This window comes from Poecilia mexicana, unplaced genomic scaffold (genome assembly GCF_051168715.1).
Source record: "Poecilia mexicana isolate PSO_F unplaced genomic scaffold, ASM5116871v1 scaffold_15, whole genome shotgun sequence".
Lineage (NCBI taxonomy): Eukaryota > Metazoa > Chordata > Actinopteri > Cyprinodontiformes > Poeciliidae > Poecilia > Poecilia mexicana.
The window spans coordinates 14,487,156-14,631,334 of NW_028263384.1; the positions used below are offsets into that span (position 1 = coordinate 14,487,156).

General features: G+C 38.4%; 2 protein-coding genes across 4 annotated transcripts; both read left to right on the forward strand.

Annotated features, from left to right (window-relative positions):
* The first annotated feature begins 11,894 nt into the window (after positions 1 to 11,894).
* LOC106915466 (cGMP-dependent protein kinase 1) lies at positions 11,895 to 107,113 on the forward strand. 2 transcript variants are annotated; one of them, XM_088013519.1, is made up of 18 exons: positions 11,895 to 12,902; positions 22,538 to 22,704; positions 49,954 to 50,067; positions 71,194 to 71,299; positions 75,640 to 75,703; positions 79,044 to 79,121; positions 81,356 to 81,450; positions 92,637 to 92,702; positions 94,626 to 94,700; positions 99,872 to 99,968; positions 100,060 to 100,199; positions 100,959 to 101,048; positions 101,280 to 101,421; positions 101,788 to 101,951; positions 102,579 to 102,701; positions 102,789 to 102,851; positions 102,935 to 103,001; positions 103,149 to 107,113. In XM_088013519.1, the coding sequence occupies exons 1-18, from the start codon at positions 12,646 to 12,648 to the stop codon at positions 103,245 to 103,247; spliced, it is 2,007 nt and encodes a 668-aa protein (XP_087869645.1). In that variant the 5' UTR covers positions 11,895 to 12,645; the 3' UTR covers positions 103,248 to 107,113. The 2 variants fall into 2 exon arrangements, with proteins under 2 accessions (XP_087869645.1, XP_087869644.1); XM_088013518.1 differs by lacking the exon at positions 11,895 to 12,902 and adding an exon at positions 15,549 to 16,875.
* A 1,468-nt stretch (positions 107,114 to 108,581) lies between these two features.
* LOC106915467 (dickkopf-related protein 1-like) lies at positions 108,582 to 110,756 on the forward strand. Of its 2 annotated transcripts, none has more exons than XM_014983078.2 (4): positions 108,582 to 109,136; positions 109,238 to 109,379; positions 109,542 to 109,676; positions 109,774 to 110,756. In XM_014983078.2, the coding sequence occupies exons 1-4, from the start codon at positions 108,897 to 108,899 to the stop codon at positions 110,109 to 110,111; spliced, it is 855 nt and encodes a 284-aa protein (XP_014838564.1). In that variant the 5' UTR covers positions 108,582 to 108,896; the 3' UTR covers positions 110,112 to 110,756. The 2 variants fall into 2 exon arrangements, with proteins under 2 accessions (XP_014838564.1, XP_014838563.1); XM_014983077.2 differs by having other exon boundaries at positions 108,588 to 109,136; positions 109,235 to 109,379.
* The last annotated feature ends 33,423 nt before the right edge of the window (positions 110,757 to 144,179 follow it).

Consider the following 144,179-nt stretch of genomic DNA (forward strand, 5'->3'; position numbering starts at 1 on the left):
GCCTCAGAACATCAAATAAATAACCACAGAAATCTGAAGTGAAAAGAAAAGCCATACTCTGGAAGCAGGTCTTCGGGTCACGGTATCATGGGAGGAGTTGATCTCAGCTAAGGCTAAAGAGCAACAGAACTGCAGGAGGCTGAACTACAGCACCTCATGACCCTTTCTCTCCAAGTGTTCACCATCATTTCTATTTACTGCAGTCCATATCACACCCTCTGTCTATATTTAGATGCTTTCGCAAGAGCTACTGTTGTCCCAAGCTGGCTCCAGACGGTTTTTGTTATCTTTCCCTCCGTGTTGTGTCAAAGCTTGCTTTTAGTTTGCTGAGAGTCCTGCGCATCACACAGGCATGTGGCATAGGTATTTAAAAGTCTGTCTGTAATTGCGCGTAGGACGCTTCGCAAAAGTCTTCAAACTCATTGGACCTTTTCACGTTTTGCAGAACCACTTTGCACTTTGGATCGTGTCTGTCTATTTTTATTCATTCTTCTTTGCAAAGTCATCTCTGATCTATGACGATTGCATGGAAAGTGGCTGTGGACATCACTTTTCAAGTTTTGACACACATTTTTACTTCAGAGTTTGACTAGGCCATTCTATTTAATTGTAGCTCATTCTATTGGTGCTCTAGTTGTATTTTTGGGACCGCAGCCCTTCCGGAAGAAGTTTTCTTCTATAATTTTTCCATATCTTAAAGTTTTTTAGTTATCTATTGTGATAAAAAATAATACAATGATAAATATGTACAGGACTGATTTATTCATCTAAATTAGTTATTCATTGTTCAGTCATTCATTGATTCATATTTGCTTTTGTGACAGTTTTTTTTTTTTTTACATAAACTGCCTTTGCTGTAAGTAAATGTGGAAAAAACAGATTTCTAACCCGATGATGCCATGCCCCTGTTTGCGACGGAGACATTTGCTTTCAAGACCAAGCCAGGTTTGGATTACCAGATACCCAGAGAATGCACTCAACGCATCCCGGAGAGCTTTGAAGTAACACAGGAACGTTTCCAGAACGACGTATGGAGAGCAGAGAGAACCTTTTATCTCGCTGAAGGCCTGTGATGACCTCTGTCTGACATGGCCATTAGCCTAAATCTCAGCTCACCTCCAGCTCATTCATAATGCACACAGGCCAGTGGAGGACAGCTTAACCCGTTTTGTGTTCGTGTGGTGAAAGGGAACATTCATGTTTCTCAGGTGTTGTTTAACTTTTCTTTTTAATGCATAGCAGGAATTTTGTGATTACAAAGATGCATAATCATTCCTGCAATTTTTCTTTATTTTGCTTTGTGGTTTATCGTTGGTGTGGTGGTATCTAATTCATTTTAAAATGGAAAAACGGAAATTATTTATATCCCTTTATTACTCAGGAGCCAGCTATTTTTGGATGTGCTTTTATTCCTCCACAGGCTACGTTGGGATTTTTTATTTATTTTTTGTGCAGCATGAGCAGTTTTACCTATAAAAGTGCTGATTAATTAATTAGCCTGACAGATTTATATTAGTCTGACTGCTGACAAGAATGTTTTGCTATCATTTTGGAATATTTTTAGTGACTTAGTTCAAAATAGTAAAAATACTTTACAAAAGGACAAACAAACTACATAAATAGTCAAAGACTAAATTGCCATATTACTGACATGGTTTATTTGACTGTTGCTCTTGTGTCACATTGAAGGTGGAGAAAACATTCAAAAAGTTTACTATGGTTTTATTTGCCACATCACAAAACCACCTGTCTGGTTTTAACACCATATTCTTTTGCCTTCTGAGACTCAATGTCACCTTAACAAAAAGGATGTAGTATTTTTTAATATGGAGTTTGGTTGAGAGACAACTTTTATTATGTTGCTTTATTTAAAAAAAAATTCAACCCTCCATTCTCTTTGGACTTAAAGTAGCTAAGCTGTTAATGAATATATTAAAAAAGAAATCATTCTAGGCTCAAATAGTATGCGACTGGCAATCGATGTGTTGTGCTGAGAGTCTGCTTGGTATTGAGTTCGTTCAGCTCCGATTTGCTTGATTGCCTTGAATCCCTCAGCAGAATAAGCAGCCTGTGTTGATGTTTTTGTGCCCACGGCCCCAGATTTCTCCCAGAAGAAGCCTCTGATTCTTTGGCCTGAAACCCTGACATATAGACTCCATATGGCTTAGGCCCAAGGAGGTGCGTGCTCTGCCTCCAACAAGTCTCCATTAAACACATTCTTCCCAAACAGCCTGATAATAGCATGTTAGTTGATCCCAGCTCTTTGATAAAGTGACTCATCACTCAGGTGTGTTTCCAGCTTATCACACAACTACAAGTGGCCACAAACTAGCTGACTCTGCAGTAGGTTTTCTAATTCTAGGGAAAAGTATTCACTTCTCAACCTATCTGACTGTTTCTCACATAAAATGTGTTGCACGGAATAATTTTTTCAAACATGTTAAGACCCACACAAACACCCAGGTTGAAATGGAGAGAGAATATTTGTTTATGTGGGCTAATAGTAGTTGATGTCGACAGGGCCATAATACTCCACAAAGAACTAGTTTTACATCCCACTTTTATCATAAATTACTTTGTTGCTTTAGTGCAGCAGCTTACCGAGGGAGGCAGGAGGATTCTCCGCACCTTACGTAATGCCTTAAACTCACCACAGGCGAGTCGGTGCCCATTAATAAATATGTCTAAACAAACCAAAAAGAATTTAGTCCTTTCTTAAACACATTTACAAGAGCAACGGGCATTCAATTACACTTGTGGACACAACCTGTAAGCAACCTTTGCAATCGTTTAAAATGAAACGCAGGCAGAAGTCTAAAAAGAAACCTGTTAATTTATTTCAGCAATCATAACATCGCCACTTGTTTCCCCAGCGGCTCACGATGACGTGGAGGCAGACAGTCCAGTGTGAAGACGTGCCGTTGTTGTGCCTGAGAACACGAACAACGAGAATATAATCCTGCTCCACAAGTGAGCACGGAAAGGCAGACAGTATTGTTTTGGTTTTTTTCCACAGCAGAAAGAAGTTGACAGAGTTCAGAGTCGTCTCGAGTGGCTTAAGAGGAATGACAGGGTGAGGGACAAGGACCCGTGACAATAGCTGCTTGTCTATTTTAATGTCCTCTTCTCATAGTGCGTGTCCTCTCTCATGTCCGTCAACCATTGAGGTTTTTTTTATTGACAAAGACATGTTAACAGTCCAGGTAAATTATTTTGCATAATGTTATTAAATGACATGCACCAATAAAACTGTGTTACAGTACTTTGTGTTCTCAGCTGCAGGTTTTTTGGGAGTTCGTCTCTACCAGCTTTGCACGTTTCTGGTGAAACATTTTTAGTATATTTTTTTTGGATGGAGAGCATTTTTGAGAAGTGAGTTTCAAGTCATTTGTTGGTTCTGAAGTGGATTTAGGTCTGGACGTTCACCAGGCCGTTCTAACAGATTGATGTCATTCGTTTTGATCTTAGTCATTCCAATGCATCTCTGGCTGTATGTTTAGGATCATCACAGGAAAACAACTGGGAAATGCTGGAAAGTGAAGCTTCACCTCAGTATCAGTAGTATTTTGCAGCCTTTAATAGACAAGCTGCCTATCAAATAATAAAAGAAGAAAAAATTCCCACACCACAATGGTGCCACCGCCATGCTTCAACGGCGTTACCAGTTTTTTCGGGGATTGTGCAGTGTTTGTTGTTGACTCCAGAGAGAATTTTGTAGGTGGTTGTTTAATTATAGTCACATGATGTCATAACCTAATCTCTGGATCTTCTTCTCTTTCAGCCCTTCTCTTCCGGGGTCACCATAGCGAGTCATCCGTCTCCATTTGGTTCTATCTTCTGCATCTTCTACCCTCACACCAAGTAATATCACGTCCTCTTTCACCACATCTATAAATCTCCTTCCTGCAGGCCTCCTGTCTGGTGGCTCCATCCTCAGCTTGCTTAAACCGATATAATCATTGTCTCTCCTCTGATCACGTCCAATCCATCTCAGTCTGGCCTCTCTGATTTTATCTCCAAAACATCTAACATGAGCTTTTCTTCTGATGTACCCATCCTGATCTAATCCATCCTCATCACTCCTTAATAGAACCTCAACGTCTTGCTCTTTGCTACCTCCAGTTCTGCCTTCTGTCTTTTTTCCTTGTTCATATTTCTTGTCATTCCTGCTGATTCTCTTTGATCACACGGCACCTGACACTTTTCTTCACCCATTCCAACCTCCTTCCACAAAGATCTTCACCTCTTTTCCATTCTCTCCATTTCTCTGTGTACTTTAAGTACTCAAAGGAAGGGTGTTTTTTGAGCTGTATAGCATACTGCAGCGTTATTCTCTCATCAAAAACATACTTAGATGAGTGTACCATCTAAGGTCTTTCTGGCCATTTGTGAATCATTGTAGGTTGTTTTTGAAAGAGTCATACAGAGTCGTACATACTTCTTCGCGACCTTAGACATCAGACACATGATGCTCAGCTGCCTTTCCAAATTGAAATGACAAGCAGACATTGTATTCAAAGTTCATGTTTAGAGAAATCCAAAAAAAAAAAAAATGCCTCTAATGGGATGATACAATAAGTATCTCCCATTCTGGAAAAATAATTAATGTCACGATAAATAAATATTAAATATTGATTTTAAGAAATTTTACCTTTAAGTGTAGAGTACCTTATTTTTCATTTTTTTATTAAAGTAAAATGTCTACGGAGTTACCAGGCCACAGTAAAGCCTTCTTAGCCACAACGTATTTAGCTTCTGAACTACCTGAAACACTCTTTTTATAGTCCAGGTAGGTAGTTGTGTGGTCTTGGTTGGGTTTGGCACATCTCCACGGAAAAAATGAGCATGAGATTCACCCCTTGACATTTTTCTCCAGTGAAGTTAAATACTCAGGCCAGACTGGGCTTTCAGGATCGAGCACTCTGAGCTTCTGAATCTTATCTCAGAAGCAGAAACTCAAATAAAAAAAGAAAAATGTTTGTTTTAGTATTATAATAAAGAAATAAAGAACTAGACTAGAAGATTGAAAATATAATAATCACATTTGTTTTGGAAGCACTACCTGCTGAATTTTGATAGCGTAATTATTGAAATGTGTTAAGAAGAAGAAATACATTTATCACAGGTGGTTTATCAGTGAAAATGTCCATCACAGATTATAATGAACAAAAATCTACTTTACATTACTGATGAAAAAGGTTTTTCATTATTGTGAGGCACACTGAAAATGTTTTTCTGATTATTATCTCAGTTTACATATTGTCAACAGAAGATGCCACTTAAAGGCAATCCCCCCACCTCATTATGAGAATCTCTTCGGAAAAGAAAATCGGCAAACTGTAGCCTTGTAACAGAACAGCCTCAGTCTGTTTTCTTACCAGAAAACTCTGTTCATGACCTCGTAGCTGCCACAGTGAAGTGTTTTATGTTCTAAATCCTTTAATAACAAGCAACAAAACTCTAACAAATCACTATTTTCTTCCATTTTTTTTGTTTTGTTTTGACAAGCATTATACGTAACTCCCAGTCTGGAATGTTTTGATTTTTAAATCTGACTTTTAGAAGTCTGATCCCACCATCCATGACGCAGAGGTCTGCAGGATTAACGTCAGTGGCAGAGCACACCTGGGAGAGACCGGGGGCAGCATTCCAGCCAATGAACTCTGACCCTTTGTTCACCTCAAACACATTTGTGGTTCCTGTCACAGCAGGCTCTGCACCTATTCTCACTCTCGCTGTCATGTCGCCTTTACATCAATGTGCCAGTGTCTTCGTTAGATGTGTTTGAAGCAACTCTGAATTTAGTGTCTGTATGATCAAGTTAAACACAATTTAAATAATATGTATAAAAAACCCTTTCTCCTCCAAGGACTGGTCAAACTGAGAGAAGTTCAGACCGAGGTTTTACTGAGGTAAAAAAAAAAAGAAGAAGAAAAAAGTTACCCCCTCAAATACTATTAATATGACTGAAAATTCTAAAATGCCTGGGAAATTGCGAGTGACACATTTTTATTCAGCAGTCAAAAAGCACAAAAAGCTCTGACGGAGACAGCTGCAAATTTCCCGAAAAACAATAACAAAAATTACAAACCACGAAGAAGAACTTCCTGTTGTCTTCTTCGTGGCTTTCTCCAGTAGTGACGTCTGACTGTTGATCACGTGACTCGTGTTATGCGAGAAAGTGTTTCCGCTGCAGTCTATTTCGACACGGCTCAAAAACCACCTCTTTCCAGTGCAACAACTTTTTATGGAAAAACGTGAGGTTTTATTTTTCGAAATTTGCATGTTTCCATTAAGCGAATTTGCAATTTCACTTTGTGCAATTCAGTATTTTACTTCAGAAAAAGCAGGACAACACTGACAGAATTGTGAAAGTTTTCCTAAAAACTACAACTAAACTTAAGCAGGTCTTAATCTGACAGATTTATTCAAGTTTATATCTAAATGAAAAATAGGTGGTATGGTATTAAATCTCTTAACCTAAACATGGATGTAATTTCTTTCTGAAAGCCCTGCTAAGGCTGAACAGCATGCTCTGTTTTTGGATATTTTATAAGTTTTTATGTGATACTAAAAGTGCAACACAAAAACCAATCTAGGTGACAATCCTTTGCTGCCAATAAGTAGGATCATGATCTTCCACAGATGACACTGCAACTTCATCAATTAAAGAGTCCTCATTATGGTGAACTGAAACTCTTAGTTATTCCCTTGTTATCCATTGTTAAATACCTAATAGCTTTCTTTTAAACAATTTTGCAACTTTGAGTTGGAATTAGAAGTTTTTTTCAAAAGGATTTTTAAATTCTGCATAGACCTGTTAAAGTTTCTAAGCAGTCAGTATCTAAGTTGAATACTCTGGCATGTGGACTTCTTTATTTAATATGACTCTAGCACAGTTCTGAGCATCTAAATTATAGTGAGAAAGTCTAAAATTAGGCAGATGAGCGTCATAGAGAAGACTAAATGAAAATGCATAGAGAACAGAAACACATAAGTACAGTAAGAAACTAAACAAACACAAAAGAAAATCAAAACAGAAACACCTGTGGAGTATCTCCGACATCCATTTCTGTGGTTCAACATAAGTTACCTTCTCTGTAAAAAAAAAAAAAAAAAAAAAGGTTTTAAGATGATAAAAGTCTACTTTGATCTTGCCACATTTTGTAGCCCATCAGCTTTGCTTCAAAGACTAAACTATCTAGACTTAAAATGAAGTTTTAAGTCTAGATAGTCTAGAAGTCTAGCTTCATGTCTGACAGCTACAAGCTGTCAGACATGAAGCTGGACAAGAGATCTTAAAGAGGAACACACCCTGCTCTGAGCTAAAGAAATTCCAGATTAAATAAGAAACAAAAGCGCTTACATCTTCAAGTTTGGAAAGAGCTACATTGCTGTTTCTAAAAGAATATATATTTTTTTACATTTTTATTGTATTTTTTATTTGGGAAAAAAAATGATTGAGAGAGCAATCTAATGGTTTGCACACACACACACACACACACGCACACACGCACACACACACACACACACCTTAGGATTATTTGGAGAGACCAATTAATCAAACAGCCATATCTTTGGACTGTGGGAAAACAAGAGTACCCAGAGGAAACTCACACATGCATAGGGAGAACATGCCAACTCCATTCAGAAAGATCCCAGGCCAGGATCAAACCCAGCACTTCCTTGCTACAAGGCAACAGTGCTATCAAATGCTCCACTGTGCAGCTTTTTACAACACTATTTTTGCTGCAGGTAAAATGTTAACTGACTAATTGATCCTCTGCAGGTTTGTCCCTTTCTGTAAACCCCCTCAACACAAGTGACACAAGTCACGTGGCTTTCTGTATTTCGATCAAAATTGTACTAAGAAGATTGAGCCATTCTTTTGCTAAGCCCAGGATATGATTTTCTGACAAGATTACTCTTTGTTAATGACCATTCAGGCTAAGACTTGCCAAGGAAAATCAAAGAACAAAAACAAGAAATACACCTTCTTCTCATGCACTGTATCTGATTTTGATGATTCTAATGCAGGAAGACAGGAAGGAAGTATCATTATTGCGTTGGCTAAGTCGATTTCCTGAACTCTACTTCTATCTATCTCCTCTGTGAGCCAAGCGATCAATCAGCAGCTCATGTTACAATGTGAGAACACATCCACTGTATGCAATGCAAAGTTAACACATGGTATTAATGTGAAAGTGCAGGATATGCTGTGTTGCTTGCTGGGACTGAGGAAGCTGAAGGACAGAAATTGCTCGTGGGAAACACATCTGTCGCTTTGCATCACCTTTATACCAGACTTGATGTCACCTTTTGTGGGATGGAGGCCCCCCCAAGACGGGCATGGGGAAAAGAAATTCACAAAAGCTTTCAACAACATACTGATGCGACGTCCACACCCATAAAAATCCCTCCAAACTTCTTGAAACCAGACTGCTGGCATGATTATGTTTGTATCTGCAGGGATTATTTTGCTTTGTGATTAGCTACATAAATCTTCGTACGCAAGTGTGGGTGTGAGTGATAATGATGTGCAAGCATATGTCTGGGTATACCCAAGAAATTTCTATCCTTCGCCCTCTTCTGTGTGTGTGAGAGTGTATTACAGAAAATTAGTGACTAATGTCTGCCCTGCCATCTTTGGTAAGACGATCTGCCCCTGAGGCATTCGAGGGGGCACAGCATTTTTCTTCCCTTTGTGTCCAGGCACTTGGAGAAGCTGCGAAGACCCCACATGGACACTTCGTTTCTGCACGGCAACATGAACTCTGTGACGCCCACAGACTCGCGTGCAGTCAGAGCATCTATCTCCGGGTGCCGTGAGGTCAACTGGCTGCCCATTACCTGACCCGCAAAATCCATGGGAGATGACCCATGAAAGCGCTCGGACAACAGATGCAGAAACTGGTAATACAGCATTACTCACTCTGTGTAAACATGGAAATACTCTGGTGTGGAGGCAACGCTCCATGCAGATGATGCTGATATAGTCATGGTGACGATATAACGAGCCCTCTCAGGCGTCGATGTTATATTATAAGATCAAAGACATGTTAATGAAAACCCTGATTGATGATGGACCGCATGATTTTGTCCTAATGCACAAATCCCCTTCTTTTTCTGAATAGGGTGTCACTCAAATATTTTCCATTGATATGGACTGGGTGACAAAAGGTGACACTTAATTTACCACCATTACAATGGACACAGTGTCTGCTGCATACATAATTAATACGTGACTGTTCTTCTTTATTGATTAAGGACAACCTTTGTGCTAGTCTGTCTTTCAGTACTGTTTGTATTCAACTTCTCATAATAACGCAACAAGGATCCTAATAAGAGCCAGAAAAGCAGGACTTCAGTGGGCTATCTGGAGCCTCACATGTGAGGTGAGGGTTTATTCAGTCTTACACACTCCTTGAGCTTTTCCATCAATCCTTTTCCTACCACTTTGCAGATATGTACAACTTTCTGTATGGATTATCATAAAACCCTATAAAAAATACATAGAACTTAGAGGTTGTAACGTAACAATGTCTAAAATGCTCAAACGTTCATGACAGCACTGCACAGTCACCCATAACGGTGGTATTCCTCCCACAAATTTACCGCAAAAAATAATATTGCAAAAGAATATAGCAAACAAATCCTTTCTCCATGCATTCCAGTAACAAGCACTTGTCTCGTGACATGAAAAGGTGGCTTTTAGGGGAAATGCAAAGCAGTAGACAAGGGTGAAAATCTGTTGAACTCCACCAGCAAAGTGAGGAACTGTTCACTCTATTTTTAACTCAGAATCTTAATGAAACATCCGTCTCACACCCTTGAGCCCTCCCTGCTTTTCCTCAATGAATTCATTCACTGGCAACAGATTTAGTTGGAGGGATGAAAAATGGTGCATAGACTCCTGTTCAGTTATTAATATTACAGTGAGGGTGGGGGTGATTACTGGGTGAAGTCAGAGAAACACTGTTGTTACAAAACTGTTGTCATACATAAAAAATGCACACTAATTTCATGTTTTGTTGATGCTTACATTATACTTTCAGTTTTGCAACAAGGTAACCTGCTTTGTTTTAAACTTACTTTGCAATATATGGAAAATGAAATGGAGGCTATGATTCTGCAAAAAAAGGAAGATGATCCATCGGCAAATTATTCTCACTGAGGAAATCCTCATAGTTTCTTATAATTGCTTGAGTCTGGGCTACGGTAACTTATCAAACTCTGTTACTGTTTTTAAGTAGGTCAAAAGAGAACATTAAAGACAAAATATCATCATGTCTTATAGCTTTATGGTTGTAACCAGATGTAGAGAAGAGATTTCTCTCTATTAAATAAAAACATTAATTTGCATAAGGAAAAATAATTAATATTAGGCTGGTTTTAAGTGAGACCATATCATTTTTGTTGCAATCCTGGCGTGCGTTTACACGTCTCCAGTGATCGGAGACTCTGACGATAACACTGATATTTCAGGGGTTTTTTAAAAATAAATTTGCAAACTTTTCTACATTTATGCTTATTTCTGTCAAGATGGGATCCTGAGTGTACATTAGTGAGAAATAACATGAACTTTTTTGATTTTAGCAAATGGCTGCAATGAAATAAAAGAGTGATAAATTTAAAGGGGTATGAATACTTTCTGTATGTTACTTTAGCACATGGTTGATCGGAAATGGATCTTACTGTGAAGCCAGTGAAGTGAAGCACCTTCATGTTTTGATGACATGCTAAACTCACAGCGCCTTATAGTTTCTCTGGCACGACAGCTGCAATGGATTCAAGGTGTCTTGTCTAAACGTAGGTCTTTTCCCCACTCAACATGCGAAAATACTGGCAATTTCCAGACAGCAACCTTGAGTCAACATAACCTTAGATTTAAAAGAAGCAAACATTCGAAGCTAAGGGATGATGGCACAACTTCACAACACGGCTAGGACAGTTATGGTCCACATTCAGTTTACTGCTAGTGTTGTTTGTGAGCATAAAAGTTATCAGGTAGAAAAATGTGTTTTTTACAGAGCTTTTAGGCTTTGTTGTCATTGGTTGCGATAAGATTCCCTAAAATAAATTGCCCTCATTCAAAACAATGGAGGACAAGTTGTGTCCTTAACCCGAATAACTATCTTCAGTTCCATTATTTTTCTCTGTCTGATTTAATCGAAGGAAAGCGTTTTTTCCGCAGCTGCGGTTGCATGTTAGTATTTTGAGTTTATTACCAACCTACAAGTGTTTAACATTAGCTTCAAATTACTGGGCCAAGCATGGTTTGAAGGAGCTGACTGCTGAAGAACTTATAGTTGAAGTGAGATAAATATTTCCTCAGAGGTATGTTTTCGCACTGTAGTGAAGGTAAACCCTCACCAGTAAAGACAACTGAGACTAGCATAATCAATCCCTAGTTTCCTAATATAAACCAAGCTACTTTGAGGTCAAAATTGTTCCGAGGATTGTGCTGACTCATTCCTGTGCACATAAAAGCAACAGTGTTAGTCAGAATCAAAGCAGAAATTACAACATCTAGCTGAGCGCTGCCACAATTTGCACATTTCAAATGAAAGAGTATATCCCAAATCATTTTTCCCAACCTTTATAAATTACAGCTAGACTAAGCTAACTACATGTGACTTTTAAATCTCTCTATAAGATGCCAGTTTGTTAGGTGTCTCACAAAGGTTCCGCCTTACTCTTTCCTTCTCACTGTATTCATGGCGATGGAAATGTTGATTTTATGGACTCCAACTGTAACTGGGAAGTTTACGTTAGCTGCTTTCATTGCATTATGCATTAATGCCCTCGTTTGTGCTACAAATATCTCATCCCCTTCCACCTCCAGAATTATGATGACATTAGCTCAAAATGAAACTTAGGGGTCAATATAATCGTCGACTGTCACAGTTATTGAAGCTTGGAGCTTTTTGTGGACAATCTATTCCATAATTTCAGAGAGGTTGAAACTTGTAAAGTTTTAGCAAGATGTCTTTAAATAGACTGATAAAAAAAATGCAAGTAGATTTGACATACAGATAAATTAGTACTTTAGCTTCACTGATTTCTGTTTACAAGTAGGCTTAAACCCAGTTTTATGTTTGGTGACGCGAGAAGCTGAACAATTGATTTTTTTTTTTTTTTTTTTTGCAATCGGGAGGGTCAGGGAGGTGATGGGCGCGCTATTGTAGTCCAAAAGGTTTGCGCACATACATGGTAAACGAACACTGCACGGTTCGGCAGCAGCAACGGGAGTAGGGACGGCGGAGGCGTCTGTGGTTGGGGGTGCTTCCTGCGTGGTGTGTTGGTGAACTACAGGAGTTGTCTCGGCTCTTCAGTGCCAAGTTCGACGGCCTGCTGGGAAGAAGATCTGCTGTAATTGCTTTCTCAATGAAGGCTCACCAGCAGCGCCAGCAGCAGCAGCTCCCTGGAGACTTGGCGGACAGTCTCCATGAATCGGCCGCTCCTCGGCTTTAAACGCCCGCTTTGCTCTTCTCCTGTGGTACAAACAAGCTGCCAGTAGAAGGGGACTGTCGGAGCATCATATCACCGTATCGGAGATCAAAGAACGGCTGCGGAGATTGGTGCCGATCTGTCCGAGTTGCTGGGAGTTTCGTTATCTTGGAGAAGTTTAACGCGGATTTCAGCATGAGCGAGCTGGAGGACGACTTTGCCAAGATCCTGCTGCTGAAGGAGGAGAGGATACGGGACTTGGAGCGGCGGCTGGCGGACCGAGAGGACGAGATCCACGAGCTGAAGAGGAAACTGCACAAATGCCAGTCCGTCCTGCCGAGCGCGCAACTTATCGGTCCCCGGACCCGCAGGGCGCAGGGCATCTCCGCGGAGCCCCAGACGCACCAGGACCTATCCAGGCAGACGTTTCGGAAATATCCAAAATCTGACTGGTAAGAGACGCTTCCCTGCGTCACATGTGCTTCATGCGTGTTACATCTTTTATATTTGAGCTTTTTTCTTTTCCATCCCCACTCATTGGCAAAATCTAATATTTTCTATTAAAGATTTAAAAGCTTTTAACAGCGCTTGAGTGTGAAAATTGATCAAACCTGTTTACACACAAGTCAGTATGGAGTTCAGATCCCACCTCAAATAATAATAATAATAATAATAATAATAATAATAATAATAATACAACTTTTCTAACCCTTATTTATGAAAAATGAGAGCTTTGGAGCTTTGTCATGAATGGAGGAGCACTTTCATTCTTAGGGTGAATGACGCAGCTTCTGAAAGAGCTTCCTAATTGATCAGACCCATCACTCGGGTCCCAAAGGACACAGACTGGAGGAAGTGCTGTGCATTATTGGCTTTTAGTAGCTGAACGCTGAGGACCCAAAGTGCATGTCTGAGGATATTTAATACTCCATTAGAAAGCGCTTTGTTTGACCATATGCTTACTTCATCACCTTCAGGCGCTCGTTTTAGGTTCACATGGTCTTATTTTGAGGGGTTTCATGAGCCTGAGGTCATCACCGTGTTTTGCGGCCTGCATCACCTTCACTCAGCCCGTCTCTCAGCTGTAATCACAGAAAGAAAAGTTCTTTTAAATCAATCAACATCACAACTGACTTGTCGTTTTGAGGTCTGTCTCACACTGCACACTCAAGAGAAGCATGGCTCTCTTGACACCGTGCCACAGACATTGAGGTTAATTTGATTGAAGCGGCTAGACAATTTCCAAACTTGATTTGCATCAATAAAGAGGATACAGGGAAAGCCCACATTGTGCTCATTAGCAGATAGGATGCTCATTAAATGTCTATCTATCTATCTATCTATCTATCTATCTATCTATCTATCTATCTATCTATCTATCTATCTATCTATCTATCTATCTATCTATCTATCTATCTATCTATCTATCTATCTATCTATCTATCTGTCTATCAATCAATCAGCCTGTAGCCTGCTCTGTTGGGCCTCTTTAGCCTGAGCTGATGAGTCACAGGTAATGCTCAGATGACTTTCCATAGAACAAACAGGTTAATTGTGTGTAATGAACGTCCTGGATGTATGCAAAGACAATTACTCCTGCTGCATCTGTGAGGAGGCTGAGCGCTGACACGGGGTCAGAGACGGTGTGTGACCTCCTCCCTCGTTCTCCCCCATTAGGAGTCAGGACGTGGCACCGTGGAGCCGGCGGACCGCCCCTGCACGCTTTCTCGGGTTTCAGCAGCTTGGAGATACGGATCCTATTTCTATTGATCTGTATAGGAAAAGGGCTGAGCTGGGTGGCTGGAGAGGTGAAATTTAAAGCGTAGAGGAGCTTTGAAGGACAGTAGGAGGGCCTTCTTCTCTTGTAGGATTGGATGCAGGGATGTTAAATGGCGCTTAGGGGGCCTGAAGGCAGCTGCACGCTTCCTGACATAGGAAGTCAACTTTGCTGCTTCTGAAGCTTTGTGCCTACTTCAACTGACTGGGATGAAAATGGATTTGAAGTAACATAAAGGCAAGGGACTCTTGGATTAATTAAAACTCTGAGCTGTTCTATTTGTGGACACGTACAAAGAAGCTAAGCTTTGGAAGAATACATCCAGACTAACGATTTAACAGGCTGGTGTGCAGCTAGTTGAACAGATGTTCCTCACAGATGCTCCTACAAAAGGCTTTCATTTAAACTCTGATGTCTGGCAATAGCTTTGGAACACTTTGTAGGTTGATATCGATGTCCTTTTTTTTAAGAATTACGCATTTCTTTTAAGGAATTCCCTTCTTTTGAACAATGTCTCCTTATTAGGCTGACATGTTTTAGTGCAGCTGCTAGATGTCCTGAGTCAACACTTCACAAGCAGCATATGCTAGCATCTCTCGCTGTGCACAGATGGCTTATTTTATTTTGTTTTGTAGTTAATGCAGTGTTAATTTAAATTATTTATATGAATGCGTTTTACCACCAGGATACAGATACAAAATTCCTCTTGCTTTTCCTGATTTGTAAGGTTTCCATACCAGAGGAAGTCAATATTTTGGAAGCCTACTATAACATTCCTAGTTATGCTGTGATTGAATATGGCTGGCATTGTGTCCATAGTTGTTTCTTCTACGCTGTAATACCAGGTTAGAGATGTATCTCTTTCTTGTTTTCACATTTCCCCTGATTATAACAGGATGGCAACTTTTTCCTACAGATAATAAATAATTCAGAATTATTTTGGCATTCATAATAATTAATTTTTTTAATTTCAAAAATCTGTTTTCATTTTATGTTTAGTTGTTTAATTTCATCTAAAGTTTGTATTATTTCATTTTATTTTCCGCCAAAAGACTTCCATTTTTATGTTTTCCTTTGCCACTTCTTTAAACCACAAGAGGGCAGCGACGACCTATTTTTTTCTTCTTCTCTGCTTTCCGTCTCCGTTCCGAATTGTTTTACATGCAATGTGTCAGGAAAAATATGCCTTACTCACACAGGCGTATCCCACTCAGCCAGGGAAATCTCCTTTCCCCTCAGCCTCAGTTTCCTCAGCGCCATACCTGTCAGCTCTCACCTCCCAGCAGTAATTGCTGTTTTTACCCCGAGTCAACCCTCCACCCCCCATCCTATCAGATTGTCCTTGGCAGTTTATTCTCTCTCCGAATTTGTTCAGCTCACACGGGGCCGAAATCTTTTCGCAGAGCTCCAGATGACTCATTGGGAACATGTGGACAGAGACATCAGCAGCGTTCAGAGTGCACACACCGCATTAGATTAGATGAGATGTGCGGAGGATGCGCCTTTCCTCTTGCTCCCAGCACTTTTTACTTGCTCCAGTTGTCACAACACAATATTTGAAGGGTGGCTATACCTGAAGCATCAGTTTCCACACACACAAAAAAATAAAAATAAAAATAAAAAAATCACACTATTTGCATGCTTTAATATTCATCACTTGTGTAGTTGAGTTGAGATATTCAGCTTTGGGCCCGGCTACAGATATTTCGACAAATTCACGCAGACAAACACAACAGGCAGAAGCAGCTGCTCATTTCTGCACAGTGGCTCATTAAGTTTTCCATCACCTCCAGCTTCCATTAAGACTCGTCTATTTGTAACTCGGCGGCCTCGGGGCAAGTTGCCGAGGTATGATGACCGAATTGTGGCTTTTTCACTGACTTCATTATTCATGTGAGACAAAGCGCCGCTCTCTCTGGTGTATCAAACTGCACCGCGCCACAGATTCCTGTAGGCGCCCTTCTCGCCATGCGCTCTCTCCGGGTCGCAGCTTGACGCACTCGGGGAGGACGGTCCTCAAATGTCACATCGCCGAGGGAGGGAGAAGGAGAGAGAGAAAGAGAGAGAGAGAGAGAAAGAGAGAGAGAGGAGGAAACTTATTTGCGCAATTGTGATTTATAAATTTTATGGCAAAAGAGGGAAAGCCCCAACTACGCCGGTAACCTTTACATGCTCAGCATCTGCCTGGAACCGAGGAATCCTCCCCCCTCTCAGAGGAGACAGGAGCTGCATCCTCCCAGTCCGTTCATGCCGGATAAAGTTTGCGCGCCGCTTGGCAGAGGAGAGAGGATAAAGACCCGGCTGAACACCGTTTGTATAAACTTGTAGGAAAGTCGCACTAAAATGGGCACGCTGCGCGACCTCCAGTACGCGCTCCAGGAGAAGATCGAGGAGCTGCGCCAGAGGGACGCGCTCATCGACGAGCTGGAGCTGGAGCTCGACCAGAAGGACGAGCTCATACAGAGATTGCAGAACGAATTGGACAAATACCGCTCCATCATCAAGCCGGCGACCCAGCAGGTCCACAAGCAGACCGAGCTGCAGGAGCAGCAGCGGACCAAGAGGCAGGCGATCTCGGCCGAACCCACCGCCTTCGACATCCAGGACCTCAGCCATGTCACCCTACCTTTCTACGCCAAAAGCCCACAGTAGGTGTCCAGAATCGGCTTATACTCGTGATAATAATCATGCTACGGTTTCGCGCTCTGTTTGTGTGCTTTACCATTTTTTCCCGCTCTCCCCCCACCTGTGGGATTCTTGTGCGTAATATTGCGTGAGGCGTAGCAGGTGCTTAACCTGTAGCGCACACAGGAACGAGCGTGCTCAGAGAGGGATGTAAACTCATCGCACTCACGCACAAATACATTATATTTGCAACTTCTTTACCCAGAAAATGAAAGTTGAAAAAAAAGATAATTCTTTCTTTTCTTTTCTTTTTTTTTTGCAGCAAAACGACCACATTTTCCATATTAAAACCATACGCAGGAAAATGAATTGCCCACGATAGATAATGGTAGCTGCTCTGCTTAATGTACCGCCATCTGTTTTATACAAATTCTGACTACGTGACAGGCAGTTTAATAGCATCCCTGTTCGTGTTTACTCTAGAGGTCTCATTCTTCTCAAACTCTCAAGCAAACAGTGTCCCCTGCTCTGCTCCAAGAAGAGGTCTGAATATTCCAGCTGTGTGTGTGTGTGTGTGTGTGTGTGTGTGTGGTTTCAGCCAATGTTGAGCTCTGCACTTCCTTGTGGAAGGTGGACAGGAAGAGTCCTCTTCACTCTTCAAGCACACATCATTTAAATAACTTTTTTTTGTGTGTGTGTGCTTTCAATGTGAAACTGCGCGGAAAGGGGGGAAATGAGTCACATTTTGGAATGAGACCTTGTGTCAGATTCAGAGATGCCTGGAAACAAACCTGTAAGCAGATTCAAAAATGAAAGGTGTTATTTGTTTGAACACCAAAAATGCTATTAGTCTCTCTGTCACGCCTGTCAGCTCTGTGCTGGAGAAAACACCAGCCAGACTTTTTCTCTTTGAATTTCTATTTTTATATCCGTCTGATTCTGGCGTACGGCAGAAGCAGAAAACACATCAGTGACCACTTCATTATGATGATTATTCATCACCCTGAGCCTTTTATTGTACGAGTGCACATGTGTTTCCATCCGTAAAAATTGACTGAGACATTTAGTGAGACAATGACTTTGAGCTCGGCTAAATGACCAGAACCTGGAGGATTGTGCTGCACGTTGATGGTTTTCTGACTCCTGCACTCAGCTCTTTGCTATGATGCCAATTTGTCATCTCAGCAATGCGGCTCAATGCCCTGGGTGCCATGTTGCTTGGGGTGAGCAGCACAAGAACAAAAACAAAACAAAAATAAAATAAAGAAAATTATATCTGTTGTGCACTAAACAACTTTATTTTTTGTTTATTTCTTATTGAAACATTTATTCAGTATTTTATACAGTGTAAGCAAAGAAAAAATAATGGCACTATGGTATAGCTAATGAAAATGGTAACTAGTCAGGAATTTCTGATTCAGAGCAAAATTAATCGTTAATCATTCAGACTGCATTTTATCCCTCCTAATATGAAATATAAAATATGTTTGTTTAATCTGTCAGAACAAAATTAGTAAAAAAAAAAAAAAAGGTATTAAAATGTGCAGTGCTTGTTTTTTATAATATGATAATGTGCTGAAGACAAACAATCCCGTAAGAGCTGGTTATTTTTAGGAATTTCAAGTTTATTTATTTATTTGGTTTCTTTAGTGTGACTCCAGTTTTGACTGGTTTGGACATATTTTTATCCACATAAAAAAAATACTGAAGGTCCATTGATCAAGACGATGCTTTGAATCTGACAGAAAATGAAGGAATTACAAGACTTCCCTCCTTCATGCATCAAAGGATACATACCTCACCTTTAACAGATTTTTGTGAAATAAAAAAAAAAAAATGTATCAAAGCATTTGTTGTTGATTGATTTGTTTTGTAGATTAAAAAAGGTGGGAGTTCTTAGTTTGGACACATTTAAAATAAATTCAATTTTTTATTCGTCTTTGACCTGCCACTCACCTGTCAGAATGGATCAAGGGAAAACAGGGTGGCTGCGATCTTTGTCAGTTTACATGATGCTTCTCTTATTTTAATAAAATGAAGATAGGAGTTCAGTCAGTCAAAATGACTGTTTTTGACGTTCACGCCGCTGTTGTTTTGCTTATGCTTAAAGATTGCTCTTTTGCATATATTTTTTAAAGTGTAGTTGTCATTTCTTTTGTACAATTTGCAGTCTTTGTGATTATGTCTCTCTTTAAAAAGACAGTGTCATCTCCTCAGCTAGGTCTCAACATTTCATTTTAACTTTTCTAAGGACTGTTTGAGAAACTCACTGTAGGATCACATCGTCCCAGATTCTACTCTAAATAATTTAGTTTCGTTCTTCTGTGAGAGCGACTTTGCTATCATTGATTTTAAAAGTACCAAGCTGACAAAATGATAAGCAATTCAAGTGCACCCCTCAAGCAAAAGCAGCGTTTCCATCATGTTTTTGCTGTTTTAGTAGTCCAGTGATAATGCCTGTTGCATTTGGCTAAATGTTTGTGCTTTTCTTCCACTTCTTACACACTTCATCTTCTTTATGAGGCCCGTGGAGCATTCTTTACGCATACGTTATCCATATACCGCGTTTTGCCTGTCTCATTTCTGTCAGCCTCTCCCGCTCATTTTTCTTTCTTTTTTTTTTCTTCTTTTTTAAAGAGCATATTTTCTCCTTTTAAGGAAGACTGAACTTGCTCAGCCTCAACTTTACTGGTAGATGAAAGCAAATATGTCATTCTCACAAAGACGAGGGAGGCAGATGTTTTTATAGGGTCTGGTTGGAAGAGGTTTGCTTAACAATGGCTGCAATCAGGACCGCCAGGCTGGAGGTCTCACTGGTGGAAATATAACAGAAACAGGGTCAACAAAACTCGTTTCCAGACCACTGGAGGTCAATTCAGAAAAAAAAATAAAAAAGAAAGAAAAGCCTTACAGCTGGATCAGGATAATTTAGTTCACTTCATCATGAGTCTACAGCAGCATGAAATTAAAACTATTTTAAGCATCACCATCTTGGTTTGTGTTATCAGAGCCAAAAAAGCTTTTTTTTATATTTTTTTTTTATTAAAGTTTACTCCCGAAAAATTTAATAGGAAGTTTCAAGATTAAATCCAAGCAATCTTCCACGTCTGCCAAGAAAGACAAAGGTTTTAACAAAGATTGAAGAGTGGGAATATAAAACAGCTGCAACACATCAGTCCTTTCTTATTAAATTTCCTGCAGCTGCATAGTGAGACTATCAAGGGCAGACTTAATGAGTCTTTTGGGGTCATCCAGGTACAGTAGTAGTAGTAGTAGTAGCTGCAATCCTCTACTATGCTGTGGAAAAATATTTTCCCCCTTTCAGATTTCTTCTTCTTTTTGACATGGCTTTAAAGTTTCAGCTCGTGATACAAATGTAATACCTTCAACTACACTAAAGAAACAGTTTTTAGAGACTGAAGGGGGTGTACAATTTAGGATGAATTCTGAATCAAAAAATGCCATGTGGGACCACAACTATAAAATAAAAATACATTTCATTCTCAGGAAAAAGAATAGTCTAGTAGATGAATGTAAGCAAAGAAGAAACGTAAATCAGTTTAGAAGAATATACAGACTTCAAATAAATGCAAATATGTTGCATGAATGTTTGAGACTCGCATTTCGAGGTTGCTCTTGAGATACTTTGTTGTGTTGACAGTCAGTTCATGAAGACTTTAGTCTTGCTGACTGGCAACACTTTTAAACCATTTATGTGGCAGCAGATTGGGTACTTGATTGATGAAAGATTTGCAAAAAGTGACAACTCAAACATAAAAATCTTTTTTTTTTTTTGGCATGGCATTCTGTTTCGCAACTAAATAAATCCACTAAATTAAAAATGTTGATTGCTCTACATTTTTCAATGGCATATCGCATTTTTGCATGTGGATGTATTTTACGGCTATTTAAGAAAATGTACTGATCATCGCTGTTGAAATGTTGTTTCTTGGCTTGATAGAAAAAAAAGTTGGAGGATTTCGACACTTAAATTCTCAGAATGGACAAGCCGGTTCTTTTTACCTTAAATGTTCAACGTGACGAGAAGTGCCTATAAAACACAAGATCATAAACACACGAATGTGCAGAGGAGTTTGTTTTAAAAACACAGACTCAGAGCTCAGGACAGGACTGGGAATAAATCTGGGCACTGCTGATGTGGTAGCTTGACGTTCTGTTTGTGTAGCTCCAGGGTTTCGGCCGATGGCTGGTATTTTGGTGAGAGCTGCTTTATAAATGTCTTCCAGGTTGTTTGCCCTTTTAGCTATAAGTGATCCATGATCAGCCTAAACAATGCACACAGAAAGGCCAAAAAGCTAAAAAAAAAAACAACCCAAGATGTGGTCCACATTCTTTAATAATTCATACTCATTGTGGATTGGTGGCATTTATCTAGGTTATTAGGTCAGAAAGGCCTCCTGTCTTTGTAGAAGTGGTCTCATCTTTGGATTAACACAGATGCTAATTATTAACCTCATTCATTTAGCCCACATGCTGTCAGAAGCAGCCGTGCGTCGCTTGGCTGAGCGGCTCAGACGCTGGTGATGACATACTTCAATGAACGAGCGATTCCCGCTCACCGCGTCATCTCTCCCATCTCTCTTCACCTCTTTCAGTCAGAGAGTATCAGACCGGCGTTTCCTTTGAGGCCTTGTGTTTCATTGCACCTGGCCTGCATTCACCTGCTGTCAGTGCGGACATTCTTCATGAAGAAGTATCGCCCCTCGGCGAGATAAGCGCCGTTTAATGTGTACTCTCGGATCTCAGGGATAATTTTCCCTTTCATTACGTGGCTGCCATACATTTACCCTGGCTTCCTTTTGACTTTTCCGAGAAAACGTTCACGCAGCTGCATATTAGTTTTTACGGTTGATTTTCTTCCATTTTTTTGCGAATCGGTTGGAGAAAGCTGGTAGGGAAGACTAATTCTTCCTCTGCAGCCTGAAGGCTAATTTGGCTTTCAGCCATGCATCCTGAATATCCACAACTGTTTTACCTTGAGGCTTGGATTTAGTCATTTATTATCTTGTATTTGAAAGGGGTTACAGCAAGTTTTACCTTGATGTCTAATGAGGGTTTGCTTTTGAAAAGCAGCTGTGCTGTTTGATTTAGACAGTCATTACCAAATGAAAGAAAGCTACATGTTGAACAGGTCAGTGTCCTTGAAAATATTAATTAAGCAAAATTAATTAGCACTAAATTGTGCTAATTGGATCGTTTTATTGATGGTCATGTGAATCTGGTACAGCGCCTTGCAAAAGCATTCACAAGCCTTTAACTTTTTTCTGTTTTGTTACGTTGCTACTGCAAAATTTCAATTCAAAATATTGTAATTGAAAGTAAAGGAGACATGATTTCCATCATGCTTAGCCATCAAAAATCTAAACAATGTGGAATGCATACACGTTCCACACCAAATGAAAACCAATTACCTTAAGGCTTTTGATCAGATTAGACCAACATTAAACTCATTCATGAACATGGAGAACACTATGCATACTGAAAAACACTCCATATTATCTTAAACACACCATTTCCAGGGTGACACATGGGGGTGGCAGATTTTGTTTTGGTCTCTTAGATAAAATCCTGATACGTGTGAGAAAGCTAAAGCTAGATTAATGTTTAAGCCACCTCTCAAATGTTTTTTTTTTTTTTTATAGCTTTGTTTTGCTTTGCTTCCAGGTCCAAGGATCTGATCAAAGAAGCCATCTTGGACAATGACTTCATGAAGAACCTGGAGCTGTCTCAGATCCAGGAGATCGTGGACTGCATGTACCCTGTGGAGTATGGGAAGGACAGCTGCATCATTAAGGAAGGCGACGTGGGCTCGCTGGTGTATGTCATGGAAGGTAAAATGACACTTGTGCAGAAGTAAATCGGGCATCTTGAGGTCCTAATTAGCTTAAGCAAAAAAAAAAAAAATCCCTTACAAAACGAGGATGTAAAAAGCAGAACGAGTCTTAAGATTGTGTAGAGGTGTGGACGAACTCTTAAAAAAAACAAACCTCTTTTTCTCTTTATGTTTCTGCTTGACAAACATAAAATAAAGTGTTCAAGGGCTGTCACATTATAATTCACCTATGATTTTTCTGGTTTTATTCTATATGATGTGCACCCACTGACTCGTTCATTTCCAACTTCATTTTGATGTCCTTTTTATTTTAAAAGAAGTGTACCATGAGCTCACAGTGCATGGCAAAAGGAGCACAATGTCTATTTTGACTCTGGAAGGGCGGCTTCAGAGGAGCTTCAGTTAAACGCTCATTGAGTCTTTGTCCCTGACAATAGATTTGACCTTAATGAAAAGTGTCTCAGTCAATGTGTGGAAGCTGTGATTGATCATTATTGGGAGGAGAACTTGGCGGACACTGACCGAGATGAAGACATAAAACAAGATTGAGCACTCGTCACTGAAGTTCCTGTTACTCATTTTACAGATTCACCCCGAACACTTTCAAATAAGAATAATATTTGTGAAATATACTTTCTCTAAGCTTTCCCATTGCATGGTTATACCATAAATAGCAATTGATATTTAAAAGATCTGACTATACTCAACTTTGAATATCTGTAGTCAGTTAGGAGATGTGTTCTGCGTCTCATAGATGTACATTTGTTGGGTGCAAAATCTGCAGACCAACCACAGGATAACAGCAAAAGACTTTGTGAAAGTGCTCACAGAAATTAATAAGAAAGCATCAATATCCAGAGTAGGATGAGTCTTGGGCTAGGGCTGAAACGATTCCTCGAATGATTCGAGTACCTCGATTACTAAAATTCCTCGAGGAAAATTTACCTGCCTCGAAGCTTCGTTAATTTATGTTTTATTAGTTAGCGCACCGTGTTCCGGCCGGGACTTCATTTGCGTTGCGCGGAGCTCTCACTTCTGCCTCTGAGTTGTTGACAAAAGCTAAGTCTCAGCGGCATAAAGTCCAATCTTCAAGATTGGCCCGTGGGGATTTAATTGATTGATGATAATGCCCGACTTTTTATCGTTTTTGGGGAACCAATAAGCATCCTTAAAATGACTGGGGGAATGCCTGGAGTACGGCAGCATTTCTCCTCCGGGGCTGCTGGTTGAAAGCGAACGGCGGGAAGAGCGCTGAGGTGAGCGGATAGCCTGAACAGGGCGGGCGGCTGAGTAGCTGATGCTCACCGTGTAAATGTAGCTTTACCGACGAACCGCACAATAAATTTCATATCCTGGTCTGAAGAAACGGGTGGCGGAGCGCATCGTACATGGCTGGTAGATGAGTTTCTGAGTGTGACCAGTGAAGGTGTGTAAATATCCCGTATTGCTTCCCCCCGTGTTCGTCCCCCGGTCTAACGGTTCGTCAGTCCGCTGGTCTATTTCCTCCCCTCCACCCCATGTTCGTTCATTCGCCCTCTCCTCCCAGTCCAGGCGGCATTTCCCGTATTTTTAAACCCAAAGCGTGACAGGTTAGGTGACAAGGTGAGTTTAATTAATCTATTAAACTCACTGAAGATGAATACATAAACTAAAAGCTGGATTGTAGACATTTTTTATAAGCATATTTGTGAGCCTGCCTCTTTGTTATTAAATTCAATATAATTTCAGATTTTTCTATAACTTTTCTTCTGGTTAACTTAGAAAGTGAGCTATTATTGTTACAGGTTAGTTTTCTAAACTACAAAAAAGCAACTGTTAGGGATGCTCAAATATGAAAAATTGGACTGATATTGATATCTGATAGTAACACCGGTATTATGCCAGATTTACCAATATTTCATTTTGTAATTTTTTTTATCCGATTACTCGATTAATCGTAAGAATAATCGATAGATTACTCGATTACTAAAATATTCGTTTACAACAGCCCTATCTTGGGCTGACATGGGTGCAAAGGCTGAAAGGCCACTCTGAGAGGCAATTTTTCCAACAGCAATTTATATAAAAAAACAGAAGTTTACAGCTTGTGAATGCCCTCTGGGGGAAAGAGTTTAATTCTTGGAGACATGTCCTGTGGTCTGGTATCCTGAGAAGCCTGGGAACATCATCCCAGCTGACAGAAATGTCAGGCTTTTGACAAGCATTTTCACTTTTATGCATTTCTTACTACTTGGTTGGTTTTCCTTTTGCATAAATTACGGCATCTGGGATGTAATGGAAGCCCAGGTTGCTTTGATAGCGGCCTTCAGGTCATCTGCCTTATTGGGTCCAGTGTCTTTCATCTTCCTCCTGACAATACCTGCTGTATGTTCTCTATAGGATTCAGGTCAGACCAGTTAGCTGACCAAACAAGCACAATAACGCCATGGTCAGCTTTAGTACCTTTGGTGTTGTGGGCTGACACAAATCCTGCTGCAAAATAAAATCACCACCTCCTTACAGCTTGTCAGCAGAAGGAAGCATGAAGTGCTATTAAGTTTCTGGTACGTGGCTGCATTGACTTCAAACAACACAGTGGACCAACAGTGGACGACATGGCACACCTGACTGTGGAAACTTCAAGCAATGTTCCTCTCCACTCCTCCTCCAGATTCTGGAACTTTGATGTCCAAATGAAATGCAAAATGTGCTTTCATTTCAAAAGAGGACTTGACTTTGGACCACCGGACAACAGTCCAGTTCTTTTTCCCCTTAGCCCTGGTAAGCTGGTGTGCAGGATTGGTCTGTGCAAAGTGGATCTTGGTGTTCTGAGTCCAGCCTCAATCGACTCCTTGTGAGGCTCCACCAAAGACTGCCGTTATCCATGTTGCTTGTGCACATTTTCCTGTCACACTTTTTCTTTCCACTTAGCTTTCTATCGAAATGCTTGAACACATAACTCAACGAGCTTCTTCTGCAACGACCTTTTGTGGCTTGACCTCTTTGTGAAGGGGCGTCGGTGACTATGTTCTGGACATTATTCCAGTCAGCTTTCTTCCTCATGACTAAGAAACAAGTGAGATGCCTTTGCAAGTATTTTGAGTTAATTTGCTGATTAGTGTGACACCATGAATTTACAATATTTCACTTTATTACATTATTAACATTTTCATTATCTGTAAGTCGCAATCATCAGACTTATATATAAACAAGCTTGAAATATTTCCCTTTGTGCATAATGTTCACTTTCTGAAATGATTGACAAAAAATATTTAATTTCACAATACTCTTATTGTTTTTTTAGATGTACTTGTAATGTTAAAGTGATTTTTTCTTTTTAGCTTCAAATGTTGCTGCTGTTAGGAAACTTCATGGATTGTGGAAAACAAAGTTCTTGCAGCAACTCTTTTACAGCTACCACACTACACTGCACTTAAGATAAGAGTAGTGCTCTTATGGCTTGTGTCTAGAAGTCGTTTCCCACCGTGTTTGTTTCTGTCCTGTTCCTACACCTCCGTCTACAGGACATTTGGCTGAACAGATGGTGGCTTTGATGGAAGTGGTCCGTAATGATTTTACAATATTTGTGCGTTCATCAACAGGTTGCAGTTTCATCCAGAGGGGCCAGAGGACAGCCTGTAGTCTTTTCAGCCGATCTGATCACTTTCTGTAGTCTCTTCTTGTCAGACACTGTTGTTGAGCAGTTGAATCGGAGAAGGTGCTGCTGAGCTTTCCTCACCACTGATGTTGTATTTCTAGTCTGCAAAATAGTCTCAAATCCTATTCTATGCTAAAAGATTGATTATGTGTAGAAAATTGAGAGTCATAGCAGTTTCTCTTCACTGCTGCCACTGTTCACACAACCGCGGCACATCTTGCCAATAAGCTGTTCTAATGAAAGTATTTCAGGCGAGAGTGAGTGTTAATGCACCAGAGTAACAAATGCTGGTCAGAAGTTACAACTGTTACCTGAATGCTGCCAGAAAACTAGCAGCATTAAATACATGCAGAACATGTTTTCCTGTGTTGACTGATCAAGTGTCATAGTTCAGGTGTCACTGCATACTTGAACAGTGCACATCCACTTCGGAATCAGCTTAATATTCATAAAGGTCTTAGGTCATCACGCAGAGATTGGGATTTATTTATCTGCTTTCCTGAAAAATCTGTGAACATTAATCTTTCAAGGCTTCACCTTCCAGGTCATTCAAATCTTTTTCTTTATTATTATTATTATTATTATTATTATTATTATTATTATTATTATTATTATTATTATATTTTAACTGTGCTATGCATCTTGTGCTTGTTGCTGCTGGTTATAAATTCCAAATCAGGATGCTTTGGAAAAGCTTTTCAATTCACCCACACCCACACAAGCCAGTTAAAACCTGCAAGTGAAAACTTATTAAGTGTTTATGGGCGATCGAGTGCGGTCTTTCTTTTTTCTTTTCTTTTTTTCTCCTCTCTCTAGGCTCTTGGAACAAAACCGAATTACATAGTTTGATGTGCTGAAAGTGATGTTTCACCTTTTAATTTCCTTTCTTGGAAGTCAAATTGCTCACTTTATGACATAAAGTAAAGAAATTAGCCCATATAGTACCACTCAAATGTAATACTTAATACATTCAGCAATACAGAACGTATTAAGTGACTTTCCGTTACTTAAAGACAAGCTCAAAATGTGATCAAGCAGAGACACTCGGATAAACCAGAGGAATTGAGAAGCCTGCCTTGTTGGTTGGTGTGGAGGCAGTGGCATTTAAAGGTTGATACTTTATTTAGGAGAATCAGTCATGACAATTGATTGTTTAATCTGCTGTTGGGCGTCTGTTTCTTCGATGCTTGATTGAGACAAACGGTTAAAATAGTCTTGTTGGAAAGCAGGTAGGAACTGTTTGTATGCAGACAGCTGCTAGTTAAGCATATAATGCCATGCTAAAACTATTAACACCCCACTGAACCTTGTCACATTTTCAAATGCTAACGCAAACACATAAAGATGAAGTCAAATAGTACTCATGTTTTTTTTTTAATTATTGCAACAAAAAACCTGAAAAGTGTGACCTATTCCCTTCGAACCTCACCTAATTAGTGAATAAATTGTACCTGAGTTTAATTTAGTTGTCTGGAGGTCGATGGCAACTGTAGTTGATAGCTACAACTGAGGTGTGGGACTCTGTTGACAGCTAAGAACTATGTACTTTGTAGCTACCCTTTATATAAGAGTTGTTAAAAAAGTTGTTGTTAAAATACCTTCTTACAGTTCAAGTCACCAAGCAGGCATAGCGAACAAGTGAAGGTGCTCCAGTCACATAGCATCAAGAATAAACTTTTTGGCATACAGGAAGGAAAACCAACACTGCACATAACCCTGAACACAGCATCCCCATAGTACAGCATGGTGGTGGTGCCATCATGCTGTATGTAACAAAGCTTAGTTGTTTAATGTAATTTGGTCAGGGCTGAGGGGGATATGAATGAAACCAAATACCGGGTGGGTCCTGGATGGAAGTCTGTGATTGCAAAGTGATAAAATGTGAAAAGCTACAAGGGGTTTCTACATTTTTCAACGCGCTGTACACACATATTGGTGTGAACTCTCAAAACAAGTAACACTCAGACGGACAATTCAAAGCGCGTTTTGTGGTCACTTTGTAGGAGCATGGTTAAAGTTAGATTATTTGCTGAAAATGCATCCTGTTCTTCTGCTCACATTTTCGTCTCGTTTCCTGTACCTCTGGAAAACCGAACCTTATCAGCTGACCACAGAGAGAAGTCAAATATGCAAAGAGTTTATGCAAATCCCGTGCAAAACCCTTCTGCGGATTGAACACCTGCGACTCGATATGGAATATCGGCAAATGGAAAAGAGCTGGGCGCTGTAAAAAAAAAAAAAATAAGAGATGGATTTTTTTTTTTCTTTTTATATATTTGGGCTTTCTCTCTAAAAGCCATAAGAAGCAACATCATCGTTAATTAAGCCTGGGGAAATGTTACTGGAGTCATCAAAAAGAAACGCTTTGCAAATATAGCCCAAGCATCAACATCAAGCCTTTTGGATCTGTAGTCAGTGTATATCAATCTCCCCCCATGATGAGGGAGACGCCTGTGGCAGAGGTGACTTGTCATAGTAGGTCACCAGTGAACAAGTGTCACACTGGCATGATGAATTGGTTCCTATCGAGCTCAACAGAAAGAGAGAAAAGAATGATTCAAATCTGCAAGGGAAATAATTGTAGAGGGGCTTTGTGGTTTCATCCTGGACAGAGACAGAATACTGAACTGTAACGTAGCTGGAAGCGGGGCTTCAAATTCAGCTCTGGTCATTTTCCACTTTATGCTAATTGTTTGGTTAATTGTTTTTCATTTCATAATCCCCAAGGGTGGATCGAGGATATTTATGTTGAGCAAACACTGCCATCTTTTTTTTGTTTCTCTCTCTCCGTCATGCTTCTTTTTCTCCGTTTTTCCCAGGCGCTCTGTTTGCAGACTTCACTGTAGCCGTCCCCAGGCTTGCTTTGCATTAAACAAATCCAGAAAGGCGTTCGCAGCTCACTGGTCGACTTTGTATCAAGGTCTTCAGAGTCTCTTTTAAATACATGCTGACAGGATGTCTGCCTGTCAAACGTCCAGCTGCGTCACCTGAACACTGTACATCATTTTCCTCGCAAATGAAACGAGCAGCGCCGAGGCAGTTGTGTCATTTATTGGCATGATAGCCAATAATGTCTGGTTATGGCGCTGATGGTCCATTATCTGTCACAGAACATCTACGGCGTGGCTAAATTTAGCCAACAGAGGTACAATAATACTGCTAACATTAGCGGTAAATAAGAATGCTGTGATTTTTCTATCTTTGTGATCATCTGAATCCAAATCCAATCTAAGTTTATGGGAGTACAAGTGCTTCACACGCTTATTGGAACCCTGGGTAAAGATGTGTAAAAATAGGCTATTTTATTGCCAAAACAACCACGGGGAAGACAGACTGATGACACCTTCTTCAAGGAAGGTCAGTCACAAAAGATGAATAAAGAACCTGACAGTTAACAGAGCGGGATTTTCAAGCAAGTTAATGGAAAATTTAGTGGAAAGAAAACATGTGGGACAAAAAAAGACCATAGGAGTGTCAGCAACCCCTCATAAAAGTATACTATAACTAAAATAAATTAATCTTTCATTACATTAGCTTATTCTCACAGGGAGAATCCAACCTTTAATTCATTTTTATTTAGCAATACAATTTCCTACGGAGAAAAAAAAACCTTTTACAAAATCATTTGGTGCCATTTATTAAGAACACGTTTTTTTTTTAATGAACCACATTGAACTGAACTTTTAAAACTCATCCATGACTTCCTGTTTATCAATGCATGTCAACAAAAGATTAGAATGACTTGTAAATTTATAAAAAAAATAATAAAAAAATTCCCTTCTCACCCTCTGTGGGTGGTCTCTTTCATCCTCTGAGCTCGGGTCCTCTACCAGAGGCCTGGGAGCTTGAGGGTTCTGCGCAGTATCTTGGCTGTGCCTAGAACTGCACATTTCTGGACTGAGATGTCTGATGTTGTTCCTGGGATCTGTTTGAGCCACTGCTCCAGTTTGGGGGTGACTGCCCCGAGGGCCCCGATGACCACAGGCACCACTGTGGTCTTCACTTTCCAGGCCTTCTCCAGTTCCTCTCTGACGCCCTGGTATTTCTCCAGTTTCTCGTGCTCCTTTTTCCTGATGTTGTGGTCACTTGGTATTGCTACATCCACCACAACGGCTTTCCTCTGTTCTTTATCCACCACCACAATGTCCGGTTGGTTCGCCATTACCATCTTGTCTGTCTGGATCTGGAAGTCCCACAGGATCTTAGCTCGGTCATTCTCCACCACCTTTGGGGGTGTTCCCCACTTTGACCTCGGGGCTTCCAGTCCATATTCTGCACAGATGTTCCTGTACACTATGCCCGCCACTTGGTTATGTCATTCCATGTATGCTTTCCCTGCCAGCATCTTGCACCCTGCTGTTATGTGCTGGACTGTCTCAGAGGCCTCCTTGCACAACCTACACCTTGGGTCTTGTCTGGTGTGGTAGATCTGAGCCTCTATTGCTCCGTTGTTTAGGGCCTGTTCCTGGGCGGCCAGGATGAGGGCCTCTGTGCTGTCCTTGAGTCCAGCTTTTCCAGCCATTGGTAGGATTTCCTGATATCAGCCACTTCAGTTATTTGTCGGTGGTACATCCCATGTAGGGGCTTGTCTTCCCATGATGGTTCCTCCAGCACCTCATCCTCTGTTCCCCATTGCCTGAGACATTCGCTGAGCACATCGTCTGTTGAGGCTTTGTCCTTGATGTATTTATGGATCTTGGATGTTTCATCCTGGACAGTGGCTCTCACACTCACTAGTCCTCTGCCTCCTTCCTTACAGCTTGTGTACAGTCTCAGGGTGCTGGATTTGGGGTGGAACCCTCCATGCATGGTTAGTAGCTTCCGAGTCTTAACATCCGTGGCCTTTATCTCTTCCAGTGGCCAGCTAATTATTCCGGCAGATTACTGGTAAGGCATAGCTGTTTATTGCACGGATCTTGTTCTTGCCATTGAGCTGGCTTCTCAGGACTTGCCTTATTCGTTGGAGGTATTTGGCTGTGGCTCCTTTCCTTGTGACCTCATCGAGGTTGCCATTTGCTTGTGGTATTCCCAGGTACTTGTAGCTGTGCTCTATGTCTGCTATTGTTCCCTCTGGGAGTGAGACCCCTTCTGTGTGGACGACCTTCCCTCTCTTTGTAACCATCCGACCACACTTCTCTAGTCCGAATGACATCCCAATGTCCGTGCTGTAGATCCTGGTGGTGTGTATCAGTGAGTCGATGTCTCGCTCGCTCTTGGCGTACAGCTTGATGTCATCCATGTAGAGGAGGTGACTGATTGTGGCCCCATTCTTCAGTCGGTATCCATAGCCAGTCTTGTTGATGATTTGGCTGAGGGGGTTCAGGCCTATGCAGAACAGCAGTGAGGACAGAGCATCTCCTTGGTATATGCCACATTTGATGGACACTTGTGCATATATATATATATATATATATATATATATATATATATATATATATATATATATATATATATATATATATATATATATATATATATATACAAGAGAGAGAGAGAGAGTCTTGCGTTATGGCTGAGACTCTCTCGGCCATAAGAGTTGTGTGGCCGACACAACCGTGTCCAGGAGATGATGGTTTCCAACGTCCTGAATGAGGATTCGTGACAGAAGATCTTTGCTTATGAAGCTGGCTCTTCTCAGAGTGCTGCCTCTGTTATATTTATGAGTTTGTGATTTGTCAATGCAGCAGTAAATGCAACAGTCTTAATGGAACAGTTTGATAAATTAATGCTTTCCTCTGCCGAGAGGCTTCATGGGATACTGATTTTAATTTCCAGTAGGACTTAGCTCCTGCCCACATATCCAAAAGTAAAACTAGCTTCTTCAGCGACCACCGTATCACCGTGTTTGAGCGGTCAGCAAGTTGGCCTGACCTGAATCCAATAGAGAACCTAGAGAGCGATGTCAGGAGGAAGGTGAGGAATCCTCACCTTCATTCTTGAATTTCAGATTTACCAGATACACCAAGTTCAGACAAAAAGGTGAAAGAATATCAGTATTCGTTTGTCGTTGTTATTTCATTTCAGTTGCTGCAATAAAACTCAGCTGTATTTTGTCTGCATCCGTTGGGCCGTTGCCAGCATCTGTCCTTTTTAAAATACTGATTACATCTGAGACAAAGGCTCACATTTCCATAGCGAGGGGATTGGTTTTTGATTGGCAATGTCATCCCCAAAGACACATCCAGGTGGCTAATGATGATGATAATGATCAGCATAATCACATCCAATTACTAACAAGTATTTTATGCCCAGTAAACCCCCACAATTTCCTTCAAAGCAATTATGCAACTTAATCCAATGAAAGTGTGTTTTCTAAAACAAACCCGTGTTCTGCAGAAACACGATGGGATAGGGCAACAGTCCTCAGATGTACTCTGTTGTTTGTCTTCTGCAGCTAATAACGTTAAAAAATAGATTCATTTAGTGAATAGAGTAGGAGCCATGTGGAACATAAACAAAAGAATGTGTTTTTGACTTGCAAATATTGCTTATTTAAATTAAATAACAGATTGCTTGCATCTCAGGTAAAAATCACTTATTTTAGAAAAGCTGGCGAAACCCACACGGATTCTAAAAGCACGTTTTCACACTCGTTTGTCATTTATAAGTGTTTCTACACTTATAAATGGCCAATCATTTCTGTTTAATCAGTCATCATTTTTTGGATACTTGTTTTGTTAAAAGACCTGAATAATACCCATTTTGCGTTGTCGTTCAGATGCTATTTGATTTATTTGAAATCTTGATAAGACACCATTTGAAATCTGATTCTTTTGGCCCACAACGCAGATTCTCTCCAACGCTTGATAGTGCGGATAAAGTGGTTTTGTTTCAATCTAGACCCACCTGAAGTGTTTATTGTTGAAAATTGAATTGTCATTTGACCAAAGCACATAGCTCCACATAAAAGCCTCAGCTGCATTTAGCACACTGCATATATTTATGCCTAATGGCTGTCATGGAGACTCAGTGACTCTAAGATGCCTCTCTTTGCTGACGTTCTCTAACAGTGAGCGTTGAAGGTATTGTTTACCTCCTTTATCGTCCTCCTCGCTTCAGACTCTTTGATTATTGTGCTCACTTATATGGGCAGGCTAACGTGTGAAGTTATTTCTTTGCGGCTATTTCCTGAGTGTTTTGAGGATCGTCACACACCCACCTTACTTGGATTGCTTGTCCTCCTTTCCATTTTGAAGAATGGCTAAGTTAAGTGGGCCTCTCTGTGAATTGAGAGAAGTTCATAGATTCCTAAGCACTCGTATTCGCTCAGAAAATAGTAAAAATTAAGCAATGCTTCAGTTACATTATTTACTTAATATGAATTGTTAGGGGAATTAGTGTTAAAGGCAATATTAAAAGGATTTTGTCCAAGATTTCTATTTAATTGGGTTTCTTTATCTCTAATTTGATTCTCTTGAATCTTCTCTGCTACTCTTATTACATTTATGTCCTTTTTATCTAGGGAATTGTAACTTTACTTAGTTGATTTTATTATTTAGTCATAATTCAAAGCAACAAAGTGAATACAATTTCCGTTAATTTATTTTTGAAGATTTTTTTTTATTATAGGGAGCTATCGACTGTCAGCAGGGAGGAGAGAAGAAGCAGTGAAATGCAAACGAAGAAGCTTTCCAAAAAAAATAAAAAGAATCAACTCCAAAGCTGAAGTGTTCACGGTACATTGGTAGCTTCTTTGACAGCCTGCTATATTCAGACCAACTGCAGACCAATTCACTCAGGTGGAGGCGTTCTGGGAATTCAGTTCTACACTCAGGATTTGACAAGTTCTTGACACAAATTAGATTGAATTCCAATTATTTTATTGACCCGCTGCTTGGAAAGACAAATACAGTGTCCAGGGGAGGCTTAAGTGGTATTTTCAATGCTTCAATGTGACAGAGTCGAATGTCAATGTGCTGTTTTAAGGCTTAAGCTGTACGTCTGCTGGCAGTCTTCTCCCTCACTGCTTCAGAGATAAACCGCAGAATAACAACGAACAGCGATGTTTACCAACAGTGGCGCCCTGCATATTTGACTCGGTGAAAGCATGACATCAATTCTTTAGTTCCTACGCGTCACTTATTAAAAACGAGCAACCGCGTGGATTGAAAGCACTTGTTGTTTATGTTATTTAATAAACATCAGTATTTAATTTACACCTCCCTCCTGGAGTAAAAGTAGTTTAAAACCTTAAAGTAATTCCATTCTTTTACAGAAGCACAAAATCAAACTAAAAAAAAAAAGGTGATGCACTAAAATACGACCGGTATAAAATCGAATAAATCTCTATAATAGAAGGAATTAAAATTCAGTACATAAAACTCTTTTGAATCAGTAAAACTCAAGAAAACTGCTGATATATTTACCTCAATTTAAGCTTAAATTTAGAATAATTCATCTTAATTGTTGCAACTCAACTAAAACCCAAGTTGAAAAGCCTTTTTTTGTCATAAGATCTGAAACCTAAATGTTTTGGAGTGTGATAAAATCCACTGGGACTTTAACTGGAAACTTGTTCAAATAAACCTTTAACAGCACTTATCCCAGGTGGGTCCTGGGATGAATGAAACATATTGATATGTGTAAAAGCAGCTGCTTATGTAATGATGTAGGACTGTTTCTGTTCCAAGGATCTCGTGAACCTGCACCACTCCCTCACATCAGCACATGCCAAAATGAACTTTTTCCATTTCCAGGATATTTTAAACGTGAATCTGGGCACTCAGCACAAGCAAAAGAAAATCCCTGAAGTTCCCTGTTATTTTATATTTCACAGTGAGATTCTGGCTTATTAAAAAAAAAAAATATATATATTATTTTAATAATTTTTTACACAACTTTACCAGGGATGCCAATAATTGTGGGGTGTGCTTCAGACTGTGATAATCTCCTTTAGCTTCCAACAAGCACCTTATCGCCTTCCTACCACCTTGTCCTCTAATTCACTAGCAGCATTTTGAAAACATGACGAGGAATCAGCTTTCTGTGTCTGCTATACATACATATTTTATCTCATAATTCCTTAATCTAACAAGCACCTGGAGGTAAAACAATTATCATCTTGGTGGAGGACGGATGAGTCCAACAGCACGTGTAAATTGACCAGTTTCCCAAGAAAATTCACGAGGGACAGCATTATTGTTTCTGCCTGAGATTCTGACAGCTGTTCCAGGTTGAAGGACCTCTTGTGCGCTGTAGGCTGGAGTTCTCAGAAGGATCCTTTATGTGCCTGGTGTAGCAGGATAAAGGAAGGCAAACCCCTCTGCAGTCTGGAGCTTGGAGATAAAATCACTAGAGGCACCTGTGTGTGACTCCAAAAGTGTGCAAGAACACATTGTGTACAGCGAATTACATGCAGCATGAGTAAAATCCGTTAGACGTTTAACAGTACTCTACAAGGAGAGTAGCTGCTGCTAATAAACTGTCAAGTAATTTTTGTGTGTGTGTGTGTGTGTGTGTGTGTGTGTCATAGTTGCATATTCATAAGGTGGTGTGAAAACGAAGAATTCGCTTGGTTACAGAAACGAGAGCTCCCAAACACATTGCAGTGCATTGTTGCCTGGCAACTTAACTTATGCAGACTTTGAATGGATGCTGCACTTGCTGTCAAAGTAGCATCTTGGGGCGGATAGACTCTGCAAAGTGAAATGTTGAGGCTCACAAATTTTTGGCTTTATTGGGCCTTCAGAACTCAGCATGTAGCAGACACCGACACGACAGGCGCTGCATTTTACAGCAGCCAATCACATTAATAATGAACCGCAACGCTCCGCAGGGGCTCAGAGTTAAAATTTCTGCTTAAAAGGCATCTTGGGTAACTAAATATAAAAATTACTTGGAACCGGAATAGGCTGTATTGCCCGACGCTGTCTGATTTTGTTTGAGTTTGTCTTCACTCCTAAAGCAAGAAAGAAGAAGTCGATGTCGATTTCTGAGCATTATTAATGTTTTATTTTTGTATGAGAGAACAAGTGGGGGCGCATCATGAAAAGTTCTGTGAAAGGTTTGAGCGTTAAGCAGTCTTGCTGAGGTCTTCATCAATATCTTCATCAACTTTTTACCCCCATCGACAAAAAACACAAACTCTGACTCTTTGAAGCTAGCAATGTAGAGCAGCGGCAATCAAGTAGCTCCAATTACTAATATTTTTTCACAACAGGGTTCAAATCTTACGTCTTCGACTCATTCTCATATTTTCTACCTGTTAACTCCCGCTGCTCTCTAACAGCGACTCTCCTGTACATAAAATTATTTACGTCATCAGCTCCATCTGGGAAACGCTTGCTTTCCCCTTGCATGCCTGTTTCCTTGCCAGTCTGAGGATTTTGTGGTTTCTAATTCCCCCCATCTCCTCAGTGCCTTGATATGATTTGGGGATTTATAATAGAAAATGGGGATTTTATTTATTCTTAATTCTGTGTCTCACACCTGCATGCACTTTGGTTCCTCGCCCTGGTTTGTCATATAACTGTTCTTGGCAGGAGAATGTCATTAAAACAAAAACCACAGTTGTCGCTCAGGTTGATCATAGTTGCGGTTGCAATTTACAGTTTTTAAAGGAAACGGTGGGGAACGTGCCGTCTGCTATCAGACAGCTGCTCAGTGTAGAGGAGCGTAATTGTGAGTTTAATCTTTAGCAGCGCCCGGAACACATGCTTTTCAACTTTTGGAGCGGGATGACTGTGATTTTTTGCAGAATGGGCAGTGAGTAGGCGAGAAACTGGAAGAAAAGGAAGTTTGTTAAAGATGCCCAAATTTTTTTCGATTTCCAGATGTGTAGTTAGATTTAGGAACATGACACACACAGCCTCTCCTGACTTCAGCTCTCATGATACATTTTTACAAGCTCCCAGCAGAGCCTCATTAAGGTGTCACTAGTGGAGGGGAAGGTGAGGGGGAGTCTGTAATTGGAATTACGGTACACACAAAAGGACGTGTCACAATACAGTGATAGTGGCGCTGCATCAAATTCCCCAGTGAGCTGAAAGTCTAAAATCTAGTTATTAAGTGAATATGTGTGTAGTGACATTTTTTTTTTCTGTGAAGCTGCTGCTTCAAATGTCACAGAGAAACAGATATTAACTTGCTCAGACCGTTAGAAATGCCTATTACTGCTTTTGTGTGAGTAATAGCCCTGTTACTGAGCTGATTGATGGCATTGCTGGTCTCATATTGAGGTAGTGTTGCGAGAGCGCTCACTCGCTCGCCGAGAATGTATTTGCTTTCCGACATCTTGGAAATTTATTTTCTAATTTAAAGACGAGAATGCTGTTGTGACGTAACTGAGCGGGAGCCTCTGAAGGTTTCCGCTACGAAGTGGACAATTCCAATCTGCAGCGAAAAAAAAGAGAGCGACGAATGAGCGGGAAAGGAAGCAAGAAAAGCAAATAGACCTATATTGGAACGTCACCAAATATAAGTGGACTGTTGACTTTTGAGAGTTGTTGGCTTTGTGGCATCACAGACTGGCTCAACTGTCTGAAATACATCAATTTACAGGAACGCAACTTCAGCTAATGTCTTATTTATGTGCAAATAGTTTGAGAGTGTGTATCGCAAACCAATAATCTCAACCTACAGTGAGCGGAGCCCCATCTGCCTGTAGCACACAGAGAAAATACTCATTCTCTGGTGAGTGTCTTGTCTGATTTGCCGCCTCTGCCAGCGAGAAGTTCTTTTTGTCGCTTTTTTTTTTCCTCTTTAATTCCCTCCTATTGTCACAGACACAGCCGTGCTGCTACAAGTTATTTCAAAATGCCTAAGCATGAAACCGAAGACGTTTACTTCCTCATCTCACCGGCTTTGGCCCCAATCTGTCCTCTTGTCACTGTCCCCTCTACACATGTTCTTCACCTCTTTGTCAATTCTGTCTTATTCCCCTTCTTACTCTTCACCGATCCGTCTGGCTTACCTGATTTCTATTCTGGTATTTGCTTGTATTCTAACTATACTTTCTCTTTTCCTTCTCACTTAGTCTCTCTTCTTCTTCTTCTTCTTTTTTTTTTTTTTGAATTAATCGATCCGCAGAAGCCAATGAATACACCTCGGAGAAGGAGTTAATGAATAATTTGCAAATTATCCCTGAGCCTAACACTGCTTTTGCAAGTTTTTCATGTGGAAAGACAACAGCAGTGTGTGTGTGTGTGTGTGTGTGTGTGTGTGTGTGCATCACATCAGAGGAACCGAGTATGAAGAAGGGAAGGCAGAAACTGAAAAAGCCAAGAAAAACAGCTTAAAACCATTTTATGAGTTGAATATTATGCAAATGTTTCAAACTTCACTCATTGTTTAGACTGAAATATGTACTGCATTATACGCCTGCTGTCGTGAGAGAGACTGTGGGTTTGCGTGTGTATGTGTGTGTGTGTACAGTATGTGGAGGTGTCGCTCACAGACTGGCAGCAGCATAAAGGGTCTGCTGTGACTGGATAAGCTGTGTTTGCAGAGGTTCAGACTGAGGATACAAGACGACACAGAAGTAATCTGTTCTTTTACAGTCATGGAAGAATCCTTGCCTGCGCAGCAAGAAAGCAAAGTCCACTGCGGACACAATATATATCCACATGCTGTGCACAGCTGTTCACAAAGGACAAAGAAAAAAAAAAAAAACTAGTTTTGCTTTAAACTGCAACTGAAGGACGTGTACAAATAAGTTTTTTGTGGATAACTGAAGGTATGTCTTGTTTTCAGTGACTCTCCTGCAGGAGAAATCCATATTTCAGAGAGCTTGTAAAGGCTAGTTTCATCAATAAATGTCTCTGGAGTCAGGTTTTACACTTCTTTTTGAAGCGGGTTCATTTTGAGTTTCTCCTCTCTCTCTTGAGACTTTTTCTTATTAGTTGCCCTTTTGTTGAAATTCATCTCTTTGATCTTTTTTTCTTAAACTTTGATTGTCTGTGTCAAATACCTCACCCTAGGGAGTTTTCTGTGTTCTATTATAAATCGTGTGAGTGTGTGTTATACATGTAAGCTAAGTGAAAGAATGTCCTCTCTGCTCAAAAATTAATTAAAGAGTCTGGTTTTGACGTATTTGCTGAAATGTCCCAGTAAATATTTGGAAGATTATAGGAATAGTCGCCGCATTTGGAATGACAGCCGTTCTCTGGTGTCGAACCCGGATCACAGCGACCGTTCACTAATGGAGTGAGTACAAAATCTTGGACGAAGATGGACTAATCCCAGAGATTAGTGTGTTGAGCTTTTCATTTTCCATCAAGTCATTTCCAGCAGCCTTTAGGTGAAGTTCCAGGAATGTCGCTGGATATCAGCTTCACGCAAGAATATCAAAAGTAAAAAATGAAAAAGAAATTTCAGCTTAAATTCTGATTGCCTGTGGACGCAATCAGAATCAACTTAAATTGACAGCATTTGACTTTTTCATCTTCTACAGGAAATACCTAAGACTCAAAGTAATGGCTGGACTTTTATGTAGTTTTGTTTCAAGAAAAAAAAAAAGAAATTTGACTTCCTTTTATTCCAACATACTCTTATTCTTCAAAGTTTATTGACATTACTGAACAATGCAGCCAGTACTCTACACATGGACCTTTTTGCCAAAGGCAACAATTCACATTCAATCCCATGTTGCCTTCTAAAAATATATACCTAAATATTTTAAGTAAAACGCACATGAATGCAATCATGCCGCCGCAAACCAAAGAAAGGACAATATCTCTTTACCTGTGTCTTTGACAAATAGAAAATAATTAAAAGCGTTTCAAATACTCAATTAGCTCATTTTTATAGGCAAAAAGGAAGCTGAAGCCATAGCAAGAACAGCTACAATAAGTGGATATATGCAGCGGCCATACGTTCCTGCTTTTGATGCAAGGTGCAGTTCTTTTACACACTACAATGACTTCTCATGAAACGAAAGTCATTCCAGAGCTCACTTGATAAAGCACACCCTAATACGGCACACGCTTCCAAGAAAACATTATTTGTGGATTTTGAAAAGTCTTCTAAATCTCTGCAGCGTGCCGTTGTAGTCATAGTGCTGCCTTTTCGTCAAGATTTAAGCACAAAATGAATCAAGTCTAAAAAACAAACTGTTCCTTTCCTGCTGTTCTTCATCGCTTATGTTATTCTAGACATTGCTACTATTTCTTTCTTTCATATTTTTTTTTCTTACTCGGCTAATGATCAATAACTATGAATAGATGTGCAAACACTTGAAACTGTTCCTCCAACTACAGAAGCCTGGAGGTAGAGAGGACAGTGTGTCCTTGTATCAGTGCATCATTGTTCTTTTCTCCTTCTGACTCTCTTTCTCTCTTCACTGCTCTGTACATCTAATGATGTGATGTTTACCTTTGTGGTCTTATTGTTATTGCTTATGTGTTTTACTGAGAGACACAAAGAGGAGGTGCTGGAAAGGCAGGTAGTGCGGGCTGTCTTTTTTTTTTTTGTATTACAGTCGGAGGCGTCTATTGAGGTTAGAAAGGATGGCTGGTGTTTTGCCATTCTGTCCTCTGGAATTGCGTCCTCTCCGAGTTTCACATTTATCTCTTCATTTATCTCAGTGAAGAGGGAAGAAACTGAACATTATTTACATTTATGAACGCAACCTTTTTCTTTTGTCTTAAAAAATGCTGTTAAAAAAACTGTATGTGTTTTAAAACAAATTTGAAAAGGACATATTTTTAGTTTTGTTAAATAAACCCTGGGTGGGTTCCTACCTCTCACATACGAAGCAACTCTGAACATCCTCTCTGTGAAACAAAATGGCTGACAATGTCCGTGCTGAAGCCATCATAAGCAGAACGCCACTTAATTATCCTCAACTTAAGATAACGTCGCTTGTTTTGTTGTGACAGTTTGGTAATTTATGTCGTCGTCTCTGCATTTAGTTACTTTGGCATTTGTGCCTCCACCAGCTCCTCGGTGATGGACTTCCCCTCCCACACCCTTCCCCCAGCAGTCATGGCATCCATTTAGAAATCTGCATAGGATCACATGAAGGAGAGACTCATTTTCAGTCTAATTTTCCACAAGATTACTGGATAATTATGAAGGATTCAGCTCATTTCGGGAAAAAACAAAAGGAGAATTTCTCAGCGTAATGAGATAAATTAAACGGCTATCAGAAGTGAAGGAGATATTTTCTATTGTGCTGATATGAAGTATCAAAAAGTGATTTTTTTTTGTGTGCTGCAAATCCCCTCTCATGTCTGTAGTTACGCAGCAAGGTACTTGAAATGAGTGGATGCTAAAATTAAAGAGGTACTTTTTTTTTTTTTAAGATACCACATTAATGTGTTTACTGATGTTAAAGCTTTTTAAATTGGCGCATTTGCATAAAAGGAACACTGCACATAAGATTGTAAGCTGCTAATTACAAGGCTGCATTTAATGTATGAATAAATGATCATTTTCAGTTGCCTCCCCGCTTGGCCAACCAATCAACTTGTCAACACAACAACCATAATCAGAGTTTGATGGGAAGTAGAGCAGCAGGCCTTTTATAATGTCCTAATGGAAGCAGAGAGAGAGAAAGAGAAGCCACAGACAAGTGGACAGCTGTGATATCTTCCCCCACACGTCCTATCACTTCCACACATTGGAGCTAACTTTATGTGTGAAGATGAGCGGCCTTGAAAGGAAGACCTGAAGAGCTACAGCATATTCAGCTCCAGCTGAATACTGTCTCTGAGGCACAATGATGTAAAAAGGTTGAAACCAGCTGTCCTTTCGTTTCTTTTGACAAGTCACTGAATATAGTCTTTAGGTCTTTCTTGCGCTCTCTGCATAGCTGCCGTGCGATTTTTCTCAGTGCTGCCGGTGCGGGGCTCTGCAGGAACGCTCCTCGGTCGAGGTGGAAAAGATGTGAAGTTCTCTCGACTTCAATGATGAGATGTTCAGCTGCGTATACCTGTCGCGTCAGGTGCACCTGACCCGCAGTGTCTTCCCTCACCTGCTGTTCTTATTGTCCTCTCTTCAAGTCTGCCTCCGTCTTTCTCCCGACTCTTCTTGCCGCTCTCGCCCCTCGACCCCCACCTTTCGTCACCCTTTTTTTTTGTAGCTTTCATTTAAGAGAGACAGTTTGACGTCAGCCGGTCTACTCTCCAGGTGTGATTTACAGAGAGGTGCACAGCTGCTCCACTGCTTATTGACAAAACACACTTTGCAAAAGTGAGGATTTTGTCCATAGGTACTTGTCAAAAGATTAAGAAAATAATAGTGATGCTAAAAATAGAATACTAATCAAGTTGCGTCATTAATCTTTTCAATTATACACACCATGGGAATATTTGACCATCAAATTGTTATGGAAGGGGGAGTGCTCTTTGACCCCTGAGATAGACATGATTTGGTGTAAAACGTGCCAATAAACCACAGAAGAAACATAAAAGTATTTGTGAAAATGGTACCAGAAGCTGGTAAAAGGATGTTATTAACCACAAGGAAACAAGTGCTGTGGCCATGGGTCAAAAGGCCACTCATGAAAGAAAAAGTGTTTCTTCCAGAGGCAACATAGAAGAAAACGGTTTACAAACACTTTCAGTTGCAGAGACCATCATTTTTTGGAGATATGTCCTGTTGCGTGATGAAACTAAGATTGAAGTTTTTGGTCATAATGATCTTCATTATTGGAGGAAAAGAGGGTAAGCTTGCAAACTTACCCTCTTTTTGCACGCTTCCCCATAATGCAGCAGTACGAGGACGGCTGCATTATGTCAATAGATTGGTTTTGATGCAGGACGACTGATGCTTTTCAGAAAAAAATAAAACTAAAAAAAATATATATATAAATATATTAAAACAAAATTGTCTGAAAACATCACATGGTTTTGATTCTTGCATTTAGAAAACAGAAGCAGTTTTGATAATCCTAACTGAACTCAAACATGGGAAGTTTAGTTACAGAAACTTCTCTGTTAAATAGCATAAATTATTTGAAAATGTTAGCAGGATTCTGGAAGACTGAGACACAAAATGGTGGGGTGTTTAAAATATGGAAAACTCAGCGAGATTGCATATACAGTTAGCTAACAGGGCTAATCCCAAAGAGAGTTTTTAAATACTCTTTCAGAAAAGTCACCATGATGTCTTTTTTTTTTATTTTATTTTTATTATAAATGTATGCGTTATTGAGCTTCTGGGTGTTGCTTCTTTCACTGTCTGAAATGTTGTCTCTGCTCTTGAATTAGTAGGTTGTGACCACAACAGAGAGCCGAGTAAAATTACACAATTATAAAGCCATTTTGTCACCAGATACAGTAGTTTCTTAGTTCAAGATCGAAGCTTCTTTGAGCTACCGCTATTTTCTGAAATCAGCTAAGCTTCATTCTGAGACTTACTAACATCCTTAGAGCGTCTCTAATAACTAAGAGCCTCAAACAAGATAAGGGTATTTGGTTTCCACCTCCTGTCCACAACACTTCAAAAGTTTTGACTCTTGAACGTCACCTCTCTAAGATGGACAACAGAGCTGCTTTTAGTTATAGCACTAAAATGCACACTATTGTTGCTCATAGTTATTGTGATGATACAATTTTACAGTCACTGATTTGAGAACAAACACCTTGTCCAATAATGGTTTTCCTGGGTTCCTAATCTCGTAGACTGTCACAGACCTGTCATTTCAGAGGATTGTTGATGGCCAGTCACTCTTGGGGAGGCTGGGACTTGTGCTGAAACCTCCCCATTTGAACACAATCTATCTAACAATAGGTTAGTGTGGTCAAAACTCTTCAGAGGCTCAAATAGGTTTCTAACATTTTCCTGTGGCTTCAGAATCAATTCCATTTTGGAGATTTTCTGAAATCTGTGAGCAATTGTTTACCTGCTATAATAGCTAAGAGTTGATCTCTTTTTTCAAGGGAAGGAGTCAGACATTGATGTGTGAAATGGAAAACACCCGTGAATTGAATTAAATTATTCAAGACCAATCTTCGCAGGAAAACCCTTCATTTGTTTGTTTTTGAATGATCTCTTTCCAGATATTTTTTTCCGTCCTTCCAACCATCTATCCTTCCTTTCCTTACACATTTCAGCTGCTACCAGATCATTCATGCTCCATAATGATATGACTGGAGTAAATGCATGGAAGAACTCTGTGGCATGCAGCACTTATGGATGATTTGAGGAGATCAGAGCCCAAAAGGGGCAATCTGTTGATGCAGCCCTTTGGCTTACAGGGTTAACGACACACGGTCGATTAATGTTTCACCTTTAGCATTCAAAGTTTTAAGTAAAAAAAATAAAAATCCTTTCTATAAACATCTTCAATGGCAGTCCATTGAAGCCTTGCTTCTCCTTGGTGTGTAATATCTTGCGGCTATACTATCTGTCAGGCTACTGACACACACACACACACACACACAGAGTCTTGCTGAAACAACGTGTTTTTTTTTTTTTTTTTTTTTCCGGTACTGCTTTGAACTCAACAAACGTCATTCCCATTTTCCTCTGCGCGATTAAAAAAAACTCCAAATCTGTCAACGCTTCTTCTAGCTGCTTATCGTCTTTGTTTGCTCTTGCCCTTGGCTCAAGTTTGCATTGGTATTTTCTCGAACTTAAGAATTTATTCTGTTTCTAACTTGAGGGCGGCACTTGATAGTGCCTAACAAAGGCCTTGTCCTTGATTTTTGTCACAGCCCCGCGATCCGAGGGACTTGGGTTTATAAATTTAGTGCAAATGTTGACCATTTTAACTAATCGTTAATTCAAAGAGAATGAGATGAGCTGATCGATGTCGAGGAAAATCTATCTCAGAGATCAGGATTCTCTGCACAGCCACCAGTAAACAATCAGGTTTGTCACAGCTGATGGGCATCAAACTCATTACAGAGCAGGACAGATCAATGTTCAACTTTAGAGCAAACCCAACACAGACTAACCCTTTTGATATCACTGATATCATACTTGCCTTTATTGGAGTCAGCAGTGAACACAGTGCAAGGGCAAGCAGCTGATAAATAGATAGATACCAAAATAGATCAATTTTATCAGAGTTAGGACCCAACCATCTCCGAGGAACAGCATATTTTTTTTCCTAATAAAGAACAGATTCAGTTTTTTCTTGTAAAACTCTCCATTTATCAAACACATTTCAATGGCCATTTAATATATCCCTTGCTCAAACTCAGTACATGGGCTTTCAGCTTCAGTCTGGTGTTTTACTGCGGCTTTAACTGCTCTAAACCGTTGAGTGCAGCTTGTTTGTTTTTTATTGCTGAGCTGAAGTCACAAGTGTAAACTTAAGTGCTGTAGCACCAAAAATCTTCACGACTTCCATTTTTGAGCTGCTGTTGCAGGATAAAAACATGCTTTGCTTGATTTAGTTTTTCTTGCAATGGTCAGATAAAAATGGTATTGGGTAATTTGACCCCTGAACTGTGCCGGAAGATTACGGTCAATCATAATGGGATTCTGGTTGTGTTATATCCTCAGAGATTTGAACTCCCCAACATCCTGTTTCCTTATGTTCACTTTATACTCTTAGAAAAACATAATAAAAGGAAGGCCAGGACGGAGATAAATGGTGTCTTGCTCCTTGACTTTAAAAACGTCAGAGGCAGTCTTCTGTTTTGGTTGGGAATAAATGTTTGGCCTCCTTTTCTATTTGAATTGAACTCAGATTCCGTGCAAAGAAATGGAGTTTAGTCAAAAAGACAAAATTCTGTATATGAACGATTCACAAAAAAAGGGTCAAGACGTCCTTCGTCGCAGGAGAGAACTCGAACCCCTACTGGCCGAGTTTTGATGTTTCTCATTACATGACAAGTCCTCACCAGTGCATGGTGTGAGGCAGAGTTAGGCCGTTTAATCAAAAATCCAGCCGGAAAATTCATCTGATCTTGAGCCAAAGAAAAGTCTGCTCTGAGGTGTGCTCCGATGCCCCGCTATGTGAGGCACACTGCGACTCGCATTCAAATGATCAACCATTAAACCTGTTCACACAGCCTGGGGGGGGAGGAAGACATGCCGATGTTCACTGACAGTGATAAGCTAATAGCAGTGAGCATCTACACATGTAGCGCACGCTGTGTTCTCAATGTATCACATTTCTTGTTTGCTTTTTGACATCACATTCACTGATGACAGTACGAACTGTACGGCCATATCAGCTTGTTTACATAATGTGATCATTTGGTTTTGCATGTGCCTTAATTTGAATGAGGCTTCCTCATGAGAGAGTTAAATTTCTGGTGAATTTTTCAGTTCCACTGAATAACAAAGCAGCACGATAAAGCAGGTATTATTAGATGCAAAAACAGGAAATGAGCTGGACCCTGTGAGCATGTGTGTTTTTGTCAGGGGAGGTACTGTGGGTGTGTGTGTTTGTGTGTGTGTGTGTGTGTGTGCGTGTGTGTGTGAACTTCCCAGAGTCGGTTTAGAAACAAAAAACAAAACAAAACAAGACACAAACAGATCATTTATGAAATTTCAATAAATTAACATTGTTATTATTTCTATTCCTGGCAATAGAAATGATAAATAATCCCCTTGAGGCCTGCGGTCAGCGAGCTTTCCAAATTCAGGATTTCTTTTTGTCACTGCTGACCTCTTTTAGGATTTTATTTAATTACTGCTTTCTGTTTGTGTTCTAATGTCAACTTTGTGTTTAGCAGTCAATTATTCATGGCCTCAGAAAACCCCAAAACAATCAGTTTTCCATTTATTTTTATTAAAATAAAAAAGAAAAGTTGAAATAAATAAACCTTCAAATTGTATGCAAGACTAATAACAGCTTATTTTCGAGGAGGAGCTACATGGCCAACTACTGAATAGACAGCTGGCTGACAAAGCAAAGATGCACATAATGTGGTAGTTTTAAAGACGGATGAGTAAAACAACCACATTATGTGCATCATGGCTTTGCAGAGGGTCGCTCTACAAAACACGGTCATTCTTCTTGGCTTCCTTCTGTCTGCTTCTACGATTCATGCTTATGGGGGTTTTAATTGACACTGTAGGAATACCTGAATAGAGAACAGAAAATTACAGCAGATGTTTTGTTACGGTGGAGAAATCATCTGTTTGGAGCTCTAACCCTGGGCATCAGGACTGATACCCAAAGTGATTCAGAGTATGAAACAGATACATTAACCACTGTCTTTGTCCTGTTTGTGTCCATCCCTTGGATAGCTAGTTGGGTTATTTACAACTACAATTATACACACAGCATGTTAAAATGTAGGCTGTGGTTTTGACTGGTTCCATAGTCGCCACCCTGTAATCTCACTTATGATGTAACATTGGCTTTTCTTCATGTCTGTCTTGGTAGTAGCCAGAAATAAATTTAAACCCCAACCACTTAATTTTGTGCTGGCAAATTGGTAGTCATACTTCATATTTGCTTGAAATTAAATCAGTATATTTGCATCTGAGGTGAGTGCTTTCAAGATGATAAACAGCTGTCTTAAAATATTTACTGTGTTCTGAAATATGCATACTTTCTCATTTAAATCCTGTGTTGAAAGAGGAGGAGGGGTGTCTGTTTTAAAGAATAGATTTGTTAACCATAAGTAGCTTTCCTTTAGGCATAGATTTTGTTTTTAACTTAGATAACTGGTTTTTTTTTTGTGGTCTGTAAGACTTGGCTGATGTTACATCTATTTCAGCTATGTCAAGCTTTTGAAATATTTTGTCTCTATAAAATGGGAAGGAAGAGTTTCATTTGTCCCTAGAGAAAAACCAGGGCACACTCTAAGAGTCGATGTTATTAGCATCAGTTTTTCCAAAAGACCTAAGAATAGAAGAAGCAGATTTTGCAGATTGTTGTATTTTACTTTGTGTTTAGTTTCATGTTCTCACAAATTAAAATACTGAAGGTATTCTCAATTATTTTAAAAGCTCAGACTTTTGGACAATTAGTGACTAGGTGACAATTTGAATCTTGTTTTAATGATTCAGCTGATAATAGAAGTGCTAGTGTAAAGATTTATTAAAGTCTTAGACTGAAAGGCTTTTTATTCTTTCTCTACATTTCCATCTTAATGCTACAGAAATTCTCCCTTTTGGAAACAGAGCTGTTACGTAAGAACATTGCGAGTCGCAGGAAGGAATCTGGTGAGATGGTGACACACTTAACGACTTCCTCTCTGTGTATAGTTTCGTCCTGGGTGGTAATAGATAACATGCTGCTGACTGGGGTAAAAATATACTGTGCACTTCCAATTTGCTATTTTCTTGCAATAGCAAAAAAATAACAAATAGAGAAGGGACTTACTCCTGAAATTAGGTGGCATTTCATCGAAAGAAGGATCCAGTTTTGTGAAACTATTTTCGTATTACCCGTATTATCCATTTTTCCATAAAAGAAAAAGATGGCAGAGTTTCCCCCCAGTTATAAGCCTGGTGGGCCACCAGGCTAAGCACTGCTTGTTTATTTATTCTATAATAGGATGAAACAACTGAAGTGCCTAAAAATTATGTTTATTTTAATTTTATTTTTATAATCTTTGTCTTTTTAACACCTTATAGCTGGTGTTTAGATATTGATACTAATGTTTTCCAATAACACTTAATTACCCAGGGATACTTGCAAGTTTCCTGTCAACTTTAAACATTTTTTTAAACTCAAAAACACAGTGGTTCAGCTGGATGACTTGTGATGATCTGTCACTAAAACTCAAAATAAAATAAATTAAGGTTCATGGTTCTTATGCGACAAAATGCGGAAAGGTTAATGGCAGATTCATACTTCTGGAAAGTGGTAAATTAAGATGAAAAAATTGTAATTTAGTTCTTAAGATTAAGATATACACTAATTGCCTTAATTAATATACTTATTCTGAAGCGAAATACTCAAACACTTACATCCACTCCACTTCCTCAGTGAAACTTTGCCGCAGAAACTTAATTTAATCAATCAATCAATCAATCAATCAATCAATCAATCAATCAATCAATCAAATTTTATTTGTATAGTACATTTCAGCAGCAAGGCATTTCAAGGTGCTTTACATAATTAAAGAAAAAATAAAAACAGTATGTGACATTAATAAATAGATGAAAAGTGAAGATAAAACATTAAAACCATCAAAGACATCAAAACCTACACTCTAACCCTAATTTAGCCATAAGCAACTCTAAACAGGTGGGTTTTAAGTTGAGATTTAAAGGCACCCAGTGTTTCAGCTGTTTTACAGTTTTCTGGAAGTTTGTTCCAAATTTGTGGTGCATAGAAACTGAATGCTGCTTCTCCTCGTTTGGTTCTGGGGATGCAGAGCAGACCAGAACCAGAAGATCTGAGGGGTGTAGACGGTTGGTACAGCAATAACAGATCTTTAAGGTATTGTGGTGCTAAACCGTTCAGTGATTTATAAACTAACAACAGTATTTTAAAGTCTATTATTTGAGCTACAGGGAGCCAGTGTAGGGACTTTAAAACTGGTGTTATGTGCTCTATCTTCCTGGTTTTAGTGAGAACGTGAGCAGCAGCGTTCTGGATCAGCTGCAGCTGTTTGATTGATTTGTTAGTCAGACCTGTGAAGACGCTGTTGCAGTAATCAATGCGGCTAAAGATAAACGCATGGATGAGTTTCTCTAGATCGTGCCAAACTTTAGTGTCAAACTTGGCTAATCTACTGTGCAAGCTGAAACTATTACAATAAATGCTTTGTTTTTTTTTCTTTTTCTGCCTCTCTGTGCCTTTTTCAGATGGTAAGGTGGAGGTGACAAAGGAAAGCTTGAAGCTCTGCACCATGGGGCCAGGAAAGGTGTTTGGGGAGCTGGCTATTCTCTACAACTGCACCAGGACAGCCACTGTCAAGAGTGAGTCTTCACAGACACCTTAAAACATTTCCACACAAGTCCATGTTGAAATGTCCACATGTTGCCAAGGTGACGCATTGAACACACATGTTCAATGAAATATGCAGTCTCATTGTAGAAGACTTTAGGTCTGCTGCAGCAGGAATGCGTGTCTAGAATTGTTCTTGAGTTATCAAAAGCTGCCCATCAGCGGTGTGAGTTTTCGCAACACTTCAGCCAGGTGTGCCGCGAGACCCGGAGTGAGACGAATGTCAAGGTTTACTGCCTCTTGCTCTTTCACATGTCAGAGCCCCAGCTCAGAGAGATGCACAGTGGGTGAGTTGGTGGTCCATCAGACTGGCAATTTGAATAGTCGGCCTGATAGATTAAAGAGAGGAGACTGAGGAAACACAGGACAGATGGCAGATTACACACATTCGAAAGCTCGCAAGATAGCATGTCAAAATGAAAAATGTGTGTTTAGGTGAGGCAAGAAATAGGAAGTGGCTCCAAATTTGTGTTTGAGCGGAATAATAAAAAGACAAAAGGTGAGACGAGGTGAGGCATGGTCTAATTGGTGAAAGGATATTTGTATGCATGGATTAAGACAGATGGAGGCAGGTCAGAGTTGGGGCGAATTGAAACAAAGGAACATTCCGGATGATCTGGATGAACTGAGAAGAGATTTTGATATATATTTATATCAAGAGCTGGCTCATATTTCCAAGTCTTATAAAAAAATAAAAAAAATAAAAATCAGATATTGACCTTGTATTTAATGAATACACAAAGGGCAAAGGTTCCTCCATCCTGTTAAAGTGTGGACGAGGCGGGGTCAACCATTTCATGGTCGGAAACTTGCGTAGCCTGTGCTGACCCTTCTCAAGTCCAACGAACCAGCCAAACCGACCAAACTCTCAGCTCCAGTTACTATGGCAACAGGTGTCCACGGGGAGATGAGCCAACTCTTACGGGATAAAATATTCCCCTTCCCACTGGCGACAGAGCGTCTGGCTTTCTCTTTTGTGTTTTATTTTGCCCATCTACCAGCCCATCGGCCCATACTTCCTGCCGTGCTTTAATAAAAAAAAAACAAAAAAAAAACCCATGCATGGAACAAATGATGTAATTGTCTACACGGCCAAAAGTGTGTTTGGTTTAAAAGGGTCACTGGCGCTGTCTCTTAGGATGACTGTCTTTACTTTAATGTGTGTCGCTACACATGAATGTACCAAGGAATTCAGCTGCCAGGGCGGCTATTAAAGGTGATAGTCTCTAATGGAAATCATGCAGCCAGTAGTGCTTACAGAGACTCGCATTCCAATCAAGCAGTTTAATTTGATCTGTGCATGCAGCTCTGTAGGAGGATGTAACCTCAGTTAATTTTAATCACATACAGTAATCTCCTAAGTCCCCCTCCGTGAGTAATCATATCTTTAGAATTAGGATGAACCGCCCTTTTGTGTTGAGGTAAGGCTTTTACTTAGGAGTTTAACTTACAAGCTCACAATACGAGGCGATAAGCAGTATTGGGTTTGCGTTGGACGAGAACGTCTCATAAGGCAAAGTTTGATGAGGAAAAATCTTAAACTTATACGAGTCACCAAAGTGACTTCAGCGGCTCACTGGTGAAGGAACCAGCTGCTCTGAACTGAGATGATTCTGGAATATTCAGTGTTATTAGATATTTTATTTCTTCATAAGAGTACTTTTTGTTTTACTTAGGTATTTGTTATTTCAAAACAACTGCAGGTCCAACACAATGTCAAGGACAAACTTTTGCTAAAACCTTTGCCTATTTTTGGAACCACTAGAGGAGAAATTATATGTGCATTTTGGGCCTATGTGTTTATTCTACAGACAGACCGGACCTGAAAAGTGTCATTGTAATTCACAATTCTTTTGCAGCAATTTTTAAACTCTGAGCTTTATTAAAAATAAACAATTTCAAGGGTGATTTGGGAAGCTGCAAACTGCCATGGTTTGTTTAATGAATTACCACGAATTATATTGCGTAGTGAAAATTTTCCTGCATCGGCACATTCAAAAGAATATTCCCATCCCCAACCCCAACCTTTCATCCTTTTAGAGTATTTGCTATTTTGCATTCTCCCTAAAGAAACAAGCCCTTAAAATAACTTACGCAGACATTATGAGCAGCACTGCACCTTTCAGGATGCTTAGTGCCCCCAGAATGCTCCTCTAATCAATATGTTATGTTCAGTTCCTAGATGCAGACACTTAAGTGTAAAGCTATGGCCTCATTTGGGGTTTGACTCAGCCAGTCTCGGCAAATGAAGTAAGATTTCACATGCAGCCCGAGACTCTCCTGAGACTCAGAAGAGTTCCTTTGTCATCAAGCTGTGTCGCATTATTTCCACATGATGGCAGTCAGGTAGATGCAGGCTGGAAACAAGAGTGGAAGAAAAAGGTTTGAGTGAGAGACAAATAGAGATGATAACAGGACAGCAGTGACAGTAGAAGGAGGAAGCTCCATCAAAAGGCTGCAGACTAAATTGTTTTTATGTTGTCTTGAAACGGGAGAAGGGGACAGTAGGAAAAAATAAGTTCATAAAGCATTTAAATATCAAGGTGTTTCGAATGGATTGCATATCAAAACATTATTCAGCGTAGCACCACAAAAAAGCATGGACAAATGACAGTGAAAATATATGACACATTAATTACCAATAAACTCCACAATAAGAAACAGATACACAGGTATTTGAATTCTCATACCATGTTGAGAACCATTCACAACAGTTTTCACTTCATAGAGAACCTCTTTGAATCTGCAGTTTACCATCCAAATTTTGTTGGCTTTAAGTTGCAACTGCAAATTTAAAATTGAATTCTGATGCAGAGGAAATAAATCCCTTTAAATGTATGTTTCAGTCAAACCGTTAAGTGCATCTAAGCATCGGTACGATTTGAACTTCGTGTCCCAACAGAATATCAGTGGAGCTTATTTTTTTCTCCGCACATTTTCATTTGTGATGTGTTTCGTTATGTGCTCAATGTGACACCAAGCTTAGAATGGGATTTGTTTAGTCTCTGTTGGGATTACACATACACCACGGTCGCAAAACACTCACCTGCGCACGGACGTCTGCAGACATCTAGTTGGCAGATCCAGATGAAGAGATTTATGTCATACAGGCATTGCAGTTGAGGTGGCAGTGGAGTAAACTTTGAGATATGGATTAGGTAGAAATATGTAACAAGTGGTGCTTATTTAGTGTCAACTGAAGGATTGTTCTGGGAGCCAAAAATATACCAAACAACTGAATTTATCTCCAGGTGTAGGAATCTTCTTTCAGCCAGCTGATCATCCATGTGCAGCAGCATTACCTGCATTACTTCCAGGACTTTAACAAAAAAAAAAAAAGACAAAAAAAATCACAACTTTTAAAATGTATTGCTACATGAAACCTGAGCTTTTGAATTTGGTTTTGATGTTCAGAATAAGACACTCATTTTACCAAAAGTGAATAATTCCTAAATTCACAGCTCAGTGCCTGCATGTAAATCAGCATGTAGGAAGTAATGGTTCTGAGCCTTGAGCATTTCAGAAAACTGTTTCTCCTAAAATAAAAAGTCAGTCATAATCTCCTCCACTTCAAGCCAGTTTAGCTTCATAGCGACTGGAGGCTGCATATAACTAGCCTTTTGTCAAAGTTATGAGGCTATTTTATCGCAGTGATGTTAGAACAAAAACGATCTCATTTCAAGCTGCTATCTTTATGAGGTGTATCTTGTTTCCTTCTGACAGCAGAGACAGTGTGAGTGGATGGTAATCATATGAGTCGCTGACTGTCACATGCTGCATTTATATGCACATAAACAGTCTAATAGAGAGGATATCCTAAGGCAAAATGACTTCTTAAAGATCATGTTAGCAGAACTTCAGCTTGTGTGCACTGCTGTCAGAATAACAAAGAGGGACGGCGGCGTTTCGTACTGTGACAGTGTTGATCACAACAATGGACCTGTGCTGAATGAATTCACAGCTTAGCATGCACAGTGTTGACATACAATACCTACATGCGACCTGCACGGTGATACACATTTAACAGACAGGGCTCACACACACACACACGCGCACACACACATGCACACAAGACAGACAAACACAACGATTGTTCAGTAACACCACAGATAAAAGGCTGCTGGGAATCCAGGCCTTGTTTTCAGAGCAGTCATCTCTAAGAAAGTAATGTCACTGGCAGTCACTCCAAATACAATCAGTGAGAGAGATTAAATCTGTAAGCTCCATCTTTTATAGCAGTGATGGAAAAGCAAGTCTTTGTCTTCATCTCTTGGAGGACTCACTGTTACGCACATGAAGATTTTAGCTCGTAAACACTGACAGTGTCATAAATCTGTGGTAACTTCAAGGCTTCTTAGAGTATTTAAGTATGTGGGGGTCCAGGTGATCCAGGTATGAGGGAGTGTTTGTGTATGAAAGAAGCTGTTAGGGTACAGCTGGGTATTTCCAGTTAGCCGACACACATTAGGAGACTCTTGATTGTGTACGTTTCCTAAGGAGAGATGGAATGGTGTGTGCAGGTTTTAGACCTGAAGCTCTTTCCGTGCATAAATTATATAATAAAAAGTCAAATATTTGCTGACTTTGAGACAATTTCTGCCCATACAAAAATCAGGACTTAGTGTTTTCTGAAAGAAGCTGTCCTACTTTATCACAGATTTCCAGTGAGGGGTATGTACACCCTAGCGAATACTTCTTTTTTTTTTCTCTAGCAGGTTTGAAGGGAAGACTGTGTAACTGGATTATATTTGAACTAACATTCACTAAAATTGTCTCCAGCACTTTTAGAACAACGGAAAACTATTAGAGAATCTATAGCTAAAAAATACCATCACAAAATCCACTTTAATTCGGAAATTAAGTAGGATGTATTTAGATAAAAATCTTAATGTTTCTAATTGCTCTCCTCAATTGACATCAACAGTGGTGCTGGGATACATTAAAAAAGGGAGAAAAAACCACTGGCTGCCAGATGCATACATTTATTCCATGCATATTTGTGCCAAGCAGTATATATTTGTGTTTCATATGCTCACCATCAACATTAATCTCAAACCGACATTTTCTTTCTCATAATGATCCCAGCGTTTTTGACATTTATCCCTTGGATTCTCATTATGATGAAAGATTTTTATTTCCCTCTTCTGTTGACCATCCAAGATATGAGCAAATATATCCTTTAAGATTAACGGCTCCACTTCACAGATATGCATGTTGGCTCGTCGGAGTCTGCACCGTGACTCACTGACTTATGGTCGTAGAGATAGAAGTTAACCGACTCGGTATTACTTCCAGAAGTTTAAGACCCAGAGCATAATTCTTGTTATGAAATCTTTAATCAGTTACAGTGTGCATTTTCTTGGAAAATGTAGCATCATTCTGTAAAGTAAAAAAAAGTCCCTCTCCGTATTTCATTGGAAGAGGCATTTTACGTGATAGAGCAGCACAAATACAATTTCTGTAAAGCAGAAAAACAAGAAAACATGGTTTTTTTCTTGTCAGTAAAAAAATTCGGAAAAAAAAAAAAACTGTGACAGACATACATTGACAAGGACAATATATAACAAGGAACCCAAAGTCCAACATTAACTGTGATGCACCACACTAAACGTGACCATTGTATCTGCATATGTGTCAATTTGTGTCAGCTACCCTGGTGCAGTGATCAGTGCTAGAACCGTCAAAGGAAGAAAAAGGGAGAGTTTCCATTCAAGAGAGCCGATTGCTGTTTTGTAACCGTTTTGTGAAGTAGAAGTAGAATGTACTCCAAGACCTCCAGAGAGTGCAAGAAGATCTTTCATAGAGCACACGCTACCATTAAACTCTGTGATCCATCTTGACATTTTTACCAAGTACACAACTTTTTTTCCAATAGGCCAAACAGTCGGCTTGTATTTCGCAACATCCAGAAAACGGATCAGTACTTTTAGCAGCTGTGATCTGGAGTCAGGAATAGTTACACAGACCAATGCCTCTGTAAAATATAATTATCCAAGTTTTTTTTAATTAGTTCTGTGCATTTTTAAGTTGTCTGTATTGAAAAGAAAAGTATACAATTGCTCGATTGACTAAAAAAACAGCAGATCATGTCTCGTTATCACAATCGCTCAATGAAGCAGCAGCAGCAGCATTGTTCTGGAGACGTCTTTGAGTGCGTCGCTGTAACGTTACCCTTCCTTCTGCCGTGAGCGCGCCAACAGTTGCCTTTGAAATCAGCCTCAGAGAAGAAAATTATCACGTGTTAATGTATCAGTGTGAGTGCAGCACAGTTTGCGCAGTGTTTCAAAAAAAAAAAAAAAAAAAACTCACCTTGTCCATTTTGCTTAAAAACTTAAGGATGCAACTTCTAGGAGAACCAGGCTCAAAGTTAAACCTGACGGCTAGCGCTAACGGCGGCGAATAACAGCTTTTGTTGTTTAAATAATAAAACACAAGGCTTGTCAGACTGTTCGTATGCCGGTTTTCTCTCTTTCCCTTGGTTACAGTAGCAATAATACTCCTCAGTTCTCTATGGGAAACATTATCTGTTGTTGCATCTCTGACAGGTATGCTTCACATATGAGCTGTAATCCATAGGTGCCACAAAATGTAACATTTTTAATATTTTCCACAAATAGTTTAGTAGCAGTGAGGAGAAGCTTTCTTTTGTCTGCCAGATTCAGCTACTTCTGCAAGAGCCACAGAACGTCAATTAGCATTTATGTGCAGGTAGTAACTAACAGCATTTTATGCCATGTTGTCATTGTAATTAAATTTTTGTGATTATTGAAACAAGCCATTAGCAAAATCCATTACCTATTTGTGTCTGGCTAAAACAAAAACAAAAACAAAAAAACACTTTCAACTCTTTAAATAAATTTCCTCGCAAATGGTGGTGCACAGAAAGAAACTGTGTTGCATGCAGTTGCTTTTTTGTTAATTTTTTTTTCATTGTTGGAGATTTCTATTGACTAGGCTGCAGGTTTTGTATTTTGCAATCAACTTTGTCTTGCTGGATATAAAATGCAAGAATGAGCTTTAATTTGAAGACACATATGAAAGTTGACACATTTTTTTTCCACTTAATCTTTGTTTAACCAGGAAAAAATAACTTATTGAGACCGAAATTTAATTCATGAGTGTCCTTGTCTAGACACCAGCAGGAGAAGATAATAATAATAATACTTTAGTTTTAGTTCTGAAAGAATCTATCTTGCTCTTTAGTTAGTCTGGAGTTTTCTTTGCATAATAGTTCATAAACACTGACTTTAAAGCCAGTATATCGATACAAATGATCACTCTGTGGTTCTGCTAAACTGTTAGAAACCTTTTTATTTATCTAATGTAATATCAAACCCTATGTTTTGGAGTTTCACTTGCTGTATGCTGGACTTATTCATGACCAAGTTGTAAAAGCGGATAATGACCAGAGGGGCTGGTTTAACAGGAATTAAAGAGGTTTAACCCTTCTTGAAGCATTTTCTTTTCCAATTTTAGAGAGCTGACCTTAATTAGAGGTTGAGCCATATTTAGTGAAATGAAAGGCTGATGAGAAAGACCTACAGACACATTAAAAGATAATGGTGCAACTGCGAAATGAGTAAAACGACAAAATGACTGCACACTCTAGCCTTGTGCACTAACAAGCAATTAGAAAGGCAGAGAAGGAATTGAGATAACGTTACTGTAGTTGTGACTGAACTGTGAGGAGAGCTACAGGAACTGTAAATCAATTGCTTAAAGGATATTTTTGAACAGTTCTGGCCTACGATTCATATTTGAGAGTCAAATCTTTTTCTTTTTTTTATTCATATTATTCATGCAGAGGTTTAGGATAATAATTGTCACGGGAGAAAGGATTTCAGCAGATAACCATGAAAACCACTACAACAGAGAGGAGAAGACAGAAAGAATAAGCTCTGGCAGATAGAAATCCAGTGGGATGAAGTAGGAAAGAAATCCGCTCCGTTTCCATGGCTGCCATGGTAGCACTGTTGCCAGCATGCAAAAAACAAAACAAAAAACAAACCCATGTGGTATCATGGTGAGGTTAGAAGCATTTTCCTTCCCCAGCTGTTTGAAGTCAGTTTGGAGTTAACTTTTTTTGCTTTCTCCGTCATCTGCTTCCACTTCCTCCCGTGATTCAGTGTACTTTTTTTTGTGTATGTGAGTAGTTGGACTGAGGGGCCCCTGCTGCTGCTGTTGTCCCAGTTCTAAGTTGGTGCGCAGGTGTGAGCCTTGAGCTAGATGCTCTTCTGAGACCTCAGACAACTTGAAAGGTTAAAACACCCAGAGAGGCTGCTTCAGACGGCGATGATTTAGAAAACAGGCCTGCAGGTGCAGCTGCTTTATTAGACATTTTTACACTTGTCTCATGAGACAATAGGGAAAGGCTAATGAGATAATATGCACTGGAATCTTTCCATTATTAGATGATGTTGAGCAGCTGAAGCGACTCTGTATCTTGTTGATTTAGTTTCCTCTGTAAGTTTATTTATAATCTTACAGAGTTTGGAGATCTGGTAATAGGTTAAAAAGTCATTCTAAAATACCAAATGCACAGAAAGACTCAAAATATCCGAACAGTACTTTAAACTGGAAAAGCAATTTTATCCTTTGTTTAGGGTGCCGGTTTGCTAAGTGTTCAAGCTGTTTCTGTCAGACAATATGTCTTCTGACTTCATCCTCCTCAATAGGATACCTCACCATAAAAATGGGGATTTTATGAACTGAAATTTGACCTGCAGACTTTGCCCCGTCTACTTTTGGCTTAGAGACTCAGAATGCTGTAACGTCAGAGTGGATCTCGGTTTGGAGGTCAGCGTTTTGGTGTAGTAACTGAATAGACATCCCACTTATGTTTTCAAACTGGCACAGTTAGTACTAATGTGTTGATCGAAGGGAAGGGGAAAGCATGGTTTCCATTCAAGAGCACTGATTGCCGTTTTTTGTAACAGTTTGATAAAAAATGAGAGCAGCACGCCATGCTGTGAGGCCTGCGGTGAGCGCAATAACACTGTGAGAAAGGGACAGCACAGTACTGTTTTTGTCCTAGCACACCAGTTGGTTTTAGATATTACATGTCACTCTGTCAAAGTTGTTTCACTGTGATCTTTTTCATAGTAAATCTCAGTATCGTCTTCTAAATAGGACTGAATTGAAAACTGTAGATTTTTATTTTTTTTTTAAATGTGATCATGCTGAAGAGGAACCCTTAAATGTGACAGTAACTATATATAAATCCCATACTTATTTCAATAAATAATTTTGTTATACTTCATAGAATAAATGTGAATGCTAAGAATCAAACAAAAAAAAAAAAACATATAAAGTTTGATTCCTCAATAATATTAAGATATTCATTGGTGGCTTCTCAGAAATTATATAAGTGAATGTAAACTCAGAGCATAAACTCCAATAAAATTTTAAAGACATAACTGGTAGAATCATGAAATTAGAAAAAATTGATCATATATATATATATATATATATTTATTTATTTATTTATTTTCTCAAGTACAAGCTGCTGTTAAGTTTGTTTGTTGTACTTAATGTTACATGATTCTTTCCAACTGTTAAATCTAAAAAAAGGTGTTTATTTCTTTACTACCATAAGTATTTGTTAGGAAGTTAATAGCTTTTTTCAGTATTACAAAAGCTTTGAACCATCCATTATTGTCAACTTAATAAGTGCCGATCCTTTAAGAAACGTCTACAGTAACCACTGGTTGTTGGTCTGCAACATTTCAGTCAATAGCATTACAGACAGTCGTATCTTTTAGCCTTCATTAAATAGCTTTCTGAGAATGTTGAGGGATCTGAAGGGTAAAATAATGCAGAGTAACTGAAAAACCTTTTTTTTAATTAGTGCAACTGAAGGAGCAGACAGCAAATCATTGGAGTGTTAGTGGAAAAAGAAAGCAATCATACAAATAGCACACCTTTTAAAATGTTACTATTCTTTAAAAAAAAGCATGCATAAAGCAAAGCAAATGATTTAATCTCTCTAAAATGATATATTAGTAAGTAGGGATAGGGCAAAGCCTCTCGCTTTGATTACACCAGTTGGTCCTCTCAGTTCCTGTAAGTGAGGAATGCGTGAGAGTTTTGCAGAGTGAAGCGGTGATGCAACCCATTGGTAAATATAAACTTGTCTAAGCTTTGTTGGAAGAGCTCACTGAACTCACTCACATTTATGGACTCTTTGAAATAGTAATGGTTAGCATGTTATTGCATCCTGTTTCAAATTTACATTCTGCACAGTGTATTTATAAACACTGCATCTCCGCGCTAACCCGGGGGACAGTGCTTTAAACGTACCACTCAGTGGTTGTGGCCGCTAAGAGAAAAATAAAATCCTGAAAATATGACACATCTCCTTGAGTTGAGCGTTAGTTGGCAAGATGACCGTAGCAAACACGACATTTTCATATAAATAAATCCTCAGTCAAATTTAATATTTGAAACATTAGAATAATTTATCCCCTCGAACAACCCCACAACAGAAATAAAGACATTTATAATCTCTGGGCCACCTGCTGACTTGGCTAATGTTTATATGATCATTCTTCTGAATGGCTTCTTTGTGGATATTACAGAAACTAAGCAGAACACTGGAGTCCCACAGCGTGGAGGCAGTTCTTGTCAGAATAATTGAAGTTTCATCAAAACAAGAAATAATCAAAAGTGTATTCAGACACACAACGGCACAAGCCGAGCAGTAGGTGGGAAATTCTCTCTGGATTCTCGAGTTATTTTTAGGTGAAGAGATTTGAATGCTTTCCCCACCCCCCCACCTCTCTCTCTCAGCAGGAAGCGAAGCATCTGTGTTTACTGACAGAAGGCCTCATGACATGCAGCAACAAGTTATGTCTGCGCTTATTTTAGGAGAAGATGAAAAGTGCAATTCTCTTGTGCTCGCTGAATCCTGAGAAAAAAAAAAATTAAATTAAATAGTTTCACTCTGTTGCATGCTGTTATATGCAATCCCTACAACAGACCTGGCAGTGTTTACTAAGTTGCTCTTTTTGCCATTTTTTTTCTAGCATGCAAAATTGGTAATTCCACACTCTTTATTACAGGGCTTGAATTGATCCGCAGAAAAAAAAGGCACATTTTGAAAGTTTCACCTGGTACAACCTGGAGGTTGGACCTAAAAATAACCAGCCTGCTGATGAATAGCAAACCCGCTTCATTTCCTCCATTTGATTTTCTGCAGCCGGGCAAGACTGAAATTTATAGAGTTATTCAAACTGATTTCCTCTGTGGAAAATGGTTTCTTGTTGAATATCCATTATGCTGAAGACAATAAATAAATAGAATTTATCTCACAAACCAATAAGAGGGCAATTTATATAGAACACAGTAAGTTTTTGACTAATGTTAAGGTACACTAGACAGGGGAAGGAAAATAGCTTTTCCTTTTTTTCCACAAAAGTTTTTCTTATCACTTACAGCTCTGGATACAGTAAGGGATACTCGGCAGAGCTTAGATAGATCACTTTAGATTAAATAAATGTTCTCAACACATTACAAAGCCACTTTTTTTTTTTTTTAAAGATAACTAATTCTTTTACATTATTTATTTTATCAATTGCATGTTCTGTGTTAGATGTTTAACTCCTTCTACTCATATAATGTCATTCTGCTGATACACAAATTCACACAAATATGCCACGCCACTAAAATGAACATCAGTGCTTTTGCAGTTTATCCCAGTCCTTGCAGTTCGCATTTTGGGTGCATGAACAGTGTCTATCCAATAATTAGATTTATCATTTCAATCTAAATCTAATTGCCTTCGCGACTCTCCTCATCACCAAACTTTAAAAACCATATCACTCTTGCTTCATGCAAAAAGTCATTTGCACAAGTTCCATTAGCTTTCCAGGAGATTGGATCAATGCTAACGAATTCTGACTTTTTCATCCGACTTGTCTTCATGCACCAGCATAAGGTTAACATTTATATTTAATGCTTACATTCCTGATGAACTTTAAGATGGATTTGTGTGACATTTGGACCTGATTCACTTGTCCCCTCTGCAATAACCTGCACGTTCACTTGACCTTTCAGGGCCATTGCTCTGAAGATCCAGTTTATCTTTAATTTTGTGCAGTATTTCCCTTTATAGACAAGTACCTTCGTAATAGTGATTAGCCAACCTCCCTTTGTTACCATTGTTATCCCAACCATATTGCTTGTTTTATTATCGTAAAGCATTCTTGTTTGCTTCTGTGCTGGTTCTCATTAGTTCTGTATATTGCAGATGTTCTGTACAGCTAGGGCATACACAAGGCACTTCTTTCTTTTTCAGGGTGAAATAGCGCATTTGAATTTTGATATCAAAAATTCAATTTAGATTTCCTGTGGATTATACATCTAATCTCTAACACATTTTTAGTTTGGTATCTCTTAGCAAGCTAAGCCTCGGCACCGTGAGTTTTCTGCAGACTGTTAGAGTCGCAATATGTGACAATTCTTCTTGGCAGAAAGGGTTAATTGAATTGGAGCTGCTTTATTATCCATTGCTCCTACATTTTAGGGATAAGACAGGCCCATTCAAGAAGGTCAATGCTAGCCTGTCCTTCCAAAGTTTGATGTGATGCAGGATCATTGTCCTGCTGGAGCACCCAGAGTTTCCACCTACTAGATCAGTGTCGTCGAAGGTGCCACCCTTGGCCCGTTTGCAGCCCTTCAAAGGTTTTTGTGCAGCTCTGACTACAAGTCATCGCACAAATGAGTTAATGAACATTTTAAAAGAAATAAACAAGGCAAACGGTTTACTGTTATGATTTGAAAAGGTGGTGAGAAATACAAATGTTCTTAATATGGAAGATAATAACAGATTATAAGTGGAGGACAAAGAATTCATTGGCACATTTTTTGCTTTCATTTTAATGTGATGTCAGACAAGACCCTCAAAACATCCAGTCACTTTCAAAAGCAGACCTTGGTGCATCCATTCAATAAACATCAAGAGTTTTCAAAGGGTAACCTCAAAACTCTTTATAGGAAAAAAGAAATCATTCAGAAATAGAATTCCTTTCCTTAAATATGGAAACCGTATTTAATCCAGATTTACAGAGACTTTCTCCACAAAAACACTGCTTTGTTCATTATATTAAAATATTATGTCTTTAATTTGTTATTGCACATTTAAAGGTGGAAAAAACATATATTAGAATTTGGCATCACTTTTAGGCACCATTGAGTCAGATGCTAAGCTGAGGTTCTTCATCATTTCACCCCCTGCAGTGCATCTGTGCAATTGATGGTGAAATAACCACAGCATGCTGCTACCATCACCATGCTTAACAATTGCTTCATTAGTCACACAGTGTTGTGTTGAGGTTTAGTTGGCAAAGGGAGTTTGAACAAAATATTGGTGTAGCTGTATTAATTACATTTGAATCTTCACACATATTTCTGAAACTCTGGAATAAAAACCACAAGTTGTGCTCCTAGTTCCTGTTCAAGATTTTGTTTTTGACGTTGGTTGCTAAATCATTGCTCTAGTGTTTGAAAAAAAAAATCCAATTGCATCATCAACAGAATAAATGTATATTCTGACACTGGCATCCGTGAGAGGTGTCCATGTAGAACTGTAAATTATGGACTTTCAGTGACGGTTTTAAGGAAATGAATAGCAAAACCAAACGAGTGAAGGTAGTTTTTCAAATTACCTTAAGAATTTCTTTCAAAGCGTACAAAAGATTCTTCTTTAAAAGCACATAATGCTTCTCTTTCATAAAATTAGAAATACAATGCTGAAGATGTGAAAGAATGAAACCTTGAAATAAATGAGATTGTTTGCTTCTTTCAACAAACATTATGCCATTTTAACAACTATTTTACTGTGGCCTTTCATGGTAATACAATGTTAATTGAAATGCATGACTTTCCAGTGAAGATATGCTGAAAGCAAAGGTTTGAGAAATTTGTTTGTGTTATGGAGTTGGAGTCTAAAACAGACCCGCTTTTAAGGCAGGTACGTTTAGGAAGTAACAAAAAAATGTATGTTTCACTTAATGCAGGAAATAAAAACATTTTGAGAAACATAAGATATTATTGCACATTTTAATGTAACAATAATTAAATGTGTTGCTCCTGTTTTATATTTAAAAATAATGATGTTTCCCATTTTTATATACTCTCCCAGGGTTTCCCCCAGTGTATTATATACCTGGCGGCCCGCCATCCTTTACTAGCGCTACCGCCAGGCTAAGCCTTTCTTGTTTATGTTTTTAGGAAAATAATAATTTTAAAAAAATTGTTTGTTTTTTTTGTTTTTGTTTTTTTTTTCTTGTTTGTTTTTTTTAAGCCTGATTGCAAGCGTCTCTGTTGCTCTGAGCGTTTCACTGGCGGAGCAGATTTATTCCTAAAAGATATGTTTATAGAAGATAGGTTTATAGTTTATGCATTTATAGCGGGACCAGTCACATCACTGGCGCCTCTGCGCGTTGCCTCGCGCGCCGCAGTAGCTGGATTAAGTTTACCTCAGCGCGGATCCCGCGCGCCTCCTTTCACTCAAACTGGACACAGGGTGACCTGTGATGAATATTTACATCCACCCCCTGTGAGGAATTATGATTCTTTCCAGAGTTTTTGATTAAAGTAGGACTTTAAGCCCCACTCTAGTTAGCTCTGGTTGCGCAGCTCTACGTGAACTGCAGGAATAACTTGTAATTGGGCTTTCAGAGGCGCGTTGAGCGAGCGGTGAGAATGATTTATATTTGTGGACAAATGATTTTGTGCGGCTTTTCCATCTCAACACGCTGCCCAGCGCCCAGCTCTGCCTGGGCTGATAAAGTTTATCTGTGTTCCCGGTTGGCCGGTGTATTAGTTAACGAACCAGCGCTAACCTGATCGTGCAGGTTCAGCCTGGTGAGGAGCTTTCGCTCCTGTCTGTAACGCACCACGCTGATTTTATATTATTATATTTAGTATTATTTTTAGTATTATTTTTCCGGTTACACAATGCATCAAACCATATTAAATGCTTTGTCCACTTAGTCAGACAGAGTTAATGTGTGGTGGGCCTGATGGAGCTGCTGACCAAATTTGGATTAAACAAAAGTGCAAATAATTGATATTCATTTTAATTGTGTATTTTGACTTGTTGTTTTTAAGACTAGTTGTGGGTTTAAGTAGTGTTTCACTGGGGATGTTTGCCAGTAACATATAATTACCAAGTGGTATTAAAAATTTTCCTGTTACCTTAACATCTTTTTATACAAAAACACGGTGGACCGCCTCGGCACCCCGACCACCGGGCTTAGCAAGTTTTCTGAGGAAAACCCTGCTCTCCTGAATCTTTTTGATAAGCTCAAAAAGATTCTGCCCCAGCATAAAGCAACTATTTGTTAATCAGACTGGTGGAGAGATTACCTGAAATACGAAAAGCTTCACAAAACAAATGCATTTGTTGGTTTCCTGCTGTTTCAACTACGACCTTATGATTCAAATTTTAGCAATGACTACGTGGATCATTGATACAATTTTATTTATTTTTTTTACCCCCAGGAGTTTCTGCCACTCTTAGTAAATGACCTGTCCTGCTTTCTCACGCTCTAAAGAGCTCATGTAGATATAATCAAACTTGGCTGATGTTATTAATGACTTTAGGGGAAAGGAGATTACTTTCTTCCACCCACCCCCAGCCCTGACAGCCGTATTCCTGTGAGACTTTCCTAAACAAAACACAGAGTTCACATCACTCTGTGGCTTTGTGTCTTTGTGGCTTTGTTTGTGTACGATTGTTTGTCAAAGTCAGGAAGGGGGGGGGGGATAGACTCACATTGACAAGCTCTTTAAAAAGAGAAAATGATGAAAGAACAATTAATTAAAAGCAAGAGCAGGACATTCACTGATCTCTTTCGTGACGTCGAAAGCAATTGTTTAACAGAATCAGAATTTAAAACCATTTAAGCATCAAAACAATGTTCCTGACAGAAAACTCTTATGGCTGTTGCTCTCATTAATTAGTTTGGAGACAAAAACTGTGTCTCTAGGAGCCAGGCGGCTCCAAGTTAATCATCCACAAGGGCAACGTGGATCATGACCAAGCATCAGTATGCAAACTACTCATATTTATAGCTGCATTTGAGATTTTGCTGTACATTTTCTTTTCCACCCAACTGGATAATCCCCACAGTAATATTGTAAAATCACCTGCTGCAGAAGGCAGATAGAAAATCACATCATTTCACAGCCAATGGTGTGATGAGGAAGTGAGACAGGAACTTTGTCTTAGAATGCATGTTTTGAATCCTTTAACACAGTAAGATGTGAAAGTCCTTTTTCGGGACTTGTAATATTTTAACTGAAATAAACCATTTTATGTGAAAAATACCAGTTTTACCCATATGCAATAATATTTTAGCACACACAAAATATTTCACAAGGATATTAGCAATTGACTAATGACCTGACTAATAACTAACAACTCTGAGATCCTGTGTCAGATCTGGTCATAGATTTTTTTTTTTTTTTGTCTCTAAACGACACGACTTTCAGGTACTTTATCGTTTCTAGCTCTGACACTTTTTTATTCACCCGTTCAATGTTAAATCATACTGTAGAAACCTTGGCTTTTGTAGACAATGTATAGCAATACATATAGACTTTTATATATTTAATACCTGTGATAAAATTGTGAGAAATGTCAGACTAATTTGGGATTTTTTTCCCCTTCTATAATAATCTCTGGATGTAAAATGTCAGGAGTACAATAAATCATTAAAATGGTTTCTCCTATGTCTATGTGATTTTAGCCATAATTTCATTACAAGAACTAACACACGTGGCACATTTGCATAATCTCTTTATCTTAAACAAAATTACAGTGAGTTATGATTGAACTGAATACAGGAGTAACTGCTTCCTCTGCATGTATCTTTTTCCTGCTTGCTTCCTTTCATTTGCAATGTCTCCTGTATTTATAATTTAACCCAACATGGGTAGGAGGCTGAACATTTTTAGCAGTACGAACAAACCACACTGTTGAGCCATTGAAGAAGGCAACTTGAATAAGAAAACATTGGATAGTTTTCAATTTTCATCCATTCTAAGGCAAAAATATATGTAAATTAGAGGAAGTTTCCCAAAACAGAAGGGAAATAGATGTTGAACGCCTGTCAACAAGATGGAGTTAGGAAATGAGTTTAGCATGTTTTAGTGGAAATTAGAAAGAACTCCAGATGACAAGAAACGGGAGAGATGAATTAACTTAACGGAGAATTCTGCCTGCACATAAATATAAACAACAAGAACGAGGAACAAACACGACGTAGAATGCCAACAACAATTTTCTGAACATATGCAACAATCTGCGTACACGGCACGGACGAAAAAGTTATGCATGATAAAGAATTCCAAAATATTATGAAATGATTTCCAATGTTTAACATATATTCAACCTCCTGAGTATTCAGGGGAACATTAGGGTAACGAACAAAAGGAAATCACATTTGATACTCATGTATTGTCCTTTATACTCTGTATACCACATACATGGGGGATGTCCTAGGATATTTATAAATGCTGTTGATGCACATCTTCATATTTGTCCTGCTCAGGCTGTGCTGGCACAGATCCACAGACGCAAACTGTGAAGTAAGTAAGTAACCCTTGAGCACTCATATGTATCTGTACCTTCAGGACAAGCTAACTAGCTCCCCGAGTCTCACCGCAATTTAGTCAAGTCCTCAAAAAATACGTTTACCCACTGCTGTGCGCTGCGAGCTCCCTACATATCTTATTTCCCAGCGCTCTACACTCCCACTTTCTTCCCAAATACTTCACTGCAAACACTACACAATTGCCAATAATGTCTGACCTCCCACTCACGTTGCTTCTGGGTCAAATCATTTCTCTCCTCGGACCTATTTCTATACACAAGATTTGTTGGGTCTGTGCTCCGAGTTGGGGCAATTTGTCCCCATTTTGCGCATCGCAACAGTCCAAATAACCTTTTTGATTAGATAAGGTGTAACCAGATCCAGTTATGGCTGACACTAATAACACACTTGGAAGGCTTGAAAAAGGGGAAGGAGAAATTGGGCATTGTGGAAAATATATTTAGACGCTATGTTTAGGATTCGAAGCAATGTGTGCGATTTCACAGGTAAAACGTGTATTTGTGTGCTTGTATCTCTACATAATTCTGAGATTTGTCTCTTTTTGTGTTTTAGAATATCTTCTCCAGGAAACAGTATCTATCTGACAGCAGTGTCATTTTCTGTAATGAGGGCATTTCTCTTGTGGTTTGACCTAATTATAAAGTGCTGCCAAATTATAGCAAGATTCTAGTCATGAATGAGGCAGGGAATGTGTCCTTAAAGACAAGGCAGGTGCATCTCGAATAACTGGAATCTCATAAAAATGTCACGTTTTTCATTAATTAAGCTGAGAAAGTAACACTCAGCTACAACATCTCTTCATTGCACACACACAGTACATTTCAAGTGTTCTCCTGTAGCTTTTGAGACCTGTATTTTGAGACTTTATATTAACCTAAAGTCATAACATATACCGTATGATATGACTTTCACTTTTTGGTTCGCATTATTCAAGTAAAATAACTTTCTCCGTACATTAAAGTTACTGATATGTGTTTGGACAGTAAATTGCATTTGATTTTCCCAGTTCAACTCAGTCATCAGACAAATGCAAGCATTGATCCACGTATAAAAAAAAAAAAAAAAAAATCAAACTTTTTAAAGAAATTATGTATGAATAGGAAACCCTCCATGTAAAATAATCTTACTTATGACTTTGGTATGGCTGTTTCCTATTTAAATCCAAATACATTCTTTTCTTCTTCTTTTTTTTTCTTTTTAGAAGTATTACTTAAACAAACCACTGCTCCCCCATCTTGTGCATGACGACTTCAATACCTGAGCCAGCAAGAGAAAAATAATCCCTCTATAATCAATAAACTCCAGAGGTTATCAGGAAAGAAAGCAATTTTTATCTTTAAATTTCTGAGAAATTTCACGCCTGGAGGATGAGGTAGGGTGCAGCAACACTCGAACTAAATAACAAATAGTCTGCTATCTGAACTAGTTTTTGTTTTTTTTGTCCTTGTGCCCAGTTGTCACCCCTGGGGTTTTCTGTATCCTGTGGTGGATCAGGTCATAGATTTATTTCACTTTTTAAACCACTATTGAGTAGATGCACAATTGAGGCGCTGAAGCTGAAATAACATTATTGTCCCACAGAAGATGCTGCTTAAAAAAATGAATGTGGATAATTTATATGAAACAGATAGCAATAAGACGAAGCACTGAAGTAATTTTACAATTAAATCAGCCAGATAAATATAATTTTTTTTTTTTACTTTTTGTTGTTCAGGTTCCACCTCAACAAGTCAATGTCTAATTTAAAACGAAATTGAATTCAAGGAAAAAAAAAAAAAAAGACTTTCAGCTGTGGGTTAGAGGTCCACTGCTTTGATGAAACCCCACGCGGCCTGGATTTCAACAGAGGCAGCACGTTACGCCAGTGATCTGCTCAGGTGAAACATATTCTGATCAAAAATGATGACAGAGGAGTCAAAAGAAAGAAAATAAAACAGCTGTTGAGGCTTAACGCCATGAAAAGAATCTCAAAAACTGAAATTTTAAAAATCCGTGCCTGAGTGAATCAAGAACAGATAGAAAGATGGCAAATGGACAAGATTATGACGGGTTTTTCTACTCTTTAGAAGTTTGGTTCTATTTAATATTTCATGTGTGGCTACATGTAAGGCAGAGACTGAGCTTTCAAGGAAACGGCACACTGATGCAGCTTTAAGTGTTTCAATATCAGAACCGACTTATCCAACCATGCAGTAAAAGACTCAAAACAACAAGACATGTTGGAAAAAAAAGTCATTGCCTGCAAATTAAATTAAACTGTGTGTTCGAAAACACACACAAGGTTACAACTGTGGTAATCATTAATATATAAACTAAAGAGAAGAGAAGAAGTGGGACTGAGCGTTTGGACACATCTGTAGTGAGTTTTAGAAATGGAGATTTCTAGCTGGCTTTAAGTACATACTTAAATACTTTCACACTTTGCAAAATGTGATTTGAGTCTCAAAAACAAACAAAAAATCAAGTTTGGTCATTTCTGAATTAAAGTAACATGATTAATAGCAATTCCCTAAATGCAGCTCTAACTACTTCGGCCTGATCATGAGATGATTTGTTTGTTCTGCTCAGTAACAAAGTATAAAGCTCAAGATCTCTTTAGTTGTTAAAAAACTGGTGTCGATAATAGCACACACTGCTGGCACTGAAAAAAAGTAACAGTTTGAATACTGTAAAAAAAACAGTAGAAAAATACTGTTACTTTCTTGTAAAATAAAATAAGAAAATAAAGGGTGTTTAATACACCAGCTTCTCTCACTGATTAGTCTGAAAATGCTGCAAAGATGTTTCAAAATTTACATAAGAAAAAATCTGCACCACTTTAGCCAAAATTTGCCCTGCATGTTGTACTGGGCTGCCACTGCCTTGGGCCAGCACAGACAGCAGTCAGTTTGCGAATAATTAATTTTGAAATGTTTAGGAAGAATATCAGAGTGACTTTCAGTCATGTCACACATTTTGATAATTGTTCCTAGAACAAAGAGTAATTGTCCAACTCAGGGGCTTAAACTAATAAAAATTTAATATTCCACAGTCAAATCATGACCCTGAGCCAATTTAAATGTTGTAGCATTATTCGAGGCAAGCCAGCCGTGCAGTAATACGAGTTAACTCCCAACTGCTGGGTAGGGGAATTAAAAAAAAATATATATATATATACAGAACTTTCTTTTTGTGCTCCAGACCAGAACTAAGGCGAAATAAAACACATGGATGATCGTTCTTTTTACACACTGCAACAGAACGTAAAGGTTATCACCTCCAAGGAGCAGTTCTGGTTGTCTTGGGTTAAACTACTAACGTTGATTTCTCTTCTGTTTTAAGTTCACAGCATATCCGTTTGCTTTGTGAACGCACAAAGCATAAGGCTCTTCCACAGTATGCAATATGCATAAACTGTATGTACCTTTGTGTTATTCTGGTTCCCAGACAACAGAAATTGTCTTTCATGGCTTTACCTGTGTGTGGTCTTCTTTCCAGCCTTGACAAATGTGAAGCTGTGGGCCATCGACCGGCAATGCTTTCAGACGATCATGATGAGGACGGGCCTCATTAAACACACAGAGTATATGGAGTTTCTGAAAAGGTGAGCCACCGCTGCGTATTGTTTCACGGTGACAGGAAACGGTCTGAATAGGTCTTTGATCTGAAATTCAATGAATGAATTAACAAAATGAATTCAGGGTAGTGTGTGGGTGGGTGTGTGTGTGTGTGTGAACTGTTTCTCAAACAATTTGTAATTCTTGACTTTCTTTGCAATAACTCTGATGACTAACTACAGAGACGGCGTCGTTTGACCATCTGAAAGGCATATCTTGTGTCTTTCTTCTAGAACGTCGGCGTTCCTATCTGTTAAGAAGCGACAAAGCACTAACCACTTTTCTAAAGAGGAGCTTATTATCATTTAAAAAGGTTCCCGGAGCATGAAGTATAAGATAAAAGAAATATGCATCAAAGGACAGAAGGAGGCACACAATCAGGTTATAAATCGCTTATATACCTGCTTTTTTCTGTTCGGCTTTAATTTGTTTTGATTTTCAAGCTAATTAGGGAAATTGTGTGCTACCTTTCTTCTTTTACACGTAACCCTTAATTACTATGACTTATATGATGTACTTACATCATTTATATGCACTACTGCTCATATTTGTTGAAGTGAATTATTGACCCAAGGCAAATGAAAGGGAACAATACATATTAAAATGAGCTAATGTCTCATTTCTGCCGTTGCTCACAATGCTACACTGTTAATAAACCCCCAAACTGTCAATATGCTGTTTGGTTTTTCCTTTCAAGTGATACTTACAGCAAGGTAACAAGTGCAACTTGATTCAAAGAAGTAGATGGAAATTGCTTATGTTTGCTGGAAGTAATGTTTTCATGCACGCATAGTGCACACCACATGTACTTCAAATGATTATTTACTTGAAATAAAGTGGTTTTATTAATTTATTCTCAGTCAATACACACAATGTTGCTTGCTAAGAATTGCAATATACCTGATTGCAAAGAGCAAACGGTATATAAAAAAAAAATATTTACTATACAAAACGCTTTTTCCATTAACCACTGTGAAAATATCCCACCCCATGTTTGTTTTTTTTTTTACCTCCTGCAGAAAAGAAATGTCTTTTTTTCATCCTGGAAATTCACTATCTGCAGCAAGCTGCACAGAAAGCCCTCCATCAAATAAAAACAGGAAAACATTCATATTTGTAGAACAAACAGAATGTAATTGCTTACCTAAGAATTCAAAGATTCTTTTAAAAAGAAATTAAAACACATTTTTGACTTGAAAAATCTCAAAACAATTACAACCTCTTTCAGATAGGATAAGGATGTACAGAACGGCATCTCTCTTCTCCCCACAGGTCTTACATAAGAGTTTGAGAGATGAGTAAATATTTAATAGATCTACTCTATGCTTGGTTTATAGACGGGTGTCTTGGGGGAAATCAGAGATTAATGGTAGCATTTGTTAATAAGCTCATAATTATATTCCCTTTGCGCTCCTCGGAAGAAGATCTAATAAAAGAGCTTATAGGTTTTAGCGAACAACAAAAGCGGACTGGTTGCTGTGAGCCTACACCCGCCCTCTAACTGCTGTGAAAATTACATATTTGCACTTATAAGTTGTGGAGGAGGAAGACTCTGGATCCATTGATCCCACATGATTTCAAACACAGCAGCTGAGTGTACTTGTCAGGAGCTTTTGCCGCTTCCGAGCGTATATTTTGAAATCACTTTCACGCATTGTGAGAGGAAAGGTAAGGGTGACACTTAGTGAACAATCGCTCGCAAATTTACAAAACGCATTTTTTCTTTACTGAAAGTTTTAGAGTTGGTGGGCTAACACTCAACCTTTTCCCCTCCCACTTTGAAGAGACAAGCCTTTGAGAACAGTCTGCATAATTTGCTTAGTTTAGAGGCACAGAGGAAATCCTATTTTATGCTTTATCGCAATCTCTCGCAATGAGTTGAGTTATGAAATTAGAAATGTCAGCGTAAACAAAACAATTGCATAAATGAAAAATAAAAAATAAAAAATTTATATATATATATATATATATATATATATATATATATATATATATATATATATATATATATATATATATATATGAAGAGACAAGCCTGTGCTGTGCAGCTACTTACCCATCCCCAAATGAAGCTGTTGGATCAGAGTTGTACAACAGAAGGGTTTTTTTTGCGTCGACATGCTTCGTAGCTCCAGCATTTCAAACTCTGTATAATTCACGTAGAGTTGGGCCGCCTCTGTTCAAGGCCTCTCTAGTAAATCCAGTGTTTCTGTGGAGGAACTGGAGACATGTAGATCAGCAAAGTGGCCAGGGTCTGGAGGCCGAGACAAGATGGCTAAGATTACTGTAATAAAAAATGGAAAATGAGCTCAGGGTGGGTGGGGGTGGGGGGTGACAGGGAGCTGGAGAAACTAAGAGGAAGAGATGATATGGGAAGATAAGGCTTTGTTCAGCAACATGGCTTATTTTCTTTCCCTCTTGATAAACATTAGCTCTGTTTTATTTGGTTCGCTCAATAGCAGACAGATTGCCCCCATATAAGCTGCCTGGAAGCACCGGAACAAACATCACAACCTCGTGCTGATATATTAATTTTATTACGCTGTAACTGCAGATCTTGCCATGTATGTTTGGCAGTATTAACACCAGCATACTTTAAGAATATAATAATGCATGTATGACAGAAATCTAGCTACAAAGATTTCTTTTCTCTCTTCCTGCTTTCTATGGATTACCTTGCTAATACGGTTGGGCGATTGGACGGATTCGTAGATGACGGGCTGCAACCTTCAGCGGTTCTTTTAAGAGTGATTTTTTTGGGGGCGTATATGAGTTACTCTTTCACACAAGGTCTTAAGTTGTCTTTTCTTCTGTTTTAATTTATTCATTTTGATATTTGACAATATTCATGTCCTTTTAAAATTGGTTTCATGTCCATAAGTTTTCAATGAATATCTTTTTTTCCACAACTTGCATTTTTTTCCCCTACAGGTTACGGTTTATTATTATTATTTGCCAGCTGAGAAGCTGTTGTGTGTTGACAAAACAGTGCTTATCAGTTAAGTTTGATAATTATTTTTGTTCTTGAATGACTCATAGGTCAGTTGCTTAAGAAACACTAAACTGATTTTCTAAAAATAATCATCTGGAAAGACTGGATTGAAGATGGGTTGCTAAGTAATTCATATCCCTTCCAAAATAATAATAATAAAATAAAAATTAAATTACATGGGCCAAAAGACTCATACTCATAACTGCTTTAATAGAAATTCTGGCTTCATGGACCAAATCATGGGTGGCTTCAGATTGTATATAAAATCTATAGAAAAAAGTTGTACTTTGATATCAATGATTTATTGTAATAAGGGTTTACATTGTAAATACACCCCAAGTCTCAGACTCTATGTTCTTTTGTTCCTTTTTTTTAGCAAACGAAGGCACCTTGCAGAAACTCTCCCTGTCATCAAAAATGGTGCTCCATCTCTCAAGCAAAGTTTTCATTTAAGTGCTCTTCCTCATTTGGATTTGGTTCTATCTACCCACATTTATCTTTTGGAGCCATTCTCTTGTAGATATGGTCCAAAGGTAAAATCATTACGCTGTCTGTATACCCTCATTCAAAATGAGCTATGCGTTGTTACAATAAATCAGACCTGGAAGCTTCCCTCTCTGGAAAGTGGCAGAGCCACCTCCAAATTTATCACCACTTGTACGCAGTAGCATTACCGGTGTGATGCTGTTTTGTTAAAATGTGGTCATTAATCTGTGCCGTATAATTCTGTTGTTAGAAATGCTGTGTCTGTCACTGTCCAAAGCACACTGTACCTAACTCCAATAGTGATGAACTGCACTTTTGCTCTAATGGTCATTTTGGACAGAGCAAGCATATTTCCTGGCAGACCCCCCTTGCTGGTTTATTTGTCCACTCTCTGTTTGACTGCAGATTTATGTGCTTTTGCATCATCAGTTACCACAGTTACCTGGGAGTGCAAAAAGAATTACAAAATTGAGGTCTTAGAGACCTCTTACTTTACACAGTATGACCTCAGGCCAGAGTTGCTAGGACAGCGAGCCTTAAATACTGTGTGAGTTGTTTAAAATATTTGTTTCTGTAAATTATATTTTCCTTGCAGTTGAGTGAGTGATCTGACATTTTCTCTTAAAATCTTTGATGAGTGTGAGAGTGAGGAGTGTGAAGGATCTTCCTAGGTCCTTCTTTGAGGGCATCACAGGTCATTATGTAAAACAATGGCCCTGGAGTTCAGATGATTAAACTTATTTACTTTAACTGCAACTTTCTAAGTGGATTAGCGGGTTAATGTACATGACAAAACATTTGAATTTTACACTATCCTGTTAAAAACATGTCCTTTCTTGTCTTCTGCAGTGTCCCCACGTTTCATGACCTACAGGAAGACATTCTTAGCAAGCTCGCTGATGTCCTTGAAGAGGTACGGAGTCGATCCATCTATCTTAAAACCCACAAGTCATACATTTACCTCAGCAGATTTTACTTCACGCCTTTGTTTTATTTAGAGAATAAAATCTAATTTCTGATCATGTTTACTTGTTGAAAGCGGTTTAGGGATTATTAAGTTTGTTTAATGGAAGACAGTACAATTGTTGCTTAGTGGCTGTGGTGATGTTGAACTAATTTGCAGACCAACTAGGTGGTGGACTTTAATCTGTTCAATAATTAATTATATTGCAGACAGATGGCATTCCACTTTCAACCAAGCTTTGCAAGATGAGTCAATTTTTGTGTTTCATTCAGTGGTGCACTTTGGCATTCGTTATGATTTAAATCCTATTATAATGACTTTTTTTTCCTTTTCTTACTGAAGTGTGAGGTCTGAGGAAAGCATCATCGGTCGCTTTCACTGCTGCTTTCCCATTACTTCACACTGATGGAGAGATTAGCTTAATGTATGCATCAATCATAGATTTCATGAAAATTAAGAAAGACTTTGCATCATATGATAATGCAATTCAAATGCAGATTGAGATATTTTATGTTTGTCCTATGTAAAAACACTGTAATGAAAAATAACATCAACTTGCTTTTAAGATGATTTGATCTTATTTGTTTCAAATACTAATGAATAGTGAATAATTCCTGCCTGAAATAAAAACCCAAAGAAAGACTAGTTGACAAGAATGCTCTCCCTTTTGTCACAAATGTGAACACATATTCTATTTGCCAGCTTCTTTTAGTCTGATTTGCTTGATATTTTTTTCCAGAAATGCTTTTGGAGAGGAAACACAAACACTTCTACATTTACAAATTAGTATTAGTACTTACACTGAGGCAATTAAATTGTTGAAAGTGCTTGCAAAAAAAAAAGCCTCTTATTAAATTATAAACAAAGTATAAAATATTTAAAGTGAAATCGTTCTAAAGGTTAAAATGTTTAGTAAACAAAATTCTGAGTCTCAGAAATTTACAATATTACATAATAGATTTTAAACAAAAACATCAGACTTCTGAAAGTTGTGGTAATTCAATACTTGGGCCTCCTTTTGCATGAATTATGGCATCAATACTGCAGAACTTAGTGGAGATCAGCATGCTTTTACGTTACAATTACTTGTTTTTTGTTGTGTCCAAATATCAATTTAAGAAATAGTATTTCTTAAATTAAATAATAAGTCTCCAGATGCTTTTCTATTAATAAGTAATTAAAAATCTATGAAGTATACTAATTGACCCAATTTTTTTGTTTGAAGTGCTTTGGGATTTCTCTGCGTTAGACAAATTACCATTAATTTTTATTTTGTATGATCAAAGGCGTTCTCTTAATTTGAGACAATAAGTCAAATGGTGCTACTAAAGTGAGGCTATAAACATCTGTTTAGTCATTCATCTAGTTTTGATTAGTCCACAAATGCGTTTTGATTAGTAAAATGAATCAGACTGTTTCCCTTGCTTTGGAGGAAACTATTTGTCGGGGCTAAAATAAACATCATGTGTTTTCACAAATGCACATAACAGTGTGAGGTAGATTGGTCTAACAGGAGCTATTGATCTCAGCAGTTTATCAGCAACAGTCCCAGGATATTTCACAAGTTGTGAAATATTTCAGTAAAACAAAAACTGAGACATGTCAGGTAGTCAACCTCAGGAAAGTGTTTCTGTGACTGCTTATGCTCTCAGTGTGCAAGGATCAAGTAAAACTTTAAATTGAGTTGCTTAAATGCTGCAAAAATGTTTTTCATGTTTTATTAAAAGTGTCACAACTTGCCTTCATCACTTTACCCTCAAGCAGCAGAGCCTTTAGAAAATGTGTATACTACCTAGTGCTGGAGGTTATTTCAACCAACACTTAAATGTAAGTGTGAAAATCTTTCACTACTGAATAACTAATTACTTATTGAGAAAGCTAATTAAAGCTAATTGGGAAAGTTGCATTACTAACAGTACTGCAACTCTCAGAAGTTAGTTGCTTACCAAAATACAAGATTGAAATCACAAAATCATGAATTACAATAAATTCTTTCCATCCCAGATGCTTTTAGTTTGACTGACAGATAAACTGTATTTTAGTTAAAAGAGAAAAAGATTTTTTTAAGGATCTATTATCACACTTTACAGTATATCACCATGTAATGCTTCAAAATGTTAGCACTAAGTGTATTTGTTGCTAGGAAAGAGCATCTGTGCCTAAAAAGTAAATGTCAATATACACAGGTTTATTGTAATGCCAAGAATATATTTAATTTGCAACACACATATGTATATATTTTATGCAGTAGTTTGTATGTAATAGCTGTTTGATAACTTCAGCACCGTAACTTATCCCAGTGGCAGCGTTTCTTAACTCTTGTCCTCAGGGACCGCTGACCTGCATATTTTAAATGTGTCACTGTTCCAGACCACTTGATTGAATTGATTGCATGACTTTCTCTGCATGCCGTCAAGTTGTGCAGAAGCCTGTTAATCACCCACTTATTCAAGTCAGGTGCATGGCAGAAGGGAAACCCCTGAAACATGTAGCGCATTGGTCCCTGACCGCTGGAATTGAGAAACTCTGTTTTATGGCAACACCACTGGCTCATTTTTTATTTTTATTTTTATTTTATTTTACCAGCCAAACATTGCATGGAGCTTGAACTGACCTTGACTAAAGTGAAACAGGATAGAGTGTAAAGCAGAAAGTTTCATTACGTTACGCTAAAAATGCTTATTTTTCACATTTCAGATGGGAAAGGTTTGCTTGAACCCTCTCTATTACTTACTTGCTTACTAATTCAAGAATAATTTAAATATTAACAAAGTCTAAACTACTGGTGAATTTATGTATTTTTTTAGATTGGAGATTATTTGGTTATTATTGACTTTTCTGCTTCAATCTGATCTGCTTTATTTTGTTCAGCTTTGACTTCTGGGTTTTTCCTACAGGAATTCTGTAGACATTTTGAAGATTTTTATCAAGCTGGGGACTGTTTTCTCACACATATGATGTTTTTCCCCTTCATCTTCTATGTGGGTTTTGAAATGACGAACATTTCAAAACCCAGTTTGTAACAAGATAGTTTCCAGTATGTGCAGAAATACCAAGGATGTAGAAAATTGAGACCTAGATGAAATTATTTTATTTATTTCACTCTTGGTTTGAACCAGTAAGTTCCCATCCATATTAGATGCAATAGTTTTGATAGTTTTTTTTTCTGTTTACCTTATTTTAGGCATGAAAAACAATGCTGATGTATGTATGTATTAATAGCCTACTCCTGTCTTTCAGTAGCGCTTCTTTTTTATGTTTGTCACCTTTTTGTCTTCTTCCCTGACAGACGCATTATGAAGAAGGAGAGTACATCATCAGACAGGGGGCCAGAGGAGACACCTTCTTCATTATCAGCAAGGGAAAGGTGAGGACAGTCACACCAGACCGTACCCTCAAGACAGTCCTCATCACAAGTCAGGGCATCCAGGCATATAAAACGCAGCAACAGATGCCAATCTTTGAAGTGAAGGCGTGGTATTTTTGGATGGAAGTTTGCTATCATCAGTCATCTTCAGATTGGCGGATAGGGAAAAGTGCTGCCTCTTTCATCATCCCTTTGCAGCAGTGATGGGAGTGTTTGGAAAGGGGAAAGGAGTCACTTTGATTTCCCCTTTCAGTAATCAACACTGGCTTTCACACTGGACTCAGTTCTGCGGGAGGGCTTTCAACTTGCCTACTGGTCTTCCTCTTTATTTTGTGACTGGGTGGGTCATGCTCATCTTCAACAGCTTTTCCACCCGCTTGCATTGGAATCTGTTTACCGTGTTTTTACCGCCACTCAGGTCTGTTTTGCACCTTTCGCCAGCTCAACTGTGGTGATTTGATTCTCTTTCCAGGAACCAGTCACTGAAGATAATTAAAAACAAAATTTATTTCTGAGTTTCAAAGAAAGATGCAAAAATAAAAATTGTCTAATGGCAATCAGAAACTAACCAGCAAATCCATCTGGCCTGATGTCACCATCAAGAAGCAAACTTGCCATTAGAATTAGATTTCAAGAAGAAATGTCTGAAAACGTAAGATAAATCTCCAATGAAAATTTAGAGCTACACAGGACTGTTTTGAGCCGTTGACTTCATAGATACACCAGGAAAGAAAAATGTGTCCATTCATCCATTCCTCTGTCCATAACATTTATAGCAGCAAAAAATAAATTGAATTTAAATATAAATTGGCCAACACCAACTTACATATAGATCCGAAGCAAAAGAGAAAAACAAAAAGAACATTATAATTACAAAAAAGCCTTCAGTGGTTCCACGTGTTTAATCAAAGCCTCACCGAGCTTAAAGCACGGTCTGTCTGTGAAAATAAATATTCTGCTTGTGGAGCCCAACAACCTGGACATAAACCTGAAATACAGCATAACAAGAGGGTGCGCCAACATTAACAAACATTTGGCCTGCATCACTCCATCTTGTCCTCGTAAACAAATGTCTCAATCCGTCATGCAGTGAGTTTTCACATACTGTTCACACTTCAACAAACGAGCAGTACACATAGGGCAATACTTTAAAAAGTCCAGTCCTTACTGGTACAGAGCACACTATGAGCTTACTAATCAGCCCATTAGCTTGTGGATACATTGTTGCCCCTATTAGAACATTATCTGTCTGCCTTGCATTTCGATGGTGAAATAGGAAACACGATACTCTGTCTCAGGTAAATAATGCTCCAGCGTGTGGTCTCCAGCCAAAATTTGAAAAATGAAAGATTTTGTAGAGTCAATTCTGAGCTGACATATGCCCAGCATTTACATGCCACTGCTGCAGAATCAATGCAAGTTTAAATGAAATGTCACCGCTGTTACATAATAACACTGCTTAATCACATATTGGACTATAAAGTTATTAAGCCATTGGGTTTTATTGTTAATATGGCTTTGAAAAATTACACACAAGTTGTCCAAAGGACAAACCGTAGTACTGAAAATATGTTGGTAACCAAGGATCCACTCGCAAGGTGACAGATTCCCAAGAACTTTCTTGTGAACCAAACCTTCCTGCACCACCTTCTGATCTGAAACAGATGCAGTACAACTTCTTTGGTGTACACTTTTCACTTCCTACTTTCTCTCTTTGCTTTTTCTCTGTGACGACAGGATTATACACGATCACGAGTAATTAGGCTGTCAGTCAGCCGCTCGCTGCATTCCAACACGCTGTTGCTGGATTTATGTCGCTACACCTAATGGATGAAGACGAGAGCCTTCATTAGGCAAAACAATCATCTCCATCCCCTGAAAATGTACTCAAGTGCCAATCCTGTAGTTTGTAAGTCTTTGGTTCAATGCAGAGTGTAATTACATATGTGCCATCGAGCTGATGAAGAAGTTAGCAATGCCTCTTATCTCCTGCACCATAAAGATAAATACCTAGCTGTGACGAAATATTTTTAGAGACAAGTTAGTGTTTTTCAGTGTGATCAACCCAACAAAGCAATTGCTATTAACTTATGTTGTTGCTGTTATTTTAATCAAATGTTTCCTATCTTCCTTTAGTTGCAAGACATCTTTCAGTCTCTAGATCTTCCTCACCTTCTTCATGCTACACCCTGCTTACCTGTTACTCTCCTCCTATTATGTCCCTCTTTTGGCAGGTTAATGTGACCAGGGAAGACTTGCCCAACGGAGAGCCTGTGTACCTCCACAGCCTAGGAAAAGGTGACTGGTTTGGAGAGAAAGCACTGCAAGGGTAAGATTGTACCTAATAACTCTCCCGTTCTCCCAGTTTCCACTCATTCTTAAATCTTTCCTCTCAGAATCAGGTGTTTGTTGAGGTGCATCAGTGTTTGGTTGTGTCAGACATGGCAACTGATGGCAGGCAGTGTTGTTGAAAATGAGGACTAAGAAGTTGCATCTTTGTTTCTTTTTTTATACTCAAGGCTCTTTGGCATGAGCAAGAAAAGTTCAAGTTGCGAATTCTGTTTATGTGTTGCCAAGCATTTTCCTGACTTGCTTCCTGCTTCTTGAGAGAAAATAGCAAGGTGCCCCATGGGTTTCCTTTGCAGTTCTTTGTGTTAAAATTCTAAAATGTATTCCTGTCCTTTCTTTGGCTGCAGTCTGTGATGGATGTGACAGAACAGATTCAATGAGTGCAATGTAGAGAACCACTAAGCAACTCCTGGAGTCGGCTGGGTCTCCTCACTTACAGCAAAAAGTCCAAGCTCTGCTGGGCCTTTTGAAGGTGGAGTGAATGTTACAACAGGCACTGAGAAATGAATGGAACCAGAAACTTTGTCTCCAGAGTTGACACAGGGCTGGTGGATGTTTATCAGGAGGAGCCGTATTGATGGCTCCCTTCAAAAGTTCGATTGTCATGTCTCCGTTCTTTTATGTGTGCTCAGCTTCACGTTCTGACTGTATCGGCCTGAGTTGCATAAGCCGCTGCAAAACTATAAACTCGGTGCTTTTACAGGTGGTAAATAATATTTTCTCACCAGCCACTTTGGGTTCAAGGTTGATTTTCATCTTCACCAATCTTCTTTCATATACACAAATAGTCATTTGATAATCAATTCTTGTAACAGTTTCTTTAATTTGGTGTTTATGGATATATAATTGATATCATGGAGTAATCATAAAGATACTTAAATGTAATGTAATATCGGTTAGCACTGATATTACAAATTCTACTCTGATCCCCAATTTTGGGCTAGTTGACTTGTATAACATAGAACAGATTATAATCTCTGATTCAACTAAACTAACTCATTGCTTTCCTTTTAGTAAATATTAGATTCAGATGACCACATTTGCTAATATTAGGCACGGACAGATTAAAATTTTCTTTAAATCCTTGATTGTAAAAATATGCACAAAAAAATCAAAACGGCAAGGTAGAAATTGCTGATGGCCCAAAATGACCAGCAAGCTGTTGAGAATAAATATCATCCAAAAACTATCCAGTGACATACTAATAAAAAAATATTTATTTCCTTTATAGAGAAAGTTTGTTGATTTCTGGCCTCTTTACACACATTCTTCTATAATGTACAATGGAATATGCAGAAGTCAAACTGCATCTTGGGTTTATTGCTGCCCCTGACCAGACATTGAAACAAACAAACAATGTTTTCCTGTTGCAATAGTAAACCAGCTACTCTGGGTTGTGGGCTAATTACATTTCCTGTCTGAAGTTCACTGCATTTGGCCAATGAACTTCACTGATGACTCACTTGTCATCAAGATAGAGCTGAAGACATGACGGATGAGTCGAGTCGTTTGACATGTACATTCCCAGAGCTCCAGTCATTGGTACTTGGGGTAGAATGACAGTGGAGACGGGACAAATCCCTGTGGAGCACCAGTGCTAACAAACATGTCAAAACTGATACTTCTCAGACCCTCTTGCAATACTTTATTCCCCAGGACAGTAGATGTCCATTAAGATACCAAAAGAGATACTTTTCTGGGTTTTTTTTTGTTTGTTTGTTTTTTTTAGCCTGTGTATAAAAAGTTTGGAAGACATGACTTCTGGAGTTGTAATGTAAACTAATAGTTTATATTATGATCATTTATGTAATGATCTATAAGCAGGATCATTACATAAATCCAGGATGTAATGCATTCTCCAGTTCCCTTTTGGGCTAACCTGTGCTGGGATGTTTGCTAGGTAGACTAAAACTGGTCTATCACAATACTTGATGACCCCAAACAACAGAGTACATAGTCTGTAGTCATTCTGTCTATTGATGGATTTATTATTTAAGTCCACAATGATGGTAAAACATTGGAAGCAGGACGGGACATCACTCAACTCCAAACATTAATTATTGATCTTTATGAGGACTGAGGTCAGATGATGGTCTTTTGGTTTTGCAGGATGGGAGACTCCTTCTAGGCTTGGGGATTTCCTGATTTGTTTTCTCCTGAGAAAGAACCAACTTAAAGAATATCCTGTTAATTTATCGTAAATGTTGTCTGAGTGTACAGGAGTGAAAGAAGGGGAAGCACCAAAGATGTGTTGGTGACGGCTGTTTTAGTGTTCGGCTCGGCTGATGGATGTGAATGTTTGTGCTAGCAATTTTCATTATAAAATTATCACCAATAGACTCCAATTTTTTTTTTACATTTTATTTTGCTGCAACTCTGTTCATTTGACACCTGTAAAAAACTGCCAAATGTTTATTATTATTATTATTATTATTATTATTATTATTTTTATTATTATTATTGTCTAGCCAGGCACACTTTTCTTTACACTATTAATAGTTGGAGTATTTTTTTATACCATCCATTTTAAAATTTTCTTATATTTCAGAAGCTGTCAGGCAAACAAAAAAATAGCCTTTTGCTTTATTGATTGAGAGATACATCAGGGGAAAAACTAAAACCCAGTACACCAAAGGCTGATATCATAAAGATGGAGTGAGATTTGGTTTGTGTCCAGCAACAACTGACATTTCTCACTTCCGCTTGGTAAAAGAAGAGTGCAAATAACAGCCTCAACACTCAGTCAGGGATTATAATGGTGTTAAATCTGGTCTAAGAATCTTCATCTGCTAATCAACCCAATGAGATGCAACAACAGTGAAGCACAGAGAAGGCTTTAGTCATTGATGTAAAATCAAGTGTGCCTCAATGAAAGCTGATATTGAAAATCTTTGATATAATAGGTTGTGTTTTATAGAATTGTTGATCAAGGGTTTACTGCTGATTGCCGGTTTTGTTAAACTTTGACCTGTCGATACAGACTTCAGCCAGTTCAGATTTCTGTTAAAGACCTGTAGCTAAAGCAACAGTTTTTTCTCTGGCGTTCATGCTGTAAGTGGCATTTGGCTTTTGAATTGCTCTTTTCTAAAAATTTAGTTTGGTTCGAGTTCGAGGTGAGCTCCGCAGATTGAAGTACGCCAGAGTATGTGGGGGCCTTTAAATGAACATGGAAAACTTTTGTAAATGATTAAGAAATTCATATCTAAACAACAGAAAACAATGTGGTAGGTATGTCAGGGCAATTGGTTGCACTATAATTCTGCCATATAATGATGAAAAAAAACAAAAAACAAATGGTGTGGTTCTCCTTAGGAAGAACCAAATGTTCATAATTGAATAATCAAAGTAGATTCAGCTGTAAGAGTCACAACAAAGCCACTAGGAGAATTTACTCCATTAGCTTCACTGTGAGATTTCCAAAAGGTTGCTAACATTTCGAAATCCAGCTTGTTCCTTTACAGACAGATGCTGAAAATTCAGGATAAGAGTGAGAGTTTATGCTGTTATGCCTTCCTGTTATCTGTTTAAGTTTCAAAAGACAACCTTAGTGAGCAACAACCTTGCCAACAACAGATTCATTTTTTATTTTTCTTCAAGCTATCGTGCTTCTTTATACTTCATTTTCAAACTCATTGCTAACATTGATCATTTTTACATCAGTAAAAACCATCCACACCAAGTTATCTAGTTAGCATGACCTCACTTAGGTATGGTGTGTTTACTTACAGCAAATGAAAGAACTATTAATGTTCATAGTAAATTTTTTTTTTTTTGCATATACCATATGATTTTAATACAAACCGAAAACATAGGACCATTTAATCCAGTAGGTTTTGTGTCTGACTTTCAAATGTCGTGCTCCCATTTAAAGACAAATTTTATTTAGACAATCTTTTCTCTTTTTTCTCACTTCCTTTTTTCTTTGCCAGCAAATACATCTTCATGCTGTTCTTGACTACTGTAATTCATTTTTTTTTCTCTCTTTGAGTATCTGTACTGGACATTTCTATGAAATATTTCACTTATTGCCTCCAATAAAAGGTAGAATTATGTATCTGTGAGAAAAAGTGCATAAAATATTCAGATGTAAAGCAAAACATCCAACATTCCACATGCTTCTGTCAATAAGATCTGTTATATAAATAAAGATATCATAATACATTGTTTAACATTTGGCTTATTTCAACATTCACATACCAGAGAACAACTCCCTGTTAAAAAGAAATTCAGACGATGTCTGGCATTGAAGACCTTTGTCCAGGGCCAGGAGTGGTGTTACCCTCCTCCAGTTTGTTTAATGCTGTAGTGACGTTGCTTCTCTGTGTTTAAAGTTTTACCCAAACATAGATTGTGAAGGGAGAGAGTAATCTCAAGTTTTTATCTATGATTAGTCAGGCAGAATCATAAGATATGCACTCATGGACATAGCCTCCATTATAAAAATAAATGCACATGTCGCCATCTGGTGGCCACTGAATGCAAGATCTGTAGCCAATCAGGTTTCAAACGTTCACGTTGTCTTTAAAACGTAAACAAAAACTTACGACCAACCTAAAACAGGATTATGAGGGAGGAAAGATTTTCAATTTATGTGCTGGTAAAACACACGAGTGTTTAATTTCACCGGGAGTCCTGGAGATATTGAAAGTAATGAGCCGGCGACAGCTGGAGCTTCACAGATGGCTAGTCTTTCCCCATATGTTAAAAACTAATGACTGCAGGATATAAAGTAGGCTGATTATTAAAATGCATGCGAGTCAGAGGAAACATGATCCGGTGCAAGTGGAAGTATCATGTTAGAAATAAAAATGTGATCTTTACACATTAATAACTTGTAATATGTGCTGTTTGATACGAACATAGCAAAGTGGCTGTCAAAAAGGTGGAAATTTTGAATTAATCGGCCCTGATGTAGAACAAAAATGAGAATCTCTACCAAACAACTGATGGTAAATGAGAATCAGATGACTGCAATCAGCAACCAAAATCAAGTGCGAGGGAGGGACAGAAAGCAAGGTAAACATCAGAGACAGGCTGAGGGAATAACACAAATATGCAAAACAAAAGAGAAAAATTAAGCCAAGACAAACTAAGCAAACTAAACCATAATGCTAATTCTGTGTCATCTTATCACATCTTATGTAAATTTAGATATTTGCTGCAACTGCTTTTGTGTACATTTTAAATAAATGCATATGACAATCGATGAGTATTGCAGTCAAAGACAGAAAAGATGTAACTATCAGTTTTGTGGGCCATTTTGTGTTATTTTTCACTTCCTGGCTGTGTTGAAATATTAATGTTTTGTATGCTAAGAAATAATTTTGCATTCAGTATTTTTTCTAAGAGCCCTTATACTTAATTTGTTCTGTACAAAAGCAGGCATTTTCATTTTTGTGTAACTTTTTAATCAAATTTTTCACTTTTATTTATTGTACAAAATAAATGAACAAAACACTGCTGACTAATCTACTAATGTCCAGAATGAAACAGAACCAACCTCAGTGATCAAACTTTTGCAAGCCTCAGCTTGGATGAGTTGATGAAGGTTTCTCCTCTTAGCCCCGTTTTCAAGAAGGTTCTCTCCAAAGGAGACGAGCCAAAGTGAATCACCAATATTATTTTACTATTGTAAAAACACAGCAAAACATATTTACATGCAGTTATTCACTGCAAAAGCAGCAGTATGGTGCTTTTAGCAGACAAAAAAAAAAAAAAAAACACGAAACATGATAAATACAAAAGCAACAGACATGAGAGATGGTCCCAAGAATGATTTTCTCTGACCGACAGTGTTACAGTCTGTTTATGTAAAATAATTACTTAATGCAAAAAAACGTTTTGCTGACTTTGAGGGTTTTCTGGTTTTAATAATCTCCTCATTAATCTTCCTCAAGAAAACAAAATCTGTCATGATTATATGGGTCAGCTGCCTTTGTAAGGTCAGACATTTTGGATTTTTCTTAGGGGTTTTCATCAAACAAGTACAACATGTGGAAACAGTAAGTCTTATTCTAACGGCAGTTTATATGATGAGTGGTGTGCGATCCAAACTGGATCACAGTCCACATTGTTGCATTCAATTCATTTTACTTCATTTGTTTCCTCATTTCAATCCCACTCAAAATCTGTTGTCTCCAGTAGCCTTAATTTTCAGTTTGATAACATAGCTATATATGATTATCGAGTGACATGCATGATATGTACCCTTCAAATGGTGGTGAGGGGAAAAAAAATGTCTGAAGTCATGCCTAATCTCTTTTAAAAATATGTAATATTATTGAAAAGTTAAATTTCATTAAGTGAAACACTTTTCATAGATTGATGTCTTAAAACTTTTGTTATTAATTATGATTATTTCTCGCTTGTAGCTAATGAAAACATGACATTTAGAATAAGAATATTATATCAGGCCAATTTTTAAAAATCATTGCTGAAATATGTGCTCAAATGTAATTTGTGACCTGCTTCTAAATGTTCTTCATCTCAGAAATGAGCCTCACCAGAACGAATATTTAATTCAATTTAACTGAATATGACTTTATCATATTTACTTTACAAAATAGATGTAAGCTGCTGTCTTGTACTGCCGACTTTTCAAAGCATCTTAAGGCTCCTCCAGGTTTGTTTAATGAAGAAATAAGAACAAAAAGTGCTTTTTCTATCCCAACTTCCCCTTCATATTGTATCCATCTGAGCATCATAAACATATTTTGTAACGGAGCGTCTCGAATAAGATAAGCGCATTCGACCCCACCTTTGACAGATAAACATGTCTTGGAAATTCAAATGCTAGAGATGCTGGCCGTCTTTGCAACAAGCTTTTGATCAGAGGGCTCTTCCAAAGGGTCGTCCTTGTAATTGTGAGTTAACTGTCTGTGTTCTCGATCATGAAACTCAATAGCCCCTACTCACCAGCTTTTTTGTCTTTCTGGAGATTTGGTCTTTGATCTATGAGAACAACATATTTACAAGTCAAAGTCTATTCTCCTGCCATGTATATAATTAGCTGAAACTCTCGTGAGGGCTGGCGAGGGGAAACAGTAGAAGATATAATAGATTACACACTTTCTCTTGAGAACGTCTATGCATAACCCCGAACGAACATCGCTGTATGTATTTATGTGCACATCCCAGTAGATGCGTGTTCCAGGAAATGAAATGCATCCACGTTGGTGTGCCGTTTTGAAATAGCTTACAGCTTACCTAATGTTTTCTGTCAGGAAGAAGAGTGAAATTTTGTCTTCACAATATATGTGACAGTACTTCAAACAATCTCTGACCTTAAAACATCCACTGAATGAATACTGTCTATGTCTGCTGATCTCAGTGACAGATCAATGCGATATCAGGTTAAATTCAGAGACCAACAACAGCGATCTCATTAATTATTGCCATCAGCCAGCGTTTGTGTTGGTATGCTGCCTCTGTCAGCCAAGTTATTATTTTTTTATTCAAACACTCTTTTATGTCAAAATAACATATTTTGCAGCTTTTGCATTCAAGACCAATCTATCTGCATTTGAAAAATAAAAAAGCTGGAAGTTAGATTTACGGGCTATCAAGTAGTTGCTTCTTTTCTTTTAGCTTTCTAAAGTCTGATCATTTCATTCTGCTTTATGCATATTCGGAATATCATTTTGCAGTTTACCTTGGTGTAATGAAACACAGCAGTCACAGATCTTTTTAGCTGCTGTATTAATATTTTTGTTTCTTCCCAGAACCTGCTAGTAGAGGTACTGCTATTATGCTGTAACAAAAATATTAGGCGGAATCTGAACGTTTTTTTTGTTGTTTTTTTTTTTCTTTTTAGCAGTCGTGTTGCGCATGTACAATTTTGCTAACGTTTCCTAATATGGGTTTTGGTTGCAGCACAAAATGCATTGATCAAAGATGTTAGCACAGCTGTATAGAATTATCTCATTCCTTTCACTCCAACTCTTCCCATCTTATAAATCACATTCCTATCTTTTGCTGTTCATGCTTTATATTTACATTCCTGTTTTATGTCCTTGTATGTAATCCCTGGTTGTTAAACATTTGTATAAAACATACCAAATATTTTTAAAGTCCTGTAGACATTTGCTTACATAGCTGTTGTTTGTAGTACATGCCTCTGCAACATGATAACACATACTATACAGGAATGTTTATTGTATGACAGTAAAACTGGAATTGTATTCATAAATTTGCAGTTCAACTTGGAATGGGACTGTAAATGCTTTTTTTTCTGCTGAAATACAGTTTCGAACAGGGAGTGAGTCATTGATGTTTTCATCTAATGTTGGAATCTAATAAAATACTTTAAATCAGCATATGTAGAGTCATTCCTGTATGCCAGAAAACAGGTTTTATTTATGCATTTATGCTGAATGTGATTTTTACAACGGGAGTAATGGTTCAAAAACATGCACCTTTAATTTTAGGTAGGACTCTTCCGTTTCTCCGCACGTGTACTGAGCGAATGTAGCATGTTTAAAGTTAAACATATGCAGAATGTTAACATGCATAATTAAGTGCGTAAAGCTACAGTCCACAGTGCAGCTTTAAAATACAGTACAAAACAAGTGACCTCCCAGATGCGACTAAAATTGAAAATTTCTTATGGAGCTACAGTGACAATGAGTAAAGAACGAAGGCCTGAAGCAAATATTTGTCAGAACATTGCAGCTCTAATCATTTCTGCAGTCACAATTTTTTTTTAATTTACAGATTATCTCTATGTAGGCATAATTGTTAGAGATAAAATCCAATAATATTACATAAAAATCTTGTTTTTTTACTGGTTTTATTAATTTTGTTTGCAAAAGTACATATTTTGGAAAACAACCACAGATCTTCTTCAATCACCTTATCATCATCTTCTTTATTTTTCTCTCACTTATGACCAGAGATACACTTTCCACTCTACAGTCTTTGTGTGTGTGCACTGTTTTCACAACCCTGGTTTCAGGACAGCAGATCACTGTCCAATTATCATGTTCATGTGTGGAAATCCACCCCACAAGCTTCTGTATGGCTCCAAAGGGCATTTCGGATACAGCGCGCAGCTGCTTTTAACGCACTGGGTTCTCCTTGTGCAAGTGTGTTCGTCACCTTCCCAGGGCATTTCAATGGGCGGGTTCAAAGCCATCGAGGTTGACTTAGACTCGGCGTTGTACAAATGAGTCACAGTGACAGATATTGTTTCGGGATTATATTTCATAAAGAACATCGCCAGCATCAGTGCCAGGGCGATCCAGTGTTGTTTTCCTCAGCTGCAGTTGAGCAGCAGGGGACAGGTGTAAAAGATCTCCTGGTAATATGAACCTCTCATGGTCTCCTCAGGATGTTTCATGGCCGCATGAACACAATTTCAAGATAGCCCTGTGTGCTACTTTGTTTTTTTTTTTTTTTTTTCTGTCATCATGGTTCACTTTCTGAAGACAATTAATTTGCATAGCCAATCGTGGGTGGAACCGTTGCTCATTATGACAAGTAAAAACGTGTGAAGTGTGTGTTTATGTGTGTGTGGGTGGTTGTGCTTGTATGTGAGTGAGTGGTAAATTGAATTTTGTATCAATATGTTGGAATTTAAAAGTGGTGGGTTCTACATGAATAGTGGATACGGTAGATCCTCCATTTATTTCTCCCATTCAGAATTGTAGTTTAAATAATTTAGAAATTGTTAAAGGTGCCCTTTGATTTTACACCAAATAATTTTATGTGAATCAGACACCAATTTGAGCATAGCCTGCCACCTGCAGTGTATAATAACATATCGAACACTGTGCACGTGACAAAGATATGAATATTCTCATTATCTTAAGAAGCAACTGAAACCTGCAGGGACAAGTGATGGGTAACCCTTTATATTTACGTATTTAGTTTTGTTATTTAATAACCCCCATGTCACGTTGCATTGTTCAGATGGATGACCGTTTTATTCATTGTTTGCAGCTGTCCCAGTTTTGCATTTCCAGTCACCCATTTTGTGTTTTTTTTTTTTTTTTTTCACAGTAATTTAAATTGTGTTACAGGTGAGGAAACCGAGTATTATGCTGAGTATTATGCTAAGATCATGGATGCAGGTCACAACAGCTTATCGGGGGTGAATATACCAGAGTAGGCATTATGCTAGCTGGAGAGCGTGCGTGGTCATCTGTTGATATATCCTTTACCCCCCCTGTCAAAGGCTGCCAACCTCCTCTCTGCTCTGTTCTTCACTGTCGTCCTCACATTTCAAACTCTGTTCCCCTCACCAGCTGTGACCTTTTTTCAACGGGGTCAGCAGAAAGTCTGAGGCAGTGTTTATGTGTGTTTGGGGGCGAGGGGTGAGGTGTGGGTGGCCGTGCCTATGAGTGTGTTTGGACTAGGGAAAGCAGAGGCAGTAGAGATGGCATGAAGAGGGATTGTCACCTCTGTTCATTGAAATAGGTCGATCTATCTCTGGGAGTTCACAGCAAACAGAGACAGTGATTGCCAGTTACTGGTAGCACTTCGGCTGAATTGAATTTGCTCCCACACAGTCAGGGCCAACATGTGTTTTAGTTTTGGATTTGCTGGAAATTAAACCATACGACCTTAAATAAACCTTTTTTTTGTCTTTTTTTTTTCCGGAAAAGATAGGGAATTATGTGCTTATGGGACAATATTTGAATTTCCCCCCTTTTTTTGCATTTCTACTCTTTATAGCAGAACTGACTGCTCTTCAACTGGACAGATTTTTTTATTTTTTTTTTTTTTTGATGAAAGAGTACAGATGTCTTCTGTTGGAAGGCTCCCTTTGGCTCAGTTCTGCTTCTAACTTAGAACATATTGTTGTGGTTCTTCATGCACTGAAAATATTTCAGAGGGAAAGATGGATTCTTGGAATTCGGACTCGGAAGATTCATGTGACTGGGGCGACTCATCTGAAGAGGAAGATGAACTCGGTGTCAAATATGATAAAGAGTAATGCCAGTCCTGCAGGGATGTGGGATGTCTGTTGCAAATGATGCATGCCACGTTAAATTAGGGGGAATATAGTTAAATTAGGCAATGATTGTTAACGGTGTCCGCTGCCGCAGTTCTTAAAAAAGCTTTTTATGACAAAAACAGAGAGATTTAATAATGGCATTGCTGATTTTTATTTGCACGACTGTTTCAAAAGTGCTAATTCTTCTTTCTTTGTTTTATTTCCTCCAGGGAGGACATAAGAACAGCTAACGTCATTGCAGCAGAGGCAGTCACCTGTTTGGTTATCGATCGAGAGTAAGTAGCAAAATTTATCTTGTTTTTGCCCTGTTGGGCACTGAAAAGAAAAGGGAATTAATTGCATCACAAGCTGGTTCCTAAATTCTGCTGCTGCTCCCACTAAGGTCAAATCTCTGCATCCCATAACCTTTTGAGATCCACTCTGTACCCCTAACTTTAAAGCCAAAATTATTTAAGATACATCTGAAGAAACTAAACACAGGTGCATCTAAAAAACTTGAATATCAATGAAAAGTCAATTTATTTAATTAGATCATTTAAAAATTGGAAGTCATTAGTTGCTGTGATAAATAAAATCGTGTCAATGTCCTTAAATTTATTGCGTCTACGTCAGAACTTTTAATGTAAAAAACATGTACTTTCTTGATTACTTTGAGGTAATAGTAGTAATATTTTACATTATCTGCCAGTAAATGGCAGATATTTTTGTTTTCCAATACAATTATTTACTCTTTTTTTAGTAATGTTGATTTATAATACATCTACAGCCAAAAATTGTGAATGTGACTGTTTTACTTTGCTTTCCTCAGCGATTTCTGTCGCTCTGTAACTGCAAATAGACCAAAAAGGAAGGACATTTTCTTGTGACATTTCAAAGACTTAAGACAGGAAAGCTGGACAATTGTAGTTATTTTTAGTTTTACTTCTGCTATGAACGGAAATAAGGGTTTCTAGCTCTGTTATTTGGCCTCTTGAAATTGTGGAGAATAGAAAAGCAGAGTCAGTTGGAGTCCTCTTACCCAATACATTCATCTGGCCTCAGAAAAAAACAGTAAAGGAGTCATCCAGCATGGGTGATTGCTGCTGCCTGTTACACAGGCAGCTAATGCTTTCACAGCTCACAAAGCCAGACTAATGCCTGTGTCAAACAGCTAGGCCAGTTTTGGTGCAGGATAATTGTTTTTCAATCTTTGTTATTCCGCGCGCTTTTATTCATTTTCCGAGCACCCATGGATTCTTTAAAATGAAAGCAGCTCAGCTTAAGTGGTAAAACAAAGATAACAGCGGTAGCTGTGGGAAAAAGACGCAATAAAAACAAGTGGCAGGGAGCCGCTGACCCCTTGGAAGGCAAAACTCGATCAGACAAATACTTAAATAAAAGCTTCTCTTAAAAAAAGTCAGGCAACAGGAGGGCTGGTCTTGAGCATCGCATGAAAACTGCCTTGTTTGGATGTTTTTTTTTTTTTTACTATAATCGTTAATGATCATTTAAAGGAAAATCTGGAAGTACCTTGCTATAAGTGTAAGTGTGTCAGATTTATTTCACATGAATGACACGACATTCATTTTCCGAGTCAAATCCATTGCTGAATTTATTCTCATAGGATGTTAAAAGAACATTGTTGTTTTGTTTCTTTTAGCTACATTTGCATATTTAATCTTTATAACCAAAAAATGTACAAACTAACTACTGGGATTTTAAACCTCGTGAGGATTTATAAATTGCTCAGTGGCTTTCTTATCGTTCAGCAGAGTATATTTTTTATTCTGTAATTTAATCAGTGAAACATTTATGTGCTCTTTACTTTTGGTCTTAAACTTCCCACTCGCTCACTCACCATCTGTTGGCTCAGGGGTTTCTTTTTACTTCTGTGGCATACATGAGCCTTGCCTGCTGCAATTTTTTTTAATTTTTTTTTTATTTTAGAGGATCGTCTCTAAAAGCAGGCTAATGAATTTTTAATAGTAACTGGCAGTATTTTTTATGGCTGTCTGGTCATTTTCTCCTCGCAGATCACTTGCAGAGTACAAACTGCACCTTACTGCTCCCTGTAACCAGAAGCTTTTAAAATATCATATGCAGTTTAAGAGAATTTTCTTGAATAATTTATCCTGAATAGGCAGTGATTTCTTATAGCAAAATCTGTGTCAGAAAAAGTTTGCTCAGAGCTATTTTAACATTTATTATTACTGTTCCAGTTCATTCAAGCACTTGATTGGAGGTTTAGAGGATGTTTCTAATAAAGGCCACGAGGACGCCGATGCCAAAGCCAAGTAAGTCAAATTTTGTATGCAAAAATTAATTGAAATACTGATCATATATATAATTTATGTGGCATTCCTGTAAGCTTTTGGCTTTTGTTTGTTTTCACATTTAAGTTTAAGTTAATTACAGCACATCTTGGCTGCCAACACCATGCTATTTTCTAAAGATATGTGCCACAAGTGGACCTGTTTATAATTGTACCTTTAGCCAGTAGCAAGACGAGACTAGAATGCCAAACCACATATAGTGAAGCATTTACTTCTATTTCAGCGGACACTATTATGCATTTATTTTCATTGTAAAGACAACAAAATAAAAAATAAAATATGCAAGCAGTCATGAAATGGTTTCTAGCTCTACTTAGCAAGAAGCCACTTTGTGTTTAGTGTGTCCTCACTGGTTCTATTGCCTTAATATACTATTTAAGACAAAACTTTGTGAATGTGTGCCGTTCTCATTTTTCAGACTTTGAGAAATCAACTTTTTTTATTATTACTATTATATGCAAGTTTCAGTCCCATCTGGGCTTAAGACAGACTTAATAAAACGGAGCAATTTCAACACGTTTCTGCTTCGAGATTCTTAAGCGCATACATTTATATGAATTAACTCCAATAGGATGTTTTTTTTCTAATTCTACTCTACCTGTGTGGCATTATTCATTCAATTCAATTTTATTTATATAGCGCCAATTCACAAAAAAGTTTTGTCTTGAGAAAGAAAATATGATTTCAATTCAACTATAGATATTTTCCAACTGATTCTAGTTATCAAACAGTTAATTATTCAAAGTAGCTTAAAGAGTGTCTATCAAAGGAAACACAGGACATCGCATACAGCCCTTGACTTGCAGCTTTTACTCCTCCTGGACGAGAACAGCAGCAGAAAATCGCTTTCTCATTAGTTCACCGCAGTGTTGGAGAAGAGAACTGCAGCACTTGTGCCAAAACAAATGCTTCGCAAATTTTTCAAACCTCACTTTCCAGCACATCCAACCTGATCATGTGCAATAATTATTATCCCACAAGAAAAATGCTATGGAATGGGACGTGCATTAAATACAGGGACTATTTAATGTGCAATTTTATGTGTACTATTTTGGTGTTTGCATTCTCTGAGTGACATGCTTTTCCATTAGCACTTATGAAGGGAGCTCTTTGTTCAAATTTGTGTTTATGCTTTCTGCTGAGGTTCTGAAAGGCAAATGGAATATTATACAGTGCAGAAAACTAACAGTACAAACCTCCCTATTCACACCTCCCCTACAGAGAAAATGTAGTTCTGGCTACGTCATGCTGTGGGGAGACATTTTTTCTTCATCAGGGGCAGGGAGGAGGGCTAGAGTTAGCCTGTAGCTGAATAAACTAAATGACAATCTTAGAAATGAAAACTCTTAAAGGCTACAACAGACTTGAGATGGGGGACAGAAGTTCACCTGTCACCAGACAAAACTTACGTTTGGGTCTAGACGACTGCTGGGAATGGGAGTCGTCCTTCGAAAGTTGGTAATATCTAGTCAGCCAATAGCAGTAAAAGGCAACAGTTACTGAGTCTAGATAAGGGCAATGAGAAAAGAGAATGGCTGTTGAGCGGGGTCCAGTGGATTAATTGCGGTGCTTAATACTGGCCAGGTACCCCAATGTCTCTGCCAGCCGAAGTGAGAATAACAAAAAACCCATCATGCACATTGCTGACCCCATTCTTTCAGTCCTTCCCTCTTCAGAGGAACACGTTTGATTCTATTCAAATCAACAACATACTATTCTTTGGCATGATTTGGATCATGATTCCTTTTCAGAACTTCACCCTAAAATAGAATCAATTGCTCCCGTGCCTCCGTGAGATCTGTCACATCAAAGCGGGTTTTACCCTGATTAAGGCTGCTCTCCCTGCCCCGTGCCGTCTCGTGTCTTGCTGGCGCTCCCTCCCCGGCAGAGAACATTTGTGTCTTTGTGAAGATGCCTGACTCGAGGTCCCACGGTGACTGAAACTGCCTCTAATTGGTCACAGAGAATCGGCGCATTTCGGCAGTACTGTACAGCAACCTGCTGCCTCTGCTCTCTGTGAGGCTGACAAGTCTTTTCTTCAAGGACTACCTCCCTGCTATGTGCCGCCTGCTGATATTGTTTTTGATTGAACTCATTCTTCTGTTACGGGGAGAAGCTACGTGTTCACAAAATAAAGTAGATTGTTTTTAGCTTTTTACGCTGCTATTTCCACAAGCATAAAACCTGGTTTTATCTGAAGGCAAGGGTGAAACTGTGCATACGTCCCCATCATCTCTGCTGTTGACTGCCTTGTCAATGCAAGAAAAGAGACTGTAACATGTTTTCTACTCAGAAATTAAACCTTTAATTCTGAATTTTCTTAAACTGAAAAACAGCGGGTTGCAGCATCCGGCTGTTGAGCTGCTTTATTTAGAAAGTGATGGGGAAACTGGTTTAAATCAATAGGAAGCTGGATGGAAATATATACCGGCCCATCTTGAAGGAAGAACTATTCGAAGCTGCGAAAGGCTTGATAATGGACTTGTTCAGATTAAAACATTTTTATATGTTAGAAATGCCTGATCAACATCCAGCTCTAAATCCATCTGTGACATTCTTTTAGAGCTGTTGCTCTCCATCCAGACTAACTGAGCCTGGGCTGTTTTACATTAAAGAACAGGCAAAAACCTCTTGTATCTACTTCTCTAAGGCTGTTAGAGGAAAATGGCTCTACAAAGTATTGACTGAGGGAATATGTACGCAAGCCACACATCACAGATTTTTACTTTTTTAAAGCATTGTTGTAAAAGATGTGTTTCCTTCTACTTCTCAGTTATTGACTACTTTGTGTTGCTTTATCATGTAAACTCCCCAAAAATATACAGAGGGTTGTTGTTGTTGTAAAACGCACTCAGGTTCAAGTGGTAAAAATACTTTTGCGTTGTGTATATGACAGCATATGACTCAGCCCTGCCTCTGTCAGCTATTCAACCATTAAAGTGCAGTGAACAGTGTATAGTTTTAAGCAAAACTGGCATTTAAGCTTTAAGGTCAAAACTGCTTTCTTCTTGCTCTTTTTCCTGTTAGGCTGGTCCAAAAAGTACAAAAACAAAATAAATAAGGATAATAGTGGCACACACACACACACACACACACACACACACACACACATTACACATAAAAATCCTCTCACCAACTCACCATGGGGATTACGTCATCTTTATGACCTCATCCGTTCAGTAATACAGATTATCGCCCACTAGGGTCCCACTTGACCTGTAATGAAACCCCAGTACAAAGGGTTTCAGTAATGGACTTTCCAGGTAACATTAATAAGTAACATGTTGTTTTTGTTTCACGTAATGGACCTTTAAACTGTGACAGTAACCAGGATTGCTTGACAGGTCTTGATCCCACTGAGCTTTGTTTGTCTTTAATTTTATTTTTGGTTGTGGTGCTGTTCTAGCCCCACGGGGTTTGCTCACAAATGCAATTTCTGAAATTTGGCAGTACTGTATGTTTATTTAAGAGATATGTTGTCTTGGTTTTACACAACAAACGGTTCCTGTGTGATCGCATCTCTTTTTATGGAAAGCCTTTTAAGAATTTAATATATATGCAGAGTGGGAGACTAATGATTAATGAATAGTCTATTAATTTGGAAACAATGGAAATTAACTACACTTCACTCAAAAAGGCTACAATGGACAAATTTTGTTAAGAAGTGATTATGTTTAGTTATTTTAATGGATGAGCTTTGAGTTGCTTTTTTTGTGTGTTTCTTCAGGCTCTTGATCTGTGAATTCATAAGTAGAAGTGCTGCTATCTGCTGGACAAATAATGCTATTACCAGTAAATGCTTTGGATTTTCAAAAACCACACAGCTGGACAAGGGCCCTCGGTATATTTCCAGATAACCCAGTAGGCTTGTCACAGTGACATAAGGTGGATCTAATGCACTGACCTAAATGGACGTGCTACGACGGCACAAATTCATACAAGAAAACTATGCATTTTTTCCTTCCACTTAGCAGTTATGCTTTGTGTATTGCTCTCATAAAATCCTAATAAAATACAACAATTTTTGGGATATTACATAGTAAAACTTTTTTTAAAATTCAATGATATGAGTACTTTTCAAGGGGCTGTAATTTACTCCGTTATTTTCTTCTCTTATAGATGAATGTTTTATTTATTTTTTGACTTGCAGTGTTATCTGGGACACCCTAGATGAGGGGAGCAGGGGGTAGAAGGCTCGCATGGGAATGTCACACGATAGTAATAGTGCATACATAGACACAAATACAACGTGAGTCTCCTGGTAACCTGGTATGTTTTCTGAGAAACACCATACTTAACTACCTGCCAACACGTGCTGCTGCCGCAATGCACATTTGAAGTATCTGCTTTCAATAAAGTCACTCTTAAGTAAATAGTATTACTAATCTCTACAGCTCCACAAACAAACCTGTCTGAGCAATCCAATCAAATCTTCCTAGTGGGTATTTTTTAATCCTCATCAATCGCACAACTGTCAGGCTGTTTTTATGGTAAAAAAAAAAAAACAACAACAAAAATAATAATAATAAAACCCTGACACTGAGGTGATAGTCTGCTCTAAGTGACCCAGGAGGCCAGTCCTATGCTCACTGATCCAGAAACTGAGCTGATGAAACTCTGTCTGGATCAAGCCATAGCCTGAGAAATCAGGGAGCGTTTGGGGGATAAGGCTCGGACACGTGGAAACAATCTCTGCTGCCAGCGCGTTCGGGTCATCAGTGGCATATTGTGATGTTCAGTGGCGGAGCCAAAGCATGTCTCCAGTGCTAAATGAGAAACGGGAGGCTTGTGCGACACATATTCGAGTTTGTTCTTTCCTGTAGAGAATGGGGACGGGCTGGGGACACTTAGTCTGTGTTCAAGCGGAGGTCGAAGCAATTTGCCAGAGGACTAAGCTCAAACACATCCTGTTCATGTGTTAGTATTTATCCACTCCACATCCTCAATAACATCCTTGATAGATTACTGTGATTCTAATCCTCTAAGATTTGCAAACAAATTAGCTCAGGGAGAAACGGATATTTTTTTTTTCCTCAGGTTGTTGATAGTGGATTATATGTTCTTTCATCCTTCAACTTGTCTCTAATCCTTCTCCAATGTTTTCTTTCCTCCCCTTTTCTCTGCCGCAACAGGTACGAAGCAGAAAATGCATTTTTCTTCAATCTCAATCTGGCCGACTTCAACATCATAGACACCCTCGGGGTCGGGGGCTTCGGACGTGTTGAGCTGGTATGGAATAGCGTGTTGTAGTGTGAACACAAAGGACGGACATCCATACTAACACCAAGAATTGACCGTTCCTCAATTCTTTTGGCCACAGGTTCAGCTAAAGAGTGATGAGAACAAGACTTTTGCCATGAAGATCTTGAAGAAACGACACATTGTTGACACAAGACAGCAGGAGCACATTCGGTCTGAGAAGCTCATTATGCAAGAGGCTCACTCTGACTTTATTGTCAGGTATAACATGAGCAACCTTTTTAAGGCGATGCAGTTTATTAAAACAAAATTGCACAAGTTTGATTTGCCATTGTTTACTTGGAGCTGGAAATGTATTTGTTTGAGTACAAAACTCCGTGGACCCCACTCGGCATGATGCTGCTACAGATGTTCAGGTTTAGCAGTGCCTAGTTTAACCATTGTTGACTCCTCATAAAAGTGAGGGAGGGATTGTAAAGTTGCTTCAGTAGAGCTGATGATTCAGTACCCACTTCTTCTTTATACAATTTGACATCTTTAGTGTATTTTAGTGGCACTGGAAAATGCAATGTCTTGGGTAAATAAACAGCATTTCCTTCTTACAAATATTCTGTAGTAACTAAGGACTTTTTTGGGCGTGTGCAAACTTTCTGTACTCTTCAACTCTAACATTCACATACTGCAGATAGGCACCACTTACACTCAGTTGACACCAGGGATACTACAGTGTTGCAGCAATGCCATTTTAATTGCAGTACTTATACTTTGCAGATGTCTGTGATGATGAATCACTCACTCTGAAACGCTTTCTGATAAATTGAGCTAATAATCATTTGACCGTTTGAGGGCCATCATGGATTATGTATGGAGTGTATTTTCATTTCAGAACATCCATAAAAAAATGTAATTTAAATTAACGTATGAAAATATGTCATCCTAGCGCAGTAGAACTGGATTGTTAATTGTAAATGGGATATTTCTGAATATTGTAGATATCGACTGTTGTATTATATTTTCCAGACTGTATAGAACATTCAAAGACAGCAAATACCTCTACATGTTGATGGAAGCATGTTTAGGCGGGGAACTGTGGACCATACTTCGGGACCGGTGAGAACCTTTTCACACCCCATCCAAGTAGTTTAGCTGGATCATACATGAACGCAGAATCGGTGACAAAGTGCAATGTTTAGAAACCCTTAGTTGTTGTTGTTGTTTTTTTTTTTTAATTCTGCAACAGGGATTTTGTTTGCAAACCTTTTCTCGTTGGTGTCTGAGGAAAAACGGCATTGTCACTCATGTCGATCACCATTTAGCTTTGCTGTCCTGCTGTTTTCTTAGGGGTTCCTTTGAGGACTCAACCACCAGGTTTTACACAGCTTGTGTAGTGGAAGCTTTTGCTTATCTGCATTCCAAAGGAATCATCTACAGAGACCTGAAACCAGAGAATCTTATATTGGACCACAGGGGTTATGCCAAACTGGTAAGAAATCAATATTTAATGTCTGCCAACATTTGTCTTTTTTTAAGACATGTATGTTATATAAACTGGAGAAATATCAAGTTTTTCCAAATTAATATTGAAGGAAATGTGGACCTTCTCTTAAAGTGGAAAATGACCACAAAATTGAATAAGATGAAATGTGGATTTAATACATTTGTAAAATTTCCACCAGATTACTCTAATAAATATCTTCAAAAGATACTAATATTATTCACAAAATGCCCCATGTTGTTTTGTTTTAATGCTGTGAAAAGTAGCAGTGATACTGCTTTGGAATACCTGGCAATAAATATTATTTACTCTGATTAATTCTAGTTTCTGATAACTTTTTCATCTTCTCTTTAGGTGGACTTTGGCTTTGCCAAAAAAATTGGCTTCGGGAAGAAAACCTGGACCTTCTGCGGGACACCGGAGTACGTAGCACCGGAGATTATCCTGAACAAAGGCCATGACATTTCAGCCGACTATTGGTCTCTTGGAATCTTGATGTTTGAGCTCTTGACTGGCAGGTACATACAAGCCTGGTCATGTTTGTCTGTTTTGTTCATGCAGATATTTCTGTAGATTTGGTGAAGCTTTGTCCTGCTTAATGCCAATTTTAACTGACTTTGACATCTCTTTAAGAACTCTAGTTAACAAAAAATATGAACTATTATTTATTTATAATAGGAGTAGAGGCAATGACATGCCAAGTATGCAAGATGTAAATGCCTAGTTTATGCTATGTTCATTAATTAAAAATAAAATTAAACTTTTGGTTTTTTGGCTTGCCAATTATTGGCAAGCCAAAATAAATAAAAAGTAAAAATTGAACACAGAGATTTTTTATGGGCCATTATTTCTGTTAGTTGTTAGGAGTTTACACTTACAGCTAATGAAAACAAATTTAAAATTAAACTATTACATCAGACCAATAAAGAAACCAATTTTGAAAATAGAAGTATGGGAAAATGAACTGTATGCTGGATATCTGCTTAAAGATTGTGATTTGATACCTTTAATCTGATGAGCCTATGCAAAGTTATGTTGGAAACTATTCATGTAAACACAAAAATGTAAATTTGGAGTAAAAAAAAAAAAACTGCTTTTTTTGATATACTTCTTACGCAAAACTAATGCTGGCCTCTGTTATATAGTCCACCTTTCTCCGGCCCTGATCCAATGAAAACCTACAACATTATCCTGAGAGGCATCGATATGATTGAATTTCCAAAGAAAATCACCAAAAACGCTGCCAATCTAATCAAAAAGCTATGCAGGTAAGAGTTTGTGCCTCAAATGGTTTTTATTTGCCCTTGTTTGATTTTTTAGTTTAAATGCTTAGTCTTTACCTGTTTTCACTTTAGGGATAATCCTTGTGAAAGACTTGGAAACTTGAAAAACGGTGTCAAAGACATCCAAAAGCACAAGTGAGCAAAACTTTCATAACAGACTTCCTTTTGCAGTTTCTGTCGTTCTCCTTTCTGATAGCTTCTTGCTGATTTTCTTTCAGATGGTTTGAGGGCTTTAATTGGGAAGGTTTAAAAAAGGGGACATTGACGCCTCCTATTATCCCTAATGTGAGTGCACACTGCTGACATTAATTCTCATTAAAGCATTTTCCTCAGTCCCTCGCTTGTCGTCTCACGCAGCCTCGTATAATCAAGATCTGCTGAATGTGTTGTTGCTTTCATGTGAAATGCTTTTTGTTCTTCTGTCCCGATAAGGTCACATCAGCAGTCGACACAAGTAACTTCGACAGCTTCCCTGAGGACAACGAGGACCCGCCTCCCGACGACACCTCTGGCTGGGACGTCGACTTTTGAAGTTCACCTCTCTCCACTTAAAACCAAAAGAAACTCTTCTTTTGTAGGCTTTCAATGGCTTGGAAGCCAACTCGGAGGACATAGTTGTTTGTAGAAAAAGAAACTGCATTAAAAATGAAAGAGAAGATATGGAAATGGAGATGGATGGCAAACCCTCTGGGTCACCGATATGCCTTTATTTCACTGTGGCTCTGGATAAAGCATTTATATTGGGACTGCTGTAGCACTTCCTCAGTGTTGTCTTATACTCAAGTTTATAGGTAAAGGAAGCACAGGGATACTCAGACATTTACACACACATACAAGTTAGGCTGATACTGGAGCCAGGTTTTCCCCTGCAACAGGGGAAGGTGTTTATTGGATGTATGAATGTGTGGTAACTTAACTAGGTTTGAATTCTGCGGTTAACAGGAGGGCGAAAACAGCCAAAAGTTGCTCAGAAACAGAGAAATGTTTGTCAATTTTATTTACAAAGTCTGTCTCTGCAGATCTGTTCACTGGACTTCGGGATGTTGCTGCAGCTGCTGCCTGGTTTGTGACTCGCAGCTACTCGCAACAATCTATGATACTTTCCACAGATGTACACACTATGGTTTCCAGTTATCAAGTGCTCAAGACTAACCTGAATGTCAACTATTCTCTCCCTATTTAGCATACCTACATAACATTAAGCTATGTGTGGCACATAGTGTTTGAATATACCAGTTACATTGTCATACATGGACATAAACAAAACGCTTGGTACACTTCCTATGAGTTTTATCTACCTTGAAAAGCACAAACGCTGTGCATTCAGTGGAAAGAGTCACGACTCTTTAAGTGCCCTGCTTAAAGCTTAATGAATCAAACACATCTGCACATATGACAGCTCGGCTAGCATCTCCATGAAGCAGTGTGGTGTCATTATGCACTTAAGACCATTAACTGAACGGTTATAAGTCTGTTTTAAACCTTAGTATGAGTCAAATTCTTTGTCGTCGTTTTATTGTGCTTCACAGTTACATTCTGCTTTTTGTTTTTAAATCCATTGAAATCCTTACCGCCGCTTACCGAACCCCGATGTTCCCCGTTTGCTCTTGTACAGCTCTGAAATAACTGTGAACCTGGTTTCAGTGTCTTTGGTGCTGTTGGTGAATTATGATCAGCAATGTTGAGATGACAGTACTGTTTATGGTTTTGTACTGTGATTCTTTCTCCCTCTTTTTTTTTTTCGTGCCAGATTACTTTGTGATGTAATTGATGTCATGCTTTAGAGAAATGGAGACTTGTGTAAGTTTTCAAACTTGAGTGAAGATCTTGACACCATGTTGCATTGTGCTAAATGTAATTTTAACTAAAATGAGTCAAATTTGACAATCTCTCCTTACCCAGATTCAACCATCTCGCCAAACTAAATTTGACCAAACTTTCTCTTTCAGCCAGCTTCATAATGCCTTTAAGGACAATTCAACAGTAGAGAACCAGATACGTTTGTCAGCACTCCTGACAAAGATGTGTAAATGCCTTAAAATAAATTATTCTTTAATTAAAGTTTTCAAAAAATTACAAAAGAATAAACTTTTAATTTGACTTCATTTAGTCAGTATAAAAAAACATTAAGAGTTAGTTGTTTTTAGTACAACTGTTTGCACTCCAGTTACTATTTCATTATACAAACCGCTTCATCCATTGAGACAATAGTTGGACTTCTCTAATAACATTTCCCAAGGCTACAGTTTCCCCTTTGCACAATATATCTTGATTGTTTAGAGTTCTGGATCCTCTCCTATGCCTTCTTCTCTTCAGCTCATCCCAAATTTTTTCTATAAAGTTCAGGTTTGGAGGTTGCGTTAGCAATGGAAGATGGTACCTTTTGTCTGGGAATTATCTCGGTTGTAGTTGCCACGTGCTCTGGCTCCTAAAATATACTAAGAAAATCTGTTTCAGTTTTCCTGCAGAGTCCACCAGATGTTTATTTAAGATATTCTGGAATTTCAAAGAGTTGGTAATGCCATGCTCTCTAAAAATCAAACAGGTCCACAGCTTAACATACCTGCCACTATATTTTACGGTGGGTATAATGTGTTTTTCATCATATTCATTTCTTGTTTCACACTAAAACCATTCAAAATGTTTGTTCATGTAATACTGAATCTCGATGTCCAAGAAAATATTACCCAAGGTCCCAAATATGGGGCTCTTTGTAGCAATTCACTAACAGGAGAACTTGACTTTTTTCACCTGCCTGTTTACTATTTATTGTGGTAATATAGACCAGGGACACTCACATTCTCTACTTGGTTTGTGTACTATATTTTTTTCATATAAAAAGTTACGGTTTATGAATTAGAAGGTTGTATATCTCACAATCAACTTTAAAAAATACAAGTATGAGTTTATTTTTTTAAGTTATAGTTATCTTTTCTTTTAAAATACGTTTAGTATTACCAACATCTGTGCCTCCTGTAATTTTTTTCAAAAGCAAGTACTTCCTAACATGGACTTCCCACCAATCAAATTAAAAGTTGAATTTTTTTGTAATTTTCATATTGTAAAATTATGTTACTGTAAAAGCAAATACGTATATATTATGGTTTTTTACACATCTTTTTCAAATATGTGAACAAACCTATTCATATTTGTTTTGGTAACACTCATTTCATTAAGACTCAGCAGTCACAATCCCCCACTGGTCACCCAACAAGTTTCTCCTCTCTACACTAAGAAAACAACTGAATTTAAAGTCAAACAGATTGTAAGTGCCTTACGTCAATGGCATATAGAATAAACATCACATGACCTTTGCAATGCTGCATGAACACATATACACCTCAGAAACATACGTCCTCTTAGACTGCTATGTTTCACCCTTTGTTATAAAAAAAAACAACACTTAGTACCCAAGGAGAGAATACAATTGTTTTAAGGCTTACAGTTGATAAATGAAATACATTTCCTGTTTATGATATTTAATTTATTTTATGAAGACACTAATTAAAAAAAAATACCTGACTTGGCTGCAATGACATGCTTTTCTCTTCTTATCTTCTGTGATCTTCTGTGATCTGAAGAAATCAACCACTTATGGCCTGATATGAAACACCAGTGAGCATTAATCGTAATCCAGAAGATCCACCCATCACCTGTTACAGCCATGAAATCTTAACAATCGGAGAGGGCAAGAATGATTTGCAGTTTTCAATGAATAACACACAATTTCAACCTGTAGTTTGTTGCTTATTAGAACTGAAATATCTGTCTTTCCTAATAAAAAGTCAAGGTCATTTAAATCATTATTTCTTGGGTGATGAAAAAAGAATGGGAATGTGTATATAAAGATTTTATGTATGCTTTTGTTTATGTTTATCACAAAGCCTTATGTTTCTCACCTCTCTCCAATCCCGAGGAGTTTTATTTTTGTTCTCAAATGCCTTCTATCAGCCCTGTGTTATTTTTTGCTGTTGTTTACTTTTGCAGAGTGCCACATGTCAGATTTTTTAAAAAATATATAGAGAGAGAGAGTAAAAAACAACAACAACAAAAACAATGCTTTTGAGTCATGCTTGTCTATTGTAGTTTTTGTCTTAACTGATTAGGGATAAGAACAAGACAGAAGTGGATACAAGTGCTTAATATCATCATGAAACCTTTTAGTTGGTGGGGTTTAATTCAAAGCCAACATTTTGTCCTTAAAGTTGATACCTTAGAAGCAGGAAAAATTAACAGGGGACAAGGGAGATTGAAAGAACACATTAACACTTTGTGGTGTATGGGACTTCATAGTTACAGATCCCTCCTCACAACTTAAATTTACCGTGATCATTTATTTTTATTTCCTTGATGCAGTGTTGTGCTTTTCTGCTTTTTAGAATAAATTCATTCCAAGACATGTGGTCATTTGTTTAAAACATATGGTACTATATAAAAACATTCTGGCTGAGTGGATGATTGAAAAGAGTAAACCAAACTCTTATCAGTCAGGTGATCATAATGTCATGCCTAGTCTTGCTTTGCAGTTTGCCGAAGCTGCCACATGAGGGAGCGGCTGGCCAGAAAAAAATCCTTTAGGTAAAGAGCCAGGGTCTTCTGCGAACTGTAATAATCAGTCCTGGAGTTAATGACATGCAGTTTAGAGGTAAGTGGAAATGATTCAGCTCGATGTTTTTCGAACAACAGAAATCCGTTTAGAGGTGGGGGGCGAGAGGTGGGTCAGGGAATTGGCTTCGGTCATAACAACAGGGTGACACTTATAGGAGATCAAAGGGGATCTACTGCATCAAAGGACCTCCATCTTACCTGCTCTAACATTTAGTAAGGTGGAGATAAAAGCGCCACTTCAAAAGATATGCACCAATTCAGACGCGCAAAGTACTGCGTGTTTGTCAGATGTCCAAGGACGACTATGCGTGCTCACACAAACGCATGCACGCACAGGCAGTCCGATTGGTTCGCTCACACACATTTTTATCAAGAGCACATCTATCTATCTATCTATCTATCTATCTATCTATCTATCTATCTATCTATCTATCTATCTATCTATCTATCTATCTATCTATCCATCCATCCATCCACCCATCCATCCATCCATCCTTTGTATATTGTTGAATACAAATCCTCTCTTCATTGACATCTGTCGCGATGCTGGAGCCCAACAGGGGCAGATCAGAGTCGCCTTTAATCTCAAAGTGCCAGTCACTCCTTGAAGGCCTCCCCTACGGAAGTCCGTTAATTCGGCAAACTATTCACACCCCATAATGCCCCGCATATCCTAAACACATTGATGTCCGCCGCTGGTGTAATCAAGCACACTTTGGTGGATAATTGTCACCTTTTGGCAAATCAGAAGGATCAAATGAAGTGGTTAATCGACCAAAGAAACTTCAATCACTTTGGTCCTGAAAGTGCCAAAGGGTACTTTAGAGTCATCTTGGATGTCAAAGAGGCTGGAAGAATCAAATGAGCCAGTATGTTTGGACCGTCATAAAGATTGCTTATGGCTGCTGTTGAAATGATAGATGAAAGGTTTTTTCTTTGTTAGTTTTACATTTTTATGTTAAGAAAATACTTACGATTTTACCAACTGAAAGGTGATTTATTTTTTATAATCTCAACAAACGCTATAAAAGTATAGAAAATTTAAAGGTGCAAAAAATGGGATACTTTATTTGCAAAGAGGACGGATAATACCAGCCAAAACTTAAAAAAAAATGTTGTTCAGTTTGTGTATTTAAAAGACAAATAGATCAGATATCCAATAGTGATTTTGTTGTTGACTCTAAAGTCTGATAATTTCGTGTGGAATCTAGGGGTGTTGCTGAATGTCCCCTGCGCGCCGCTGATGGGTATTCAGACAGACTCTGCGGGTCATTATCTTTCCACAAACACCGCGAAATGTAGTCCTGTGCAAAGGATGGCTATTTCCGTACAGTGGGGCTCTGTTTGAAATTCCTCCCCCTCCGCCTTTGTTGTGCACAGCGAGGGGCGGGAAGACAAACAGGTCTACATGTATAAAGAGATCACCCCAGGACTTTTTTGAGTCAGGAGGCATCCGAGCATCGTGCCGAAACTGTCTGGGAAACTTTGGGATACCCACGCCGTTTGGACTTTGTCACTTTTTACTACTCAGCATAACATAAGGGATATCTTTTTTTTTTTCGTTCTTTCTCTATGTTTGTTAAAGAATTGAAGAGAAGTATCATGCAGATGCCCCTTGCGCACCATATTTTGGCTGTGCAGCTCTTTCTGTTTGGATACTGCGGAGACGTTTACGCGGGAGCAGTCCTGATGAATTCCAACGCGATTAAAACCTTACCCGCTGCGGGGAAAGGTGCAGACACCGTCAGTCCAAGTCCGCGCACCTCACCGCCTGGTGGCATGGGACACAAATTACCCTCTGACACCTTGCAGGTAAACTAACTCTAGTATGGGTAACAGTCAAAACCATGCGTAAAAACATGCTAGGCTTTTTTAATTAACTTTTTTTTTATTTTTTTTTTATGCTGCAGCAGTCAGGTGCTTGCACAGATGACGAAGACTGCGGAGGTGATGAGTTCTGCAACGACGCCCGGGGTGTTTGTCTGCCGTGCCGTAAGTGCCGGAAGCGCTGTGTGAGGGACTCCATGTGTTGCGCAGGAAACCGCTGCATCAATGGTGAGCAGACGTCAGATATGTGATCATTTCTGTGATCCATCTGATTCACGTAGTTTTGAGTTTTCTCTGCGCTCACTTTACATGTTTATCATTCAAACTTTCCATGTGTCACCTTCTGTCGCAAACAGTTCTTTAACACTCTCATTTGCTGTCCTCTTCAAGGTGTTTGTCAGGTAAATGACATTCAAAGCTCAGACTTATCTGTCACCCCTGGCTGGAATAAACACAACAACACCATGGAGCATCAAGGAAAGAGGACACCCACAGCCTCTGGCTTCCAACCGAACGCTGTCAAAGGTGTGTTACCTGTCAGACCAGCCTCGTGTCACAGAGTCAACAGGATGTTTTCAGAAGTGTTATATGTAACAAATGTCAATTCTGTCCCTGTCTCCAGGCCAGGAGGGTGATGCATGTCTGAGATCCACAGACTGCTCCGAGGGTCTGTGCTGTGCCAGGCACTTCTGGTCCCGCATCTGCAAGCCTGTGCTGACAGAGGGCCAGGTGTGCACACGCCACCGCAGGAAAGGCAATCATGGCTTGGAGCTGTTCCAGCGCTGCGACTGCGGCGACGGCCTGGTGTGCCGGGCAGAGAAAGGAGAGCGGGACCACGGAGTCAGCCGAGACCACGGAGTCAGCCGAGACCACGGAGTCAGCCGAGACCACGGTGTCAGCCGAGACCACGGTGTCAGCAGGACTGCAGCCCGGAACTTACACACCTGTCAGAGACGCTGACACAACCGCACAGGCACATAGACCCAGAGGGGCATAGAAAACTCACACACAACGACACACATCGATAAATCAGTGCAGACTCTGCAGACACTGACAAATCCTCCACTTCCAATCTTGTGTTTACCAAAAGATGCTGACACACACTCATATGCACACACACACACGCACAAGACACCCTCCACCTGAGACATTCTTTCCTGCTAAATTTGCTGACACCAACACATCACCCGGAAGGATGGACATGAATCCTGGAAAAACGAGACACCCGCAGGGACACAAAATTGTGAGACCAGCGTCTCCGGTTCCTCGTCAACAGGTGAAGAATCTGAAATCAGGAAGTGACATTCCAGAAGGATTTGGGGAATCGATTCGTGTCGTCAGTGGCAGAGCTGCTTTTGTTTCTCTTTTATGGAACTTTGAGCCACTGTTATTGCAGTAAATTACTGTAGTGTAAATAATATCCTGTAGGTGGCACTTATTTGTCCCACTGAATTTTAAGTCAACACCAGTATTATAAAAAACATGGTGCTGCATGTTTTGTAAATATGTGATATATAAATATATTAAAATATATTGTTTTATATGAAACCATGTAAAGAAAATGTGAATATTTGTTTTATTATTAAATGTCTCATGATAACCTCATTCTTGCTCTCCATCATTTCATAAAATGTATTGCAGAAGAGATTTAGCCCCAAATTAATTGGGTTTAACTGTTGTCTCTGCAGGAAAGATGTGTTTACCAGTAAAATAGCAACTATATTGTGGAAAGTAAAACATTTGTGAAATAAGAGGGGTTGGTTTAAGTACAGTGTCGTGCCCTAATGGCGTTCTTACTTCGAGCAAATCGAAATTAGTTGATGTTTAAGATCAAATTTGATCTCCAAAACTTTATGCTGCTTTATAATAATACGATTTTATGAGACTTCAAACTGTTCTGAGACTATAAATACTGATTAGAGTGTCTTAAAGGGAATCCCACAGTCTGTCAGAGGGCGACCAAGACCAAAGTGCACTTAAGCTCTTTAGAAACAACTCCGGTCTTAGAAACATCACTGTGTTTTATCCAAATGACATTTTACTTACCTTAAATCGGTTGTCACTTTTGCCAGGGATTTAGACAGAAGCCTGTAATTATTTACACAGGAAATGGAGGAAGAAGGAAGTGCACCACCACCATTGATCCTTACATGTAAAACACTTTCTGAAAACAAAACAACAGTGTTTTTAATCAGAGTAATTTCCTAACATTAAAGAAAAGCAGTGTATTAAGCAAATATATTATAGTAGGTTAAATTATTGTCAATTTGGTGATTATGCCTAACTCTTCTGACATAGTCGAACGTGATCCTCAGTGTGTCATACAGGAGAATAATTGCTGGCACAGTTCTTCCTGTTTCCATTCGCCATATAAAGAAAAGATTATCTGAAAAGTTCCTAAAAAGGCATTCACATGATCCCTTTAAATGTTTGAACAAGACCTACTCCCCATTCATGAACATCTCCTTAAATCATCCAAGAATTAGTCACAGCAGGAGAATAAATTGTTCATTTTAACACGGCTGAATTGCGAAGGCTACATCACAGGGAGAGCACAGGACAGGATGTGGTCATATCAAATGTTAACACCAAAGTGGTAATAACAAAGTATGTGTGTTGCAGTGAGTGTTTGTAACCTAAACCTTTGGTGTTGGCTAGTTTCTAATTATGACTTATTTATATGTAGCAGAACAGATAGTTGCCTATCTGGTTTAAAGCCTCTAATTACTTCATCTTTCTCAATCTGCACCAGCATTTGTGAACTAAAGTGCCGAACAACACTTACATTTTTTGTGTGATGCAACCCCAAAAAGGATCTTGCCTCTCAATCTCTGTAATCTCTCGAGTTGCACAGCACTGCCTGCTTCCTGACATGTTGTGCAATCTGTGTGCTCTAATATATAGGCTATAAAACCTGTCAAATTCACATGGGTGCCTGTAATTAGGCCTGTTTAGATTAGAAGATGGTGAGAAAATGACTGTACTTTTTGCTTGATTTTCTTGTCAGATCAAAGGAAACGTGAGACTTTGTTGATATCTGAGTGTGGCAGATGACCTCTTTATCTGTTTGGACTCATGTAGACACAGATGTTAAGTTTTGCAAACAAAACTAGAGCAGTATTGGTCTGTTATTAAAGAGCTATAGACTATAAGAACTGGTCATTATTTCTATACTCTCCACCAAATTTACATGCTAAAGATTTAATTCAGTAAGATTCTATTTAAAGGCTGTACACAGTTCATATCTTACCTGCAGTTAATAACTCTCTTGCTCCCATGTAGTATAAATCCAGATTAGAAGTGACCAGAATTTGCAGCTAACAACAACTCAGAGAGAGGCTAAAATACGTTTCTTTCATAAGTATAGTTTACACAGATTCCAATGATTAATCACGTAGAAAATAGAAATAGGAGGAAGTCTGTCACCGATGATTTTCCTGTGTGAAAGATTTGCTGAGGGCAGGACTTGTAAAGCATTTATTCAGTGTATAGACCTGATTAAAAAAAGGATCGGGTGTAAAACTACTCAGTTAACTGCTATATTATTTTTTCATGTCATACTTCTTTATTTTGTTGACAGTTTATCCAAAGTTTATCCGAAAATGCTTCTTATGATCCATTCTGAATCGGGAAGCTCATTAGTGGTGCACTAGTTCCTACCTGTATTTCCATTATAAACATCTGTTTCTAAGTAAATAACCATCCAATACAAATCATCTGTTTATAAGTAAACATTCAATGCAAAAATTTAAATATAGAGAAATTTGTGATATATTTTTTTACATGGTATACAGAGTCTGGAGGCAGTGCACCACCAATGATCGTCCTGCTTGAAGCATACTTTAGGTTCCAGTTGGAGTACCGTAAGTGGAAAAATAAGGCAGTGTAAAAATCATTAAAATATTGTTTACCAAAATCTGTGGTCACAGTTTTAGTCTTTTAAACTGCTCTACTTTTAACTCAGCTGATGCTCAGTTTTTTACATGGGAATATCACTGGTGGCACACCACCTCCATGTTCTCTGTAAATAATCAACAAAGGCAATTGTCATGATGGTTTAAAGGTCAATGAAATGCTATTCACTTAAACTACTATGATGTTTTTAACACTGAAGTTGTTTTGAGGCAGTAGAAGAGGGCTTTGGTCTTCACATCTTTCAGAATACCTGTTAGTCTCTGTCTACAAGGCTAACACATATGTATTATTTATATCATCACAGTGATTTGAAGACTCAGAAAATAGTGATAGCATAAACTGCTATGATATATTTAGAACTGTTTTTTTGTTTTTTTTTTAAGATGATCGGTCTTGGCTCTGATTTGTCTTGGGTCAACCGCCAACACAAACTGAACTAAATTTATAGTAAACGACAGCACAAAAAGAGTAAGAGACTAACTTCTCATAACCCTGGAACTGGATTAAAATATTTCAGTCTAATGCATGATAAATAATTGGAAAATAGTAGACTTTCATACACTGTCATATAATGCTAAGAGCCATTCTATCTCCATAATGACTGCTCAGGATTAAAGTGTATGGGATCAGGCAGATTATGATTGAAGCTACCACGGATAATATTTACAATTAACTTTTCATGGAGCACTTTCACATTGTGGTATTGCTATTTTTACTCTTGTACACAAGTATGTTTTATTACTGTTGAGACACAACCATTTAAAAAATTTAATGTCCATTCTTCTGAGTAATTGAGAGTAATTGGAGCATTGTCAGCAGCACAATATACCACACGGAGGCCCAGCCAAGTCATGTGTGTGGTGGTCCTGGAATCTGTGTGCTTGTGAGCCTGTCATCATTACACCAGCCACAGACTCAGTCAGGCCACAGGCATGTGCCCCAACTGAAGGACGGCCAGACTGTGTTTATATATTTATACGTGTGTTTGTGAGTGTGTGCACTTTATACACATAGCTATGGTACATTTCGTGGATTTTGGAAAAACAACAATGCACCACACACACACACAGAGCCATGTTGCTACATGCTGCTTTGCAGCAGTTTACACATTTCTAAACACAACTCCACGAGCTTATTGAGGTGTGAACGATTTAGGGAATAGCGCATTCACCCACACAGTGGCAGACGTCAACAGTTGTTGTTTTTATGCCAGAAGAATGAATCAGCTCGTCTACTGGCGTGCGTTTTACCTCCTTCCATGCAATCATTTTGCATGTCAGAATATGTGATGGAGCACGAGAGTTCCCACATGCAACTCCAACAAGCGATCCACTTTCCCGAAGCTGTAAGTACCATACCAAACTCAGGCACATTGCATATAGAAATCCAAATACGATAAGCTACCATTTGACCTTAATGTGATCTTACATGGCCATTGAATGAGTTAGAGAGTGAGTGCATAAGAGTGAGTGAGGGAATTGTAGTGCATGTACTTAGGAGCAGCAGGTGTTTCTTCCATGTGAGGTGGAGCAGGAGCTGAGCTACAACACTAGAGAGATGGAGGGGGGAATTTATGCAGCTCATACTGACCTGAATAGCGAAGCATCCAATTATTGATACTCTAAAACTATAACCATAGTTTACATCCCTGCTGGCATTTGCACAATCTCCATAATGACTGCTCAGTTTCTGTTTCTTACTAATTTTGAAAGATATTTTTGCTGTTATTGCACACCTGTTTGCTGTTTGTCTCCACTGCACAGGCATACCATGATGTCCTTTTAGTGTTCAATACCTGTGTATTTTATAAGTATGTACTTATACATATAAGTATATATGCACTTATATATACACAAATTCTTGTTCTTGTGTGACAAGAGCATCAAGATAGGGCCACAAAAAATTCTAGAATTGTTAGATATGTGTATGTTCTATTCTATTCTATTCTATTCTATTCTATTCTATTCTATTCTATTCTTTTTGGCAGCTCCTTAAAAAGAAGTAGCAATGATCCAGTGATTAAGGACAGGTATGCTGCTGAATTCTGTTTGCCCTAGCCTGAATAATCTGCTCCATCCTGAGAAAAAAGGAGAGAGAGAGAGAGAGAGAGAGAGAAAATCACCATGACATGCTTTCGCTGATTCAATTTTTTCTTATTTTTGTGAGATTGCATTAGAGATGAACTCCCAGCTAGGGAGAAGTGCATGCACCTCTACAAACCTAGTTGTGTACTTGACACATTAAGCTGTTTGTTGGGAGAATAAAGGAAGATGTGAGTTTAAATGTAGATGTAACAGAAGTTGATTGGTGAAAATAACTTTGAATGTATGGGAAACACTTGAAGACATGCCAGAAGAATGAGTCAACTTTATGTGCATTTCCCTACTACCAATAAGTAGCTCCATCAGATGTAAAAATAGTGCACATGCCAGCAAGTTCTATCCAGTTTTAAACCTTCTTATAATTTACATATTTGTGCGTATTGTATGTTATTACATCACCTTATAAGAATACATAAACACTAAAACAAAGTGTACTTTGATCTGGATAGATGGGCATTCTGCGAGAATCTTATCGTGACAACACTTACTGGATTATAAAATCCAGGTATTTGTTTTTATTGCGGTTGTTAAATTGAACGTTTTATCTTCCTTCATGATCTTGGACTCACAATAAACCTGTTACTGTTATTGTTTTGCTGGTAATGGTGCCAACCATTACCAGCTCATATGAATGAAACAAATTCATAAGCCAACCATCGGAGATCAAACGCCTAAAGAAACAAACCCAGAGTGCACAAGTGCAATGTGTTTTATTTTGCCAGATGAAAAAGACAGAAGAGTGTTCTGATCAAAATCAAGCTCTTATGTAAACATTTTATTAGGAGGTGTCACACTTCTGGTTGCTGGCAAACGCCATGTAATAGAAATGAAACACAATGCTTGCCATTCATCTTTGAGGTATAGCAATCACCTCGATTGAGCAACTCAGGCAATCTCCCTATCCTTGGGGAAATAATAATTAAACAAAGGACAATGTGTTCAGTGTGTGAATACAGGTGAAGAACAGGTTTGCTCCACTAATTTGGGGCCTGCGTGATATCAACACAACAGAGCAAACAAGGGTTTCACAGATTGAGGTGATGACGCGCTGTGCTTTCGTTGGGTGTAATGTTACACTCCCGGTTCTTAGTCACTTCCTGCGTCTTTGTTTCTGTTTGCTGTTGCGCACTCCCCTATCTTTTTTTTTTGTCTTTGTGTACATCCTTAACCTACTCACAGGCCTAAGCACTGCTTCCGCTCGTGAGATGAGAACATCAACATCACTCATGTCAGTGTGCTGGGACAAATGGAATCCAGATCTGCTGACCTTAATGCTGTAAAAATGTTGGATTTAGATCTGACATTCAACTTTAACTAAAAAAAAAGAAAAAAAGAAAAAAAAAAGATGAGTGAAAAAGATTAACAAACTTAGTTAAAGTCATATGGGTGGGTTCTAAATAACTTGATTCCAGAGTGGAACCACAAACACGTTTGACAAGTTTTGTTGTAGTATTCATTTGCACATTTGTTTTCACTTTTTGTCACACACAAGTGCTTCAGATTGTTAAACACATTTTAACATCACATCAACAGAAAAGTGAGAAAACAAAATAAAATACAGTTTTCAAATACTGATGCTCTTACCCACTTGTTATAACTTAGTATAAATTATAATTTTCGGTAACTCTTTATTTGAAGGGGGGTGAATAAGACTGACATGACACTGTCATAAACATGACATAACACCTGTCATGAACATGAATAAGCCTTCATGAATATTTATGACTGTTGTCATAAAGTGTCATTCGGTAAATTATGACACTTTTAATACAAAGTTGACATTATTCAAAATATCTTTGTTATGACAACTTGACATTAACCAGGAAATCATTATTGATATAAATTTGTTATAAAAGTATTACTGATTGCACTTTAAAAATTAGGTAACTTTATGTTATTAAAGGTAAAGTTTAAACAGTAATGTAATAAAAGTGTCATAATTTACTGAATGACACTTTGACATGAAACTGTCATGACAGTCTTATTCACCCCCCTTCAATTAAAGTGTTACCGAATTTTCACTTCATGTTTTCTCAAAAATACAAAGTTTGCAAAAGTCAACTGATGAAAAACAAGTAGTTTTTTTTTAATTGATGACATCACAAGAGACACATTAATAAACACCATGACAGATTATATATTTTTGCAAATCTCATCATAAATTCGGATTCCATTCCAGTCTGCCCCATTCCCCTTAACAAACTTTGTCTGTGTGATTAAAATAATTTAGGAGGTCCTATAAATTTTTCATGTCAGCTTCCCACACTTTTTCATTTTCTAATATTCAAAGCTGCCTTATTTTTGCTATAAATACACTAGTTCAATATGAATTTAGCTAGAGAAAGTTCTACAGTGTACAGGCTGAATAAAAAAAAGAAGCACATCTTTATACTTTAACAATTTTTGTGTCAGCTGACACTAATACAAATGCAAATACTAATTACACGTTTCACAGGATGGCTTGGCAGCTGGTTGCTGGGGTAAAATTTTTAGGCTTCAAAAGTTAAATGCAAATTTACTCCTCCAGTTGTAAAACATAAATTCTAGAAACGTTATTAGCATTTTTCAAAGGTCGGCAGATACATTTATCCGTAGATTTATTAACTTTAACAAAAAGTTTCAGCAGTATTTTTTTTATTTTATTTTTTTACTGTACCTACTTTTTACTTCTATTTGAGCAGTATTGTTATGAAGTATTACTATTTTTAATTGAGTAACATTTCAATCACTAAATGAAAAACAAGCTTTCTTTATCCAAAATATGACCAGATGCAGACACAAAGTGAGACTTCTTGTTTGCTCACAAGCTTTGTTGCTTTAATGCTATTTTCTGTCTGCTGATGTAAATGCTAAGTTCTGTTTTGGAGGGATGTGCTTGCTCATTATCTCCAGAAAGAAAACCTAGTGGTGGCAGGATTCGAGTATCATGCTGGCAACATGTACCACCTCAAATGGATTTAACTCATTATTATTCTATGTCCAATATAGTTTGCCCTTACACAGGTGTACGAGTCAGACCATTGATTTCATGAATAATATCCCAGCATGCAATGTCTGCAGGCAAGCAGGGGGCAAACAGATGCACCAGGGGATAAAAATGCGTACTCTTCATTATGGTTTGTCCAAAAGCTTGTTGGTGGCGGCATGAGGCTGAGACATGAGCCAGTGCCAGGGGCTGGCAAACATCCTAGCTTCTATGTAAAGTCTGCCTCAGCCACAGGCACATTGAGGAAAGATGTCTTACACATATAATTGCATATAATTTACTCATTATTTAAGTTTCGAAGAAGTTTAAAAAAATGCTTTCGCAAAGTGGGACAGTTGCTGAAACTCCGGTAGAGTGAGTTACAACTCAGTAAGGAATAAACTTACATTAAGTCGTGCAACATAGGACGATGGCAACTTTATGGAGTCACAGTCAATTAGCCAAGATGACTGACAGCAGGTTACCGCAAAACCAGTATTCTGTGAAAAATAACTTTCTAGCTCTAAGGAGAGACAATTTAAGCAGTGACTCGCAAACCCCAACATAAGTGCATGCCACCAGTAAGAATTGCTGGTGACCGTATCTAATTCAGAATGCATAGAGCAGACTGACTATTGCTTTTACGGGGCATAAGAAATAGATGTCTCTAAGCTTGTAAATGCAAATGGAAAAGCTGCATTTCTCAAATGTTTCTAGAACAAATATCTCCTTGGTCAATTCGACATTCTCACGACTACCATGGTGCTGGCAGAAATTCAAAACCTGAAAATGAAATGAAAAATGTTCCCTGCTTGACTGGTATCAGCGTTCGCTGTGATTATGAGTTTTATTTCCACTCAGAGGGTTAATTTTTCTTTCGATTTTGAATTTTGTATTCTTAACAGTAAAATTTCTAGAAGTTGGAATTTTGACTTGGAGTTATTACCAAACTCAAGCCTCAGTTATTCGTTCATCAGGGGATTTTTATCTTATAAATCATTTGCACCCACAGACCACTTTGGTGAACCTGTTGGTAGTATTTTGTACAACAAACAACTAGAAATGCAACCTACATCTAATGTAACTACCTGCAGGAGCTACATTAGATACTCAGCTAACATCTGCTTGGTGGTCTCTGACTTTTCTACTTGAAATTCCAATTTCAAAAAATATTTTTGTGGTTCCAAAAGGAAATTCCAAAAATCCAACTTCCAGGTATCAAACTATAGCCCAAGTACTGCCAGTGGTAAATTGAATCATAACTCGAGAGCCATAGTGCTAAAGCTCCTAAAATGGGGAGTGAGTGTATTGGTTTGAGACAAAATATCTTCGGCTGAGAGCATCGGAAGCCCAAGTTGTTGTGTAATGGCAAAGGTTTACTCAATGGGTTATCAACTTCTCAGACTAAAGCACATTAATGGCCCCGGTAGTTCAACCATTGATTGTCCCATTAGCAGTCATCAGACCTTAATCAGAGCTTTTTGCCACTCACCACCTCCTTTTATGCCATCTTGCTCCCCCAGTCTCTCTTGTCTTGGTCGACACCCAAACTCTTTAATGTTCCTGCTTGTTTTTTCTGCCCTTTCAAAAACACTGTCTTTAACCCCGCCAAAGATAAAGGCACAATCTTATTTGTGTGGAGACTTTACAAAGGTGGAGTCTTTAGAAATAGAATGGTGTGGAGGAGGCAAACGCTTTGATCTCTGTAGGGGGCAAATGGATTGGATTGTCTTGCCCCTGCTGGTGAGGCTAAGCCGAGGACACTTTGAGTCACAGGGGGTCATATCAAAGGTAGTTATCTTCGCTGGGCCTTCTCAGCAGCACATTAGTACGGTGTCTAAATGTTGATTTGTTGACACCAACATCTAAGCAGCCTAAAATGAGCCGACAAAAGAGGGAGGCCTTACAAATGTAAATGAGTAAAGTGGCCAAGTTCACTCTGGAAACACGGGGTGCTCTTATCTTCTCTCTGGCAGCGTTTACTGATAAACACGACCAAAGCACAAGATTTTAAAAGGTATTCCATGAATCAAAATGTCAAACAAATTACAACCTGACTTGCATCTGCCTTTTCTTCATGTGCAGCCTGGCCTTCTACTCACAGAATCAAATCTTAATAGGACAGCATGCTCATTGTCTGTGTTGTGGGTTAGAAAATGATTAGGAACACCCAATAGCCACAGCAAACAGCTACGCTGAGGTCGCTAACTGTGTGTGTGTTCCCCCCGCGTTGTGTGTGGGAAACACTCTCACAATCGAGTTTGGGGAAAAGTATAACTCATACATGCGCACACCCCAACGTTTCGTCTAGCTGCAGCCGGAGACAAAGAAGTTAGTTTATCATGCATGACAAGTTTGACCGTAATTTGGTACACTGTGGACACTGAGAGAGTTTGTTCATAGATGCCTCTGCTGTTACAAACCACATACTACACATAAGTTTGTTTAAGAGAGCCAATGCTGGTTTTTGTGTTATCCCATTTGCTGAACAAAAGAGCATTTCCTCAGTAAAGTAATATAAAGGAATTCTTTCATTGCAGCTACTGTAAAGGTTTAAGATGCTCATGTTTGTCTCCAGTACTGTGAGCTTTCAAATAATTTGCTTATTATTATTATTCCATGCTTATTTGAATAAAAGAAAAAACAACAAACAGAGACATTAGCTGGTGTCACCACTTGTCATGCTCTGTTTGCTGGTAGCTGTGGGACTGCAAAAAGAAACATCTCTATTTTTAGGGGTTTTATGACCAGTAGCGCCCATCTCAAGCCACTCCATGTCATTAGAAACAGCTCTAGAGATGAACATTTTCTGCTGGCACTAAAATATAATTCTGGTCCTTGAGTCTATAAAGCCCTGAATCAAAGCCAAGTCTGAAAACTCCCTGCATCCTTGGTGTTATTTTTGAATTCCTACTGAGATTTAGGTTGACGTGATGATTGAAAGGGACTTGCTCTTTGCTTATCTCGTACATCAAACGTCCAACTCACATGCAACAGGGGGGGGGGGGGTTGAAACAAACTAACAAACCTCAATCTCACCCCACTGTTACTGAAATGCACATTTTGACTTCTCTGACTTCCCCCAGCTCAGTCATTAACCATGTTCCAGTCTTTTACTTGGTAAATATTTGCTAGACAATAATTGTAATCCAAGTTTCTACTCCTTTACTATTTACTCTGAAGGCCTCTGTTGTATCATTTAACCTGACCGCATTCTGTAATTGTGTGATGTTGGCGAGGTTTTTCTTCTCAATCTCTCTAATTAGCATTCCTTCCTGATAAAACAATGATCACTCTAAGACGACTGAGGTAAGCTTGCAGGAAGTGATCTGAAGAGCTGATAGGTGCTCATGATTACCAAGCAAGTAATTCCAGTCCTCCATGCATAATGTTTTAATTCAACATCGACCCCCAATATCACCTCATTTTGTCCCATCTCTAATCTTAAGTTGTCTTCAAACTACCGCTTTGCCCTGTGGCTACAACTCTTATCAATTATTGATTATGTCTCTTAGATTAAAGGAGCTGCTTTCATTTCCACAAGAATGTGCCCTGCTCTTTGCGTCCATATGGAAGCATTTGCCAGACAGATGGGTAAATTTTCCTTCTGGACAAGGTTCCACTGGTCAGAAAGGGATGCATAGGGGCTTGTGAGGAGTTGCTCTGCAGACGTTGAATTGTTGCTAAATTTGAAGTCCAAGGGCTTGGTAAAATTTTTGCTTTTCATGTAAATTTACAAGATATCACTGTGAAAAGGCAGTGAAGCTCCTGTCGTCTCAGGGATGTCAAATGGTTGCTTCGTATTATTCAAAAACCTCCCAAGCCTCCCAGACATAATTCTATGTGCTGAGAAGCTGAATTGCCTGTAAGTGGGTTACACACAAATGACGGACATTTTGTCTTGGGGTAATTACTAATATGCCACTGTTGTTGCCCAGACTGCCCGTATCTGGTTTTTGGTTTAAATGTTTGGTTTACTCTCCCTGGGCTGTGTGGTTTGCAGCAGCTTAATCACGAAGCCACAAGCATTTCAGCCATTTTGATTGGAGCCAAACTGGGAAAGCTTTATATGTAACAGTTTTTTTTTTCCTGTTTTTTTGCTGCTTCTTCATGATCATGCAGCTTTTTCTGCATTGTCAGCAGAAGAATGAGGCTGAAAATGTTCCAATTCAAACGAGAAAATGTGAGTACATTATTGTAAAACTTTATAATACCTATTAAAATTTAAATATACAAATAAGCATACTTAAGTTTTTTTGTATGTAAAAATATGTAAAAATATTAGAGATTATCGCAGTTTGTTATATTTATCAAATTAACTAAAAAAATTTCTTTATTTACTGTAAAGGGAGGTACACTTGAGTTTGTTGCTGTTTTAATTTTTAATTTAGTTTTTAGCCATATCTACATGCATGTATTTATATGTGCATTATGTACTATTTACAAAACACTTATTAAAACTAAAACAGAATAGAAAAAAAAAGAAAAATAAACTGCAATGCTAATAGCTCTGTACTTTGCTGTACTTTGCTATTTTTGTTGCATAATGTCTTGTCTTTCTTGTCAGTAACAACAGCTGGAGCATCTGGAGACCGTTTCCGGGCACTTTCAAGGTTTAAAAAAGAAGATGAGTAAGTACTAAAAGCACGGTTTTAAGATTAAAGAGAATAAAGTGATGATAGATCTTCAAATGGAGATTAACGACCGCAAACTTCTGTAAGATAGCACAAATCACCAGTCTGTAGGCACATGGATAGCATTACACTTATCAGTCTGGGACAAACTTGTGAGAATCCAAGTGTCCTGATCACACATGATATTTTCCAGCACACAGGTGCTTCCAATGGCTTTCTGCAAAGATATCTTACAAGACAAATAACAACAAGGTCAGTAGATTAAAACAGAGAAAAGGGATCTTGGAAAGAGTGTGTTTTAAGACCAGACCTGTATGTGGATGAGTGTTATGGTTGGATTAATTTTTTAAACTGAAAACACAGAGATGTGTTTGTACATTTGTTTATTTGACTGTGAACTGAATTTAGGATTATGAAAATAGATCGAGAATAGTGCCTTTCATTCCTGCAGTGAAATCGTGCACATGCTCCTTTTTTTTTATTAGTATCTACACTAATTACAGTTAAGGCATTTTTGACAGAAAAAAATAAAACAATTAACTTGACATATTTATAAAGAGACCAGGCTTTTGCTGGAACACCACAGGGCTCAAGAACAGCAGCTGGTTTGATTTGGGTATTTAATTTTTCAGGCGTTTTTCGTCATTTTGGTGTGGCCAGTTAACTGGTTAATACCACACATGGTTTTATAGTAGGGGCATTAGGGCAGTGAGAACAAATACTAATGCCAGTGGACAAATAGACAAGGTCAAAAGCACAATCTAAGCAAACATCCATGTGCTGTTCTGCTTAGAGCCACCTGTGATGAAACTAAAATTAACAGAACAGTTTACCAGACAGAAATACCTCCTGCTACTTGTGTGTAAGGCCAATCTATGACATGATGAAGTAACATTTTCCAGAGGTAGTCTGTGAAAACGGCTTCAAGCTGTTATCCATCATTTTTCCTTACATGGTACTTTCTCTTTTTACATCCCTCCTTTCCTCTGATGTGTCAAATGCATTTTGAGGAAGCTGAGCTTTAGAGGTCTGAGACGCCATTGTGAGGAATGTGTGTCCTTCCTGGCATTACAGCGTTCTTTATCAACTAACAAGATGGGTAGGAGGGGAACCGGGAGGGAGAGAAGAGGATGTTAAGATGTTAGAAACAGTTGAGAGAGGAGGGGGAAAAAAAAAAAGAGAGCTCTTTGTGGCTGCTTATCTGACAGGAAATGAAGCAAACCAATAGCTTTGGCATTTGACAAAATAGCTTCCTTCAAAAGGCAGTCACAGGAAGAGGCATCCATTGACATGAGGCCACATATGTTTGAGGAGCTGATGGGTGAGGAGAGACAGAAAGAATGAATTTTGGGGGTGGAAAAAAAGATAACCAAAGGGTGTTTTAGAAGTTCCGTATTTTCTTAATTGCCCATGATAAGATGCAGCAATTAGACGGTAGTTGCGATGATTATCAACATACAGCAGTTTGACAGATGTTGGTGCACGGTCAGAACTTTTAATCACATCAGTCTTTCCAGTGCTGAGTGAGGACAATACTAACATGTTTGTGGATGCGACAGCCAATATAAAACCAGTGCACACTTGTGAAGTGGAGGGAAAATGGAACATGGACCTATCACATATATTTAGCACCCATATATCAATGCTTTCCAGAACCCTGTTTTGCTTCAGTCTGAATAAGGCTTTATCTTTTACCAGCTTTGCATATCTAGAAACTGAAATCTGTACCCAATCTTATTTGTAAAACAGCTCAAGCTTTGTAAACATTTCTAAACGGTGCCACAGATTTATATTAGACTCATGTCTGAGCAATTCATAACAAAAACATGATTTGATCAAATTCCACTTCAGCTCTAGCTGGTTGTTAAAGGGTCATTTTTATAACAGAAAAATTCTGCAGCTTGTAACCGGCGTTCTTCTGGGATTGCTCTATTGTGCTCCCCATCTTTCCTTTAACTGTGATCAACTTCCCTGGATCTTGAAATGAAAAGTAACCCAAATAGAATGATGGCTCAGTGGAAAGATGGTGTTAGGATTATTCACACATTTAGTTTTCCTCTTAACATAGTGCTTTGCATGAAGCTGGAAACATTTTTTAAAATTTATTCTACATGCCTTATGGCAGTCTCTAATGGATTTCTTGTGGTTTTCTTTCAACAATTTAACAGTCTTTGCCACTTTTCCCGCATAACCAGATTTATAAAGTCACTGACTAATAATTGTCCTGGTGACAGAGTCTCCTGTCTAAGTTGTGGATCTCTGCAGTCCTGAGCAGTCATCATTAGACTGTGCACTTTTTCTCTGATCAATCATCTTGTTGTTCTGCCTGTAGATGGCTGAGTCTTTGTGGGTTTATAGATTTTTAGGACTCTTTCCGTTTTTGGATGATGGACTGAGCAGTAAATGTTCAAAGTTAATTATATTGTTTTTTTTTTTTAAACTTTTGCATAACTCAACCCCAGGCATCACCCCTGTGTTTTCATAACATTTTCCCCCCCTCTAATATTCCCTAACAAGCTTCTGAGGTCTAAGAAGAATAGGCTTATATATGATGAGATTAATTTGCATACAGAGGCTGGAACACATTTCTGACACTTTTCTACATTTTTTTCTGTATATTTACTAATAAATAAATAGCTAAACCTATGTATCCCTTTACATCAACGTCAAAATTACAAGATACTTATGCGAAGTGGTCCGTCACATAAATATCAACAAAAAACACTGTAGTTTGTGTCTATAGCACAACATATTGTGAAATATTTCTTTGGGAATCACTTTTTGCAAAGCACTGGGTGAAGTTATTTTTACACCAATGAACATGCATAAGGCTTCTAACCTGCAAATACACACATGTGCATGCACATTACAAGTTGAAAATTATTTTTGTTAATGGGATCCAAGAGGACATTGCTTTCCTCCTGTGGTGTAATTGAAGCTGCTCTATTAAAGGGCTGTCTTCCTCTCCTGCTGCTGAGACACAAAGTAATGCAAACCTCATCCCAGTTATTAACCCAGGAAGTCCCCACAGTGCATTGCAGCCTAATGAAAGAGGCCATAATGTATTTTTTTTTTATTTAGATGTTGCTCTTCTGACCTAGGTGAAGTTTATTCAGTACTCAGTGGTCCATGTCTGTCCCTGTGGATAGCTTATATTATAAATTACTTTCATGTGGTTCCGTTAATATCTTTTTTTCCATTAAACAGAAAAAAAAAACTGTATTTAAATATTCACCTTTGTTCCCTTTATTAATTTATACTGTTTCTATAAAGGAGATAGTTTATAAACTTTTCTAAAGTGAAGAATTTGGGTGGTGTAGTCATTCCAGATTTTTTTCCCTTAAACTCTCAAATTTACTCTGTACTGTGTGTATTCTGTGATCTGCGTGGATTCCACACACACTGGATGATTAAGATTTTATAGTCGAGCGAACTGATTGTATGCATTTCTTGTGACAAGTTCCTTTGTTTCCCACAATCCAAATGGACGCTAGTATGATTGATGTGCTAGTTGTGCGCCCATACCCGTTTATCCTTCACCGAACAACTGTCAGCGCTGCACAAAGTGGCAGCCTGGATGATGTGCATCCTTATCAGCTTGCTGTCACATAAAAAAAACGGTTCAATGTCAAAACGTTTTCCCACTGAGCATTTTACTATGCAACACTTGTTTATTTGAAAAAAAAAAAAAACAACTTTTTTAGGAAGTGAAATGAAATATATAGAACTAAAATAATGTTGCACAAAGGTGCACACTATTAAGCTAATACCTTTATTTGATTTGGCCTGTTGATGCTTCTTTAATTGTTTTCGGGTAAAAATCTTTAACCTGTCTTTATTTAACAAAATAAAATAAAATAAAATCTTCCCACATTGTTTTGGGGATTAAAAAAAAAATTCTAGCAAAATTTACTTGCAACTTAGGTCTGTTTGGGTCAGTTCTCCTCTCATACATCTGCAGACTCCAGTCTTCACCCCGTCTCACAGAAGCAGATTTTTTGTGCCGACTCACCATGCTGACTGACCACAACTGGTGCAGACTGACACAGACTTTCCCTGACACAGAATCAAGTGCAGAATTAGACTGAAAACCATGCAGTGCATCCCCAGCATAAGAAAATATCAGGAAAAAAAACAAAACAAAAAAAAAACAGAAGAACAGTTGAATACGGCACACTGTGTTGTTTTATTTTAATTAATACTCTCCCAAATATCGCAACAGCGGATATTTGGAATGCAATGGAATATTGTTAAGCAGGGTAAGTAAAGAATCTGAAAGTGGAAGAGAAGAAGAGTTAATGCAGGTGTCTGCTGTACCTGTCACCGAACCAGAAGCGTTGCTGTTTGAACTCCACAAGAAAGATACACAGTGGATTTACTGCAGCGTGGATCAGCCATGTCATCTCAAAGACACACACCTATACTGTCTCATTATGTGGTTAGAAGAAAATTTGTGTAACAGGCAGTCCCCATTCAGTCCTTCAGCTTTTTCAATTCAAATCAATTATTCTTTTCTTTTTACATTTACTTCTTCTTTCTTTTTACTTTTATTGTTCTCTTATCCAAAGTAAACCTTGTTTTAAATTAAAATTGTCAGTGGATTTCTGCCACTTTTAACCACCCAGGCATTTATTCAGACTTCTGTTTTTTTTTTTTTTTTTTTACTTTTGAACGTAATCAGTAGTAATATTCTTTCTAGACACAATTTTGTTTTCTTTTTACAAATCAATAGCCTTTTGTTTTTGTTTTTTGTTTTTTTCTTCTAGGATAAATCCTGATTGGAACTGTGAATTTTTGATAAAATTTTGATTTTCTTTGCTATTTGTTGCCTGATCTATTTTAAAAAAAAATATTTTTTCTTTATTTATTGGTTCGCTTTTTACCTAACCGTATTTTTCTTTTTTTTTTCTTTTTTTTTTAGAGTGTGTCTCCAGGAGAATGCCTCCACTGTTGTGTATCCAAAGAAGAGATTAACTGCACTCAAAACACTCCAGATTTTCTCACACCAGGACAAAAAAGAAAAATCCTGCTCGCAGTCGTATCGTTTCCTTTGCTTTGATGTAGGGCTTGAGCTCTGACGGACGCGCATGATCACTTGCAGTCCGAATCAGGGGTGGTCCTTCACTGGTGTCAACGGCTCACGCTGCTTTTGTCACGCCAATTCCGGCAGGCCAGGTTTTTCTGAAGCGATTGAACATTTACTGAATGCTTTAATTACAAGCAGATTCAGAGAAATTAATATTTGAATCATGCTGAGTGAAATCGTGGCTCCATCTGTGTTTGATAACGTCCATGAATGAAAACCATCTGAAGAGTTACACTTCAAACAGTTGCATTAAATCCAGGGCACCTACTACGCTCTGACTGTGGAGTGAACAGTGAACTAATCATAAAGCAGACACATGGTTGGACGAAATGCAGTTTCATGTTGTGAACACATTCCAGCTTGACTTGCACTGTACACCGCAGAAGAAAAAAACCACAATTAAAAAAACACATGGATACTGCTATAAATAGAACATAAATACACGACCTTATTCATACCCCTTTATTATTTTTTCTTCCAATTTTTTTGTCATGTTTCACGAACAAACATATGTTTTTGTGGGGATATTATTTCATAGGCCAACACAAAGTAGTGCAGAAGTAAAGTAGAAAAGAAAGTTACCTATTTTTCAAAATTTACAACAATTCTGAAAATTTGACAAGTTTGTATTAATACATATTTTGTAGATCTTCCTTTCACTGTAACTACAGGAGGGCATGTTTTGAAGATTTTCCATGTGCTTTCTCTAGATCCAGTTCAACCAGACTGGATGCAGAGTGAACATCAATTTCTTGTCAATGCAAAAATTCTCAATTGGATTTGAATCCAGACTTTGACTGGAGACATGAATAGGCATTGATAGAGAGTATGCCACATCAACTACGGACGTAGTTATTTCCCTAGAAGAAGAACTCCGCCCCAGTTTCAACTCATCCATTCTCTAATCAGCTCCGTCTAGCTTGGGGTGGTGTGTTCAGGGTTATGCATAAGTGTAAGTTTTTCCCTAGCCTGGTCGCTGCCTTCCTATGCAATTCTGGCCAATTCTAATCTCACTGCTCAGTCTGGGCTTTCTCCCATTGAAATGGATTTCAACCGCAGCAATCAGAGAACAGAAGGAGAAGCTGTGAACGATGATGTTGGATTTTCTGCGCTGTTTTAGAATTGCAGTCTGCCTGTAGTTTTATCAATGGCAGCGGAGGAAGTGAACGAAGCCGTTCAGTCTGCGCTAGCCACACTTCTTACGATTGAATCAACATTAACAGCAGCCTTGTTTCACTCAACACTTCTCTCTCTGCAGTGGGGGATGGTTTCCAGCAAGCTTCATAGTATTGAACTGGTGCACTACATATGCCATGGGCAAATGTTAGAAATTGAGTAAAAATTAAAAGTTCAACAGGAACTAAAGCAAATAGAACAGGGGTGTCAAACTCAGGATGCAGTTTTTAGATGTGCCGTAGGTACAAATCACCAAAATCAAACTGCTTAATTGCCTCCTTCTTGTGTAGATAAGTTCTCCAGAGTCCTGCTAATGTCCTAATTATTCTACTCAGGTGTGATGCAGCATCTAAAAGTTGCAGGACAGTGGCCCTCCAGGACTGGAGTTTGACACGTCTGGCCTAGAACAATGATCTGGTTTTTACCAGGCTAGTTGTTTCCCTCATCTAGCGTCTGGCACCTAAGCACAATGTTCTGACAAAAACACATTCTTCCCTGTTTGCTCGATAAGTCTTGATAGATTTGCAATATTTCAGATGATGCATTGCATAGTGCTTCGTGCCATAAGTAAAGGTTGGGATGTTGTTCTATAACCAAACCGAGCTTTAAACGACTCCAAAACTTTATCCCTGACCCCTGTGCTGTGCTCCTTGATCTTCACGATGCTGCTTGTTCACTAATGTTCTCTAACAAACCTCTGAGGCCTTCACAGACCAGCTGGATTAATACTGAGATTAAATTATGCACCGCAGGCCTCTACATGCTAACTCAGAGACTTCTGGAGGTGATAAATTACTTTGAAATTTGTCTAGATGTGTCAGTGCAAATAGGCCTGATGCAAATCTTCTTATTTTTAGTAATAAAGCAGAAAAAACAGACTATGTAGCTTTGTTTTTCCATATATTGAATTTGATGCAACAACAACATGGGACAAGTTCATGAAGAATGAATACTTTTCCATTTCACTGCAGATTATATTTGCTTCCTTGTCACAGAGAACTATACGACATTAAAAAGGTTTTCTTCTTGCATTCCAGTGATTAAAGGATTGCCACTTTAACAAAAATTTTTATCAGTAATGAAGATAAAAAAAAATCATTTGGCCAAAAGACGTGCTTCAATCTGAGTAAATAATATTTCCATGCTGACAACTCTCTTCTCAAGAATTTATGAAAATGTGTCAAAACAAGCTGCAAGAGGAAGCATGACTATAATTATAAAGATGGTATAATTATGAATCAAGCACATATATGATTCATGGTATAATTATGAACCATTTCATGATATGCCACTAATGGTAACTGAAAGTATAGAGTTATTCAGCATGCAGACAGCTAATTACTGTGTAGGCCTTGTTAATTGGTTACGCTCTCTGTTGAGATTTGGAGCCCTATCAGGCTGGCAGATTTATGGAACAGAAGAACATGTGCACAAAGCCGACATCTTAAAAAGGCACTTGTTTGGTTTATTTGAGCTGATTTGTTAAATTAACGTAAAAAAAAACAACAAACAAAAGTGGCACAAAGGGCTTAAACTGAGATTATCGTCGGCCGTAGTTGCGACTTTCAATTTCTGACAGCAGCTGAGAGTGACAAAAAATGACCACATGTCACCCTGAGACCTTCACGCATAACACAAAAACAGCAGCCTCGCAGATACATCCAAGCAATTAGCTTTGTGGTAGTATAAAAGAGGGAAAAAGTGTCGGGATAACCAAAGCAGCTTGGTTCGGAATGGAAACAACTGCGGCTGGATGTTTGGTTCTCATGGAAGCCACATGACAAAGAGGTCATGAGAAAGACAGCAGGCTCGGCGCTGTGTGTGATCTTACCACACTAGTTCTTCACCGCGTCTTTGATGTTTTTCCCGTCGTCGTCTTTTATCGAGGCTTTCTTGAAAGACCCCTCACTCTCGCTGTCAAGAAAATAGACACGCATTCCCCTTCGACCTCCATCCTGGCTACTTTCACATCTGTACAGAGGCTTGGCCACTGTCCCCCATTTCTTGCCTCACACAACTATTTTAACAAGAACAGAAATCATTTAGCGGACACTTTCCTGGAGCATAAAATGCCAAATGAAAGCTTTTGGGCTTCTATTGATTTGCATTCTCTGATCAAATGGGTACATCGTGGGCCAAGTTTAGTCAGCTCTTGGGAGAGGAAAAGGAGGTGGACGGGGATGATAGTGCGTGTGTGCGTGTGCGTGTGTGTGGGGTGCGCTCATGTGGGGCTGAAATGCGATATGAAGCCTGTGTCGCATTAGCCTTAACGGGTCGTGTGGCAGACGCACTGGCACCACAGCACAGAAAAGACGAATGGAGGAGAGCTCGAAGGAAGATGACTGAAGCAAATCTCCTGACAGACACCCTGACGCAGGAGGAGCATGAGAAGCATTTATCACCATCCCTCTGGAAGGTTTTCTGTGACAGAAACTGAAAATGATGCTTATCACTGCATCTCAGTCACCTTTGTACCCAACACACACACACGCGCGCACGTTCACGCACACCATCACACATCCCGTGTCAGTGTCTCATCCCAGAGGGTCATGGTCAAGCTGGCGCTCCTTCTCAACACTGTGTCATGTTGTCTCCTTCCTGCTCTGTAATTTCCTTCTTTTTTTTTCTCTCTCCCCCTCCTCTTCTCTTTCCCAGAAAGTATGCGTCTCCCGTCGCTCTAGCAGTCAGTGTCAGCGAGTAAAAACAACCCCATTTTGGTGTCTGACTCCGTCACGGAGTCTTTACGGTGCCTTAAGGATTCCATGAATTCCTACTTTTCCTCCCCTCGACTGTGACGCCACCTGAGGGAATGCAACACAGATCCTACCAGACACTTCCTGTACACAGGCAGGAGTCATCTTCCCGCTGTTTCCGTTCAGGTGAAACACAGACACGAGGGCGACGCTGAAAAACAAAGCGGTGGACGCAAACGTGGACAAAACATTCTTGCTTTGCACATCCATGACTGTGAATGTACGGGAGAGTGGTAAAATTGGAATAGAGGCAGAAAAAGCAACAGAGGAGAGGAGACAGAGCCAGAGCAGGAATAGTGGAGGGAGTAATGACTATGTCTGCTCAGGACAGACGAGGCGACAGAGGGGGAAGCGTCTCCGATCGTCTCCTCGTGGCTCCTCTTTGGCGTCTGTGATCCTCGGACCCTTCACGCAATCTCTTTTATTACAAGGCTTCCCCTCTCCACACGGGCACCACTACAAAATGGAGCAATTACATTTAATTAGGCTGCAGAGGGTAGCTAGCCTGCCTCAGCCCAAAACCTCAGAGAGAAGCACAGACTTCAGGTAACACAACGGTCGGGGAGAACTTCAAAGAGATGCAAAATTACAGCGCCATTAGTGGAGCCACCACAGAACTGCTGTGAAGCCAGGGAATCATTTGACCTAGCGAGGCACATTCAAAGGAGTTAAAGTGAAAAGCAGAGCAGGAGAGACAAAAACACATCAACAACAAAGATGAAGGGGCTGACGGAGTGCTTTCCTAAACATTGTTTTTGTTGGATGGCAGGCTTGAATAACTAAGGAGTCATCTGTATGTCTATCAGTTATTCCACACCATGCCAGCAGGAAGGATGTCAAGTATTCAAAAACATACAACCAAAAGGACAGCACAGCTTAACTCAGTTTTAACACCATGTAAAGACATTTTCTTATCCCCACAGAAAACAACATGATTTGGCAAAAAATGAGTTTGACGATGACAGCCTTGGTCTCAAACAAAAAGTAAAAATTGTAAAATGAGCAGTCAGACAATCTCCTCTTTGTGTCATTGGTGTCAGCTTAGTTAGGAGAACTGTCAAGTAAATTAACTCAGCAAGCTATTTTTTTTCAATTAGTTAATTAGTTTAAGATTTTTTTTTACTCATGCAATATATATTTCGTCCAGGACTGAACAGTTGGAGCAAAAGTACAAATTGTTTTGTATTTCAGTAATATCATTAACATTACTTGAGATACTTACATAACATTTAATTTGGTTATTTAGGCTCAATTAAAAGATTAAGCCCCGAAATTTAAACCTACAAAATTATGCATTATGATGCTTTTAGTAATTCTGGATCTCACTGATGTTTATCTCACTTTGCCTTCAGTATGTCTTAGAAAAGGTAACCGAACCTTTTTCTCTGAATGAGCAACACCCTGCTATCATCCTCGGTTGTTTTGTTTTTGTTTTTCATTTGTTGTTTATTTTGTTCTTTAAGTCTTGCCAAATTTTGTTCGTTGCTCATTATTGTTGATATGATGTTATCAGATGAGTTTTTGTCTTTATGTTCAGTTTCACAATTCCTTTTATTTTTACTCTGTTGTCTCAGTATTTGGATTTAGTTCTAATAAATCATTATTCATTCTTTTCTCTTTTGGTTTTTAGCTTCTTTGAATCCTAGTTCAGCTCTTTTGTGTTAATGACTCACTTCCACAGCCAGTCTGTTTGCTCCGTTTTACAGTTGATCAGCTGATTTCCTCACCTCCATTCAATCATCCTTCATTAATTTCTCAGTATCTAAGCTGACCAGTGTCCATTCCTCCTCTCTGCTTTCTTGGGTTACTCACTATTACTGCATGTCCTCATCTCTGTGTGCACCTGTTGTACCAGCTGTAGATCCACACTACATCACAAACAAATTAGCAAAATTATTACTAATTAATAAATATAATAATGAGATATACTAGTAAAGTACTTGTAGTATCTTTTCAATCTTAAAGAGGTGGACACTTCTTTAGTTTTTTTCATCCAGCCAGGAAACTAGACAAGAAGTCTCGTTTTGGTGTCTCTGGTATCACAACAACTATTTTCTCTGTCAATCAAAATTATTGCACGCATGTTTATGTCCTCGGTCGATAATTATACCGCTTCATCTAAGTGGTATTATTATGGGCTGAACTAGATAAATGAGACAAACTGAGACATTGTGACATTTCAATGTGACAAGATCTTGTGCCGTGACAATTGGGTTTCACCAGTTTCCCAATTTTTTTTTTTAAAGTTAATCCAAAGTTGGAAAAAAAAAAGCACAAAGTTGACCATGTTGTTATTTACGAAACAAAGAGAAAGCCAAAATGGAAAGATTTGTGAAAAGCTAAGTACATAACTGAAAGTTACAGTACAACAAATTGCATGTAATCTGTAACTTAAAGGTGCCTTAACATGACTGTATTTAGATTTATTGTAAGTCAATCAAAAAAAAAAAAAGTCATGGGATTGTTTTTTTGTTTGTTTTGTTTTGTTTTTTTAATGGCAAAATGTTGATTGTGCATTAAGAATTTAGTGCGCATTTGGATCTACCTAAACTGGAGCTAATTTTCCATCTCATGTTGGCACAACACCTTAACAAGTCCCACAGCATGCGCTTTGATTTTCCACCAATATGAACGCCCCGAACACGCTGGGGTTGTAGACTTCTTTCACTTTCTTCATGGCTGCCACGCTCTGTCTCCCTGCCAGTGAAATGTTCTTTTGCATGTGTTCTTATGTGTATTTTACAGTTAACTGCATCTCCATAAAGAATTAAAGAATAAGTTCTTTTTTTGCCCCACCACAAATTAGTCTCATGCCGAGTCATGATTTACTGTCTCCGTTATAGTAATTATAAGCAGGTCTGTGCTTGAAGACGTTGACCAACTGCTGGAAACTTTGAAAGGCGGCCAGTAGGCCTGTTGTCGCCTGAGCCACTGTGGCTCATGGGATGCAAGGAGTCATACTTCACTAACAGCAACAGTTTTTGAAAACCTTCCGCGATACCTATTTGTTTGTTGTTATGTTGTTAACGGCGCAGTTATACATCAAAGTAATGTTACCCATAAAATATAGAAATTAAATGATGGTTAAAACAAGTAACTGAGTGCTTCAACAGAACGTATTATAATCTGTGGAAAACATTCAGGCTTGTAAGCAGTAGAACGTTCAAATTAATAGGCCGGGAGACTTTTTACGACACACTACACCCCAATAAAACTCAAATGTATCAATAAACATATCCAGAGACCCACATGGTTATTAAATTTATCAAGTAAAACATCTTTTTATTATTTAAGTGATACATAAATACATTTTACACTCCATTAAAAATGGATTGGATTGAACCATACTCAAAAATATAAAACCCTGTTTTTATTGTGTGATGAGAAGAAAATGTTCATTGCGTGATTCTGAGTACAGCAAGTCCTTCTTCTTCGAAAGTTTGACTCCTTTTTTTTTTTTTTTTTACTTCCTGAGTGTCTGTGGCTGGATCTTCATGACAATACGATAAGACCAAAAGCATTCCAGTGTGCATCAGCTGCTATCTCTAACAAGGCCTGCCTCCACTTTAGACAACACTGCCTCTTTAAAGAGAACTTGAACTAAATTGCAGTGTCTGATGATGGGATCAAAGTGAGATATCAATCCAGATGCTATTTAGACTGAAGTTCTCTGGCATGTCTCCGGTTTTGCGCCTCAGACTGTTTGGATTTGCTTATTTATTGGGAAATACAATCATATATCAAGTGGCAGTTCTTGCAGGGATACTTTCTGTGGACAAGCCACTCCTTCTGCTGCTCAGAATGTGAAAGGAAACATAATTATTTAGATTTTTGGAACAACTACGTTTCTCCAGAAATGTTACAAGCCAAGAGAAATCTGGCATCTATGTGAAATTTTACTGTTCTGTTATTTTCATGCTTGTTTCAACATAAAATTGTGTTGATGTCAGAAAAGCAGAAATATCTGGTGTTTTCACAAAAAGTATAAATATTTAATGAATCTCAAACTGGGTTCACTATTTAGTGAATCAGTTTGGTTCCCTACTTTCATTTCCCTTTTTATATCTTGACATGCTAATAAACAATAGAAAACTTGTTTAGGATGGAATTATAATATGACCGTTTTTGCACGTGTGTTGCCCCAGAAATGTGACCCCCTGAGTCAAGAGCCATATCACCGACATAAAAAACTGCCACTGCATGCATGCTCCAATCAGGAGAGGAGTGAATATTGGTATCACCTTAATTTCATTATGGGGTATCAGAGCAAAAACGGCATAAAACAAATATAAGTAGAACCCTTTCCATGGGTGGAAAAACTTAAATTTTATTCATTATGATTTAATTTGGTTATTTTGCTTCAGTTGGTAAGTCACACTACATCCCAATAAAGTACTTTGAAGTTTAACTTTAGGTGAAAAGTTCACAGAGAATGAAACCCATTTCCAGCCCTTAGTTTAAACCAGGCAGTGTGCAAAACTTATTTATAAACTAGCAAAGATGCTTCTGACTAAGAAATATTAAAGAAGTGGTAATTACTTTTGGATTTGGGTTTCAACAGTGTGTGTCCAGAGGGGCGATATCTCCCAAATGCTACGGTCGAATTGGCATAACTCTTCCAAAACAAAGACCTGACCTTGCACTTTTTTTGTGCAGAATCCATTATTTTACTTGGAATTGAAATTGCTAAAATGCCGTGCCCAAAGGACAGGAAATGTGCAGATGTTGGCAAACTAGTCTGGCTTGTATAAGATAAGAGGACACTGGAGTGAAACAATGGTGGGAGCTATATCCCTGAGTGCTTACTTTAAATGCAGATATGAGGCATGTGGTGTCCAGCTGTGCTTAGCCTGAGGCAACCCAAAATATTACTCCAATAATGGTTTTCCTGAAGAGGAAGGTTGAACTAATATATTTGGTCGTATGAAGTGACATGGTTAATGTCTGAGATTAGTAAGAGCAATGCAGTGACTCAAAGAAAGCAAATACAAAGTGGATTTATCTCTAGTGATCAAAGTAAGAAAAAAACTATGCAAGTCCTTGGGAGGAATACTTTCTATCTTATACTATCTTAAAAGTATGCAGGCTAACCTTTGTATAAAACAATAAACATATCATTGGTCACTTAGGTGAAGCATTTAATCAAATTCAACGAGTCATGCGTCATACATCCCTCTGAATGATCATCGAAAAACTTACAATCCAGTTTCTTTCAAAGTTAAGCATGTCAGAATTTATTCTAGCAGCCTTCGTGGAGACATGAAAGGTTTCTGAGATATGGGGGCCCATCATTTTCTTTAAACTGATGACATAAAGATATTTTCCATCAAAGAAAAAAAAAAAGAAAAACTAATTTAAACAGCATTTTACGTACAACAAATCACAACCCCTCTTCTCCCACTGTCATTTCTCATTTCTTATTATCACAGAGATAAAATAACCCGACTCCTGCTCTCCTTAGCAACGTTAACTGGTATGATGGGGCAAAACAAAAAACTAACGCGCTGTGCAATACGTCAATCACAGCTGAGACCACGATGCTTTCAGACCACATCATGTTGCTCCCGCAGAGAGTAACATTCACTCAAACCACTCGCTATAAAAGATTATTAACATAGACCCTCTGTGAAATTTTACATTTCAGGTCTGGTCATAAACACTCCTCTGGACTTTCAAATATAACACGTTTTTCTGCAGATGTTCTCCTTCTCCATCCAAACAGCAAATGAAAACACATTAGCTGGGACTTTAGGGTTGCTCAGTGAAGTAGATGGTAGAACTTTTGCCTCAAAAAAAAAAAAAAAGAAAAGGAAAAATAGAACAATCAGACATACATTTAATTTCGCATTAAATTAGAAGCTTGAAAATAAGACACTATCTTCAATAACAGCAGTACGATGTATGCACATATTCTACTACAGGACCTACAGGGGAACGGCCACTCCTTATTAACTGCAAAATAAGAAATAATAAACTCATCTAGGGTGGAAATAACAGTTTTGTATTTGGACGGGGAATGCATGTGTAGCTCTTCCAGGCCAGGCTGCTGTGGGCAGTGGAGCACAAAACCCATTTCAAGAACTACTGCTGATAAGCACACACAGTGTCATATTAAAAATTCTGCAAGATTTAAACGTGTTTCACTGCTGAACCTGACTTGTGTCAAAACACATCCGAGAGACACTGGGCTAAAAGTAGATGGAAAGAAGCACCAATCAGATTTGGAGTGATACTCGATTAGAGGAGGATGAAGGAAATGAATAGTGTCACTGTCACTGATATACTGACTGTTCACTCAAGCATGAAACCGAAAATATTTTTGCAATTGTGATATTCTCACAGTGTGGGCCTAATTCAGACTGAGAGGGAGAATGTTTACACAGCAGGAAAACGTCAAAATACATCAATTTTGAAGAAACAAGAAAAACAAGAAAAAAAGAACTGAAATGCAGGCAAAGCAGGTGAAATGTCCTGCCCAAGGAAACAACAACTGAGACAAACAGAGTGGGGATTTGAACCAGCAACCCTCCAGGTACAGGATGAACTCCTGCCACTGTCTCCACTGCCAACCAATTTACATTAATTATTTGGTAAATCACCACTTGACTCAGTTTCAGCCTTCTTTGATAGGATTCTATCATCTCCCATTTCCCATCTTGCCCTGGCAATGCTCGCACATTTAGATTTTTTATTTTATTTTATTTTTTGCTAAAGCGCTCAACATTTATCAAATTGCAATAAGATCTCTTGTTCACAAACCCCCCTCTTCCTGGTGAGAACAAAATTCAGATTTAGTTTTTTAAAACTATTCTTTTCTTTTGTTGATTCTGACAGAACTGAACACTTGAACAGATTTTAAGATCTGTTCAAGATTTTATCCATCATGACCAACAGCCCAGCTTCGATGAAAAGTTACCCCACAGCATGATGAAGGCACCACCATACTTCACGGTGTATCATTTTCTTTAGTTAGTGTATTGAGTGCTTTTGTTTTTTGGGGTTTTTTTTCCCCAATGCTGACTTTTGGAGTTGTGCCAAACATTTCATAATTTATCACATTATTACACATACTGTTACAAAGTTTTTCAGTTTCTCGGACTGACCATTAATAACCACAGCTGTGTACAACTGAAGCCTGAATGCTGATGAATAATCAAAACATGCCTTAACAAAGTGCTAGTTAAAGGGTGTGGCCATGACTGGCTAGGTAAAAATACCCGAGCTAACAGATTTAGTTGGTTTTTGGTGAATAATATTGGTTATATGATACATTAAGGATCCAAAAAGTTTTTAAATAATTTATCTTTATATTTCGACAGCCTGGTAATTTGCAAACTTTTGTATAAAGTGCATACTGGTGAATACAGTGTGTACAAAAGTGGCTGCATTCATGAGTAATTGTTGCAATTACTGATACTGAGTTAAGGGATTCAGTGTAACTATTACTACTAAATCCATATGAAGTAATATTGAAAAAAACACATATTGATCTTCTGCAAGCTGCCCAGTTGGTAGTTTATGTATTTATTAATTTAAATAATAATTTAAAAAATCTGAATTAAATCACAGCCTAATCAACATCTTTGCTTACAATTCCCGGTCTGATCAGCCAATTTCAGTCGCTACGCTTGTTTGTCTCTTGCATCAAATAAGTTGCATAACTCTCTCTCTTTCTCACTCTCATAAAGCCTCCCTGTCTTTTTTTTTTATTCTTGCTTGTCCTCCTCTCAGTAAATGCATCTATTTTGACATGAGTGGCAATTTTCATTGCACTGATTGAAGAGTAAAGCTACTAATGGTCCGCCACACAGACTCCTGCGCCCTGCCCTGCATTGCTACCTCTCACACTTTGCACCATCAGTCATTTGAAAGAACCTCCCCCATAATCTTAATCCTTCAACTCACAAAACCCCTCAGGACTGAGTCCCTTAGTCGTCTGTGTCTCCTGGGCCCTCTTGTTGTTAATATTGGAGACTGTAAGCAAAAAAAAAAAAAAAAAAAAAAAGTGAGACAGTTTTCTATAGTAAAAACTGTCACAGAATAATAAAATCGAGGGGCTACTTTTCCTAGAGTGCAACTTTGCGCATAAATCTTCTCATGTCAGCTAATAAGAAGATTAGGAGTCCTGAACAACAAACTCAAAAATTCAAGCTTTAATGAGTCGACTGCCAGCAATAACACAAAGAGTCACTTCATTTCTCCTCACTTAATCTGCCAGTAGCCTGTCGCTTTAATAACACAGTTTAATTGTAATGACTGTGTCTGTTTGTCTTGGGATGAAAGCGGCTCTTGGATAGGAGGGAGGCAGCAGGCCTAAAACCACATCAGCGAGGCCAGGCAGTCATGACGACTCACAGCTCATCAGTTTTAAAGACGATGGGCACCTCTTCAAAGACTCAGTCAATTGAAATCTCCCCCCGCAGATTAGAACCGCCAGTGGCCGAAGGCCGAAGCCTCCAACGGCTGAGGATAATCTTAACCTCACCAAAGCCTTAACTATAATATGAAGAGAAAACACAAAACTAACCGCAGATTGTGTCTAGACAGAGCCTTAATCTGCTCTGATGACTTACTCTAACAGCTTGAAGTTAAGTAGATTGACATCATGAGTCTAGAGTGAAAAAGACACATACAGGCTCTCAGGAAGAACCTAATTGGTTCACACGGCATGTTTAAGCGCTTTGAGCGAGTACTGAAAGGAACAGACAGGTGGAAATAAAAACAATGTTCATAATAAACTTAAGCGTAACAAGTCAAGAAGTTTTAGTGATCCATCAAAAAAATTATTAAAACACACTCGTGACTTTGCAGTAATTTTGGCCTGTGTTCACTTATTTAAAAGATCATTTGTTTTCAACGTTTAACAAATAAAATGTGAAAGGGGGAATATGCATTTTCCCGCCACCCCTCCGAGTAGATGATGTGAAGGATCACCATTTGCTGCAATTGAAGCAGCGAGTTTCTTGTGGAAAAAGTTATACCAGCTTTGCAGCTGTTGTCAAGTTTTGCCATATTTTCTTTATTGGATTTAGGGCCGGTCTTTAACTGGGCCATTTCTAACACAATAATATGATTTGATTCAAACCATTCCACCAGAGCTGTATTTTTAAGGTCTTACTGGAAAGTGAACTGCCTCCATTTTCAAGTCTTTACAGCTTCAAAAAGTTGTTCTTACAGCATTGAGGTGCTTTTGGCTCCAAACATCTTCCCACCAACTCTGGTCAGCTTCCTCGTCTCTGCTAAAAAAAAAAAAAAAAAACATCTTCCCATTATGAAACATAGTAAGGGATTGTGTGTTCAGGGTGATGTGCAGCATTAGTTTTCTGACGCATTGACCAAACAGTTCACTTTTGGTCAGTTTGTCCCCCGCTTGGTTACAAGTCCCTGAAGTTTGGTAATGTAACAAAGTGTGAAAAATCTCAAGATTTTTAGGTTCTCACAATTTTTTTTTTTTTATCTACAGTATTTTTCCAGAACTTGTAATCGGTGCAATAAATATTATGCTGTAATATGCTGTATTTGCATAGATGGACACAAGACTACAGCGACAAAAATAATAATTAGTTTCAAGAGTAATTCCCAACCTCAGGGTTCATGTGATGATAACACATTTAACGAAAGGAGCAAACCAGTAAATCTCTTTTGCATTTTCCACACAGTGATCTTTCTGCATGATGAAAGCGTCCTGTAATCCTGTTGGAATGACAGTGGACAAAACATGGATAAGACTGGGGAGGAAATTGCAGTACAAACAGCCTGATGAGTGCCAGAGACACGGCCCAGTGAGAATGGGCTGATCTGTGTTTGCACAGGACCAAAGCATGCAGATTGAAGCTGAAAGCTTTTCTGTGTGTGTGTGTGTGTGTGTGTGTGTGTGTGTGTGGGTGTGTGTGGGTGTGTGTGTGTGTGTGTGTGTGTGTGTGTGTGGGTGTTGAGCAACAAGCTGATGTACAAACAGTGAGCAGGGGCAACAGGTGATTCAGGGGAAGACAGTTCTGCAGAAAAGGATTCCCGTGGGATTTGTAGCCAACCATTTTATCTCCAGCCTGTTTCCTCTCACAGATCCCATAGGTGTGACCTGAATGACTTTACCTGAGATCTGTTGTGGATTATTGACAGGCAGGTTCTCATTTAAAATAAACAGTTTTTTCTCCGAGTGAATTGGGCAAGGCACACAATTTGGGAGGCTAATCTTTTCTTCCTTCCAGAAAGCGTCTAATTGCAATTGGCTGGTAAGCCCACACAGAAAGGAATGCAGTTATGAATGATGTGTTTACGCAGGTTTTTTTTTTTTTTTATGTGAAGTGTATGTTTGCTCTCATATTGCATATAATTTTCCCAATAACACTCAGATCTGCTATTAGCTTACCACAGAGTTAGTTCAGACAAAGTCTCAGGGGATTAACTATTTGTTTCCCCGTTTTGTGCAGGTTGAACAGCAACACAATCGACAACAACTCTTGAAGACGGCAAATATCAAATGTTTCAGATTTCAAATTCAATCAATGGCTCACTTATCTAATAACTTTGTCTCCATTTATCCATCACTGGACGTTTAGAGGGCTGCTAGAAATTAAACACTGCACTTTTAACTAGAACATTGAAGTTTTGGGCACTTTACTATTTACTGCATTAGAAATCCATCAAAACAGACATATAGCGAAAAATATAAGAACAAATGTTTCCTGTTAGCTTTGGTCTTTCACATGAATTGCATTGACCTTCAGACAACTATTCTCACATGTAAACAAATAGTTTACATGTGAGATAAACTAAATATGGTTAAATACTTTGAAAGAAGGTGTAATTAGCTTTCATTTAAAATGTCAAGTTGATTTTTCCAATATTATGAGGATGACGTGAAGAAAATAGGATTATGTATATTATCATATTTAGCTACTTAATCTAATCACTATGGGAAAAAATAGCATAGACGAGGAAAAAAAATTAAAATGAATCAGCTTTTTTTTTATTCTTTCAAATCAATAAATTACCAATCTACATCCAGCCAAACTTGAATTGCCATACCTGTTTCAATTCTAAGTCTGTTTTAAGGAAAGTAAAACAATCCACTGATGGGAAAGTCCTGTTTCACTCTGGCTGCATGTCTAACAAGTCCCTACTGAAGCCATAAATTAAGCTTCGACTGATTATATGAGCAGGAGCTAACAGTATAACATATGGTCATGTTCAAACATGCCTGAGCTTTGTAGGGACATGCACCTGAGCGTGTGAATATCAGAACAGACAAAAAAACAAAAAGAAAAAAACAGCCATTTAGTTAATTTGCAAACCCATTAGCTACTTTTAAAAACATAACTTAAAATAAACCGCTTCACTGTAGCCAAGAAATTGGAGCCATCACTAGCGAAAAAGGAGAAGATTTAGCTGTGTAATCTTTACCTGTAAAGTTGGAACTTGGATTTCGGAGTGACATCAAACCCAAGTTTGAAAAGCAGCAGCATTTACTTTATAATATGTTCAAACACAAGGCAATGTCTTGCAATTTGTACTTGGAGCGGTTTGATAAATATGATTTCACAAGATAAAAATCATCAAAAGTGTAAAAGAAAACTCTCTTATACTGTAGCTGTAATGTCAAGGTAGCAATATCAGATTTTAAGGACAGGGTTGGCGAGAAGTCTCTGACTTCTTGTCGACATAAGACAAGAAGTCATCTTGTTAGAACATCTATCAATTTTTCTAACTTGGTTCTTGGAAGCATCAACTTCTGAGGGAAAATGACAATATATCAAAATATGCACATTTGTATTCCATTTTAAAACATCACATCAAATAAGTTGTGTTTAAACTGTACTGCTGTTTTAAAGTGTCCGTCAGTGATGACGCTAGGAAAAGTTGGGATTTGCTCGTTATGAATAGTTTGGGAACCACCATGTTAAGCTAATCGTTCTTTAGCTTAGTTCAACAAGAAGACTGAACTTTATTTCAGGTTGATCCAAATACTATCAGAAAGGTTGTAGACAACAAAGTCGTCTGAAGAATGAAGGAGAAGCAAACACAACTGCAAAGCAAGACAACAAACTGCATTCAGTCATTTTTCACATGTTTGTATAAAACTCACTTTCCTCGGTGCAACTGGGACCTAAGCATAGACAAGCCATATTAAATGAATGATAAAAACATGTTGATATGAACAGCAGGCTTGAATAAATAATCAGAGATCAGCTGTAATTGGCGGACACTGTCTATTCCCATGCTCACAATTTACCTAGAAAAGCAGCCATGGCTAAATCAGTGGCGCCATAGCCACAGAAGCAGGTAGTAATAAGGCTCTGGATGGTGGCCCATAGATGTGTTAGCTGATGTGTTACTCAGAGGGCCCCAATGAAAAGACCCCAGGCGCCTATCCCTGTGCCTGTCTCCACAGCCCTAA

What these genes read in the sequence shown, in the direction of transcription:
- LOC106915466 (XM_088013518.1), top strand. Translation starts at nt 16,571, where the DNA reads ATGGGCACGCTGCGCGACCTCCAGTACGCGCTCCAGGAGAAGATCGAG. An exon ending in GCTGGTGTATGTCATGGAAG is followed by an intron (nt 22,705 to 49,953) that starts GTAAAATGACAC and finishes TGCCTTTTTCAG; the next exon opens with ATGGTAAGGTGGAGGTGACA. An exon ending in TGTTTGGTTATCGATCGAGA is followed by an intron (nt 92,703 to 94,625) that starts GTAAGTAGCAAA and finishes TTACTGTTCCAG; the next exon opens with TTCATTCAAGCACTTGATTG.
- LOC106915467 (XM_014983077.2), top strand. Translation starts at nt 108,897, where the DNA reads ATGTTTGTTAAAGAATTGAAGAGAAGTATCATGCAGATGCCCCTTGCG. An exon ending in TACCCTCTGACACCTTGCAG is followed by an intron (nt 109,137 to 109,234) that starts GTAAACTAACTC and finishes TTTATGCTGCAG; the next exon opens with CAGTCAGGTGCTTGCACAGA. An exon ending in AGGAAACCGCTGCATCAATG is followed by an intron (nt 109,380 to 109,541) that starts GTGAGCAGACGT and finishes GTCCTCTTCAAG; the next exon opens with GTGTTTGTCAGGTAAATGAC.